The sequence below is a fragment of the Humulus lupulus genome, chromosome 3 (genome assembly GCF_963169125.1).
Source record: "Humulus lupulus chromosome 3, drHumLupu1.1, whole genome shotgun sequence".
Lineage (NCBI taxonomy): Eukaryota > Viridiplantae > Streptophyta > Magnoliopsida > Rosales > Cannabaceae > Humulus > Humulus lupulus.
Window position 1 is genome coordinate 87,979,349 of NC_084795.1, and position 144,179 is coordinate 88,123,527.

Sequence of the window (144,179 nt, forward strand, 5' to 3'; positions counted from 1 at the left end):
AGCCTCTGAATCTCTTGGGATCCTTCAGTATGCATTTTGACCATGCTTTCATGAGCTGGATATCTCACCTGAGCTAATGTTCAAAGATTATCTGAACCTTATCTCGTATTAAGCTCAGAGCACCCATATGTGGATATGGTTATTTTAGGTCTCAAACTGGATTGTTATCCTAAGAGGCGGTCTGATAACAACCTGTACGTCGTGTTGTCAGGTCCCAACTCGAGCTGCTCACATCATTGTTAACCAGAGGTTCCACTTGGCTGCTTTTCCATGTATTCATCTACCAGCTGTACTCGAACTGAGTGACTAGACTCGTCCTAATTTTTAGGGTACAAGAGAGGAAATTCTCAAACACTTGAGAATTGATTAGCAATCTCGCTCTAGAGATATGAATGGAGAGAAGTCCAATGAAGAGACTTCTAAGGCCAATGTGGTGGCTAACCCTCCTAACAAGGGCAAGGGAAATGGTAAGAACAAGGGCAAGGGTCAAAAACCCTTGGGGCCTAAGAAAAAAGGGGGACAATTCAAAAGTTTCAAGAGACCTTGCTTTGTGTGAGGCAATAATGGCCACTTTTCTAGAGATTGTAGGTTCAAGAGTCAATTCATCCCAAGAGGAGCTAGTGGCAACACTAAGCGAGGTTAATGCCATTCATGGAAGGGTGAGTGGGTGGTGGTATGATACGTGTGCCACCATTCATGTTACCTATGATAGAACTCTTTTCAAGACCTTTGAATCTTCAAAGGAAGGACATGAGATACAAATGGGAAATGAGAAAATGTCCAAGGTTGAAGGAAAGGGAACTATTGATTTGTTCTTCACATTTGGCAAGAAGGTTCTACTCACCAATGTCTTGTATGTACCAGAAATTAGTAGAAACCTTGTCAGTGGCAATTTACTTGGCAAACTGGGAATCAAGGTTGTGATATATTTTGGCAAGCTCATTTTATCAAAATACAATGTTTTTGTGGGAAAGGGATATGTTTGTGATGACATGTTCAAACTTTGTACATCTATTGATCATATGAACAATAAAGTTTCTTCTTGTTGTTGTTATATGCTTGACTCAAATTCTATTACTTTGTGTCATATTAGACTTGCACATATAGGATTTAGCACAATTAAAAGGGTTGTCAAATGTGGATTAATTAATTGTGATAATGTTGAGCATGACAAATATGAATTATGTGTTAAATCTAAAATGGTAAAGAATCATTTCCCAAGTGTTGAAAGGAACTCTAAGTTGTTAGATTTGATACATAGTGATTTATGTAAACTTAATGAGATGTTGACTAGAGGATGAAGTATATATTTGATTACTTTCATTAATGATTGCTCTAGGTTCACATATGTATATTTACTTAAAAATAAAGATGAAACATTTGATATATTTTAGGTGTATAAAGCGGAAGTTGAAAATCAACTTGAAAGGAAAATTAAAGTGCTTAGAAGTGATAGGGGTGGTGAATATTTTTCAAATAAATTTAACATGTTTTGTGAAGAACATGTAATAATTTATGAATGTACATCCCCTTATACTCCACAACAAAATGGTATAGGTAAATAAAAAATAGAACATTTATTGAGATGATTAATGCTATGCTATTATACTCTAAATTGAATTTTAGTTTGTTGGGGTGAAGCCTTTCTATCTGCTTGTCATATTTTGAATCGTATTCCCATTAAGAAAAATAATATATCTCCATATGAGTTGTGGAAAGGAAAGAAACCAAACATTGATTATCTTAAAGTGTGGGGGTGTCTTGCTTATTGCAAGAGCACCGATCCTAAAATGACCAAGTTGGGTCCAAGGGCTATAAAATGTGCATTTGTGAGTTATGCCCAAAATAGCAAAGCTTATAGATTATTAAAATTTGAGTCTAATATAATAATTGAATCTAGAGAGGTTGAGTTCTTTGAGAACATGTCATGCGATGACAACAAGCTAGAGCCAACTTAAACTAGGGAGCCTCAAGAGGAGACTCCTAGAATAGTTGGTGAGCAACCTCAATTGCCTAGAAGGAGCCAAATGATCAAAGATTTGGGATCAAGTGAAAAATGTTCTCCAATAGAGACACTATACCTTGTTGAATGTGATAATGAGGAAGTTACTTGGAAACATCCAATAGTACTTCAAATAGAAGATGATCCCAAAATCTTCAAAGAAGCAATGTCCTCAAGAGACTCTGCTTTTTGGAGGGAGGCAATTAATGATGAAATAGATTCAATTATGTCAAACTACACTTGGGAATTGGTTGACCTTCCAAAGGGGTCTAAATCAATTGGGTGTAAATGAGTATTTAAAAAGAAATACCATACCGATGACACCATACAAACCTTCAAGGCTAGGCTAGTAGCCAAATGATTCAAATAAAGAAACATAATAGATTACTTTGACACATATGTACAGGTAGCAAGAACTACTTCTATAAGGTTGTTGTTTTTCTTATCATCTATATACAGCATTTATGTTCACCAAATGGATTTCAAAAAACAACATTCATAAATGGGGATCTCGAGGAGGATGCCTATATGGAACAACCGGAATGTTTTGTTCTTCAAGGAAATGAACATAAAGTGTGTAGACTTGTCAAATGATTATATGGTTTGAAACAAGCTCCAAAATAATGGCATGAGAAGTTTGATAAAGTCATTGTTTCTAATGGATTTAGACACAACAATACGGACAAGTGCTTATACTATAAGACTTGTGGTGACTTTGTTGTGTGTCTATATGTAGATGATATGTTGGTCTTGAGTAATGATATGAAAGGAATAATAGAAACGAAGAGGTCTCTATATTCTAAATTTAAAATGAAAGACCTTGGAAATGTAGATATCATTCTAGGTATCAAAGTTAGAAGGAATAGTGGGAGTTTTATGTTGAGTATCACCCACTATGTTGAGAAAGTGCTCGACAAATTCAGTCATCTAAAAAATCAAAGAAGCACATACACCATTTGATTCAAACCTGAAGTTTGAAAAGAATGAAGGAAGAACGGTGACTCAATTGGAATATGCAAGTGCAATAGAAAGCCTAATGTACTTCGCTCATTGCACAAAAGCGGATATTGCATATGCAGTTAATAAACTTAGTAGGTATATGATGACTCTCACAACAACGTTTCCCACAAGGGAGACATTAAATGTCTACAATGTCTCTCACATATAGCTATCAAACTCCTATTTTGTTGTAGTGATGGCGTATAATTTGAGTGTACAAATTCAGAGTGCATCTATCATTACTCTTAAAAAAATATATATTTTTATTTGACTTCCTAGAAAATCCATTGTATATCATGTAAAAGCAATTAGTTGTTACTATCAACATAATCACTACTAATTACTAACATAAATCTTTAGAGAGAACTTGGCCATAAACATCTACATAAGCATTTAATTTTTTTTTTTATAAATTCCCTTTATTTTTTTTCTTTTCTGAAAAGAAACAGTTGCACATCTATAAACTGAGAAACTCTTGTACAATCGACATAATAGTAGCATAAATTAATTTAAAAAGTTGGTAAACCATTGGACAGAATTCTTTGGGTATCTCTTGAGCTTGTCTTTGTAATCAACAAAAAATAGGCCAAACCTTGATGTGTATCCAGCACTCCATTCCCAATTATCCAACAAAGACCAAACAAAATACCCTTTTACATTGCATCCATCCTCTCTGCATTTTAACAGATAACAAAATCATTATGTTGTAATGCAATTAAAATATCTACATATAATGTTGTAATGCAACAAATTAATTTTTAAATATGAGAAATAAGTAAATAACAGCTTACTATATATACATACTTGATAGCAGCTAGCAAATTTGTTAAATAGTCATTATGGTACTTGATCCTTTTATCATCCTTTAAAGCTTGTTTAATGGGAATCGTCGAGTCATTTGGGTCGTCCATTCCTGTAAGAAGAAAAAGATAAGTTTAAAGTGTTTTTTTAAGAGTAAAAAGACAACAAAGTAAAAAAAAAACACAGTTGTAAAGATTATTACCATTTTCAGTAATAATGACTGTAGGATTTCCGTACTTTTGTTTGATATAGATCATTAATTTTCTCATGCCTTCAGGTACTATGTACAACCATATAGAGTTTGCCTGCATGCATGCAAAATAATATTATATGTATATATAGTATGTGTGTTTAATCAATTAATTAATTATGTTGAATAGCTATTTATAGCCCCCAGCCTGATTTTTGACAAGTCTAAGCAAAGCTAATAAAAACAATCAGAAAACATAAACTAGAAGAAATAGTAGTTGAATACATACCCTGTTTCCAATAGCATTAAAACCTTTGAATGCTGAAAATAATAGGAAAATAAATAATAACTTCAGTAACAAAGCCAATCAATACAAAAAAGAGAAAAAAAAAAAAGCGACAAAATGATTATGGAGAGAATGATAATTCATGTTTTACTTACGAACGGTTAGTGCGCCAGAGTCCGCGAGGGTGTCGTTAAGTATTTTGGCAACTGAACTTTTCGAACCGTAATAAGTAGTGTAATGATTAATGCCCACAAAATCCAATGACCCTTTGACTAGTGAAGCCTCAAATTTTGAAAATATTGGCAGCCGGTTTCCTGCTCTCTCTCTCATTGACCTTGGATAATCTCCAAAAATCAATGGGTCGAGGAACCTGCACTTGTAACAACAAATTACAATCAAGTATACATAATGTGCAACAAAAATGAATAGAAAAAGAACTCATTATATATGTAGGTGACACTAAATAATTACCAGCCAAGCTGAAAATCTTGGGCTCTTTGAGTGGCTTCAACGTCTGCTGTGGAATTTGATGCCGGTTCATACCACATAACATCTAGAGATATCCCAATGGAGCCCTTCTGTTTAGACTACAATATAACATGTAAAGGGTTACTTAAAGAGTATATATATATATATATAAATATTAGCTAGAATGGTGTTGTTGTAATTACGAATGTATACATACCTTGTACTTTTTCCTATAAATATCAACAACAGTTGCATGAGACAAGAGAACGTTATGAGCAACTATGTAAGGCTCAGTGGCGGAGTTTCCAGCCCTGCAGAAGAGGTGGAGAATGATAGAACACCGCCCTGGTGCCTGCAAACCAACATCATATCCTTGTATGGAGAATGTGTGTGGCTCATTGAATGTGGTCCAATGCTTCACTCTGTCTCCGAATTTCTCAAAGCATGTCTCAGCGAAAATCGCATAGTCTTTGCTGTGAGATGTTCATTTGAAGTAATAACTTCATTAGAAAATTTTAAAAATCAAAGTTGCGTGTTTTTTTAGATGTATAGAAGAAGAGGAGAGTATTACATGATCTGACGGTCTAGCCATCCTCTGTATTTGTCATCTAAGGCTTGAGGAAGGTCCCAATGGTAAAGGGTCACATATGGTTCAATTCCTGATCAATTAAATCATCATTAACCAAGTTATAATAGGGCTTTTTCATAGCTTAGATCTTTTAGTTATTATAATTAAGAGTATATGAAACCATATGTATTATATACTACAAACCTTTAGCGAGTAAGGCATCAATGAGTTTGTTATAATGATCCACTCCTGCTTGATTGATTTGCCCACTTCCATCTGTTCATGTACACAGTAAATAATCAGTCATGTACACAATAAATAATCAGTAAAAATCTTTGTATCTTGCGTTTGAGAGAGAGAGAGAGAGATTACTTGGAAAAATCCTAGACCAGCTTATTGAAAACCTATAAGCATCCATTCCCATGTTCTTCATTAGTTCCACATCTTCCTGTGAAAGAAAAATAAATATTAATAATTAATGAAAAAAATGAATGTGATTACAATTAATTATTAATAACATGTGAAATAAATATATGGATAAAGGTGTAAACTTACATTATAACGGTGGTACTGATCCAGAGCAACATCGGCGTTACTCCCATCATTTATCTTACCTGTTACAATAATAATAATAATTATTATAATATGCCCACTTCATAATTAAGATAGGGATATTAACGATAAAATTACTTACTCTTTTTTAAAATTTGTGATTTAAACACGTGTCGCACTAAACACGTGTTGCACTATTATTTGTTGAACTCATAATATTTGAAATAAATTAAATTAAAAATAAAAAAGTATATTTTAAAAATAGTTTCAAATTAAAAAAAATTATATAAAAAAAAAAAACATAAATTTAATTAAACAATTCTTTTTCTCTCTCTTCTTCCCCTAAACCCTCCCCACTCTTCTTCTTCCACTCCCTTCTTCTTCGTCTTCTTCTTCTTTCCTCTCCCTTCTTTTTCCATCCATCCTTGCATTTGCCCCGTTGGCGATTCAGGCCACATCATAGCTCCATCAACCACATCGACATCAACCCATATCACAGCTCCGTGGTCTTCAACCCACATAGCTGGAAGATCCCAACTCCTCTCGGCGTGGGGAGCAAAGCTACAGTGGCAGTTTGGGCAAAATGAGCCTCCATGAATGGCGGTTGAGCTCCAAACTTTCAGCTGTGGTTCACAGCTCCCACTCACGACGAAGGGGACAAGTCAAGCCTCCAAACTTTGGGATGCAGTTCACGATGTTGAGAGGTGCACGGTGGTGGTGCGTGTGTAGCCGGGAGGTCTCGCACGTCGGAGCTGCCATGGTTGGTGTTGACGGTAAAATCTCGTCAACGATATAAGGTTAGAAAACTGAGACTGTATTGCCAAAGATATCTTAGAAGAAGATGGGGAGAACTTGAAAGAATAAATATGTAGAACTACAATGGAGTAAAAATTGTCTATTGCTTAACAGCCTTAGCATACAATCAATCTTCCAACCCCCTTAACCTGAGGGGTCGAAGCCTATTTATAGGTGGGCTCTATTGGCCCCTGTTACAAGTAAGTCCCAGGGGACAAGGACGTACGTGGGTACATTGCCAGAGTAGTGGCTCAGAGCATAGTGGTGTCTACCCTGACAATGCCAGAGTAGTGGCTCAGGACATAGTACTGTCGCCTCTGGTATATGGTCGGGGGTGCTCAGGTAGTGCCTCCATCCTTCGTACAAGTTCGTATCGCCACTACTCATCAGATGCGGATGTCAGGGCCACGCCTCTATCCTCTTCATGGTCGTACATCCCATATCAGTACACGTACCTTGTACCTGATGGTTGTTCTCACATTTCCAAAATACGCCTTTGCCCTAAGTTTCTTTATGTATTTCTAAGTGTAGAGGGGCTTGTGAGTTATAATGAGTCACCTACCCAACCGTCCTCATCAATTCTAGCTTGGCACCTAATGAATATTTGACATACCCACTTAGTATCTCTAAATGTTCCTCGTACGCATGTTGAGGAGGTTTCAAACTTTACATGTCTGGAGAAGATAAGGCATGGGGGGTGCCTCACTGGTGGCGCCTATTTCTAGAAGTGAACTAGGGCCTCTTCAGTGAGGCACAAGGTGCTTGGGACGAGACAAGGTGCACGCGGGAAGCCTAGCGAAGAGCCTCGCATAGCGAGAGGGTTCGGGGTCCTTAGAGTGTCTCACATAGCGAGGCAACCCTTTGGGACCTATGTTCGGATATGCATGCAGGATACGAGAGGCCTAGCGAGGCTGCACCTCATGTGATCACTTAGAGGCGGGACGCGATGTCTCGCGTAGACACGATGCGCGTAGGAGGCCAGCCGAGAGCCTCGCATAGCGAGGGTGGCGCCTCGGGGTACCCGTGTCCGGGTGCTTAAGTGTGTGTGGGAGGCCAACCGAGAGCCTCGCATAGCGAGGGTGGCGCCTTGGGGTACCCGTGTCCGGGTGCTTAAGTACGCGTGGGAGGCCAGACGAGAGCCTCGCATAGCGAGGGTGCCTCGCGTAGCCAGGGTGGCGCCTCGGGGTACCCGTGTCCGGGTGCTTAAGTACGCGTGGGAGGCCAGCCGAGAGCCTCACGATAGGGATGCGCGAGGCTGGTGAGCCTCGCGAGATGGATGCGCACGGCTAGTGAGCCTCGCGAGAGGGATGCGCGAGGTTGGTGAGGGGCTCGCTGCGCGAGGGGCCGAGTCATTCGGGAGGCTGGCTGCACGAGGGGCCAAGACACGTGAGGGGCTCGCTGCACGAGGGGTCGAGTCATGCGAGGGGCTCGCTGCGCGAGGGCCGAGACACGTGAGGGGCTCGCGACATCACCCTTGAGGGTCTCGCGACACGGGAGTGTTTCTTAGACTATGGTCTTGCGAGACCCATAGGTGCGATCTCAATGGATTGACTAAATGACCCTTAGCCATTTATTTCAATCATGGACTAGAGATTTTTTCTTGGTGGATTTTTGGCATCCATAGTTGGCAATGGGGAAAACGGAGAGGCAGACGAGAGAGAAGAAGAGGCGGACAAGAGAGATGGCAGGCATGAGAGAGAAAGAAGGGAATAATTAGGGTTTCCTTCTTTTAATTAATTCTAGAATTTAGTTTTAATTTTTTTATATTATTTTACTATTTAATATATATTTTTTATTTTAGATTTTAGTTTTAAATTTTTAAATATTTTATGTATTGGACCAATTAGGAGATGCCACGTGTACACTTAGTCACATTTTAACAGAATTGTTAGGGTGGGTAGCGACGGAGACCAACGGACTTGGAGATTGAGTACTTTTCCCACAAAAAAAAAAGATTGGGTACTAAATTATAAGTTTTAAAAAAGAATTGATACTGTTGCCGCCAATATCCCATTAAAATACTGAGTATTCTGGTTTTTTATTCTGACAAAAAGATATTACATTTGTATTCTTAACACTAAATTAAAAATTCAAATAGACCCCTAAAACTAATTTTGATCCAAATTTGTAACTAAAATCATAAATAATTTACTAAACTAAAAACTCAAATCAAAAGTATAATTATTTTGTCTAATATTTGTACTGTTGTATTTTTTTTTAATTAAAATTAAAATTAGGAGCCTATTTAAATCATTTTACAAAATACAAATCTAAAAAGAGATTTATCAAAACATAACAGCCATAATGCAGTCCAAAAAAATTTATAAAACCTTAAAAATCTTCAAAATAAATGATATTTGGTAATTCAACACCAAAATTTCACTCTTACCCAAATAATAGATCTTTTTTGCTTGCTTAAAATAGGTTCAACAGAGTAATGACAAATATGTGACAGGTTCGTTGACATGAAAAGTAGCAACTATTTGGAGCATATATAACAAAGCAAACAAAGACGCTTAAATTGGAAGGAAATTCTTTAAAAAAAAATATCGAAGGAAATTACATATTTGACTATTTTGGGGAAAATAACGGTGTAGAGCTATTTTTTTAAATATTATTTTATGAATGCAAGAGATACTAAGGGTCTGATTGGTTCGCGATTAGAAAACTGTATTTTTGAAAAGTGAGATTCTAAAATGAAAATCTGAATTTAGTGACTAAAATCATGTTTCTGAAAATGTGATTGGTTAATGTCAGTAAACTGTTTTTGAGTTTTAAAAAAATGAATCTGTGATTGTTATTAAATTTGAAAATATAAGATAAACTGAATATGTGATTGGAACAGCTGAATTTGAATATTATTTTAATTTTATATATTTTATATACATATGTTGTATAATATTAAATTTTGATTTATCAATAGATTTAATTAAGTAAAATTTAATTATATTGATAAATTAAAATTTAATAATAATTATTGATTAAATTTATAACAATATTGCATTGTCATTTATAAAAATATCAGCGCAACTTATTTTTGAATTGTGCATAAATGTCATAAAATGTTCCATAAACACATTATTACTAGTGAGAACATACTCAAGTCATAAAAATTGGCAATAAAATAAAATAAATACAAGCAATGATACAAAGGATAGGAGTAGAGAGAACAAACAAATCCTGATTTTGATTTTAAGTTTTTGGAGAAAAAATCACAAAACAGATAAAACGCAAAATTGTTGTTTTCTAAATTACAACACAAAATTAGAATTCTGATTAGGATATAGTTTTAAAAAACAATCTACCAATCAAATATTTTGGTAGGTCCCACAAATTTTAAGTTTTCAAAATCATAAAATCATTTCCAAATTCTCAACCAATCACACCCTAAGATTTTGTTTTTTCACTCTCTTGTATATATACTTAACATGTGTACTCATACTACTTAAACATCATTTTTGATTGGGTGATGTAATTTAATATTAGGTTACACAAATTTTATTTTAAATTAAAATATGTGAATCTAATATTAAATTACTCCAATAATACTATGCTAAAAATCCTTTATCAATCTTTAACATATATAAAAGTGTGTGTAAATTTCAGTCAAGTTATTTTGTCATTTTGTTATTAATCATTAGTGAAGTTAATTTGGCATTTTATGTCTAATATTAACATATAATTAATAATAATGTAAATTCAAATATCCATAAGATCAATTATATTTAAAATATATATTAAATGATGAATATATAAGTAATATTATTTACTATAATTGAATTTATTACTTAATATATAATGTATATTTATTTTAAAATGTATGACTGATTAATCATAATGCATATCTACATGTATTACTATTTATTATAATTAAATTTAGGGTTTATACTTTTTTAGATCCTATGTTTTGTCTCATTACCTGTTTGGAACTTGTATTTTGACAAATTATTTTTTAGACCCCGTGTTTTCTAAAATAGTTCAAATAGATCCCTAAACTCGATTTTGATCAAAGTTTTCTGAACTAAAATCACAAATAATTCATCAAACTAACAACTCAGAAAAAAAATACAGTCATTCTGCCTAAGAACTGGATTGTTATACTCAATTTTTTGTTCATCAAAATCAGGTTTAGGGGCCTATTTGAACTATTTTACAAAATACAGGTCCAAAAAATAATTTGTCAAAACACAGGGTCCAAAAAATAATTTGTCAAAACACAGGATCCAAACAGGTAATAAGGCAAAACACAGGGTCTAAAAAGGTATAAACCTTAAATCTATCACGTACGTAATATAAATGTCATAATTTGATTATTAAAAAAATATTACAATTCATTAAATTATGCTCACCACAAATTCTATTTACTATAATTAAATTTACAAAATAATCTATTTTATTTTCTATTCACTTTATTTAAAATAAAAATATACAAATTAATTTTTCTATTATTTAAACAAAAAACATAAACATTATTTCTACAAATGTTTAACCAATCATCACTTGAAAACAATAAAAATTATTACTATTATTATTTTTCTAAATACAAATTTAATTAGAATAAATAATAAATTTGAAATTAATCTTGTTGATCAAATCTCTTCTATATAAAAGAATGTGTAGATAACAGAAATTCTGGTTTTTAACGGTTTATTTTGTTAACTTTAACAGAATATTTTAAATATTTAACGGAATATAAATTTAAAACTAATTAAAAATAGATATTTATTAATTATATTAATATAAATTCAAATTCAAAAGTTATAAAATATTATTATTATTATAATAATATAGAAAATTATATATAATATAGATGTTTCATTTCTTTGATTAATTTATAATTTTTATTCTTATAATATTAAAGGAAATAAATACAAAATTATAAGTATCAATATTTTATTTTAAAAATATGAATAACAATTTAATCAATTTTGTTATTTTATTAATTTGAAATAATATGTTAAAAAAAATACAAATCATTAAATTATGCTCACCATAAATTTTATTTACTATAATTAAATTTATAAAATGATCTATTTTATTTTCTTTTCTCTTTATTTAAAATAAAAAGTTTGGAAACAAAAGTATACTAATTTATTTTTCTATTATTTAAAAAAAAATACATAAACATTATTTTCACAAATCCTTAACCAATAAAACATATTTATCATTATCATTTTTCAAAGGGTCCTTCGGCAAAGTAGCCTATTTTTTATAGTCATTTTGCACTCTAACTTAGTTTTAATAATTATTTGTAAAATAACCTATAATAATTTAGACAGCTAGTCGAAAATTTAGACAGGTAGTCGAAAAATTCAAATAGTCAGTCGAAAATTTTAGACAGCTCATCCAAAAATTTAGACAACTGGTCGAATTTTAGACAAAAGTCATTTTGCAAAAAATTATTAAAAGTAGGCCAAAATGCAAAATCACTTAAAAAAAAGAAGTCATTTTCATTAATTTCTCTTTTTAAAAATACAATTTTATTTAGATAAAATAATAACTTTGAAATCAATCTTTTTAATCAAATGATTTATATGAAACTCTATAAATTATTTTTGATTAAATAATTGAAATTTTGACTATTTAAGTAAAAAATTATGATACAAATATGTACATTTTAGAATTTTAAGAATTTACATTTTGAATTAAAAATATATATAATATACATATTTAATATTTTTGATAAATTTATTTATATTTTTCAAACTGAAAACATGCCAATAACATGTGTCTAACCTAGTACTTAAAAAAGTCTTATTTAATTTTTCCCATGCTAATGGGTATCTCTAGTATAAGAAAAATGTTAAATGTATTCCTTTGTATATACTATTATAATTTTTTATACTCTCTTTCACTTCACACATAGATTCCACTAATAGTTTATAATATTTTAAAATATAAAATATTTAGTTTTGTCTACATGTTAAATACTAACTCAAGATTTAAAAAAAAAAATGAACATGAAGACAAGTCAAATATTATAGAAAGTTTCACTTAGTATATTTGTATATGCTAACACCTAATGAATCATACAAAGAAGCTAACAATTATGTTTTGGCAGGGTCTCATAAGAGTTATCAAAGTAATAATAAAATAAAATGTTACCAAATTTATGTGAAAAAGTGTCCCAAACAGAAGGTCCCCTTCCGTCTTCTTTTACTGCTCCTTCATACTGCAAAAAGAAAAACATAAGTCCATACGAGTTTGTTAGCTGAGCTACGTGTGACTTATTTATATAATTATTATTCATTGATGATATTTGCATATATATATATATATAAAATAAGCATCAAAATATTACACACATATCAATCATATTTATTTAAAATAAAATTCATTATTTAAAAAAAAAGACAATGTCATGCCACGCTATATAATATTTTTGTGCATATTATTACTCAATTATTATTTATTGGGTCGACTAATAAAATTATAAAAATATACTTTATAAATATACTAAACATAACTGTAATATTAGGTGCTCTAAAAAAACTGTAATATTAGGTAACACATGTAAGCCTTATTTTTGCATGCAACTCTATTAATAAAATACCTCAACGATTAACAGGGACAATGAAAAATAATTAATTTAATCAATTATTGATTAATTACTTTTTACCATTTGGTTTTATCAACTATAAATCTCTATAAGACACTACTTGGTTTTACCAATTATAAGCCTATATATCATGTATTTAATTTGTTTGACTGAGCATACATATGTCTACTTAATAATTTATCCATAACAATATTTATTTTCCCAATGCAATATTGCACTGTTCAACGCACTAACATTATTATATTTTGTAAACGGTGAAGATACAAAATATTTAATAAAAAAATCAGAGCTTGAAGCACTCAAATTTATAATTACTAAAATAATTTATCGTTGTAACTTGCAGGAAAGTCATCCCTCAAATAAAAAAAAAAAATTGCAAGAATGTCACGCCTTAAAAAAATTAGAGAGGATATTCAAGTGACATCAATTTAAGAAAAGAAAAAAGAAAGAAAGTAAACACTAGTTTACAAGTATTAAAAAAATTATTATATCCTATAAAATATAATATTATAATACATTACATCGTGATAATGAGTAAATAATTTATGGTTGCAACTTTCAAGAATGTCACACCTTAGAGAGGATATTCAAGTAACGTTCTTGAAAAAAAAAACAATAAACACTAGTTTACAAATGATTCTATTATTAAAAAAATTATTATATCTCCTATAAGATAATTTTATAATACATTATATTATTTTATACGCACATCCAACAAAATATTATTTAATAAAAACTATTAATTTATTGGGATGTTAAAGATAATATTTATTAGGATACTAAAAAAAGAGATAATATTTATTAGGAAAATGGAGCGACATAATAATAATAATAATTAATGAATCAGTTTGGCAAATTAAAAATAATAAGTGAGGAGAATAGTTCGTTAAACAAACTAAAAACACGGAAACGTGATCCATAAAATCGCCGATTTCTCGAACGGGTCCATTTTATGTTGCCTAATATTTTATTTGCGAATAATTTATAAATGATTTTTAATGTATTTGCGATGTAAATAACTAATGATTTAAAATTATTACTGTTAAATATTTAATTTTTTTTTTATTTTTATAGCAAAAATATATAATATATGTTAAAATTAAATATTAAAATTTTTTCTTTGCAGCAAAAATATAGCATTTCCTAATTGTAAAGTATTGAGTCATTATATATGTATTACTCTTTAATTTGAGTATTTTAGTCTTCAAAATATGTATTTTCTTTAAATTTGAATTAATTTAAAATATTTTTTAAACAAATGTTATGAAATAATACACATATTTTTAATAACAAAAATTATCCATCTATTCATCTCCCTACTTTATCCATCTCAAGATAAGTAAAATAAAATTATTCTCAACAGTTTTTTCCCTTTCTTTACTTTGTAGATCGATGTTGTTATGTTCTGACGCAATCATGTTATCTGTAAAACGACACTAAAATAAAATAAGAATGAATTCTTTTGTTTATCTATTTATTTACATTATATTAAAGTTTGATGTCGTTTTTCTTGGTTGGATCATTCTATCTGATCACGGGTGAACAGGACAGACAGCACAGTGGCCAATGGCTGCGGTTGTGCAGTTAGCCTTACAGTATTTTCTCAGGAAACAAACAAGATCTCGGGAAAGATATATTTCATAACATGGAGTAGAAGAGTCCCAAAACCCATGCAGGCACATGTATTACCAATTTAAATCAAAGGAGAAAAAGATTTAAAGCACTAACCTGGAAAGCAGAGGAAGCCGTACCAAAAACAAAGCCATTAGGAAAACTTGCTCTGTTAATGTCGGAGAAGCAAGTTTGGAACAAACCAAAAGCCACCATTAAAGTCACCAAAGCTTTTTCTTTTCTCCTTTCCCACATCGTATAATAATTATTCTGAGACCTAGTACTGGGACTGCTTTATATACTGATGAGACAGATATTTTTTTTAATAAATACGAAGTTTTGTATGGAAGGAGGGGATGGTGCACAGTGACTCCTGATTTCTATATATAGAGAGATACAAAGAGAGTTTCTTTTTTCTTTTTATTATTTGTTGGCTAAAAAAGAAGATTGATACAATGTGAAATTAATGGGATTGTTGAGAAGCGAAAAGGGCTAATATATAATGGTGGTTTCCAAGCTGGGAAGGAAGAAATTCTGATGGTTTTATATATATATATATATGGTTGGGTCCAGAAAGAGAGTGGCTTTTTTAATTCTTAAAAACAAAATAGATTGAGTGGGGGGGAGAGAGAGAGACTTAAAACTTATACTATCTAAGTGCTGGGTTCACACGTTTCAATACACAAAATTGAAGAAAAAAAAATTAATCCTGCTTCAATGGGAATTCTTTTTGGTTCCATTTCTTAAACTTTTTTGCTTTTGCTTATAACCCCAAAAAATAATAAATTTTATATTTAATAATTATAAAAATGATTCTAATTTAGAAAATAGTTTCTAAAAAAATGTCTTTTGAAAAAAGAATCTTAGTTTGTCACACATTTTATACTAAAAAATAACTTTTTATTTTCTATCCAAACACAAGTATTTTTTTTTTAATTCTAGAAGCTAAAAACAGTTTATAAAAAGCTAAGCCGTATTGTTTTACCGAGTAGAATTGTTGCTAATTACTTTACTTTTACTTCTAAATAACTATAAAAGTGCATAATAAAGACATTCTCATCCCATGCTCTGTTTTAACGACAATCACTTTTTCTTCATTTTTCTAGCAAAAGCTTCCTCCTAAATATTCCACTCAAGCTTCTGATAATTTTTTTTTTCAATCAAGACAATTATGGTAACTTTTACATGATACTCTCCATTTCCTTAATTGCATAGAAGAGAGAGAATATCCCGTAATGGTAAATATATATGACTTGATCATCTATTACACACTTTTGTGATTGAAGATAAATTTGTTTTGCTTTAGCGTACTTGTATGGTAATTCTTCCAAGAATAGTTCACGCCATTAAATTGAAACCCTTTGAAATGGAATCGTCGCAATTGTTTGCGTGTGATTGGGCATACATGCCAATATGGCCTCTCTCTTATTACTTATTAAATTTAAAATATGTAAAATGACTGCATCATCGACTAAGATGGGACCCCTAAGGTTCCTTTCACTCGTGGCCTATAAGACTTCGATTTGATTCAATTATCTTTTTATATATTTGTTAAGTGTGTACTGGGAATAACATATATTGTCTGCTATGAGTTGCTTCTTAAAACTTATTCACACTTGGGAATGAATTAGAAATTGAAAAACACTAAGAAGAAAACTTTGAGTGTTACTAAGTCAAAGAGCATAATTCAGATCTCATCATTGAAATGCACTTTGTAGCTGATAAGACTACATTACACATATATGTGGTGGTAGTGAGTGGGGCTGTGGTCCAAAAATAGAACACTCTACAATAAATGGTTTGTTTGTTTTTGTTTTTGTTCATATAGGCCAGTAGAAAATGCTTTTTTTTGTCTTGCATATGGTTAATATATCCTACTTAATTTGTTGGCAAAGAAGGAAAAGAGTCCTATCAATAATGAGTCAATATTGTAGCTGCCGACTTTTAAATAGAATTCATACAGATGGAGGCAACGCCCATAAGTAAACACACACTTCCTTACTGAAATGCTTTGATCACAACATACTCTATACAAAATATATTATTTTAAATTTTTTTTATATAAAATAATAATTTTTAAAATTTTGGGGCTTTTATATATGTAAAAAAATGATGTTAACTTTTGAAAATTTTGGAGTCTCATTGTATGGGGCCTGACCACTGGCTGCGGGCATTCCAGTCTCACCTCTCTTTCATAACATGTATAACACTATAAAGAAAGTACCTATTTATTTATATATTAGAGGAAAATAAGAGATTGGACATTCCACATGGGCAAATCATTAGGAGTACTACAGGGCTTGTTTGGTATTGTTTTTTGTTTTTTTTTTAAATTGTGTTCTAAAAAATGAGAACAGAAAACTGTTTTTGTAGTTTTCAAAAAACAAGAAGTGTTTGGTTAATATTTTCTAAAGACAATATTTTAGTTTTATTTTTTTTTAATCTTAAATAAAAAATTAACAAATAAATTTACAAAAAGTAAAATATTTTAAAAGTTTGTAATAAATAATGAGATAAAATAATTTGAAAGAAAAAATGATGAAAAATAAGAAGTGAGAAAGTAAGGAAAGAAAATTTGAGAACAACAGAAAACAACATTTTATTGTTATCAAAATTTTCTGTTTTTTGTAATTTTGCTTTTAAAAATTATTTTCTAAAAACAATGCCAAACACCCCCTACTTGTTTTTAAAAACCAGTTTTTAACTTTTTAGCTTAGTACTTTGTTGAGCTTCTTTTTTATTTTTACTCGACAGTTAAACTACAAGTCACTAGAGCAAGCATTGGTTTTAATGTTATGATGATACATCATTGGAAAGCCCCAACAAATAGTGATACTATTGGTTTCTAGGGTCACCAAAAAAAATAATAATAAAGTGGAACAGAAGCTAAGAAAATAACAGAATTTGAACCTTAAAATCACTTATTTATGTGCACCCTGGAACTATCTCTAATGCAAGATATAAATTTTGTACCAAATTTTACACAAAAAATAAATAAATGTTATATTTGGCTTAATATTTGTAATTGTGCTTCAATGCACAAGATGTAAATTAATAAAAAAAAAAACACAATTTATTTAATATTTATTGATAATATACAATTTTTTTCATTTTTTATTGTAGAAAAAGTGAATAAAAAAGTAATGTGGTTAATCATTAATTGTTAACTAATAAATTAGTGGCAATATAATGGGAAAAGTTGAAAACTGGCCACTTTTAGGAGTAGTTAACTAAAATTAGACATTAAATATATTTAGTTGAATTTTACCCATTATTATCATGAGACTTCTCAAATTACCCTTATTTGAACACATAGTTCTAAGTGTTGTTGTAATATGTATTATATGTGTCATATTATAGTTAAATTGGAAATGCATTCTAATTGTAGTGTGTCATATATGTGTGACAACTATATTTATAGGAATGTATTCAATCTATAAAAAATTATTCTTTAAAATGTAAAAATCAAGGCTTAAAATGTAAACCATAAATCTTAAAATGTAAACAACAATCATTTAAAAATATAAATCTCAAGACATAAAATATAAATCACGATATTTTAAAAGTTTAACCTCAAGGTTTAAAATCTAAACGACAACTCTTCAAAATGTAAATTATAAAGCTTAAAATATAAAGCATCACTCTTTAAAATTTAAACCACAAGCCTTAAAATTTAAATCGCGACTTGTAAAAATTTAAACCATAAGGCTTAAAGTTAAACCACTAGACTTAAAATCTAAACCACGACCATATAAAATATAAATCATAATCTTTTAAAATCTAAGCCACAATTCTTTAAATTTTAAACTACTAGTCTTTAAATTTTAAATCACCACAAGGCTTAAAATTTAAACAACGTCTATTTAAAATTTAAACCACAAGACTTAAAATTTAAATAATAACTCTTTAAAATTTAAACCACGAGACTTGAATTTAAACCACAATGCTTAAAAGTTAACCTACTTGGCTTAAAATCTAAACCATGATCATTTAAAATCTAAATCACGACTCTTTAAAATTTAAACTACTAGTCTTTAAAATTTAAACCACAACTTTTTAAAATTTAAACCACAAACCTTAAAAGTTATACTACTAGGCTTAAAATCTAAACCACGACCATATGAAATATAATAAACTATGATCATTTACAATCTAAATCATGATTCTATAAAATTTAAACCACTAGTCTTTAAAATTTAAATCACGACTCTTTAAAATTTAAACCACAAGGCACTACACAAATAACCCCTTTTTATAATACATGAATACAACACTAATGAAAAAGTATTATAATTGAGTTAAAAATATGGGCGGCAAACACACACTAAAAGCCCGCTAATTTATTTATGGGAAAGAGATTATTTCTAACTTTTATTTTCCTTTTATTTTCGCAGGTCTAACTTTATAAGAGCTCAACCATTTCCATATCTCTCACCTCATCCCGTTAACTCAACTGGGCATCTCCTGAATCTGCTACAAAGAGCTGCTCATCTTTTCTTCAATTTCCTTCGATCCCCTACCGATCCATAAGCCTTGCGCTGATCCTGTTTTCCTTCCTTAAGCCTTGCGCCGATCCTGTTATCCCAAACTTCTGTTGTTGTCCTTGGGAATGCAAGCTCATTAAAATCCCAGCTCGACTTTTGCACCATCGAGTTTCTCAACAGGGAAGACCCGATGACTATCTTCCTCCATCGTCATCGCTCAGCTCAGTCCATCTCTGCTTCTCAGTCCAGTGAGGTAACCAAATATTTTTTTAATATATTTTCATTGTTTATATATATATACATTTGAATATCATATATTTTGGGAATATACTTGTGATTTGTTCCCGGTAGAAAGCACTTTTAATCTACTTCATCTCAAGGAATTTTTAAATGAGTATATATCCCATTTCTATACAGAATTCTCTTCTGTTAGGAGAACAAAATCACATTCATGAAGCACAATGGAACTCAAAACAGTTATGACAATGTCTGTAAAATTGTTCTTCACTTTGTCAGCACTCAATAGGGGAATTCATATGCAATATATAGTGTCTTTATCCTAATTTTTCTTTTAAAACTACAAAAACAAAGAATCATTTGAAACACTTGGGAATTTTGGTACCGATGGGTTTTTGAAGCCTGCTTTGTTTGGTTTGTCTTGGATCTCTTGCGCTTTCTATTTCTCTTTTTAGAAGAATCACTATTTTCATTTCCATCCTGCAAAAAGGTTTAATTTTTATTCCAACAATGATTCATGATAGAAAGAAAACAGCAAAAACAGGGGAGTCCTTGAATCGTTCAAACTCATATTATTATAACTGGTCAATATATTATTGTTAATGCTAGTCCTTTCGATCAAGGCTTATTGGAAGCACAAGCATCTGACGTTGAGGCTTGCCAGAGTCTGCTTTAGAAAGGTCCTAAAATATTTTTGCAACCGAGTACTTTTGTTATTTTTCTGTAACATTGTGAGAACTTCTTGTTGTCGTTTTGTTTCGCTTTTTCAATGCCTTTTTTCATTCACCCCATCCCTCCTTCTGAAGAGAGCTAGTTGCATTACGGTATGTGATAAGGTGGAGAGAGCTGCCAAGAACAGATTATTTTTATGGAGTTGTAAATTTTCTTTTTTCCCCATCCCTTGAGGAAGGTGTCAAGCAGTGTGCTTTTTCGAGGAAAGAAAACCAACCATAATTGCCATATAGCTTTTGTTCCCGGGATTTGGTTGATCATGTACCATAAAACTTGCTTGAAGACTAGCCCTTGTGGGATCCAGATGTTTTTTGCTTTATATTTCATTACTTTTTGTATAATTTTTTTTCCTCCTTTATTTTTTTCATTTCGAGCTATAAATTTTCTCGACTGAGTAATTTAGTTCATTGTTAAACTGGTTAGCCCATAAATGTTATGTCTTTTGCCTTATTTTTGAGAGGTAATGCATGATTCCATATCTTGTTTTTTTCTAAAAAAAAATATATAATAGTTGATGAGTTTTGTTTTATTTTGGTCTCTAATTATCTACCAAGTTCAGAGTTTCTGACCCCTAGTTGAATTCAACTGCTTATTTTTTACTGCAAAGTCATAAAAAATGACGGGACTTGATCATTTTAGTATATATGTGTACTTCTTTAAATTGTATTAGTCATATAATGTCATGTGTCTTTTGTATTTTGCCTTTTATATTCTGCAATTGATGCAATTCTAGTAAAATTGCTCCATGATAAAAATTAGAGGGATGCAATAGAATTGGTGGAGAGAAAGAAAATGGAAAAAGAAAAGAAAGATCTGCTTCATTGATTATATTTTTACAAATTTACTCAAATTATTAATTTTATTTTGTTTTAAGTTATGTTGCTATAGCAAATATTGGTATTAATGCCATTTTCATAATTTAAGTTTCTACTATTTTTATTAGTTCATTATATGAAGTCAATTTGGAAGAAAAAAATAACAAAAAAGAGGAATTGTTCATTAGTAGTACTGAAATGGGTCAAATGGGAAATTTGGCCTTAACTTCATTCAACAAATGAACCAAGGTTAACTAACTAACTAACTTATCATCTCTCTATCTATAATATAATCGTAAATGTAACTCATCTTTTTATTCTCTAAAATGGATCATCAGGTTATCCTTCTAGATACTAGATACCACTGAGACCCTTTCTCCAGCAATGGGACTATCTTGGGGGCTTCACAATGGACATGGTTGGAAAATGAGCTCAACAGTACACCTTCAACTATCACTATAATTGGCTCTTCTATTCAGGTATCTTTTAATAATACATGAGACATGACATAGCTATAAAATGTGGTTCTCAACTATCTTACTTATGTTTCTATTTTTTTTTTACTGTAAGTATGTATTGTTTACGAGAGCTATTGATTTTGTAAGAGAAGGTGTGAGAAGAGAAATACCTTGTAATATTTGATTGTTGATAGTAGATTGAAAAAGATTGCCCTCTTATGGTGTTGTTCTTGATTTTTTTGTTTGTTTGTGTTCTCTGATTTGACCTTGTAAGTTAAGTTAAGTCAGTGTTAAGTTATCACTTTAGTTTAGGAAGTCCCCCACTACAGGTTCCTCCATGACCATTGTCATTGCTGAACAAGCAGCTTGCAGGTTCTCCCCCAAAATAGTTCATTTGCTTCTCTTAATTTATATGTATCTAATAACATGCATATATAGTAAGTAGCATTAAAAAAAATACTTTTTTTAATGTCCAAGTGAGTGTGTATGCTCTAAAATAAATAGTAAAGTATAGGAACGACTTTTTATAGATCTAAGAAGAACTATGTATAAAAAGTGAACCAGTATATTTATTGATCAATACATAATATATAAAGACTCATACGTCGTACTTTCTTGAGCTGGAATATTCCAAAGCAATATCCAAATGTGCTTGAGGTTGGGGGAACGAAAAATGTAACCTCAAATAACTACCTATTCACAAGTAAAGATAAGAATAGGTTTGAACATATATACCTGATAAATTGATAATTGAACACGAGTTTCATGCTTCGGATTATCTAGTGGAAAAAGAAAAAACTCTAACAAAGAATGAGCCAATAGCTCATTTGTTTTGAATCAGGAAACATTTCAAAATCTGTTATAATATATGTAAAGGGCACAGGGCAACTTTCAGATAAAGAATCGAGAGGGGTTGTGAAGATCTTGCTTCAAAAATCAATCCAAGCTCTTTACACTAAGAAGAGTGCCAAGAAAATATGCATAGCTATTAGATAGGGATTTCATGTGTCCAAATATATATATATATATATATATATTAAGGGATAGCTTATAGATCTGCTATGGTTTGCTATGATTCTGTTAGTCTTATTCTAATTTTTAGCTCATTACAAGTGTTGAATCACAAATATTCAACACTTGCATATATTTGGATAAAGTTTAGTTCATTCATTCTCTATTCTCTCTGATGATATGTGCACACAAACATTTTACACATAACATGCCTTTTTAAATCAGTGGATAATTTTTTGGTTAGAAGTAGTAGATTCTGTCTTGATTGGTTATTCTTTTTACTAGTATAATTTAAATCATTATAAAATACAAGCTTCTCTGAAGGTTCAAACTTGTATTCAAGCTGTGCTCTAATTGATTTTCTAAGCAATGCTAATTAATAAAAATCAGGTGCTCTAATAAATCTTTACTTTAACTTTTTTGGTGTTTTCCTATCTTGTAACAAATTATGTTCTCCATTCTTGTTGACCCAGACCAATGGGTTATCTCATATACAACTGATAATATTATTTACTCAGAAGAATAATAATTACAACATTGAATAGAGAGATTGGTTAAGGAGGAGCTTTCTAGGGTAATCAATTCAAACCAATAATTGCGTGGTCGAAACAACATGTTTAGAGCAATTACATAATTACATATATGTATGTACTACTTAATTTCTTGTCAAACATGGCAAAGTATGTGAATTTGTATTTGTGTGAAAATGACAACGACATAAACTCCTCCAAAGCAAGTAAACCACCACAAGATTATTGAAGCCGCAAATAAATATATATATATATTTAGGGTTTAATTTATATGTATTACTTAGCCACATCATTCATTGTATTAATCTTTTAGGTATTGATTATATTCTTTAGGTTGTGGATCGAATTGGCAAGGAGCATTGCAAAGTTAATTAACTTGATTATTAGTTGCAAGAGGTACGGAAATATGTTCTCTTAACTCTTTTATTAATATCATACAAATGTTAGAGGAGTTTGAATATCTTAAATATTTATTCGTAGAGAAGTAGGTTCTGAGATTAAAATTGTGTTCTACGGTGATAACGGAAGGTTGAAAACTTGTGTGTCTTAGAGAAGTAGGTTCTGGAAAATTTGTTTGTGTGTTGCAATGATATAAGGAAGAAAACTTATTGTGTGTTGTTTGAATTTTTTTACTTGGTATTGATAGATTGTTAGGTAACCTTTATATGGACAAATGATGTCAGATTTTATCTAGAATTATGTATTATTTTCTTACAAATAAATTGTGTTTGCTTGAATTTTTTTGATTATATTGATAGATATCTCGCCTGAGGTGTGAATAAGGGTAGTTTTCACGTCCCCAACCTTAAGGTTTGAATAATAAAACATTATACATATGTGTTGTGATTAACTTTTTTTTATTTTTTTATATCTATGCTTATGATATGCAGATGGATAAAACTTGGATCCATCTTAACAGGTTAGCAAATAAAATTATAAAGTTTAAGTTTAAGTTTAAGTTTTGGTATTTTAGTATTGAATTATCCTTCAAAATTGTAGAGCTACGAAGGAATATGAAAGAAAAGCTAGGGAGTTTGTGAAGACTGCAGTAATGAATGCCAGATTTCCGAGTAAGATTCTTTGTCCATGCAACAAATGTCAGAATCTAAGACATCAAATTTCGGATGAAGTTGTAGAACACTTAGTTTTGTACGGCATGGACAAATCATACAAAACATGGTTTCATCACGGGGAAGATCTAGTTCAAAGTAGCACGACTAAGACAATTTCTACATATAATTTATTTCGGGCTGCTGGAGTATGTTCAAGTAATGTTAATGAATTGGATGATGATAACAATGATGATGATTTTGATAGTCTATTAGGAGATGTTGAATCTCTATTGTAAGAAGGTTGTTTGAAATACACCAAAATTTCATCCATCGTTGAGTTATACAATCTAAAAACAAAGCATGGATTCTCAGATGTTGGCTTTTGTGAGATGTTGGAGATGATCAAAGCAATGTTGCCAAAAGATAATCTCCTACTAGCATCTATGTATGCAATTAATAAGTATCTAAAGATGTTTGATCTGAACTATAAGCATATACATGCTTGTGTGAATGATTGTTTCTTGTTCACAAAAGAAAATGCTAATGCCCAAGTGTGTCCCACCTGTCAATATCCAAGATGGAAGCAAAATGAACACACATAGGAGAGTCTACAAGGGCAGCCTGCAAAATTGTTAAGATATTTTCCTATTACACCAAGGTTTCAGAGGATGTTCAGAAATGAAGAGAAAATTTCATGCTTAAATTGCCATTCAACTAATAAAAGAATGGATGGGAAAATGAGCCACGCGATAGATTCAGAGGCTTGGGATGCAGTTAATGAGAGATGGCCAGATTTTTCACTTGAACCGTACAACATTCGACTAGGACTTGCTGCTGATGGGATCAACCTTTACAAAAATATGAGTTCTACATATAGTTGTTGGCTAATAATGCTTGTTGTATACAATTTTCCACCTTCAATGTGCATGAAGAATGAATTCACATTTCTTTCTATGTTGATTCCTGGACTAAAACAACCTGGGAATGACATAGATGTTTATTTGGAGCCCTTAATAGATGAGTTACTAGAATTATGGAAAGGTGTGTATACATATGATGCTTCTACAAAGAAGTTTTTTAATTTAAATGCCATGCTGTTATGGACCATAAATGATTTTCCAGCGTATGGAAACTTAGCTAGATGTGCGACTAAAGGGAAGCATGGTTGTCCCATATGTGGAGAGAACTCAAATGTTGTTTGGTTGAAGCATAGTAAGAAGATGTCTTTTTGCAATCATATTCGATTTCTTCCACAACATCACCCATATCGAAAGAAGAAATATACAACTGCTAGGGCAAGGGAAAGAGCACCACAATGTCCAACTATTTTAACAGGTGTTGAAGTAGCTGAGCAAGTAAGTGAATTCACTAATGATTTTGGCAAGGGTAGAAAGAGGGGGTTGTGGTTTAGAGTTTGATAAAGCATGGAAGAAAAAGTCAATTTTTTTAGCCTCCCTTATTGGGAGATATTGGTTGTTCGTCACAACTTGGATGTTATGCATGTTGAAAAAAAATGTTTGTGAAAGCATTCTTAACACATTGTTTGATTGCAAAGGAAAATCTAAAGATCATTACAACTCGAGATTAGATTTGACAAAGATGGGCATTATGACTCATCTCCACCCATATGAAGAAGAAGGAATTACTCATCTTCCTGCTGCAGCTTACACTTTGTCAAAATCAGATAAGAAGTTGTTTTGTAAGAGACTATTTGACTTGAAATTGCCTTACGGATATAGTTCTAAGATTAGAAATTGTGTAGATATGCAGAAACATAAGCTAACAGGAGTTAAATCTCATGACTGTCATATGATTATGCAGCAATTGTTAGCTATTGCTACAAGGGGTTTAATGGAGGAAGGTTGCAGAGAGACAATCCTTCAACTTTGTAGGTTTTTCCATGAATTGTGTCAATGTATTGTTGATAAGGAGGAGATTATAAAATTGGAATTAGAATCTGCAGAAATTGTCTACAATCTAGAAGAATATTTCCCACCTTCTTTCTTTAATCCAATGATTCACTTGGTTGTCCATTTAGCGCGAGAAGTTAGACTTTGTGGTCTAGTGCAATTTCGATAGATGTACCATTTTGAGAGATATATGAAAGTATTGAAAGGATTTGTATCAAATTATGCATGACCAGAAGGATGTATTGCAAATCGCTATCTTGCTGTTGAATGTGTACGCTTTTGTGAGACCTTTTTGAAGCATAATGATAATCAAGATAGTACTGAAATTGAAGAAAATCCACTATCAGCTGGAGAATGCTTTGAACTTGACCAAGGGGATATAGCAATAGCCCACCGGTATGTGTTATTCAACTCAGATATTGTAGCACCATTTCTCAATATCCATATGGATGAGCTGAAAGAAATGCACAAAAACTTGAAGGATAATCAAACTTTGTTGTGGAATCGACATTCTGAAGGGTTCCCCCTATGATTTTATGATAAGGTTACACTCTAAAGCAAAGATACAAGTTTACATTTTCATTTAGTATATGAAATTTATTTGACATCAATATTTTTTTCTTTTCAAATTTCTAAATCTAACAAAGTAGATGACACGTTAGCTCAATTGGCTGAAGGCCCAAGTTGTAGTGTCATTTCCTATAAAGGTTACATGATTAATGGAATTCGGTTTCATAAAAAGAGGTGCTAAAAAAACTACTCAAAACAGTGGTGTATACTTGGAATCACATGGAAATGGGCAGTTGAATGATACATAAGAGTATTTTGGAGTTATCAAGGATATAATAATGCTTGATTATCGTACTTTTAAGGTGCCTTTTTTTTTGGTGCGATTGGGCAAATATTCGAAATGGTGTTAAGAAGTTGGATTTCTATACACTTGTAAATTTTAATATAGGGAAAAATCAGTCTATTAGGGATCCATATGTATTAGCATCTCAAGTTAAAAAGACATTTTATGAAAGAGAGAATGAGTCATCTAATTGGTATATAACTTTAAAGGATTCAAATAGAGGGTGTTTGGGGCTAGAATGAAACAATATGTATGATTTCATTCAAATTTATGCTACTCTTATGACTCTTTAAATGTAATTCTTTTTCATACTTTCAATGAAACAAAGCTGATTTTATTTACTCTTTGGTTGATATTGTGTTTCTAATTTTATATATTAATTATTTATCTTATTTAGGAAGATAAGGATATGATGCATTTATGATTTCAGTTTTTATGTTATTTTGTTTTTTATTGCAGTAATTTCAATAAAAAATGAGTACATTACGAAAATCTCCGAGAAAGTAAAAAAAAAACACCTACACCCAGGTGCATTATGCAATATTATTGCCCAAAAAAGAAAAAAAAACATTAAAAAGTCAAGCTGACTGGGATGATATGTTGGACGAAAGCCCTATTCTAAAGAAAAAGAGTGCCCTACGTACGTTTTCAACACATGCTAGAGTTGTAATAGACTCACCACCTGCTCTTAGTACAAGAGCAGCTACTCGTCGTATGGTTTACAATGGGAAGCCATCTCCAAATGATAATATGGCAAACATGGAGATGTCACTTGGAAGTTCAAGGATCAGAAGATCCCTTAATGATGAAGTAGAAAGGTTATTAGAAGCAGGAAGAATTTCTAAAGAGGTTGAAAATGAGGAACTACAAGAAGTGGCTGAGGCTGAACATGAAAAAATGGCCGAGGTAGAATTTGAAGAAGTTGTTGAGGTGGAACTTGAAGAACCAGAAATAATGGCTGAAAAAAATGAAAATATAAGTATTTCCCTAGCTATAAGGCAACAAATGCAGCAAGCTCTTAGAAAATCTGATCGATTACAAAAAACAAGTGAAACAATTCAAAATGAGTTCCAAGAAGCACCTTAAGATAGAAATGCAAATGAAATGAATGCACTCAAAAAGACTAGGGGCAGGACTACATTGGCAAATCTTACTAAGAGAAACAATGACTCGATGAAAATAAATTGGAATGAAAAAGGCCAACCAGTTGGTACTAACTCAATACAATTTTCTTCTTTTGTGGGTGCTCTTGTGAGGGAGATAGTTCCTTATACTATTTCAGATTGGAGGAAAATTTCTCCAATCATGAGAGACGTTCTTTGGGCATCTATTCAGGTAGCATTTACAAGTTTTGTGGTTATATTCTTTCTTTTCTTTAATATTCAACTCTCATAAAAAAACATATAATATGTTATTCTATATCTTATTGTAGGCAAAATATGATTTACATGAAGATTGGCAAAAGAAGATGTGCTTTGAAATGATGCCAGACCTATGGAGATCTACAAAATCTAGACTAGTCAAGGATATTATTGATGCTAAAACCAAGAATGAATGACTAGCATTAAAGCCAGATTGCATAAAAGGTGATGTTGAATGGAGGGCGTTTGTTAAACAAAAAACTAGTAAAGAACATATGGTAAGATTTGAAATAAGTGATTGAATATTTAAGTAGAGATCAAAATATTTTTTTTTCCTAATGATGGTTTCTTATTAAATAGGCTATAAGGGCCAAATTTCAAGAGAGGAGAAAGAAAAGTGTTCCACACACCTTAAGTCGAAGAGGATAGCTCGAACAATCAATGATATGGTAACAATTAGTATTTTTAGTGAATATATTTTGGTTCTTATTATTAGTCTTTATTTTATATTCTACATTTTTTTATTGTGTAGACAAAACAAACTGAATGGGGCAAAGTAACTAGGATCGATGCTTTTCGAAGAGCCCATACCAAGAAGAATGGTGAACCAATCAACCAAACAATATCTGAAGTTTTTGTGAGTATTTATTATTTAATTTTGGATATTTATACTTGTTCACTATTATTGTACATTAGCTGTACTATTTTATATGTAGGAAGAATTGGCTGAAATTATACGTGAAAACCCAAAATCTGGAACTACAAACAATACCTATGAAGATGCATTAACAAAATTATTTGGTAATCCAAAATCTTGACACTTAATCGGACAAGGAATGGGGGTAACAAGGTCAAAATTAACTATTGTTAATATGTGTAAAGACATGATGACATTGTTGGAAGAAGAGTAGCTAAATATGAAGATTCAAATTGATGAAATGTTGAATCTACTTAAAGGACACCTGGTAACAATTCTTTCTCGCACTTGTATAACTAAAAATTTGTATTTTTGAAATGAAACTTATCTTGTTGTTTATATTTAGGGCGGTAAAGCAACAACAAGTGAGGGGCAGTCCCACAATATTCCACAATCCAACAATATTCCTTCTCCTAAGGTAAATCTTCAAATTGTTTTCTTTCCTTTTAAGGAAACATATACAAAAATTACTATACTGTCTTGAAATTGCAGAGTGTTGGAATTAAAAATGGCCATAACTTTACAAAAGCAAGGAATTCTTGCTACTTGCTCGATTGGTCAGATGCAATTATTGCTGAAGGCCATTGGGATTCTAGTGATCCAGACTTAGAGGTGCACAGAATTCCTCTTGGACCAGATTTTATGCGTGTATGGGTTGATGTTGCTGTTGTGCCTAGTGCTTATTTATTTTGTCCTAACTATGCGATGCTTACTATACGAGAAGCTGTTGGTTCAACAGTTGCATGGCCTTCTCAAAAGGTTATTCCATGAGGTATTTATTTGGTTATTTGATTATATAAATGCTTGTTCAACATTAACCGATATGCAATCCAAGATTATGATAGTATTATTTGATTGATTTGATAGGGAAGATGAGAAAGACAAAATGATAACGGGGCCAATTTGAATTAATATTATGCACCATTTAATTAAAGTTCTAAGGTTACTTGAGTATAGATAGTTGTAGTAATGTGTGTAATATAATAACTTGTTTATTATTCAAACTCAATTATTGTAAATTTGGTTGTGTGTCATGATATTATTGACTATTTTAGATGAATGATATGATATTTCATGACCTCATTAGTTTTTCTTTTATGTTTTATTTACCAGATTCAACAAGTGAAGTGCAAAAGAAAATTTGATTTGGAAGGCTTTGGTGTGCTGACATTTGGAAGATCATGAATTCCTACATTTACTTTTGAATATGCAACTGTTTAAGGCTATTTTGTTGACTATTGTGATAATATTTTGTTTATGTTAATTAGGCAGTGTTGAATATCTTAAGACTTTTAGATTGTTTTTAAGATAATCTTGAATGTATTTTGACACAATTATTTGGTTATATGTGTTATGAACCATATACTTGGTACTCAAAAATATATTTGTACAATGTTAAGGGTGTCTTAAGTATATTAAATGAAACGAGTTTGAATTAAAGCAATAAAAAATGGTTATAATGTATAGGTTTATATAATAATAATTCAAGCTTATCCAAATATTAAAATAATACAAAAAAATGTGTTATTGTATCTTTTACAATAACACTGGTTTATAAGCATAAACTTATGTTATGCAAGCTATTTTCTATAATGCAGAAAGTGTGTTATTATAAAGTGTATCATAACACTACTTTATAAGTACAAAAAAGTGTTATATAATCTATTTATAAATTTCATAATGAAATACTTATCTAACTATTAAAATAACACAACAAAAGTGTTATTGTAGACTATACCATAACACATGTCTATAACTATGGAAAAGTGTTATGCAAAGTGTTCTGATCTACTATAACACCGCTTTCCTTAACACATGAAAAAATGTTATGGTATATATTTGATAATACTTTTTCAGTCTTATTGAAAGTATTTTTTCTTGTAGTGAGGCTTAAAATTTAAACCATGGCTTTTAAAATTTAAACCACAATGCTTAAAAGTTAAACCAACTAGGCTTAAAATCTAAACCACGATCGTATAAAATATAAACAATGGTCCTTAAAAATCTAAACCATGACTCTTTAAAATTTAAATTACTAGTCTTTAAAATTTAAACCACAAGACTTAAAATTTAAACCACGACTCTTTAAAATTCAAATAAGGCTTAAAATTTAAACTACGACTCTTTAAAATTTAAACAAAAATTCTTTAAAATTTAAACCACAAGGCTTAAAATTTAAACCATGCGATTAAAATCTAAATCGCAACCATATAAAATATAAATCATGATCTTTTAAAATCTAAACCATGGATCCTTAAAATTTAAACCACAACTTTTTAAAATTTAAACAACCAGACTTAAAATTTAAATCACGACTCTTTAAAATTTAAACCACAAGGCTTAAAAGTTAAGCCACGCGATTAAAATCTAAACCGCGACTGTTACACCCAAATTTCGAGCCTTGAGAATTGTGATCTCGAAAGCTGGATTCGTCAGGTGTGAGCTCGCAATATCTAGAATACGTGTTCGCAACCTAGGCGCCGAACCTTCAAAGCAGGTGGCAACCTCGAAGATGGGCAGCCTCGAAGTCCTTACAAGCTTGAAAGATAGAATATCGGAGTACGTCCATTGTCGGGTGACCTTGGATCAAGTGGCCCGAGCTTGCATGAGTGTGAGCTTGGGGTAAGGCAGCCTCAATGGTATTTACCCTTTCCAAGTTGATCTCAAGAAAATAATACAACTTGAAAGTCACTCAGAGACCTGGACTGGCACGATGTTGACGATGTTGATTGCTGACTTCGAACAGCTTAGTGAGTCGCTTGGAGAGACGCAGTCAACATTTATTGTTGTATGTTGACCGCGTTTTTGGCCAACGACGTGAGAACGTCAAAAACGATAAAACCTTCAAGAGAAATTAAACGACACAGACAATCTTATAAAGAAAGTAAATAACACACGCAATTTTTTATAGTGGTTCTGCCCCAATGTGTTGGTAATAGCCTAATCCACTTAGAGTTGTGATTATAGATCTGTACTCAAGATCAGATGAACTGAGCCAACCGAGTTTCTTCAATACAGATTACAAGAATACAAGAATTCTTTCATATACAAGCACTTTCTCTCTCTAGAAAACTCAGACCCAAAATTTCCCCCAAAAAGTCCCTTTCTGATCCCATAAGCCATATATTTATAGGCTTAGGATCATACATCTGCTCTCCCCTAGAATCAGGATATTTCATTATATTTATTATATTTAAATTACAAAAATATTCAAAATGTAACAGAACCCCAAATTTGTGGGAAGAATAAGAGATTCCCGCGTATGCCCAGACCGATTCTTGTTGAAGCCGTTTCTGGGAACCTTGACGTAGTCTGCTCTACCTAGTTGATGAATATCACCTTTTGGTCGGCCATACCTCTGCTGGACAGTCATGCACTTGGCTGGTAAGACATACACTTGCTGGTAGGACATGCACTTGCTGGTAGGACATGCACTTGCTGGTAGGACATGCACTTAGCTGGTAGGACATGCACTTAGCTGGTAGGACATGCACTTGCTGGTAGGACATGCACTTAGCTGGTAGGACATGCACTTGCTGGTAGGACATGCACTTGCTGGTCGGACATGCACATGACCGATCAGCCAATATCATTCCTAGCAATGTCACTCCTGGGCAGCAATGTCACTCCTGGGCAGCAATGTCACTCCTAGGCAGCAATGTCATTACTGGGTAGACAAGTCACTCCTGGGCAGACAAGTCATTCCTGGTCGGTCATGACACTTCTCAAGCCAGTCAAAATTCTTCATCAGTCTACCGGGTAACTTTATCACAACTCTGAGGAGTCCATGTATTTATTGACTATTTAATGTGTCTTTTATGGACCATGTACTGCCACTTGTCACCTCTATTGCCATGTCATCGATCTCCAATTTTTGGGGATAACATTGTAACTTCCCTATAATAAAGGGATATTTATTAGTAAGTTATACGCCCCTGGTCTTCAGGGGACGTTTCCTTGTATATAGGAGTTATATGCTTTTAAAGCCATTAAATTTATTAATGTAAAGGATAACTTCCCAGAAATGTGTGGGATAGTATCCTGAAACTTCCTCTATAAATAGAGAAGTCATGTGCCTTTGTAAGGGACCGAAATTTTATAATCTTGAGAGAAACTCTGGAGAATTCATCTCTGAAGAATTTCCAGAAATTTCCTAAGTTCTAATAACAAAGACTCGTGGACTAGGTAGAGTTAACTGCTGAACCACGTAAAAAATCCTCCTTGTTTTATTGTATTTTCTGGCCATAATTATTTACTGTTTACGTGCTCTATATTTCAAGTTGACGAAAAATGGCGTCAACAGTTTGGTGCTTTCATTGAGAGCCTTAAGCAGTACGATCCCTGAACAAGTTATGGCCGCAAACGATCAAAACATTCCTGAAGAAAACTATCCAAGACGCCTTGGGAAGCAGCCAATGGTAAACCCGGATATTGAAGAGAGAAGCAAGTCCTCCGATTCTCGGGGACCACCAGCATCTCCAAGGGATGAAGATATGTACTACAATCCTGAACGGTACGTTCCCATTGTGGAACTTGAAAACCGGCAGCTGAAACAACAATTGGCTGGAGCCAATAAACGGAATGAGGAGTTGGCTAGGTTAGCCGCAGAGGCTCAAGCGGCTCAGCCCCCACCTCCACGTGAAAACCAAGCCCCTCCTCCGAGGGACATGCATGTTCCTCCCCGTAGGCCTCGTGGGCGTCCACGAAAAAATGCTGCCACAAGAAGGCCGGAACAAACTTCGGCACCAGCAGAGCCATCCGCTCCCTCGAGACCCCAGAGAAGTACCCGAGCTAGGGCCCCGGTTAATCCACCTGTGAAGGTACCAGCGGGAACTGAGAACAACCGAGCCCCTGCAGAGGCTTGGACTCAAGTCCCTGGAAACACACAGAATGCAACCAACCCATCTCGGGCAAACTCCGGACCGTCCAGGCCACGAAATGGGTGGCAGCCACCATCACCCATACAATTCCCTCCATCACCTATAAGATACCCTTCACCACCTCACAAGAACGCTCAACCAGTTCGTTATGATGAGGAAAGACGTGCGGGAAGGAGGCAAGGGAATAGAGAAACCTTCAGGGCGGGGAGAGGCGCCCAGTCTATAAGAAGTCAAATTTCCCAGTCTCGAACTGCAGAGACGATGTAGCATGAAAGAGACCCATCTCAAAATAATCATGCGACGAGTCTTACCAGTGACGACTCAGGAGATACTAGATCAGTCAGTATGTATGATCGAGGTCGAAAGAATACTAGGAGCTGCAGGAATCGCTCCGACCTGCGGGAACACTTGAATCAAAATCGGGGTAATGTTAACCCGACAAACCCGGACCTGAGAGATCGCCTAAATGGGCGTAAAGATCCCCTGCGGAGGCGCGAGCCTGGAATTGTGATCAATGACAGCCAATTTCAGGCAAGACCCCTCGCGGACTCGGTCCAGGAAAGAATTGATCAGTTGGAGAAGGCCTTCAGACTTTTGCAAAATGAGCAAGGCTGAGGTCGGCATAAGGATTCTGACGAGGAGCTTGAACCATTCACTCCCCATATTTCCAATACTCCGTTTCCTCAAGGATTTCGGATCCCTCATGTCCCAACTTTTGAGGGAAAATCCGACCCGTACAACCATCTGAGTACATTCAATACCATAATGAGAGCAAGTAACGTGGGTTACGAGCTCAGGTGTATGTTATTTCCAGCATCGCTTACGGGACCAGCCAAGAGCTTGTTCGAGAAATATAAAAGACATTCAATCACTTCTTGGGATCAGCTGTCTAAGGACGTCAAGAAGCAGTTCAGAGCCATGATGGGGGTTGGACCTGAGGCATCAACTCTGACTAATGTTCGGCAGTAACCAGGTGAGACATTAAAAAGTTACCTTATGAGGTTTAACTTGGAAGTTTCACAAGCTCGAAATGTGGATGACAGCGGTCATCTAATGGTTGTCCAAGCTGGAGTAATGCCAGGAAGTGCTCTTTGGGAAGACATGCAGAGAAAACCGGTGAGGTCCCTAACCGAGTTTAACAAATGAGCACAGAGGTTTGCCAATGTAGAGGAGGCGAGGTCGACACTGAATATGACCTTCCAGCCCGTAACTACAATGATAAACGTAAACTCTGCCTCAACCTCGGCGGACCCACCAGCCTCAAAGCCTGCCGCGAAAAACCCTTCCAAGAGAAAGAAGAACAAGGGAGTAACCCCGAGGCCGAAGGAGGAAAGAAAAAGAAGGGGGAAAGATACTTCTCCGTGTACAAAGTGTACACCGAGCTCAACGAGTCTCGGGAGAACATATACCTGGCTAATGAAAACCAGGTCCCTTTCAGACGTCTAGACCCCATGAGAAATCAGAAGTCCAAGAGGGACTCCAACAAATATTGTCGATTTCACAGAGACACTGGGCACACTACTGATGAGTGCTGATAGTTGAAAGACGAGATCGAAGGATTGATCTCGAGAGGCTACTTTAGACAATATGTCAAAAACTAGAATACTAATTAGGCGTCTACAAGCCAGAGGGCAGCTGCGCCACAACCTGTACAAAACAACAATTCCTGGGCGAGGGAAGAAGATAGGCCCCCTCCAATTGGTGGAGAAGACGTGATAACCATCTCGGGAGGGCCTCATCTCACGGGCATGGGCAGAAATGCCCAAAAAAGATATGTGAATGAGCTAAAAACTGGGGACGGGTCTCCTTATGAACCCGAACCTAGAGCTCCAAAAAGTCAAAAGATTGAGTCCCAACCAATAACCTTTACTGAGGACGACGCGTCCCATGTTCAGTTTCCTCACCATGATCCACTGGTCATCACTCTCCAGCTGACAAATAAGAGAGTTCACCGAGTTCTCATAGACAATGGGAGCTCAGTAAACATTCTCTATAAGGCCACCCTAGAGAAAATGGGACTCACTCTTCGCGACCTGAAAGCATGTGCGACAACACTATACGGTTTTTCAGGAGAAGGGACCGCTTGCATGGGATCCATTGAACTCCCTATAACCTTAGGAGACTACCCAGTATCAACAACCAAGATGATGGAGTTCGTAGTAGTAGACCTGCCTTCGGCCTACAACGTGCTACTCGGAAGACCCGCCCTAGTAGGGCTGGGGGCAGTCTTGTCTGTGAGGCATCTGGCCATTAAGTTCCCTACTCCTAGTGGCATCGGGACGTTGAAGGGAGACCAGTTGGCTGGAAGGGAATGCTATAGCATCTCCCTAAGAGGAAAGAAATAGATGAGCGCACAGACACTCATCATTATTCAAAATAAGGATGGGACGATCTTGGAGATAGATGAAGAAATCAACCCAAGGGTGGAGGAGAAAGCTGACCTCGAACCATTGGAAGAGCTTGAAGAAATCAAGCTCGAAGAGTCAGATCCTTCCAAAATGATAAAGGTCGGGAAACATCTCCAGGAGGAAACTAAATAGCAATTAATTTGCTTCTTGAAGAAAAACCAGGATGTCTTCGCGTGGTCACATTCGGACATGGTAGGAATAAGTCTGAACATAGCGAGCCACGCTCTAAATATCGATAAAAGCTTCCCACCGAGGCAACAAAAGCGAAGACAACTGGACGACAATAGAAAAAAGGCACTGAAAGAGGAGGTCGACAGGTTAAAAGCAAATCGATTCATTAGGGATGCTTTTTACCTTGACTGGGTAGCCAATCCGGTGTTGGTCCCAAAGCCTAATGGGACATGACGAACTTGCATTGACTATTCGAACCTCAACAAGGCTTGTCCAAAGGACTGTTTTCCCTTACCGAGGATTGACCAGCTCGTGGATGCCACGGCAGGGCATGGACTGATGTCGTTCATGGATGCCTATTCTGGATATAACCAGATTGCCATGCATGCCCCTGACCAGGAACATACGAGCTTTATAATAGACAAAGGACAATATTGTTATAACGTCATGCCATTCAGGCTCAAAAATGCTGGGGCCACATACCAGCGGCTCGTGAACATGATGTTTTCAGAGCAAATAGGGAACAACATGGAAGTTTATGTTGATGACATGCTCGTCAAGTCTTAACTTAACAATAACCATGTTGATGATCTTGAAGAGTGTTTTGCCGTGCTCCGGAAGTATAACATGAAGCTTAACCCTCAGAAATGCTCATTTGGGGTATCATCCGGAAAATTCCTGGGTTTCATTGTAAACGCTCGTGGAATAGAAGCTAACCCAGACAAGATCCAGGCCCTGATCGACATGCCCTCACCTCGAAGACACAAAGATGTCCAAAGTTTGACCGGCAGGATGGCGGCACTAAGTAGGTTTATCTCGAAATCTACAGACCGTTGTCTTCCATTTTTCAACCTATTGAGGGGAGGCAAGAAATTTGAATGGACGGAAGAGTGCGAGCTGGCCTTCCAGGAGCTTAAAAAACACCTCGTAGAACCCCCCATCTTATCAAAACCTATTACAGGAGAAGTGCTATACTTATATCTTGCCACTACCGAGCACGCAATAAGTGTAGTGCTCGTGCGAGAAGAAGAAAAGATACAGAGGCCCGTATATTACATCAGTAAAAGATTACTGTGGGTAGAGTCGAGATACCCCTTGATGGAAAATCTAGCTCTCAGCTTAATTCATTCATCTCGAAAACTTCGACCTTACTTTCAGGCGCACCCCATCCATGTATTAACTGATCAATCACTGAGGCAAGTCTTGTCTAAGCCAGAAGCTTCAGGTCGACTTCTTAAATGGGCGGTTGAACTTGGGAAATTGGAGATCACCTACCACCCAAGGAAAACCATTGGGGCACAGGCCTTGGCAGACTTTATAGTGGAATGTACTGGCATGACCAACGATGAAGTTATAACCCCGGCCCACAAGCTGTGGAAACTTTACGTCGATGGGTCATCTAATGAGAATGGATCGGGGGCAGGGGTCATTTTGATTACTCCCGCAGGAAGCAGATTTCATTCTGCCTTAAGATTCGACTTCAACGCATCGAATAACGAGGCCGAATACGAGGCTTTACTGGCGGGACTCCGTATAGCCAAAGAGCTCAAAGCTAAAGCAATACATTGCTACAGCGACTCCCAGCTTGTGGTTAACCATATTTTGGGAGAATACCAGGCTCGTGGCACGAAAATGGTAGCTTACTTAGAAAAGGCAAAGTCCGCATTGGAACATTTCGAGTTTTATGCGATCGAACAGGTTCCTCGAGAGCAAAACTCAAATGTAGATGCCTTAGCTCGGCTCGCTACTTCCACCAAGAATGATGAGCTAAATGTTGTCCCAATAGAACATCTCTCGACGCCTAGAATTAACAAGTCGGAGCAGGAAGACGTGTGTATGATTGATTCCGAGCCTACCTGGATGACCCCGATAGTCGAATATCTCGAGACCGGCGTCCTTCCGAAAGATCGGAACCAGGCTCGAAAGTTAATGTATCAAATTCCTCGTTACACCATTTTGGATGGAAAGCTGTATAGAAGGGGATATTCCATGCCATTAGTTCGGTGTGTGACTCCACCCGAAGCCAAGAAGATCATTGAAGAAATACATGAAGGGTTCTGTGGAGACCATACTGGGGGGCATAGCCTGTCCAAGAAAATCATACGCCAAGGTTATTTCTGGCCTACCATCAAATCGAATTCTTTCGAATACGTAAAGACGTGTGATAAGTGCCAACGGTTCGCCACGATTCCTCGAGCTCCACCATCCGAGCTGACCATGATGACTTCCCCATGGCCATTTGCGGTATGGGGAATCGACCTCATAGGCTCTCTCCCAACTGGCAAGGGCGGAGTGAAGTATGCTGTAGTTGCCGTAGACTACTTCACGAAGTGGACAGAAGCTGAACCGTTAGCAACAATAACCTCCAAGAAAGTCCTTGACTTCGTGGTAAAGAACATTGTATGCCAAGGAAAATTGTATCCGACAAAGGAACCCAGTTCGATAGCGACTTGTTCACCAACTTTTGCGAGAAAAATGGAATAATAAAGAGTTTTTCATCAGTAGCTCATCCCCAGGCGAATGGCCAGGTCGAAGCTGTAAACAAAACTCTCAAGAGTTCGCTAAAGAAAAAGTTGGAGGAAGCAAAAGGACGATGGCCCGAAGAATTGCCCCAAGTCCTATGGGGATTTAGGACTACAGCCCAAACATCAATAGGACATACCCCGTTCTCTCTGGCGTACGGTTGCGAGGCTATGTTGCCTGTTGAGGTCGAAATTCCTACAATTCGAATCCACACTCATGACCAAAGCTCGAACCACACTCAGCTCGAAGAAACCTTAGACCTGATTGAAGAAAGAAGAAACGAAGCTCAATTAAGAAACGCTGCATACCAACAGCGAGCTACCAGGTACTTCAACAAGAGAGTTCGAGATCGAAAGTTCGGTGTGGGAGATTTGGTGCTAAGGCGTGTATTTTTGGCAACGCGAGATCCAGCAGCTGGTGTGCTCGGGCCAAATTGGGAAGGACCCTACCAGATAAAGTCAGTCATCCGATCCGGTGTCTACAAGCTAGCAAGATTGGATGGGAGCCTAATACCGCGAGCATGGAATGACGAACACCTAAGACCTTACTATCAATAGTGTAGGAAGGATGTTGCCTGTAACCATGCTTGTCTATTTGTACTGTTTTGCCTACTTTTGGATTTTATCAAATAAAGAGTTATTTCGTCTGATATGATTTATTTTTGCAATCTCTCTTAATCTAATAACCTATGGTCACATTCATAGGATATTAAGGGGGCATCATTGGTATATTTATAAATACCACTAGTTTGAAAAATAAATTAAGATATACGAAATACATACAAGTGTTTGGATGTAACCAAATGCGCGGATAATTTGGATATAACCGAATTATTAAAAACATATAAGTGTTTGGATGTAACAAAATGCGCGAGCTAAGGTAATTTGGATATAACCGAATTATCAAAAACATATAAGTTTATGGATTACAAACCAATCACAACCTTAACAAGTTTGGAGCAAACTAGCTAAAACTAATCGATGATAAGTTGGAACATAAACCCACTTTGAGTTAAGTCGAGATCGAGGCTGGAGTATCTTATAAAACAATAGTTTCGAACTCATAATCTCGGAGAGATAACCGAGGACGAGAAAAAGTAACTAAAAAATAAGATATAACTAAACCGTTTGCATTACACACCATACAAGTACTTTCGGGTACATGGTTAAAGTAATATCTGACCTTGATGAATAACGAGATCGGAAGCGGATAATTCGAGCAAACTGTGCATGAATGCATTGAACCTTGAGCCTAAATCCAACCTATGTTTGTGTGAATAAACAAACATACGTGATTCTTTAATATAAAAAGTGCAAAATATTTTGAATCAAGAAATATAAAGCATATATATTAAAAGAAAAGAAAAAGAAATTGTATCAGCCCTACGGGCATAAATTAAAACAATCACAAAAATTAAGGGACGCAACCCCGAGATGAGATCCAAGAAGGAGCAGTCTCCTTAGACTTCTCAGCACCAACAACACTAGACTCTCCAGGACGAATAGCATGACTATCCTTCTGAGCAGCCTCCCAAGCAGCCTGAGCAGCCTCCTCCGCGTCAAGCCAAGCTTGCCATTTTTCCACAAATCCTTCCTCGAAGAGCCTAGGAAGCTGGTATCAAGATTAGCGTTGCTAGCCCAGATCCTGTACATGGCTTGATCGACCGCTTTGTCCTTCTTCCCTTTGAACTCAGTAAGGAGGCGAGCCTTTTCATTTTTGATTATCTCGAAAGTGGCAGCCTTCTCCTCCTCGAGCTTGGCATTAGCTTTCTCCAGCTCCGTAAGCTGAGCCTTCACCTTTTCAAGCTCTGTCTTCGAGTCCTTGAGTTCATCAGCCGTTTTAAGCTGGAGATTCCTCAACTCCTGGGCCAGAGACATGCTCGTGTGCACCTCATTGGTCAGCTTATAATTAAGCTGAGCCTAGACGACAAGAGCCTGAAACACAAAGAGATTGAATTAGAACATAAGCCAAGTCACATAAGCAATTAAAAGTAAGTTGTGAAAATTACTGCGGCAGTAAGTTCAATACTCTTATCATAGAGAGTATTACAGTCTCGGGCTTTATTCACAAACTCATAGTGATCAGCGTCGAATCCTGTAAGACTCTGACCCACCCGAGAAAGGATATTCGAGCCAATTACAGCTCCGTGGGCCCCGACGGCACTATCAAGCACGAACTCATCAACATGAGGTCGGGCCGACGGCAGGAGTGACTTGGAGGTTGAGGGTTTCTTTGGGGGTTGGCCTAGTGTTGGAGGAATTGTAGCCAAAGGAAGCATGGCTGGTGCGGCCGAGACGGATGCGTCGACCTGGGCATTCGGGTCCTCAGCTGTGCTCGCAGTAGTTGGAGCTGGTGGAGTCTTCTCAATGCGCTTGAGGATTTTGGAGGGTCGGTCTAACCTCTGCGAGCCTCTCAGGCGTTTACTCTTTTGAGCCCCCTCGCCACTGTAGAGCATGACGTCAAGGTCAGAGTCCATAGCACCTGCACAGTTGCAATCAAGACTTAGCATGGTGCTAACAAACGTATAAGATATAAAAAAAAACAAGTGGAGAAAAACCTAACTGGAACTCTCCTCCGAGCTTGAGCTCGGAGACCATGAAATTCCCCCATCTTCAGAAGAGGCGGGGGGAGTACCTTCCCTATAGGTGGACGTCAACCTCGAAAGGTCCCTATAGTCGTTGGTCCCATATTGGACGGCTATTCCGTCCCATACCTCGTTCAGGCTATACATAGTGTCATATTTCCTGAGCCAGCTATCGAACCTATGAACCCGTTCATCTACCCAAGTCCATACATAAAAATGATCCCTATCATCCTCGCACAATACTAACCTATCGGGTTTGTGTTTTAGTAAGGTGGGGGACCATATTTTTGAGCTTAGGATGACTGTACCTTGATCATCCGAGCCCGAGCTCGAGGTTTCATCGTTGGCCTCGTTCCCTGATTGCGGGCTCCTTCGGCAAACTGGAGGCGGGGGCCTCACCTCTCTCCTTGGGGGGAGGATGCCTGTTGGCAAGGGCACGAGCTCTCAGCGGTTGTATTTTTTGTTGAACCAGTCCGAGGTGGATTGGCCATCTCCCAAGAGCCCACAAGCTCGAAGTTTACCTTCATGCAAAAGGTATGAGAGCGATCTCCTACCATAAGGGAGTTGGAGCAGGGTCTCCCTACGCTCCTTCATCTCGTCAAAAGGAGTGGGACGACGATAGTTGGTTGGAAAATAAAATACATTTCAACTAAGTACAAGCCTATAGACAAAAGTTCGAGCACAGAGATAAAGGAGGTCGGGGTACTTACGAATCCGTCTGAATGAATAATATTGAGACGGAGATAGGCCATCCGTCCAGAAGAAGGCCGTCTTAAAATCAGGAGGATGATTGGGAAGATCCTTAAACATCTTTTTCTCCTTCAGGTAGCTCGAAAGGTAATAGAAGTCGTCTCCTCCTCGAGCTCGGGAGGGATTTCTTTTCAAGTAGAAAAGATACAGGATCTCATCTGGCGTCGGTCCTTCCCACTTCAGCTCGTGGTATATCGACCTCAGGGCAGACAAAACCCTGTATGAATTAGTGTTGAGCTGGAATGGAGCCAACCCAACAAAGTCCGTGAAGTCCTTGAAGAAAGACTTCAAAGGCAGTATCGCTCCTGCCTTCATATGCTCCTGGCTCCAAGCCGCATACCTCAGCTTGTTGTTAGGATTTCCATCTCCTGGAGAGCGGCAACTTCGCTCGTGGGAGGTAGGGGCTCGACACCTTAACGAGCCTGACAATCTTATACCGTGAAAAGCCAAGATATCATTTATCTGACCTAGCGAGGTAACTGAGCTCCAATAATGCTCGGCCTCGAAAATTTTCCTCCTCGGCTGCGAGGTGGAGGGCTCCCCCATCAATGAAAATTTAAGATCTCCCGGGTTGTACGTGACTGTCACTTTTAGCCTGGGATCGAGGGGGATCGGTTTGGGCCCTGAGTCAGATTCCGGATAAAGAGCCTCTTGAAGGATTTTTCTCTTCTTCTCTATGACCTCGATGATTTGACGATGATAATGAGCTCGGGTTTCTTCTTTTTCGCAAGCTAGCTCGTGTTCACGAATCAGGCGCTGGTTCCGGGCGAACAACGACTCCGGGCTAGGAGTTTTTGGCGAATACGGGATGGCAAGCAGCGACCCACCCGTCTTTCCAGATTCTGTGACATCTAGCGAGAAAGAAAAAATGGTGAGGGCCATGCATGCAAGGAGTCAAGAATAACGAGCTTGGTGAAACAAGCTCGGAAGTGCTTGTGTACGAGACGAGCTCGATCCTGGAAACCCGATTAAGGGTCACGACGTGTATTCCACGAAAAAAAAGGAGGGAAGTGGGTCTAATTTTTTAGAATCTCGAAATATCAGGGAAAAAGGTGGCGGTTATTCAAAAATAGTATTCTTGGGTATCGTGCGTTCTTTAAAACCAAGAGTTTGTACCCAATATCTTGGTGTGCAAGATACTTCTTCCAAATTTTGAAAACCTAGAAAAAAGAGACCATGTTTGGATCTTTCTACATATAAACTGGATTTAGAACTAGTAATGGGAGAACCTAAACCTAATATCTATTGATCAAAGCGTTCTAGTATATCAAACTACAAAATGAACTAGTGCATTCCCAAGAACTAAAAAACAGCAAAGCCAAAAATTGATAAAAAAAGAAGAGAAAATCATCAGATAATTACGCAATGAAGATGGCGATTGCAGAGAAATCGTTGATTGAAGGAGAGGCTGCAGGTATAATCTCACGGTCTCGAACAAGATGGCGGTCCTTTGCTTCTTTGGCTGGGAGAACATGCAAAAGCAAAAAGCTTTCTGGGATGGCCTTTGGTTTTTTCTCTCTTCTTTTTTCCTCTGATGAACGTAAAGGTAAAAGGAAGAAGATGACTAGGGCCTTATATATAGACGATCAGAAGTGGTAAAAAGGGGTTAATCCAAGCCATTGGCCAGGATCCTTATCAAATCCGACGGCTAGGGATATACGACAAGATGGTACCAAAAAGGTGGCAGGCGGACGATCGCGGGCAGATTTCCAAGGTACTCGAGTACCTTGAATGAGCAATACCCAACTAACACACGTCCATACTCGAATATGTGTGACGGTACAGTTCCCAAAGAAAGTAGTTCAAAAGTTTCCTTCTCATAGGATTCGAACAAATACTTTTGAGGGGAAAAATGTTACACCCAGATTTCGAGCCTTGAGAATTGTGATCTCGAAAGCTGGATTTGTCAGGTGTGAGCTCGCAATATCTAGAATACGTGTTCGCAACCTAGGCGTCGAACCTTCAAAGCAGGTGGCAACCTTGAAGATGGGCAGCCTCGAAGTCCTTACAAGCTCGAAAGATAGAATATCGGAGTACGTCCATTGTCGGGTGACCTCGGATCAAGTGGCCCGAGCTTGCATGAGTGTGAGCTCGGGGTAAGGCAGCCTCAATGGTATTTACCCTTTCCAAGTTGATCTCAAGAAAATAATACAACTCGAAAGTCACTCAGAGACCTGGACTGGCACGATGCTGACGATGTTGATTGCTGACTTCGAACAGCTTAGTGAGTCGCTTGGAGAGACGCGGTCAACATTTATTGTTGTAACTTCCCTATAATAAAGGGATATTTATTAGTCAGTTATACGCCCCCTGGTCTTCAGGGGACGTTTCCTTGTATATAGGAGTTATAGGCTTTTAAAGCCATTAAATTTATTAATGTAAATGATAACTTCCCAGAAACGTGTGAGATAGTATCCTGAAACTTCCTCTATAAATAGAGAAGTCCTGTGCCTTTGTAAGGGACCGAAATTTTTTAATCTTGAGAGAAACTCTGGAGAATTCATCTCTGAAGAATTTCCAGAAATTTCCTAAGTTCTAATAACAAAGACTCGTGGACTAGGCAAAGTTAACTGCTGAACCATGTAAAAAATCCTCCTTGTTTTATTGTATTTTCTGGCCATACTTATTTACTGTTTACGTGCTTTACATTTCAAGTTGACGAAAAACGGCGTCAACAACGACCATATAAAATATATAATAAGATCATATAAAATATAAATCATGATCCTTTAAAATCTAAACCACGACTCATTAAGATTTAAATCACTAGTCTTTAAAATTTAAACCAAGACTTAAAATTTAAATCATGATTCTTTAAAATTTAAACCACAAGGCTTAAAAGTTATACTACTAGGCTTAAAAAAATAAAATGTATAAATTTTTAGCTATTAATTTAACTATGTATTTGTTGTGTTTCTTTGTTATTAAATATTATTTAAAGCTATTAACTAACAGTAAAAAGAGTTAGATATGATGGTTATGTGACTTCTTATGCTATCCTAATGGGTATGTGGTTGACTCTTGGCAACTACAATTGATACAATTTTTTTATAGCATGTCTGGACACTTTGTGTAGAGTAAGGGTATAATGAGAACATTCATTATAAATCTGTGTATAAAAGTAAGAGAAATATTAAATGGGTAAAAAATAAAATGACTATCTAAAAGTGAGCACCTAGTCTAATTTCTTCCAATATAATAAATAAAAAATGACATTTATTGTTGGGTCATACTATATTCTGTGCCAAATTTGACACAATTTTTAGTGTGCGACAAATTTGACATATTTTAGAATATCATTAGTGTGATATTTTTGCTAAAATGTATTAAATATAACAATGCAACACCTTTTTACATTCCATTAAAGATGCTCTCATGGCTCAATTAATGCAATTCAAATTCAACAGCTAGTCAGCTAACACGTACGTGAGACACGTTCCTTATGTAAGAATGTGCTAAAAACGTGAGTGATTATTTTGGCTATCATATTTTGAAACCGTTCCTAAAGTTTACATACATATTACTCAAATAATTTATTTTTAGTCTTAAAAATGGCTAACTCACAACAAACATCATCAATATATATATAGTTTTGAGTTAAAATTACTTTAGTGACATAATTTGTGAATAAATATATTTTTTTGTTTGTTATAAGTGTTTCATTCAAATTAATTGTAATATATAGTCACAAATAATTGTAGTATGGCGGCTAAATGATATATACTTGTATTTTTTTTTTTAATAGTGTGTGTGTATACATGTTCTTTTTGAGCAAAAGGAATTTAGACTTTGAAGCAATGCAAATCATAGTCTTGTACGTTTGTACTACTACCACCGCTACAATAATATAACATAACATAACATCAATTAATACATAATCATCGTGCTTTTTTTCCTCTCCAAGTAGCGATTCTAAATACATCATAGGGGTTTTCAAACTCTTGTTTTGTTCTGAAGGTTATATATATCTACACACAAAGACATGAATTACGTCAATTCGGATAGTTCGTTTAAGCTACTCCAACTTATTTATATATATATATTAGTTCCTTTTTAAATTTGATTTCGTAGTCTATATTCTTAACAACCTAACCATAGACGGTACCCTATGTTCAGGATAGGAAATAATAGAAAAACATAATAAAAATGTGTTCTTATATCTATATATATCCCTTTTTGTTTTATATATCCCTTTTTTTCGTCTTTTGCCTTAGCTCTACGTACAAATGTTGTTTTATTTTTAATATATATTTTAAACAAATTATTTTTATCATCTTTGTTGTGCTATATATTCTTCCATCTTAATTCCTACCAATTCATTTTTTATTTTGGAATAAGGAAAATTTACCTTAGATAAGGTATGATTCTGACACATCATCCAAAATGTATGGTTATAATGATAAATGACAACCATGAGTGTATTGTATGAATGGTCACGATGTAATTTATTAGTAGGATGGTAGAATTTTCCTATATTTAAGATGAAAAAAAAGCATGATTGCACTTTTATAAATATATATAGAGCGAATTCAATGTATCTATTTTTTTTGACAATACCGTTGCATCGTTTTTTTATTTTTTGACACCTGGATAGATATAATTCAAATTTTTTTATATGATAATCTATAAAACATCTACTTTTCTGACAATACCGGTGCATCATTTTTCGACATTTGGATAGATATAATTCAAATTTTTATATGATAATCTATATTGTAGCTACTTGAACATCTCTTAAATTTTCAAAAAAATTCTAATTTGGGATTATATTTATTTAGGTGTTGAAAATAGAAAAATAACACATTAGTATTGTAAAAAAAGTAAATACGTTGTAGTCGATCTATATATATATATTATATGTATTTGTGTACAAGACGTGGAATTATAGCAGCATCAATTAGGTTAAAAAGTTTGTGAACCATTGGACTGATTTCTTTGGGTATCTCTTGAGCTTGTCTTTGTAATCAACAAAAAATAGGCCGAACCTAGATGTGTATCCAGAAGCCCACTCCCAATTATCCAACAAAGACCATACAAAATACCCTTTTACATTGCATCCATCCTCTCTGCATTTAACAGATGACAAAATCATATATATATATATATCAAATTAAAAATATCTATATAAATATAAATATATCTATATATATATATAATGTTGTAATGCAACAAATTAATAATTTTTAAATATATATGACAAAAAGTAAATAACAGCTTACAATATATACATACTTGATAGCAGCTAGCAAATTCGTTAAATAGTCATTATGGTACTTGATCCTTTTATCATCCTTTAAAGCTTGTTTAATGGCAATCTTCGTGTCATTTGGGTCGTCCATTCCTGCAAGAAGAAAAATATTGAAGTTTAAAGTGTTACTTAGTTAAGTGTGAAAATACAATAATATAAAAATGCAAAGATTAATTACCATTTTCAGTAATAATAACTGTAGGATTTCCATACTTTTGTTTGATATAGTTCATTAATTTTCTCATGCCTTCAGGTACTATGTACAACCATATAGAGTTTGCCTGCATGTCAAATAAAAAATATATATTTAATTAGAAATATTACAGTTTTACAAAGTCTAAACAAAATAATAAATTTAGTATATCCTGGCTATTTGTTAGAGGAAAATTTAGTATAGAAAATCTTTACTATATAAGCAATAAATATAGATATAAGCACATATATATATATATATTGTTTTCTTCTATAGATTATTACATACCCTGTCTCCGATAATTTTTCCATCTGCTGATAATGCTGAAAATGAAATGTATATATTAACATTAAAACTAATCAACGAGAGAAAGTAATATATATATATATATATATATATAAGTATTTAATGATCACGAAGACAAGGACTACATATCCAACATGTTTACTTACGAATTGTTAGGGCACCAGAGTCTTGCACAGTGTCGTTAAGTGCCATTGTCCGGTTCCAACCGTAGTAAGTAGTGTAATGGTTAATGCCCACAAAATCCAAGGACCCTTTGACTAGTGAAGCCTCAAATTTTGAAAAGACTGGCAGCCTTTTTCTTACTCTCTCTCTCATTGACTTTGGATAATCCCCAAAGATCAAGGGGTCAAGAAACCTGCACTTACATTCACATGACGCTAGTTATATATAGGTAAAACTTTAACATAAGAATGCATCATTATAAAACCAACCCCAATCAAAGGTTACTTTTGCCCTCCTCTTGGCGATACTTTAAAATGAATATAGAAGCTAGCTATATGTATTGGTGACTTTGAAAATACCAGCCAAGCTGAAAATCTTGGGCTCTTTTAGTGGCTTCAACATCTGCCGTGGAGTTTGATGCTGGTTCATACCACGTAACATCAAGAGATATCCCAATGGAGCCTTTCTGTTTAGGCTGCAAAATCATATTATACAAACACACTACATTGTTACTACAAGGGTTTACATGAAGAGTACGTAGTAGTACTACTAGAAATGGTCTTGTTGATTATAGTATTATTAGGTATACCTTGTACTTTTTCCTATAAATATCTGCAACAGTTGCATGAGACAAGAGAACGTTATGAGCAACTATGTAAGGCTCCGTGGCTGAGCTTCCAGCCCTGCAGAAAGAGCACCGCCCGGGCGCCTCCAAACCGAAGTCGTAGCCTTGTACGGAGAATATATGAGGCTCGTTGAAGGTGATCCAATGCTTCACTTTCCCACCAAATTTCTCAAAGCATGTCTCAGCAAACACTGCAAAGTCCTTGCTGCACACCATGCATTATAATTTTCATGATTATTAACTTAATTATTTAGTTATAATAATATTATGTTTTAGAAGACACGAGACAAAGATTGATGAATTTTAGAAGTTGCTCCACATTTTTTGAATACTTTAGAATTTTCTAGATATTTGTAGAATAAGATTACTCTAGAATTTCTTATAAGCATTTCTAGAAAACTTAAGTTTAGAATTTTCTAGTTATGCGTGGGAAACAAATAAATTTGTGTAGATTAATCTAAAAGTTGTATTTGTAAAACAAATACAGTAGAAAAATCTAGAACAAATAATTATAGCCACAAATGTAAAGTAGGCTAGCCACTATAAATATCTCATCATGGGTAACAAATGGTGTAATTATAAACAACAAACCATCAATAAAATTTTACTACTACCCATTACTCTCTAAAACATAAACATTACTCCTCTAAACCCAAATTTTTTCACTTGTCCATTCAACAACATCAACTATAATACCATAACCCATCATTACTCTAGCCACTACTACTACTACTCATCAAATATTTTAAACTACAACAAATCATCACTATTTTCTCAATCCCAAATCACAAACCATTAATGAAAAATAAAATTTAATTGTTTAATTTTACATGATGTGACGATCGAGCCATCCTCTGTATTTGTCCTCCAATGCTTGAGGGAGGTCCCAGTGGTATAGGGTTACGTAAGGCTCGATCCCTGAATCATTACATTATAATCTGAGGCTTTGTAAAAAGTCATATATATATATTTATAAGATGATGATGATGAATATCGAATGATAAATACGTATTACAAACCTTTGGCCAGTAAGGCATTGATGAGATTATTGTAATGATCAACTCCTGGTTGATTGATTTTCCCACTTCCATCTGATGTATATACCAATTAAATATACTTATAAATTGATGAAATCTGAAAGTAGTATTTTGTATATCCAAAAACAACGTCTCATGATGAATTTTGTAAAAATTAAAGACCAAATAATTACTTTTAATATTATTTTTGGTTATTATATTTCCTGAAAGATATATAAGAGCTTACTAGGAAAAATTCTAGACCAGCTTATTGAAAACCTATAAGCATCCATTCCCATGTCTTTAAGAAGTTGTACATCTTCCTGTTCAAAACTATTGAAAATTGAGAATCTTGTATTGTAATTAATATATATATATATATTCGATTATTATTAATTAATGATAAAAAAAATGTGCACTTACATTATAACGGTAGTACTGATCCACAGCAACATCTGCATTACTATGATCACTTATCTTACCTTGGGAACAAAGTGAAACTGAATAAGGGATCGTGACAGATAATAATCGTAGAAAAAAAAAACAAAAAACAAAAAAATTAGATTATTTTTTGTAATAATGAATAGATAGATTATAGAATAATTGCTATGTGATACAGTTACATATTCGTCCACTACTTAAATAAATTCAAGAGGATTGTTGCGACAAATATTGAAAGCTTTGTTCGTTGATGGCAATAAAGCATCATTGGGAACATATCTGTCACTAATAAAAAAAAAACATAGTTATATAAAACAAAAATTTTAATATTGTTAATTGATTATTGGTAGAATTAATAATCTATATGCACAAGTTCTTGTACTCTCCGTAAATAGACACATTTTAAACAAAAAAATTGAAAAATAAACAGTTACCAGGAGTATGTGAAAAAGTATCCCAAATAGAAAGACCCCTTCCCTCTTCTTTTACAGCTCCTTCGTACTGAAACAAAAATATATATGATCATTCATAAACTGTTAAAAGTGAATTGAGAAAAATATACCTTTTACACTAGCTATTAACATTAGAACTTTTGAAAGCAATGGAGCCAGAAAAAATACATTAATGAAAATGACAATTTTTTTTTTTTAAGGGATGTGAAACATATATATCTCTCTAATCGCAATCCAAAAATTGTCCACTACAAACTCATCGGATTTTTTTTTTATATTCATAAAAGTGCAATTGAGATCAATCTTATAGTCCTACTACATCCATCTTCCAAAATATAATGATGGTGGCTTGTATATTTTGACAAAAGACTAGGAATCAAAATTTTTAGACATAAAAATAAAATCAAAATTTTGCAGTCACGTATACTTTCGTTACACTTCTCCCAGATTATTTTATTACACCAAATGTCAATGTTAATTGATGTGAAGAATTATTATAGCATGAAATATCATTGGAAAAAATAAAAGAAAATTAAAGTAAACCTGAATGTTATTATTCTTTCCAATAAAAGTAATTAAAAAAACAAACCTGAAAAGCAGACGAAGCCGTCCCAAAAACAAAGCCCTTTGGAAAACTTGCTCTGTTAATGTCCGAAAAGCAAGTTTGGAAAAAATAAAAAATAACTACTAAAGTGACCAGAGCTTTTCCTTTTCCCCTTTCCCACATCTTATAATTATTAAGAGATTTCAAAATAAAGACTGAGAAGGAAGAAATTTTAAGGACATATATATAGATGGGTCCAAAATAAATTGTGGCTTTGTTAATAATCTTTACAAAAAGATAGAGTTAGTGGAAGATTTGAAAGAAAGAAAAAAAATAATCCTTGCCTAATAGGAATGTTTTTGTTTTTTTTTTTCAATTATTATTTTATAATGGGATTGCTTTAGGCATTGATTTTATCTCTATAATGGGATTGATTTTTATAATGGGATTGTTTTACTGGTTTTTTTATTTTTTTATTTTTTTATATCCTTGTCTAGAGATATTATTTTTTTTACTTCAATTATTACGTTGGTGTAGAATTTTATTTTCAATACTATATAAACGGACACGAGGTGAGCTTTAAAGGCATTGGTCATTGCTATACTTGAATGCTAAACTCCATCCTCGAGTATGACATGGGATCAAAGACTAACGGCTTCTCTTTGTAATTGATGGAGGGTACACTACAATGGTACTTTGGCTATGATCTCTCAGCGATATAGGATTACAACATTCGTTGGCGATTGTTCCTAGTGAAAGATTTCGCATTAAAAAAGTGACTAATTCTTTGGAGAGAAAATCTATTCTTTTTATAGGAAAACGACTCAAGCTCACAACAGTTGGATTAGGTGAAGCTTCCAAAGAAAGTCTCAAATTTTATCAGGAAACAAAAAAAAAAAGTGTTGCAATCCCATAGTGATTGCCGCCCCAGGGGCACCTATGAGACAAAAATTCTTTTATGAGGGCAAGGGATTGCTATCAAGTCCTCGAGTTATAATACAATCTCGAGGACCCTAGGTTTCCTTTGGAAGAGAACTCTTGTGTGTGTGTGTGTGTTTTTTTTTTGGGGGGGGGGGGGGGGGGGGGTGCACCTATGACACAAAAAGTCTTTTATGAGGCCAAGGGATTGCTATCAAGTCCTCGAGTTATAATACAATCTCGAGGACCCTAGGTTGCCTTTGGAAGAGAACTCTTGTGTGTGTTGGGGGGGGGGGGGGTGCACCTATGAGACAAAAAGTCTTTTATGAGGCCGAGGGATTGCTATGAAGTCCGCGAGTTATAATACAATCTCGAGGACCCTAGGTTGCCTTTGGAAGAGAACTCTTTGGGGGGGGGGGGGGGGGTATTGTTGACGGTGAGAATTCGTCAACGATATTAGGTCGGAAAACTCAAAAGTCGATAAGAAAATTATAAACTTAGAAAGAATTTAGGAAAAACTCGAAGGAGAAAAGTCTTGAACAACAATGGAAAAAGTTCTCGTATATTGCTCAATAGCCCTAGTATACAATGAATTTTCCAACCCCTTTGCTGGAGGGGTGAAAATCTATTTATAGAGGAGCTCTAATGGCTCCTAATATATTGTGGTCCCAAGGGACAAGAATGGACATAGATACATTGTCATGGTAGTGGCATAGGACGTAGTGGTGCAGGAGGTTGTGGTGTTGGCCCTGGTACATGGTCATAGGTGTGCAAGTAGTGCCTCCACTCTTTGTACTAACTCAAACTGTCACTACTTGTCTAATACGGATGTCAGAGTCACACATCTGTGATCCTCAGGGTTGTACAGCCTGTTCCCGTACACGTACCTTGTACCTGATGGTTGCTCTCATATATCCAAGGTACACCCTTGCTCCAAGTCCCTTTATATTTTCTTAAGTATAAGACTACTTGTAACCTTGATTGAGATACATATGGGAGTCGCACCCTCCTGGTGACACCTTCCTTAGAAAATAGAGAAGGGCCTCATCAGCGGGGCATATGTTTATATCAAAGAGGCGTGGGAGATAAAGCCTTTGCAAGTTGGTCTGTAAGGGTGAGATGTGAGATGTCGCGCTGTGTAGCCTCGTGAGATGAGGGGCATGGCCTCGAGAGATGGGGAGATGGTTGAGGTGTCGCACTGTGTAGCCTCGTGAGATGAGGGGCATGGCCTCGAGAGATGGGGAGATGGCTGAGGTGTCGCACTGTGTGGCCTCGCGAGATGAGCCACATGGCCTCATGAGATGAGGCGCTGTGTTGCTTGGTGAGACGAGGTGCTAAGTGTCTTGAAGAGCCTCACATAGCGAGGCCTCCCAACACGCGTTCAGGGGTGTAGCGCCTTGTATAGCGAGGCCTCCCTTAGCTAGTCTGGGGGTGTAGTGCCTTGCATAGCGAGGCCTCCCTTAGCGCGTCCTAGTGTCTCGACAGTTTGGGCATGCGAGTCACTACAACATTTTATACTTTATATTACATTGAAAAATGACATTTTTTTAAGAAGTGTTATTGATAAAGATCTCATACGGAATGTTATTGGGCTGTTTTTATATCACTAAATTTCAATGGAATGATGAGTATTAGGGCTTTCAATAAAACATATACTGCACATATTGGGCTCATTTTACTCTCTCTCTTCAATCACTCTTTCAGTTTCTCCCAAACACTCGATCTCTTTCTTCAATTTCTCTTAATCCCCCTGTGATCTGATTAAATCGCTCATCATTCTTTCTCAATGACTCTCATAAATTCTTGACGAGAAGCTTTGGCACAAGCAACCTAGCCCGACGTTCTTTCTCCTCCAATCAACTCTCTCACGAAGTCTCTCCTATAGAAGTGAGTTCTGAATATTTTCCAACTTTTGATTTGGTTCTGTTTATGTCTTCTATTGATTGAATGATATAGTTTTTATATTTCTCCGTTGGATATTAATCTTATTCTTAGTCTCCATTGGATTTATTTTACTTGAGTTTTCTGCTATCTCGTTAGTATTAATAGATGTGTTTTTTTGTTTTGGTTTTAAACTCACTCAAAGAAATGAATGAAGTGAAACCCCAACCACACTCATCAGCTTCGAATACATGCTTTTTTCCTGCAACTAGTAAAAACACATAATAATAGGAAGATAATCAGTAATTTCGTATCCAGATATGTTATGTTATTCAACAAAATTCAAGTATTCACACACGAACATCATCTACTTAATCACAATGTTAGTCCCTAAAGTACTATCATCATTTGATAACATAAATTTCAAAATTAATGGTTTTGGTCCATAGATATATATACCTCAAACACTTACCCCATTCAATATAATAGCACAATAGTTCTAGCATTGTTCCACACAAAAATAAAATAATATTTTAAAAAACGACAACATGAACATTTAATTAACAAGTTTAGGAACCTTGACTAAAATGAGACTTCTAATAATTTAGATATCAACTTAGGAATAAGTAGCAAAACCAACCTTTTTTAACTGTTAATTTAGGATTTTGGTTGATAACAGACATGGTAAAACAGGGGACATTTTTAGTCCACCCAGGAGACAAGGTTTCTGAATCAGCAAACTCTAGATACATCGACAAATAATTTACATTGTTCCCTTTTGGGAAAATTGATAACCTCATGCACATTATTTGAATAGAGCTCCGTGCTATCAAGCTTGGAAAAGTTGTTGATGGTCCAGCTTAACCGACCAATAATCAGTAGGCTGACCAACATTCCCATTAGATGTCTCTTCCAATTTATCTATATAGACATATAAATATATATATATATATACATATTTATATATAATAGAGTCAGTCAACAAATATAATGTCTTGACTGAACAATATCTCTCATATTGAATTTAAACAGAAGAAAAAGAAAATGTCACTTTCATTCTAATTATTGCTTGGTACACTTGTTTTTCCCTCTTTCCATTATTATTTAATTATTTAATTCAAATTTGACTCACTTTTATTATATCTTATTACATTGTAAAGGTGTTTATGTGTTGAGACAAACTTCAAAGAAACTTTTGTGGCAATAGTTTGCAAGAGGTATGCCTCTAACTTTTTTTTTAATACTATGCAAATGAAACTGACTTGGAATATTATGATAAGCATGAGTATATGCCTATCATTTCAGAAGAAAATTTTGAAACTGAGTTGGATGATGTACTTGAAGAAGATCAATATGTGAGAGTGGATTGTGAGGGCACGTTAGTTTGAATATCATGTTGTTTTATTGACAATTGAACTAATCTTGTAGTACTTGTACTTGATAGTTGTTATGTTCATTTCCCATATGGGACTTATGGTGGCTGTATTCTCATTTTAGTATAACTAGTATAACTAGTAAGTATTCTTAATAGTATTATATAAACAAGAAAAATAAATATATAAACATTAAATTTTCTCAGCTCCAGCACGGACTGAACAACTCTAGCAGTTGCTTCCAATAGCTGCCATTTTACATAGATTAATAACCAGCCAAGCATTTAGAGTGAATAAGGATAAGTACTAGGTAGGCAATTTAGGCTATTTGGGCACTTGAGTGTTCAGCATCAGGAAATATGGATGTCAAGACTGATTGTTAACATGAAAGGTTGATATGGATGAATGCACCAAAACTAGAAAAATTGATGAATTAAAAATGAAAACTGAATATAACCTGATAAATGGAAACCTTAAGGGTAGATAAATGGTTTTCATTATAGGCCTTAATGGGTATTTGTTTTGTGATTATTTTATATGTTACTTTCATGAGACATTATTTTAATTAAATAAAAGTATTATATAAACAAGAAAAATAAATATATAAACATTAAATTTTCTCAGCTCCAGCACGGGCTGAACAGCTCTAGCAGTTGCTTCCAATAGCTGCCATTTTACATAGATTAATAACCAGCCAAGCATTTAGAGTGAATAAGGATAAGTACTAGGTAGGCAATTTAGGCTATTTGGGCACTTGAGTGTTCAGCATCAGGAAATATGGATGTCAAGACTGATTGTTAACATGAAAGGTTGATATGGATGAATGCACCAAAACTAGAAAAATTGATGAATTAAAAATGAAAACTGAATATAACCTGATAAATGGAAACCTTAAGGGTAGATAAATGGTTTTCATTATAGGCCTTAATGGGTATTTGTTTTGTGATTATTTTATATGTTACTTTCATGAGACATTATTTTAATTAAATAAAAGTATTATATAAACAAGAAAAATAAATATATAAACATTAAATTTTCTCAGCTCCAGCACGGGCTGAACAGCTCTAGCAGTTGCTTCCAATAGCTGCCATTTTACATAGATTAATAACCAGCCAAGCATTTAGAGTGAATAAGGATAAGTACTAGGTAGGCAATTTAGGCTATTTGGGCACTTGAGTGTTCAGCATTAGGAAATATGGATGTCAAGACTGATTGTTAACATGAAAGGTTGATATGGATGAATGCACCAAAACTAGAAAAATTGATGAATTAAAAATGAAAACTGAATATAACCTGATAAATGGAAACCTTAAGGGTAGATAAATGGTTTTCATTATAGGCCTTAATGGGTATTTGTTTTGTGATTATTTTATATGTTACTTTCATGAGACATTATTTTAATTAAATAAAAGTATTATATAAACAAGAAAAATAAATATATAAACATTAAATTTTCTCAGCTCCAGCACGGGCTGAACAGCTCTAGCAGTTGCTTCCAATAGCTGCCATTTTACATCGATTAATAACCAGCCAAGCATTTAGAGTGAATAAGGATAAGTACTAGGTAGGCAATTTAGGCTATTTGGGCACTTGAGTGTTCAGCATTAGGAAATATGGATGTCAAGACTGATTGTTAACATGAAAGGTTGATATGGATGAATGCACCAAAACTAGAAAAATTGATGAATTAAAAATGAAAACTGAATATAACCTGATAAATGGAAACCTTAAGGGTAGATAAATGGTTTTCATTATAGGCCTTAATGGGTATTTGTTTTGTGATTATTTTATATGTTACTTTCATGAGACATTATTTTAATTAAATAAAAGTACATATATATATATTATTACAACTGGAACATTTCCTACACCATAGTCTTTCATTTAAATGGTGGGAAAATAATTTTATTAATGTTGGACTTGATTTCATACATTAATGTTGAGTTAACTAGTTTCATGCATTAAATCAGGTACTACCACAAAATATGCCTCCAAAAATGACATCGCAACGAAAGATGATAGTAAGAGAAGACTCTTCCGAAGATCTAGAAACAACCACAACCCATATAAGCTCCACTAAGAGAAAGAGGTCACTTAGGAAAAAAATATTTGACACAGAGCAATTAACTCCACTCATTAGCTTTTATCATACATTGGCGAAAACACCCACTCAAATTTCATCTACCCCAATGTTAGATTTACCACCAGCCAATACTAGGGGATCTCACAAAAGGGTGCTTGGGAAAACACATAAAACTCCTATAGAAGATAATCATGGGTCATTAATGGCAACACAAAAGTCACCTCGCCTACAATCATTAGGGGCGCAAGATCTTGGAAGCTCATCAAAATCTATTGCTGATAACTGTGTTGTTGACCACACAGAAGAACGTACAAAAAAGAGAACAAGAGGTCCAACTAAAATGAAGTCTATTGCAACTGATAGTGATGGTCGTTTGGAAGTGAAGTTTAATTCCAAAGGACAACCAATTGGTACAACATCGATAAAATTGTCTTCTTTTTTAGGAGCACTTGTGAGAGAAATTGTGCCAATAACAATAACTGATTGGAGGAAGATCACTCCAGGAATGAAAGAAGTTTTATGGAAATCTATACAGGTATAAAGTCTAATCAATATTTATTGTACTATTTTTTATGATCATAAAGTTTGCTACATTTTTTTGACACTAATATATTTGCATGTTTAATTTTTTACTAGGCAAGATATAAGGTTGACAAAGAATGGCAAAAGTACTATGTCTTTAGAACAATGGCAGATCTTTGGAGAGCTTCGAAATCAAGATTGATTTCTAAATTTAGGAAGGCACCCAATGAAGAAGCAAGAATGAACCTGAAACCTGATAACATCAACTCAGAAATTGAGTGGAAAAGTTATGTTAGAGAAAAAACTAGTGCTGAGTTTAAGGTACCTTAATTTCAATTTTTGTCCTAAACTTATTACAAATTCAAGTTCATTTATGATTAATACTATTATCATTAATCCTTGATTCTAATAGGCCAAAAGTGAGAAATTCAGAAAGATACGGACAAAGCAATTGCCTCACACTTGCAGCCGTAAAGGATATGCACGCTTGACTGAAGAATTGGTAAAATTAGATCTATTTGTATGTGATTTATAAGAAATTGATTTTATCTCAAAATTTAATTAATAATTTTTACATCCTTTGCTAGGTTAATAATAGCGGAAGCAAAGAAGCACCTTCTAGAGTTGATGTTTGGACTAAGGCACATAAGAAGAAAAATGGTCAACCTGTAAATTCAGAAGTGGATGAAGCTTTTGTATGAACTAACTTTATTTAATTATGATTTTATTTGTTTTTATTACATACTTTTCATCTAACTATTACCATTGTTGATTTTACATATATATTTTCAGGATTTAGTGGAAGAATATAAAAAAGATCTAACTATTTCTTCAACTACAAGTGTTAATGATGACATTCTAACAAAGGTGCTTGGCCCTGAAAATAATACATATTTGAGGGCTTTTGGAAGAGGAGTTACTCGGTCAAAGTTGGCAATTGTTTCTGAACGAGATGATCACATGATTCAAATAAAAGATCAATGTAATGACTTGAAGGATAGAATGTCACACATGGAGCAACTAATTCAATCTTTACTAAAAAATCAGGTAAGTTATTTTTTTTCTTCATGAATTCGGTTATAATTAGTGTTTTTTATGTTAAACTAGTTTTCCATTCAACTAATGGCTGATGTATAATATCACTGTAGAATGAACCTGTTCAAAGTGGGGAGCAATCAAATGCCCATGTTCCATTGTCTCCTGTGGTAACTTCCGAATCATTAAGTCTTAAACTTTCTCCACTTTTTATAAATGAATTCTAACTATTGCCACTATTCTTAAAGAGTGTAAGGGATAACATATATGGCCAAAAATGCAAAATATTGGATTGGACTGGATCTGGAGATATTATTGCAGATGGACACTTCATTTCAAGTGACCCACAAGATGAGGTTCATCATGTTCCTCTTGGTCCAAATGCCATGAAAGTGGGAATAGATTTTGCAAGGAAACCCAATGCATTTCTTTGGAGGCCTACATCTAACATTTGCCATATGGAAGATGCTATTGGTAGTATAATTGCTTGGCCATCTGAAAAAGTGAGAATGAACTGACCAAGTAAGTATATTTTGCAAACTCTACATTACTACTCTACTATTTGTTTTTTTATATATGTCTAAGTAATTTAATTATGTTTATTTTGCGTTCTAATGCAGTTGGTTGTGATGCCATACTTCATATAGTTAGGCTCTTGAGGTGTATTTTCTTTTCCTTGTACTCTTTATAATGGAAAATATCTTGTTGGCTTGCTTTAGTAGTATAAACCATGCATGAATATAATATTTATGTCTTTTAACATTAATAGTGCTTTAATATTGTTGTTGTTGTTTCATTTCTGACCAGGATCACAGATAGATGGAAACAAATGGAAGGTCATGGCACACTTTTTGAGCTCGGCAATAGGCTTTCAAATCTAGTGCAAATAACAAAGCATCAAAATATCTTTAGATTTCGTTGTTCACTTTTAAAGTGAAACATGAAAGTTTTTTCAAATTTTAGTTAAACCTTTTAGCAAGAAGTTTATTATGATGACTTTGATTCTCTAAACTTTACTTTTTGAAAGATGGTTCACTTAAGTGAAATATGTATTTGGACCGAGTTACCTAATATGATGATATTGACATTTTTTAAGATTTAATGCTTTTTTTTATCATTATATTGTTATCAAGGAAAAAAAAATAAATTTTATTAAAATATAATATAAATAAAAAAATAACAAATATAACCAAAAGTTATCATTAATATAATAATAACAAGCACAAAATGTTATAAAAAATCTATAATAACATTTTTATAACACTTAAATAATGACATGAAATAAGCATAATGTTTAACTATTGAATAAATATAACAAGCACAAAATGTTATAAAAGAATTTATAATAACATTTTTTATAACACTTAAATAATATCATCTCTTAACAAAATATTTATAAGCTTGATACATAGTTATTGTATGTATTTTGTAACAAAGAAAAACTGTTATAGAATAGTTAATTATAACACTATTGATAACACTTGAAAATTATTATAAAAAATTCAAGACTTTTAATAACATGGGCTATGTTAACATTGGGTAAAGTGTTATAAACTGTTTTTGATAGCACTTTTTCAGAGTTATCCATAATATTTTTTCTTGTAGTGAGTGTTTCACGCATCGATGCCTGGGTACGTAGCACCTCGCATAGTGAGGCCTTCCATTGTGTTAGGGTGCCTGCGTTTGCACCTTTAGGTACTGAGGCATGTCGTGAGGTTCTCGTACATTTGAGACTTGTTAGGCATGCCGTGAGGCATGCGTTTGCACCTCCCTTACATTTGTTGGGATTTTATGCCCTAATTAAAACTCAAATTCTTTGTAATATCATTTTATTACCAATAAAAGAATAGAAATCATTTTTTGACTTGGTCAATCACTTTGCTCACATGTTTTATTTTCATGATTATTTGTTTAATATAAACTTCTTTTAAATCCCGAGCATATAGCTAATCTTATTTATAGTGACGTAATCACAGTGGAATATATGTTCAAAATAAGTTAGTCCTAAGATTAGTCAGTGCACATGATTTACACTGACTTGCCAATCTACGATATGATCTACTTACACATTACAGTGTTATGTTCTTTCCAGAACATTAACAAAGTAGATAAGATTGGACTGATATTGACAGTTGATAAGATAAGTAAACATACCGTTATTATCTATTCTAGTCATATCATATAGTTGACCGTATGTCAATTCAATCTCAATTCTGAGTGGTTAGTATTCTAACTGATTGTATTATTTGAGTTCTTTGACTTGTTTTTTACCAGCTTACCCTACAGACTAGCCCATACTTACATCTTGGGAACTCGGTAGTATAACTGAGTGGGAGTGTTAATCATAGATATGAACATCTATAGCTTTTGATGAAGAAGTAAAACGATGGTTTTCTTTTAGTTTGGTTCAAGGTGTTAAATGATAGAGATCTCATTTCAGTAATTAAATTAGTTTACTGAAATATCATTTACAAGGAACTAAGTGTTTTAAGGATAAAATACAAAGAGGGGTAAAACAGTATTTTAGTCCTATCTCATTGTAGACAGTCTATAGAGGATCGAGTGACAATTATGGTTGTAACAATGGATAATTAATAGCGTATCTATATTTGTTATAGAGTGTTCTATGAATTCAAGAGTTCAATTCTGAGTCTATAGTGGAGTCACGAGGAATTAATAAGTTAGTAAATTTATTTGTTAAATTTATGATAACTTATTGGAGCTTGATTCATAGGCCCATGGTCCCCATTGTACCTTGGATAAAATCATCTAGATAGTCTCAATTAATTGATTTAATTATCAATTAGAATTATCAAAGTTGACCAGGTCAATTTTGGATAGTTTCACGGAGTTATGAATTTTTGAGAAGAAAAGAGAAATTATGGCAGATTTATTAATTAAGATAAATTGGTATCTAAATTAATAAATACGTTTAAATCAATGTTAAAATTATAAATAATTAATTTGATAAAATATTTAAATAATTATTTAATTAATTAAATCAATAGAAAATAATATAGGCCTTGATTTTAAGTCCAATGTGCTTATAATCAAATGAGAAATTTCACGGGCCTAAAGCCCATGATAATTTCGACCTAGGGCTTCAAATTGGATATTATTTTATTGATTTTTTAATTAAATTAAATGGCCTAATTGAGTCTATAAAAGGAGTGCTTAGAGAGAAATAAGACAGACGATAGATAAGTTTAATCACTGGTTTTCTGATAGTTTTAGATTCTCTCTAAATACAAGTCATTTTCTAAGCTTCTTTGTTATTTTCTCTGTGTCTATCTCATGTGTTGAGAATTGCCCATACTAGTCTAGGTGATTCTAAGGATACATTGGAAGATTGTGAAGAAATTAGAAGAACGGTTCAGTTTCTTGATAATACTTTGCGACAGAAAAAATACAAGAGTTAGAGAAATTGAAGGAAAGACTCTTTCATTCCGCTGCGTATACTGTAAGTATTATTGTCTTTGTTTATTTTTTAATTCAATTTTAGAAACATGTTCTAGGTTATCTCATATTAATTTGTTTAATATTAGATCTACATGAAAATAAATAAAGATCCTCTATAACTTTCCCAACAACTGGCCTCAAAGCTTTTGGTAATCTTTATTTTCATGAATGAACCTGTTTAAAATTAGATTATTTGATATGTTTGAATAATTGGATGGATTTTCATGTTTTTATGAAGCATATTGATTTTATGTGATTATTAGTAATTTTTAGGTTATTTTGTAGTGTTTTTTATGCTATTAAATTTTATATATGCTTTATTTTGTGTAAAACATGTTAAAAATTAATTAGAAAATGGTTTTGGTTTGAAAAATTACTCAAAAAATTTTTTTTGGAAAAATTTGGCATGGCTGCCCATGCGCGCACGCCCGCGCGCACCCGCACGCGCCCACCAGCCACCAGCGTGGTGAACAGTACCCACGGGTACTATTCATCCAATTTTTTTTTTAAAAATTAAAGAAAAATAAAATTTGTGGAAATAAATTATTTATAATCAAAACCAAAAAATATCTTTTTGTTTTATCATTTAAAATTGTTTTTTTAAAACAAGATATTTTTGTTAGTTGAGATTTAAATAATTATATAGTTTCTACAAAGATTCAAATTCAAATTTAAAAATAGACTAACAACTTAATTTTAAATCTTTTAATATATAAAAATATTAGAATTAAGATATCAAATATTTTCTTTTAAATTCTTGATATTTTATTAAATCTTTATTTGAAAATATAAATATCTTTTTATTCTATAGTTTTTAATATTTAAATTATTTGAAATTTGAATATTGTTAGTTTGATATTTTATGGATATTTGAATTTGATTAGTTGTTTTAAGATATTTTAGGGTTGTTATGACTATTAATATATATATTTTAAAATGGTTAAAATATTTGCTTATAGTTGTAATAACACAAGATATTTTTGAAAAACAGTTTAGATATTGATTTTAAATTTTAAAATTGGTTAAATTTTGAAAAATATCATTTTTTTCAGCCAATTAATAAAATATTTTTTTAGTAAATAGGATTTAAATTAACTTTGGTTAATTCTTGATAAATCCTATTTAAATTAAATTATTATTTTTTTCTTCAAATTAACCTAAAACCAAGTTGATTGCTGTTAAATGAAATTTAAATTAACTATTGTTAATTGTTGATAAATTTCATTTAAATTGACTTACTTTTTGTAAAAATTTAATTAATTTGAATTTTTTGATAAATTCTAGATAATTAATTGTGGTATATTTGCATACATTCATAGAATTGCTCATATGGTAACATGATTAGACTTATCCAATTATAACATGTCTGTTTGCACTATATGTGGCATTTTTGCAATTGGGCTTAGATGCATATGGTGGCCCATATGTTTGTTAGATATATGGTATTTTGCCAAATAAAATATTCATAAAATGATAGGTTTTATTTGGCCCCATTAGAAAATGTAAAGTTTAAATTCCTCTCTTGTGGGTGATTCCACTTGTGAATGCTCATTTGATTTGCATGACTATAGTGGACCTAATCAATTAATAACAATTAATAAAACGAAGGTTTAAATTCCTGTCTTTTGGACCTTGTATGGAAGATAGGAGGCCTTTGTAGTGGGAACGACATACTGGACCCAGTCCTCCTCCATACAAGCCCAATTGTTAAGGCCCATTTACCTGAGTTGGACTTCATTGTATATGTTCATTATATTAGTTAAACCTAAATATTGATTAGCAACAAATTAATTCTAAATTAATTGAATTTGTTTCAATGTGACACTTTAGAATTAATAGGAAATTATAGGACTTTGGTTTTTAAAAATTTAATCTGTTATTTATTTTTTGGAAAACCATAGTCATTAATTTTTATAAAAATAAATAATAAAAATACTATTTTTAATTTAATAATGAGCTTATTTTAAGAATTTTATTCGATCTCCACCGTTGGTTTAACATAGTCAATAGCTTAATGTGGCCTCGATGCACTTTGATTCGTCCCCCTACGGAAGGTGTTCATTAGTTATTTTGACAAGGTTAGATCTCGAAAGATAGATATTATAGGTCAAATTCTACTAGACTCACCCCTACGGTGAATACTAGGACTAAATCTATGATTATTGAAACCGTGGGTCTAGCTCATAAAATAAGAGATTTTGTTTTCTTATTTTGATCGAATAGTAGGTTGTTAATAGTGGTGTCCATTATTAAATGAGTTTACAACTCTATTTAACTAGTGGTACTTTTTTACTCTCGCCAACCGGGACAAGGATATCATAGATTAATTAAAACCTAAAGAAATAGAGATATGATTGTTTTTGGTATTTTTTTCTCATATCTTGCATATTTTGGTATATGTTGTGATATTTCTTGAAATTTGTGTGAATAGAAGTTTTATTGAGCAAATGTGATGGATTTCTATTTTATTGATAATTTGTAGTTTTAAGTTAAGTAGTGTCTGTGTCAACTCCCATCCTTTCTCAAATTTCGATGGAGAAACTCATTGGAGAAAACTTCCTTAATTGGAAGCAGAATATCAACATAGAGTTGATTGGTGACAACTTCGAGTTCGTCATGATTGAGGAATCCCCAGAACAAGCATCGTGTATACACGTTCGTGATGTCACTGTCAATGCTCGTGATGGCACTGTAAATGCTTGGATAGCACCATATCCACACATACGTGATGACACCGTGAATGCTAGAATAGCACCGTGTTTTCACGTTCTTGATCAACTTGACTATGGTCTGACGCAACTCATAAACGAGCTTTAGTTTTTTGAGCCTATCATGGGTGGACCTAGTAAAGGAGGAGAAAATAAGACTACTGCTATTGCTGCTGATCCAGCTAAGGCTGAAGCTAACCAAGCTTCGTCTTCGAAAGCTGGAAACAAGAGGAAAGGTGGACAAAACAACAACCCCAAGCATGCAAAGGCTACAAAGACGAGTACACAACCAAGTGCACAGACGCCTAAGGGGAAGAACAAGAAAAACAAAGAATGTAAAGGTAAGTGCTTTCACTGCAAAGAGAAGGGGTTTTGGAAACAGGATTGCCCTAAGTTTCTAGCAGCGAAAAATAAAGGTAATGATTATAGTTAATTTATCTTAGAAACATGTGTTTTAGAGAATGATAAATCTGTTTGGATTATTGATTCTGGATCTACCAACCATGTTTGCAACTCTTTACAACTTTTTGAATCGTGGGAGGAAGTGAACGAAGGCGGTTAAAGCTTAAAGTTGGGAATAGAGTGTTCGTTGCGGTCCAAGCTAGAGGAATAGCTCGTCTGAAGTTCGGAAATAAATACTTAATTTTAAAAAGATGTATTTTTTATTTCCGATTTTAGTAGAAATTTAATTTCAGTTTCCATGTTGCAATTAGAACAATTTGTTATGACTTTCACAAGTTCTAATATATCTATTTCTTTCAATGGATCACAATTGTGTATTGCATGTTTGGAAAATGAGTTTTATATTCTACGACCTAATGAACCCCTTGCTCTTAACAATGATTTATTCAAAGTAGCTAAACCTAGGACCAATAAACATCAAAAGATCGATAACGATAATATGACGTATTTATGGCACTCGAGACTAGGTCACATTGGCTATGATAGAATCCAAAGACTTACAAAGGATGGACCTTTGAGGGAACTCACCTTAGGTGAATTACCTGTCTGTTAATCTTGTCTAGAAGGCAAACTGACCAAGGGTCCATTCTCTGCAAAGGGTGATAGGGCCAAAGAACCACTTGGTCTTGTGAATTCAGATGTTTGTGGACCTTTGAATGTACAAGCCAGGGGTAGTTTTTAGTGTTTCGTCACTTTCATTGATGATTACTCTAGATACTCATGTCTTTACCTAATGCATAGGAAATCAGAAACATTTTCAAAGTTTCAGGAATTCCTAGCAATGGCTTAGAACCAATTAGGTAAAACGTTAAAGATGTTACGATCTGATAGGGGTGGAGAATATTTGGATATGTAGTTCCAAGATCATTTAACTGAACTTGGAATTTTATCACAACTTACTGCCCCAGGTACTCCGCAACAAAATGGTGTAGCAGAATGCCGGAACATAACTTTATTGGAAATGGTTAGATGCATGCTTAGTTACTCAACTCTACCAACTTCGTTTTGGGGACATGCAATTCAAACCGCGAATGACATTCTCAATGTCGTGCCATCAAAATCAATCCCCAAAACACCTTTAGAACGCTGGAATGGTCGTGAACCTAGTTTATGCCATTACAGAATCTGGGGGTGTCCCGCCCATGTCCTAAGGAAAAAAGAGGGAAAGCTAGAACCGCAAACTGAAGTTTGCATGTTTGTTGGCTATCCTAAAGGTACTCAGGGTGGACTTTTCCATAGTCATTAAGAAAAGAAAGTGTTTACTTCTACGAATGCTACTTTTCTAGAAAATGACTATGTCCAAAACTTCAAACCTCGCATCAAAGTAGTTTTAGAGGAGATGGTTAAAGAATTGACTCCAACCAATGTTCCATTGTCATCAACGCAAGTTGATGATGAAATTACCACTCTTCATGTCCAACCGGTGCAAGTCAATTTAAATGAAGAAAGTACCACTGTTCTTGAGCAAACAGTCACAAAGGCTTGTCGTAGTGGGAGGGTTTCTAGGGACCCAGTTCGCTATGGTTTGGATGGTGAAACCAATATGGTTGTTGGTGACACTAGTGATGATGATCCGTTGTCTTTTAAACAGGAAATGGCTAGCCCTGAAAAGGAACTATGGCTCGAAGCCATAAAACAGGAAATGGAGTCCATGTACTCAAATTCTGTTTTGGATCTTGTGGAAGCACCTAGTGACTTTAGGGCTATTGAGTTCAAGTGGATCTACAAGAAGAAACGAGGTGTTGATGGAAATATCTAGACTTATAAAGTTCGATTAGTGGCAAAGGGTTATACCCAAAGATAAGGCGTGCACTATGAGGAAACGTTTAGTTCGGTAGCCATGCTCAAGTCCATTCGCATCCTCCTATCCATAGCAGCTGCTCTCAACTATGAGATCTGGAAAATGGACGTCAAGACAGCTTTTCATAATTGAAAGCTTGACGGAGTCATTTATATGGATCAGCCTGAAGGATTTAAAGTAGCTGTACAAGAAAGAAAAGTTTGCAAGTTGAATAGGTGAATTTATGGACTTAAGCAAGCTTCTCGTTCCTGGAATCTTAGGTTTGATGAAATAATCAAAACCTATGCTTTGAACAAAATATTGATGAGCCCTGTGTTTACCAACTGAAGGCAAATCAAATAGTGGTATTCCTGGTTCTTTATGTGGATGATATCTTACTCATTGTAAACAATATTAAGAATTTATCAGAAGTGAAGAATTGGCTGAGCACTCAATTCCAGATGAAGGATTTGGGTGAAGTAAGTTATGTTCTAGGTATCCAGATAATCAGGGATAGAAAGAATAGACTCTGAGCTCTATCTCAAGCAGCTTACATAGATAAAGTGCTTGAACGTTTCTTAATGACAAATTCCAAGAAAGGGCGTCTACCGTCTCACCATGGAATTCATCTTTCAAAGAAGCAGTCTCCCCAGACTCCTGAAGAGGAAGATGCAATGAGAAAGGTTCTGTACGCATCTGTAGTTGGAAGTCTGATGTATGCTATGTTGTGTACTAGACCAAATATCTGCTATGCAGTGGGAGTAGTGAACAGGTATTAGTCAAACCCAGGACCGGAGCATTGGATATCAGTTATGCATATCCTGAAGTAGTTGAGACGGACTAGGGATTATATGTTAGTCTACAAGGGTGGTGTTCTGAACCCTGTAGGCTACACCGATTCAGATTTTCAGATTGATGTCAATGACAGGAAGTCTACTTCTGGAATGGTGTTTACTCTTGGGGGTGGAGTTGTGATTTGGAGAAGCGTAAAGCAGTCTGCAATCTCAGATTCCATCATGGAGGCTGAGTACATAGTCGTGTCAGAAGTAGCTAAGGAAATAGTCTGGCTAAAGAAGTTCTATTCGGATCTTGGTGTTATTCTAGAAATGGATAAACCGCTTGTGTTGTTTTGTGACAATACAGGAGCGATAGCCAACTCGAAAGAACCTCGAAGTCACAAGAGGAGTAAGCATATAGAAAGGAAGTATCACATTATTCGAGAATATGTGGCCAGGGGAGATGTGAAGGTTATGAAGATTGCAACTGAAGACAATCTTGCGAATCCATTTACAAAGACACTACCAGAAGCTACATTTGATAAGCATATCAAGGAAATGGGATTAGTAGAATTAAGGCATTAGTTTCAATTAGTGCAAGTGGGAGTTTGTTGGGGTTTTATGCCCTAATTAAAACTCAAATTCTTTGTAATCTCATTTTATTATCAATAAAAGAATAGAAATCATTTTTTGACTTGGTCAATCACTTTGCTCACGTGTTTTATTTTCATGATTATTTGTTTAATATAAACTTCTATTAAATCCCGAGCATATAGCTAATCTTATTTATCGTGACGTAATCACAGTGGAATATAATATATGATTATATGTTCAAAATAAGTTAGTCCTAAGATTAGTCAGTGCACATGATTTACACTGACTTTCCAATCTATGATATGATCTACTTACACATTACAGTGTTATGTTCTTTCCAGAACATTAGCAAAGTAGATAAGATCGGATGTATTTGTTACATCGGACTGGACCGATATTGACAGTTGATAAGATAAGTAAACATACCATTATTATCTATTCTAGTCATATCATATAGTTGGTCGTAGGTCAATTCAATCTCATTTCTGAGTGGTTAGTATTCTAACTGATTGTATTATTTGAGTTCTTTGACTTGTTCGTTACCAGCTTACCCTACGGACTAGCCCATACTTACATCTTGGGAACTCGGTAGTATAATTGAGTGGAAGTGTTAATCATAGATATGAACATCTATATCTTTTGATGAAGAAGTGAAATGATGGTTTTCTTTTAGTTTGGTTCAAGGTGTTAAATGATAGAGATCTCATTTCAGTAATTAAATTAGTTTACTGAAATATCATTTACAAGGAACTAAGTGTTTTAAGGATAAAATACAATGAGGGGTAAAACGGTATTTTAGTCCTATCTCATTATAGACCGTCTATAGAGGATTGAGTGAAAATTATGGTTGTAACAATTAGGGGTGTTCGTGGTGCGGTTGGTGCGGGTTTTCTCTAATTTTTTGGACCGCACCACATATGCAGTTTGAACAATTTTCCAAACTGCAACCCGCACCGTATAGACCTCAAACCGCATAAACCACACCGCAAAAATGCGGTGCGGTGCGGTGCGGTTTTGGCGGTTTATACCTATCGCCAAATAATTTAACAATTAAATATTATAATTAAGAAAGATTCACAATAAATCTCATAACCATAGAGTGTTTATTAAAAAAATTAAATGTACAACAAGCTAATAAACTTTAAGCAAAATAATAAAAATATAACAAACTAATAACAAATAAAAATGTAATATAAAAGTAAATATTATTTTAATTAAGGAGGAATATATTTAGATTGAAGTAGAATATGTGTTAGCATCCTATGAAATATTATATTTCTTTCTAGATATTGTGTATATTATATTATACTATATAAATATTTATGCATTAACTTTAAATGTAGTAAAATTGAAAAGAAATAATATAAAAAAGTTAATATATATAATGATGCAGTGTAGTGTGGTTTGAATTGCATTTATAAAATTTAAAACCGCAAACCGCACTGCACCGCGCGGTTTGGCAAAAATACAAACCGCAACGCGAAGGGTTCTAAACTGCAAATTGCGGTGCGGTGTGGTGCGTTGTGGGCGGTTTGTGCGGTGTGGACGGTTTTATGAACACCCCTAGTAACAATGGATAATTAATAGAGTATCTATATTTGTTATAGACCATTCTATGAATTCAAGAGTGCAATTCCGAGTCTATAGTGGAGTCACGAGGAATTAATAAGTTAGTAAATTTATTTGTTAAATTTATGATAACTTATTGGAGCTTGATTTCATAGGCCCATGGTCCCCATTATACCTTAGATAAAATCATCTAGATAGTCTCAATTAATTGATTTAATTATCAATTAGAATTATCAAAGTTGACCAGGTTAATTTTTGATAGTTCCATGGATATATGTATTTTTGAGAAGAAAAGAGAAATTATGACAGATTTATTAATTAAGATAAATTGGTATCTAAATTAATAAATAAGTTTAAATCAAGGTTCAAATTATAAATAATTAATTTGATTAAGGATTTAAATAATTATTTAATTAATTAAATCAATAGAAAATAATATATGCCTTGATTTTAAGTCCAATGTGCTTATAATCAAATGAGAAATTTCACGGGCCTAAATCCCATGATAATTTCGACCCAGGGCTTCAAATTGGCTATTATTTTATTGATTTTTTAATTAAATTAAATGGCCTAATTGAGTCTATAAAAGGAGTGCTTAGAGAGAAATAAGACAGACGATAGATAAGTTTAATCACTGGTTTTCTGATAATTTTAGATTCTCTCTAAACACAAGTCATTTTCTAAACCTCTTTGTTATTTTCTCTTCTTCTCTCTGTATCTATCTCATGTGTTGAGAATTTACCACACTAGTCTAGGTGATTCTAATGATACATTGGAAGACTGTGAAGAAATTAGAAGAACGGTTCAATTTCTTGATAATACTCTGCGACAGAAAGGATACAAGAGTTAGAGAAACTGAAGGAATGACTCTTTCATTCCGCTGCGTATACTGTAAGTATTCTTGTCTTTGTTTCTCTTTGAATTCAATTTTAGAAACATGTTCTAGGTTATCTCATATTAATTTGTTTAATATTAGATCTACATGAAAATAAATAAAGATCCAGTATAAGTTTCCCAACACACATTCCTTAGCACTTACACCTTTTTGCATCGAGGCCGGAACTTCGTGTATAAATCTTGACCCCACATAATAAGATCTCTCATACGAAATTCAAAGACAAGCCTCGCATAGCGAGGCCCTTAGTTGTGAGTGCTTTGTGTACTCAAATTCATATGGCGAGTCCCTTGGGTGTCACGAGGCCGAAATTTTAGGCTTGGCGAGGGATGCTTTAAGGGATAATTTCCCATATTTACAATACGCTAGAGGCTCACTTTGTTTAGATACAAAGACCTGCATGAAACATTGTCTCGCGTGATTATCTAGGAGCATTGGACACGGGTTGCTGTCTTTACTTGGTATGGAATTTTGACATCCACACTTGCCCCCAATCTATGAGAGGGCCTTTAGGCGTTCTCGTGGAATCTTTTTGTGCCATCTTTATGACATGCAATGTACAAGTGCATTTCTTTTTTTATGAGATATGGAAAAACATACTTCAAAAGTGGTGATCCTCAAGGCTCCTTTGAAGTTTAATTAATGCTAATCATTCGTTTGTACAGATCCCGCTAGTGTCATTGGTGTACAAAACATCGGGCTGCACGAAGGAGCTTGAGGCACACTACCTGGAGGGGCCCAAGAAGTATCTTCTAGACAAGGTGAGCCCTCGTGTGGTGCTTCCAAGATGTTGCTATGGGTGGTTTGCACGTATCCATCACTTGTCAGATTTCAGAGTGAAGAGTGCTTTAACAATTCTTTCTTGTGGTCCTTTATCTTGTTGGCTTCTTCTTCACTATTAGAGCAGCAGGTCAACTCGACCGCGAAGTCTACCAGTAATTGCTCATTGATAAAACACACTTGGTGTCTTGATTGTGCTTCATGCTCATCGAAGGAGCATTTGAACTACTCTTATGTATGCACGTTAGTTTATTTTAAGGATGCGTTGACCCTTTGGGTATCTCCCATCCTATTTCCTTTTTATATTCGTCATGCACGCGTTTTTGACTTTTTATTTTTGATTGAGAAGTGTCCTTCTCATTATTATGCACAGTACTATTTTTGCAAGCGTCTTCTTCGAGACCCTTTTCGCAAGCATCTTCTTTGAGACCCTTTTCGCAAGCGTCTTCTTTGAGACCCTTTTTGGGCTAGGTGACTTTAGTCGACCTAGGATTATTATGAGGACCCTTTTTGGTCCTTGAAGTGATCTCCCCTTGGGTTGTGACCCTTATAGGGAGATGGTACTTGTGAAGCCTCGTAAGTGCTTATTTTCAAGGCCCTTTTACTGATTGTGAGGAAATTTTTTGCAAAGACCTCCTTTAGGGCCCTTTTTCCCTAGGTTAGGCGACTTGGTTGATCTAGACTTAGGGATCTCTTTTAGCTCCCTTTTTGCCTTCTACGATGCAGTGCCTTTGTAGGGTGGGTGTGTTTGTGAGGAAGTCACTTCTTAGTGACCTTTTGACTTTCTTAGCCTCTATAAGGGTAGCTAGTCGTTATAGATTCAAATGGTTTCATATAAGGTTCACCGCTCATATATTTATATATATATACTATAAGTATATATATATCTCACGAGGTTAGACACCTGTTTTGTACATGAATAGACACATATTGAGGCTCTCTAGACTAGGCACCTATTTCGTACATGGCTAGGTGCTTGTTGAGGCTTACAAGTCTAGGTACCTATTTTGCATAAGGCCAGACACCTAGTGAGGCTCACGAGGCTAGGCACCTATTTTTCACAAGGTCAAACACCTATTGAGGTTGGATATAATACCCCCAAATGGTTGATGGGATCTCTCTTGCCAAGCACTTTGTTTTTCATTCTTTCCGATACACTTTGACAATTTCAATTGACAATGGCAGTATGTGAGTCACGTAAGTATCCTTGGAGATGAGAGATGTGATATATAATATATGTGTTTGAAATCGGTTATAGTAGGCAATGTGCAAGGGCAGGCATTGTAACGACCCCAAATTCGCTAATAAGGCTTAAGGGCCTTGATTAGTGTGCCAGGAGGGCATTATTGGGTTTAATGTGGTTTGAATGAATTTATAGATTTAAATGCATAATTACATGATTAATAATGTTTGTATGATAATTGATGATAATATGATATACATATGTGATATATGTGAGAACCACATTATTATGTGGGTAGGTCAGCAGAGCTCGACTCGAGGCGATCCTAGGGCTAGTTAGCGGGGAAAAGTCACAACAGGGCTTAATAGCTGACTTTGGATAAGTTAGGGGTATTTTAGGTATCGGGTAGTTATTTAGACTATCGGGTTATGAAAATAAATATATGGAGATATATTTGAGGTTAGGAAGTCTAGGTGGGAATATTGGGGGATTTTACACTTTTGTCCTCGGGGACGTTTCCGGCACCCCGAGCCTTGGGATTAACTTAACAGGATAAGACTAAGCTAAAGCTTTAGAGAAACATTAGACAGAAAATTAAACCGACCTTTATTATCAGCCTTTCCTCTCTTTTCTCTCTCAAGGAACACAAGGAAAAGAAACACTGAAATCTTAAGGGATATTTGCTGGAATTCAGCTGAAGCTTGGTGGATTGAAGGAATGATTTAGAGGCTTAGCTCAAGAATTAATCAGGAATCTAATCAGGACTAAGGTAAGCATTGAATTTTCTTTTCTGTGGTTAGAAATTCTGGGTTTTGGTTGGGTTTTGAGGTAAATATGGTTTTGATGTTTAAGGGCAGAATTAAGGAAAGCTTGGGAATTAGCTTGGATTTGGCTTGGTGAAGTGGTTTAGCAGAAGAGGTAAGTCTCAATTTGTGATTTAGAGGTTTTAATATGAGCTTTACTGGTTGGTTTGAGTGTTTGAGGTTCTTGAGTTTCAGAAATTGGAAATGGGATTTTGGTAGGTTTTTGGGTTGTATTTCTGTTGAATTATGTGGTTTAAGCCATTCTAAAGGTGTTGGGGTTAATTGGTTTTGTATTGGGGAGCTTTGGAATGGGTTAAGGTGAGGTTTAGATGTTGGGCATGGTGGGTTTTTTGGGCACGAACGGAAAGGCCGCAGCTCTGCTCTAGAGCGCTACGACCCTAGGATGAAGATGAGCCGAGGAGGCTCGGCCGAAGGTGAGCGCCGCGGCACCCAAGGCAAGGGACACAGTGCGTGTCTTCTTCCAGGCTAGTCCTTGGTTCTGTTTTGAGGGCAGGGCCGCGGCTAAGCATCAAGGGCCACAGCCCTTGGGTGCACACTTGAACTTTTGGGGATTTTCGGCATGGGAATGTGGTCTAGAATGCTTGGGATCAATTTCACCACCGTGCTTGGTGGAATTCGGATTCCTGGAAGTTAGTTTTGTAACCAGAAACCCTAATTTGAATATTAATGGAACCCTATACCTTGGTTGTGACTAGGTGATAAAAGCTTAGGCTCGGGAACGGATCGTGCTTGAGGAGCGTCGCTCGTAATCTGAAGCCGCAAAGATTAAAGGTAAGAAAACTACACCTGGTTGAATATATGTAATGGGACTAAGGGTTCCCTATTGTGTATGCTTGAAAATATGGTATTATGCCATGCAAGCTAATTATTGGACCAATGACCTAAGGGTGCCAAGGGTTACACTAGCGCACAGGGCGCGGCTTGGCCACTGGTAGCCAAGGACAGCTTAATATGCACTGAGCTCGATTTAAGTGGGCCGGAGTCAGTGGGGTAAACAGAGGGTGCGGCCTAAGTTTTCGGCCCTGATTATTATGTGATATGAATGTTATAAGTGTTTGATTGCATCCATAATTCTGAATTTATGCTGATTGATTAATGTGGATTATATGATGAGAGTTCATGCTTAGTGAGTATGTTATCTGTTATTACTGCTTGTGTTGCACATCATGTTTTCTTGCTGGGCCTTGGCTCACGGGTGCTACGTGGTGCAGGTAAAGGCAAGGGTAAGCTTGATCAGCCTTGATTGGAGAGCTCTGCAGGCGGAATGTACATGACCAGCTGCTCGGCCGCCACGGTTGAGGTTTAGGCAGGGATGCGAGACCCAGAGATTGTCTATTTTGCCTTAGTATGGCTAATAGTTGTTTATGTATTTTGGAAGTCTGTAAACCAACTTTTAACTCAGTTTCTTTTGGGATCCCACGTGTATAATAGTTTAATTATATAAAATGAGACTTTTGAGACCAAAACCTTTTTAACCATAGCTCATACATGTTTAGTGACACATTTTTGAACTAATGAGTTGATTAGCAAGTCTTACACTTTTATAAGTACACAGTGTAGCAGTCCTGGCTATCCAGGGCGTTACAACTTGGTATCAGAGCGTCCTAGGTTTAAGGGTTCCTGAAGACAGGCTGGACATGTACATTCGCTGCTAGAGACAAGCTCAAATCATGGTTCGGTAATGTGTATATGTGTTTATGTGCCTGAAATGGATTATGAATGTTGTTATTTACTGGATTAATAGGAAGCATGAGATACTGATAGGGCCTGGCCCTTGACTGTTGTGTGAGAATATTGAGGCATGTTTATTAGCATCGCCGTGCATGTAAATGAATACAGGGATGATTAATTGTATATTGTGCATGGATGAATGCCTGTCTTATAGTTATTGTGTAATGAGATTGGAGGCGTGCTTATTAGCAGCCAGTGCATTAGAGTGGATGCTTATATGTTGATTGTTTGTGATTGGTTATGTTCTATTGGTGGATCTTGGAGAAGTTTTTACCCTGTCATCATGGTCTGACTGCCGAGTCGTTATTTGCAGATTGACTTGGATAGCTATGCGTCCAAGAAAATCTACACGACTAGCTGGCACTAGGTTCGAGACCGGGAGTGATGACCAGGGCCAGAATCCTCCGCCAGTCCCTAAACACTGGCAGCAGTTAATGGCAGATATGTAGGCTCGATTACAGAGCCAGGATGAGCAGATCCGTATGTTGCGACAGCGGGCTCCATCAAGGAGTGCTGCCCTTATTGTACCACCTATAGTGGTACCAGTTGTGCAGTCAGGGGAGGTTGGTAACAGATGGGAGCCGTTATATGAGCGGTTCAGGAAGCAGCAACCCCCAATCTTTGAGGGTGGACCGGATCCATTGAAAGCCGAGCAATGGCTAACTATGATTACTACAATTCTGGATTTTATGAGGATAGATGGGCATGATAGAGTGGCCTGTGCCACTTATATGTTGAGAGAGGATGCCCGCATCTGGTGGGAAGTGGCATCGAAGACCAAGGATGTTACTACTTTAAGTTGGGAAGGTTTCAGAGACTTGTTTAGTCAGAAGTACTACAATGTTGCTGTCAGGGCAGCAAAAGTCAATGAGTTCATGAGTCTTGTGCAGGGCAATATGTCTTTTACTGAATATGCCCTAAAATTTTTTAGGCTTGCGAAGTTTGCTCCAGATCTTGTGCCTACTAATGCTGCTAGGCAAGATCGATTTATCAGAGGGCTTAATGCTATGATAGCCCGGGATGTCAGGATCACAACGGTACCTGGAGGAACAACTTATGCCCAGGCCGTTGAGAAGGCTCTTACCGCTGAAGAAGCTGAGAACAAGATATGGAGGGAAAGTGCGGTGAGGCATGAGGGCCGCAGAGCGGTGCATCCTTATTCCGGGACAGGTAGGGGCGGAGGCCCCAGTGACTTCAAGAGAAAGGCTCCTGACACTTCGACCGCTGCTGGTCCTGATAGGAGGGGTCAGGGTGGCCGTCAGGGTGGCGGTGAGGCTTGGCAGACCTATCCGGAGTGTCCAAGGTGTAGAAGACGCCATCTAGGCGAGTATCGGGCCAAGGCATGTTTTGTGTGCGGAGCAGTGGGGCATCTTAGGAAAGACTTCCCAGCAATGAAGAAAGATGTAGCAGGAAAGGTGGATAGCTTGACTCCATCTCGAGTATTCACCTTGACTCATGTTGCGATATTTTTATTACACGCAAGTGCACGTATCATACAAGTAGTAACTCATACAGGTGAGGTCGAACACAAGGGAATTGCAGCTAAGTACTAACCAAATTGGATTTATATTTCTATTTGGCAACAATAAAATTTGGTTTTAAAATAATAATGCAGAAAACAAAACAAGCAAAACTACAATTAAAAAGGGGTTTAACAATGGATGTGAAATTAGGAATATGATTTCTATTGCTTTGATTACCCAATTGTTAATACTAGTCAACTATTCTTCTTCCTCCTATGTGATGACAGATTATAAAATCACCTAAACTCTTTTCAGATCATAAATGTACTAAATTGCATGTCAACTACTGCATCTCCTAGATAGTACAACAAACAATTCGCATTAAGCAATAATCTAAAAGTCACACAAGCTATGCAAATACTTTCGTTTCACATCAAAACCTATGTTTATTCATTTAGAGCATTCCTAATATTCACTTTTCAGATTTCATATTAGGATCATGAATCATGCTTAAGGTGATCAATCTCAAACATGTATTAAGCACAAAAATGAACAAATCACATAAACAAGGAAGAAAGAACAATCAAATAGCATTAATCCATGGAATAATCTCAGTCAATATCCATCAAATCCCTAAATAGGAGTTTAGCTCATAATCTCAATATTCATATCCATAATCAAACTTGTAGAGTCCAAGAACTTTACTTAGCTAATTGTTAGTAGTATTATAGTATGTTTAGTGATATCTTTGTTACCATGGATTTTTGGTTCAGACCGGGAATTATTTGGACACTCATAGTAGTACTTATAGATTTTCTAAGTTTAACCTATAGTTTAAGAATATTAAGTATAACCTAAGGTTTGATTAATGTGACTGATATTAAGGATTATATTTATTATATTATAAGGTTTAGACATCAACCAATAGGATTTTAAGCACATGTTATGAATGGTGATTAAGGATTAAAGATTTTTGAGGATTAAATTAAATAAGGGTAAAGTTTGAATGATATAGGGTCAGTCAGCAGCTTTGAATACGTTGAAGGCTTAGTCAAGGCTGTTTACTCCATTCAAACTTAGCTAAAAATGTGTAATTTCGTGTTTAAATATTCAGCGTGTGCCGATATATCGCAGCTATAGGGGGCGATATATCGCAGCACGTAGATACGGAAAACACGAGACGATGCACGGTTGCCTCGGGCATACTGGCCCAGGCGATATATCGCCTACAGGGGGCGATATATCGCCTCCTTCAGCATGAATTCAAACTCTTTTGAATTCATTTCCTTTCAGCCATTCAAACTCCTTCAACAGTCCAGCATCTTTTGAACGAGTCTTCAGCCTCTGCTGAACGATTATTCAAATGATTTTCACCTAAAAAGCCATTATTTTTATTCAAGTAAAATCAAGATATTTTCATTCCCAAACTCTATAAATAGGACCTAGTACCCAGCCATTATTCACCATTTGCTCTAAGTTCAGAAGCTGTTAGTGTTAAGTGAGTGTGAGAGTGTAAACACCTGGTTTGGGGAAAAACTATAAGCTTAAGCATCATAAGCTTATCAAACACTTTGGGAAGGGAGTTCTATAGTATTTCGGTGGAGGTTAGATTGATCTTGCAAATCTTTGAGGTAAACCCGAAACTCTACTTCATGTATTTCATGTTATTTCCTTTCTCAAAACCTTCTACTCAGTCCCCTAACCTCATTCTTGTTTTGGTTAGGGAATCCAAGTTCTTAAGCATATAAGTCGGTAAGTATGTTTTTTTTATGGTTTAGTCTTTCCATCCTTTTCATTTCTTCTTCTTCTTTCAACTCACTCTTGTTCATTATGGTTTTAGGAGTGTTCCAAAAGTCCTAACTCAGTCCATTATATCCCGGTAACTTTGGTAAGGAAAATAGGCTAGAATCAATATGTTATGTGCTTATGTTATCTATATGTTTTATGTTATTAAAAGTGTTATGATATGTATGTATGTTTGTAGGCTTGGGCATATGACCCATATGGCTAACAAGACCCCAAATGGGTTATGGGCATATGACCTACTTAGCTAGTAGGACCCCACTAATCCCATGGGCATATGCTTGTTTAGTCTATGGGACCCCAAGTAATAATGGCCATTATAATAAGTGTATGTTATATGTATTATGTTAAGTCTTTATGTTTCTTATGAAATTATGTGTATGACTATGTGTTAGATTTTCCTTGCTGGGCATTAGGCTCATTCCTTTCTGTTTTATGTGCAGGAAAATAAGCTTTAGAGGCGGTAAGATTCGTGACGCTTGGAGGATGTGTATCGATGATGAATGGAGTCAAGGGGCCGAGCGTTATTCGATTCGAGGATGTAGTTTCGGTTTTATGTCTTTTTACATGTATTTTTCGCACTAATTATGTAATGTCTTATTATTTTAAATTATGTTTTTGTTTTAAAGACAATGGGATTCCATATCCGTTTTGGTATTTACTTTGCAAGTAACTCTTATTTTTATAAGTTACTTAATAAAATTATGGTATTTTCGCAAATGTAAGTTCTTTTAAAGATTTTATGTATAGTTTCGTTAATGGTCCAAATAGACTAGAGTAGTGGGTCATTACAAAACTAAACATAAACAATAACATAGAAAATTAAAGAAAAAGAGAATGAAACTAGATTGGGAATTGTCACAGATCGCCCATGCTTGCTCCAAGCTTCTTCTTCTTCTTTTCTCCACTTGTTTTTGTCTCCCCCCTTACTTCACATTTTTCTCCTCTTAAAATCGCATCAGAAATCGTAACCCTAAATTATCCCCTGTGAATTGACCAAAATGCCTTTCATTTAAAAATTTGCCGAATTTCAATTTCCAGCAACCTAGCGCGGTCGCGCTCTACAGTAGCGAGGTCGCTCTAGTCTCTTAGAAAAGGCATTTTTTGACAGCTTTACAAATTTTTGTGCTTTTTTGGCAACTTTTTCATTCTAAATCATCCCAATCCTTCAAAACCTGAAAATAAACAAAAACAACACAAAATAAGCATAAAATAGAACAAAAAAACCCTAAACCTCTAAAATACTTCCTAAGTAGACACACTAAAACAAGTCTAAAACTTGCTAATCAACTCAGGCAGAGGCCGAAGCTAGTCCCTTGGTAGTGATAGGTCAGCTTTCTAGCGCTGGCACTCCTTTTACTGTATTGATTGATTCTGGTGCTACACATTCCTTTGTTTCTAGTAGAGTGATTGAGAGATTGTGTAGACCTAGTGAGTATCGGACTGCAGGGTTTGGGACTTTATTGCCTACAGGGGAATTGGTAGTTTCTAGGAGATGGATTAGGGCACTGCTAGTGATGGTTGATAGTAGGGAACTTTCGGTGGATCTGATTGAGTTAGATATAGAGGATTTTGATATGATTTTTGGAATGGATTGGTTAGCCAGATATGGGGCTACGATTGACTGCAGGAAGAAGATGGTTACTTTTGAGCCTGAGGGCGAGGACCCTTTTGTTTTTGTGGGTGTGGTATGTGGACCCCGCGTACCCATGATTTCAGTGTTGAGAGCCAGAGACTTGTTGAAAGGGGGGATGCATAGGTTTTCTGGCCAGTGTAGTAGATACTGCTAGAGTTATGCCGGCAGGGCCAGGAGAGACCAGATTGGTGTGTGAGTTCTTAGACGTATTTCCTGAGGACTTACCAGGGTTGCCGTCGCGCATGGAGATTCAGTTTGAGATTGAGTTAGCACCGGGGACAGAACCAGAATCTAGGACACCGTACAAGATGGCACCAGTAGAATTGAATGAGTTGAAGATACAGCTGCAAGAACTTCTGGATTTGGGTTTCATCAGGCCTAGTTATTCTCCATGGGGCGCTCCAGTGTTGTTTGTGAAGAAGAAGGATGGACTTTGAGGATGTGTATAGATTACAGAGAATTGAACAAGTTAACTATTAAGAATAAGTACCATCTACCAAGGATTGATGACTTGTTCGATTAGCTGCAGGGAAAGACGGTGTTCTCAAAGATTGATCTTCGATCTAGTTATCACCAGCTGCGGATCAAAGATGAGGACATACCGAAGACGGCCTTCCGGACACGGTATGGCCATTATGAGTTCTTGTTCATGTCTTTTGGTCTGACCAACGCCCCAGCAACCTTCATGGACTTAATGAATAGGGTGTTTAAGGACTTCTTGGATCAGTTCGTCATTGTCTTCATCGACGACATCTTGGTTTACTCTAGTTCAGAAGCAGAGCATGAGTAGCATCTCCGACAGGTTCTACAGAGGTTAAGGGAGCATCAGTTGTATGCTAAGTTTAAGAAGTGTGAGTTTTGGTTGCCAGAGGTGACTTTTCTTGGACATATAGTTGGGGCAGAAGGGATTAAGGTGGATTCGTCCAAGGTTGAAGCAGTAAGGGATTGGCCGAGGCCAAGGAACGCCTCGAAGGTGCGAAGTTTCCTTGGACTGGCTGGTTATTACAGACGGTTCGTAGAAGGGTTCTCAAAGATTTCTTCACCGATGACGGAGTTGACAAGAAAGAATCAGAAGTTTGTTTGGTCAGAGAGATGTGAGAGCAGTTTTTAGGAGTTGAAGCGACGACTTATTTCTGCACCTGTGTTGAGTCTTCCTTCAGAGGAAGGAAAGTTTGTGGTCTATTGTGATGCATCGAGGATGGGCTTAGGCTGCGTGCTGATGCAGAATGAGAAAGTTATAGCCTATTCATCTCGGCAGCTGAAGGAGTATGAGCAGCGATATTCGACTCATGATTTGGAGTTAGCAACAGTGGTATTCGCACTGAAGGTGTGACATCATTATCTGTATGGGGAGAAGTGCGAGATATATACTGACCACAAGAGTTTGAAATATTTCTTCACTCAGAAGGATCTGAACATGAGGCAAAGGCGTTGATTGGAGTTGGTTAAGGATTATGATTGTGACATCCTTTACCACCCTGGGAAAGCCAATGTGGTGGCAGATGCGTTGAGCCGAAGGGGCCCAGGACAGTTGTATAGTTCCACCCAGATCTCGAGGGAATTAGCTGATGAGATGGCCAGGGCAAGGATAGAACTAGTGGTAGGCCAGTTAGCTAATATTACCTTGCAGTCGACCCTGTTAGAGCGGGTCAAAGAGGGTCAGTTGGTGGATGCGCAGTTGCAGGAAGTTAGGCAGCATGTCTTAGCGGGGACAACTAAGGATTATTCTGTTTCTGAGACAGGTTTGCTTCGATATCAGGGACGGATTTGTGTTTCGGCGGATGAGGAGATCAAACGAGAGATACTGGATGAATCTCACACTACGCCATACTCACTTCATCCGGGTACCACGAAGATGTATCAGGATCTACAATCATTATATTGGTGGCCTGGGATGAAGAAGGATGTAGTAGAGTATGTGTCTAGATGTTTGACATGCCAGCAAGTTAAGGCGGAGCATCAGTGGCCAATGGAATTGCTACAGCCTTTGGGTATCCCAGAGTGGAAGTGGGAGGATATTACGATGGACTTCATGGGAGGATTACCCAGGACAGTTTGACTTCATGACTCGGTGTGGGTGATAGTGGACAGATACACCAAGTCAGTTCATTTTCTACCAGTGAGGTCGACTTATACAGTGGAACAGTATGTGAAGCTGTATGTGAGGGAGATAGTTCGTCTCCATGGGGTTCCAAAGTCTATTGTATCTGACCGAGACCCTATCTTTACCTCCAATTTTTGGGGAGCTCTGCAGAGAGCCATGGGGACTCAGGTGAAGTTTAGCACAACTTTTCATCCTCAGATTGATGGATAGTCTGAGAGGACGATTCAGGTATTGGAGGACATGCTTAGGGCGTGTGTGATTGACTTCGAGGGGTCTTGGAGTAAGTATTTACCATTGATTGAATTCTAGTATAACAACAGCTATCAGTCCACGATTGGAGTAGCTCCTTATGAGGTGTTATATGGGAGAAAATGTAGATCACCCATACATTGGGATGAGCTGGGTGAGAGGAGGTACTTAGGGCCAGACATGGTTCAAAAGACCAATGAGGCTATTGAAAAGATTCGAGCTAGAATGCTTGCTTTGCAGAATAGACAGAAAAGCTACGCTGATCCTAAGCGTAGGAGCGTGGAGTTCCAGGTTGGGGACCATGTGTTTCTGCGAGTTTCACCACTGAGAGGAGTGAGGAGGTTTGGAGTAAAGGGAAAGCTGAGCCCTCGGTTTGTTGGACCTTTTGAGATCCTAGAGAGGATTGGACAGGTGGCTTATAGACTGGCCTTGCCACCGTCGTTGTCAGGAGTTCATAATGTTTTCCATGTCTCCATGTTGCGGAAGTATGTTTCTGATACAACACGTGTGCTTAAGTATGAGGACTTAGAGTTGCAGATAGACTTGTGCTATGAGGAGCAACCAATTCAGATTTTGGATCAGAAGGATAAAGTCTTATGGAATAAGACAATTCTGTAAGTGAGAGTGCTGTGGAGAAATAGCAAGGTCAAGGAAGCGACCTGGGAGTTAGAGACAGTGATGCGGGATCAGTATCCCGAGCTATTTAGGTAAATTTTGAGGACGAAATTCTCATTAGGAGGGGGTAGTTGTAACGACCCCAAATTCGCTAATAAGGCTTAAAGGCCTTGATTAATGTGCCAGGAGGGCATTATTGGGTTTAATGTGGTTTGAATGATTTTATAGATTTAAATGCATAATTACATGATTAATAATGTTTGTATGATAATTGATGATAATATGATATACATATGTGATATATGTGAGAACCACATTATTATGTGGGTAGGTCAGCAGAGCACGACTCGAGGCGATCCTAGGGCTAGTTAGTGGGGAAAAGTCACAACAAGACTTAATAGCTGACTTTGGATAAGTCAAGGGTATTTTAGGTATCGGGTAGTTATTTAGACTATCGGGTTATGAAAATAAATATATGGAGATATATTTGAGGTTAGGAAGTCTAGGTGGGAATATTGGGGGATTTTACCATTTTTCCCTCGGGGACGTTTTCGGCACCCCGAGCCTTGGGATTAACTTAACGGGATAAGACTAAGCTAAAGCTTTAGAGAAACATTAGACAAAAAATTAAACTGACCTTTATTATCAGCCTTTCCTCTCTTTTCTCTCTCAAGGAACACAAGGAAAAGAAACACTAAAATCTTAAGGGAAATTTGCTGGAATTCAGCTGAAGCTTGGTGGATTGAAGGAATGATTTAGAGGCATAGCTCAAGAATTAATCAGGAACCTAATTAGGACTAAGGTAAGCACTGAATTTCCTTTTCTATGGTTAGAAATTCTGGGTTTTGGTTGGGTTTTGAGGTAAATATGGTTTTGATGTTTGAGGGCATAAAAAAGGAGGAAAGCTTGGGAATTAGCTTAGATTTGGCTTGGTGAAGTAGTTCAGTAGAAGAGGTAAGTCTCAATTCATGATTTAGAGGTTTTAATTTGAGCTTGACTGGTTGGTTTGAGTGTTTGAGGTTCTTGAGTTTCAGAAATTGGAAATGGGATTTTGGTAGGTTTTTGGGTTGTATTTCTGTTGAATTATGTGGTTTAAGCCATTCTAAAGGTGTTGGGGTTAATTGGTTTTGTATTGGGGAGCTTTGGGATGGCTTAAGGTGAGGTTTAGATGTTGGAAATGGTGGGTTTTCTAGGCACAAAGGGAAGGGTCGCGGCTCTGTTCTAGAGCGCTACGGCCCTAGGATGAAGATGAGCCGAGGAGGCTTGGCAAAAGGTGAGCGCCGCGGTGCCCAAGGTAAGGGCCGCGACATGTGTCTCCTTCCAGGCTAGTCCTTGGTTCTGTTTTGAGGGCAGGGCCGCAGCAAAGCTTCAAGGGCCACAGCCCTTGGGTGTACACTTGAACTTTTGGGGATTTTAGGCATGGGAATGTGGTCTAGAATGCCCGGGATCAATTTCACCACCGTGCTTGGTGGAATTCGGATTCCCGGAAGTTAGTTTTGTAACCGGAAACCCTAATTTGAATATTAATGGAACCCTACACCTTGGTTATGACTAGGTGATAAAAGCCTAGGCTCGGGAACGAATCGTGCTTGAGGAGCGTCGCTCGTAATCCGAAACCGTAAAGATTAAAGGTAAGAAAACTACACCTGGTTGAATATATGTAATGGGACTAAGGGTTCCCTATTGTGTATGCTTGAAAAGATGGTATTATGCCATGCAAGCTAATTAGTGGACCAACGACCTAAGGGTGCCAAGGGTTACACTAGCGCACAGGGCTCGGCTTGGCCACTAGTAGCCAAGGACAGCTTAATATGCACTGAGCTCGATTTAAGCGGGCCGGAGTCAGTGGGGTAAACAGAGGGTGCGGCCTAAGCTGTTGGCCCTGATTATTATGTGATATGAATGTTATAAGTGTTTGATTGCATCCATAATTCTGAATTTATGCTGATTGATTAATGTGGATTATATGATGAGAGTTCATGCTTAGTGAGTATGTTATTTGTTATTACTGCTTGTGTTGCACATCATGTTTTCTTGCTGGGCCTTGGCTCACGGGTGCTACGTGGTGCAGGTAAAGGCAAGGGTAAGCTTGATCAGCCTTGATTGGAGAGCTCTGCAGGCGGAATGTACATGACCAGCTGCTCGGCCGCCACGGTTGAGGTTTAGGCAGGGACGCGAGACCCAGAGATTGTCTATTTTGCCTTAGTATGGCTAACAGTTGTTTATGTATTTTGGAAGTCTGTAAACCAAATTTTAACTCAGTTTCTTTTGGGATCCCATGTGTATAACAGTTTAATTATATAAAATGAGACTTTTGAGACCAAAACCTTTTTAACCATAGCTCATACATGTTTAGTGACACGTTTTTGAACTAATGAGTTGATTAGCAAGTCTTACACTTTTATAAGTACACGGTGTAGCGGTCCTGTCTATCCAGGGCGTTACAGGCATAATGACATTGCCATGTTACATCCTGGGGTCAGCTAGGTCACCTCTTTGGACCTTACCAAGATAAATTACATCTACGAGAGGCCAACTATAGTGAAACTTTTGATTCCTTACGAGGGGTAACTCAAATAAAGAAAAAATTTCTACTACTATGTGGAGGCCAATTGAGGTGACTTATTTGGTTCGTAAGCGACAAAAATAAAGGGAGTCTTACCAGAGGCTATCCTTGATGAATTCCACTAGCTTCTTCTTGAAGTCTTCTTGTAGACCTTTTCCAATCTTCAACTTGATCAACAACTTATCTATCACAATGATCTCTTCTATGCGGAGTCTCCAGACGTATTAGTAGAAGGGGGTTGGAAGGAGGTTTTCTTCCCCCAACATGCAAGTTCTCATGGCCCTCTTCCACACGTATATACTTCTGTGATCTTTCGAAGAAGTCATCTAAGTCTGTAACCTCTCTTTTGAGCATGTTATCCCATAACTTGCTCCGTGGATGAACTTCGGTTATGCTAGCCACCTTGAGCTTTGCTTTAGTTGAACTTCCCACCTTAGTTGTTTCTATATTGAATCTATGGATATAGCTCTTTAGGCATTAACTTTTGCCTTGTTTTATGTTAGTGAGGCTGGTACTCGACATAACATAATCATGGACCGCGTGGTGCTGCTGAAGAAATTCACTAGAGAGCTGCTGCCATGACCTAATGGTTCATAGCCTTAACCTCTTGAACCACTTGTACGCATCTCCTTTGAGTGTAACAGCGAAACAATAGAATCCTTCCCTGTTGTTGACCCCCCTTAACTTAATCAAGTCGTTGAATACGTCTAAGTGATACTTAGGGTCTGTAATGCCCTCGAAATAGTGCACCTTGCCCTGTTGTGAACCCTTGCTTTGCATGTATCCTCCAGGGGAGCTCCGGGGGGTGTGGTTTTTACCTCGAACTCTCTCTAGTTAAATTTCCCCCTCAAGTTGGGTGAAGCTCTTTTGGAGGCAGTCTTGTGTTCTCACCTCTCGTAGGTAGGGTTCGCACCAGGTTGCAACGTTGCATAGAATCTTCCTTGTGTCTCGGGCAAGGGGTATCACTAGTGGTGAGTCAGGTTTTTCCACCATCCATGGGTATAGTGGTTTCTCCTCGTACATGTTCCCTCTATTTATGCTTAGCGAGAGAATCATCAGAGTTTCCGTGTAACAGGCTGTTGAGTATCTCCTGCATGTTCCCCATGGTGGCTTGTAACCTTTGGTTTTTCAAGTGTAGGTCATGTATTTCATCTTCGCAGCGACGAGTTGGGGAACATGAACTCACTGAGTGTACTCGTGGGTGCTTTCCATGTCTCTTTTTGGAGGGACTTACGTCTTGATGGTTCAAACTTGAGGCCACCGGCGGCCGTGGCAATGGGTGAGTTGTACGACCCTTCATTGGAGCGGTAGCATGTGCTACAGGGTGCGATGTAGGATGAATGGCAGGGGATGATACTTCTTCCTCTTTGCCATTTTCTCTGGGTAGCACCGACACACCTCCATTTGTCGTTGGGGGAGGATCCCTCATGGACGCCCTTAGCTGGGTTTCGTCTAGGTGAACCTCCACTTCTTGGTCGTCTTGTAGGCGTTTTGAACACCTTGAAATGTTTCCTTACTAAAATTAATGGATGAACTACTACTTGTTAGTTGCTCTTCCCACAGACGACGCCAAACTGTTGACAGTGAGAACTTTTCAATGATGTTAGGTCAGAAAACTCAAAGGACAATAAGAAAATGATGAACTTAGAAAGAATTTAGAAAAAACTCGAAGGAGAAATGTATTGAACAACAATGGAGAAAAGTCTCGTATATTGCTCAATAGCCTTAGTATACAATGAATTTTCCAACCCCTTTGCTGGAGGGGTGAAGATCTATTTATAGAGGAGCTCTAGTGGCTCCTGATACATTGTGGCCCCAGGAGACAAGATTGTACATCGGTACATTGTCATGGTAGTGGCACAGGACATAGTGGTGTAGGAGGTTGTGGTGTTGGTCCTGGGCCATGGTCAGAGGTGTGCAAGTTGTGCCTCCACTTTTTGTACTAACTCGTACTGTCACTACCTATCTGATACGGATGTTAGAGTCACGCCTCTATGCTCCTTAAGAACATACAGCCTGTTCCCATATGCATATCGTGTACCTGATGGTTGCTTACATATATACAATGTAACACCTTGCTCCAGGTCCCTTTATATTTTGCTAAGTATGAGACTACTTGTAGCCTTGATTGAGATACATATGGGAGTCGCACCCCGTTCGTGACACCTTCTTTAAAAAATAGATAAGGGCCTCATCAGTGGGTTGTATGTTTATATCAAAGAGGCATGGGAGAGAAAGGCTTTGCAAGTTGGTCTGTAAGGGAGAGATATGAAATGTCACACCGTGCTGCCTCGCGAGGTGGGGAGATGGCCGAGGAGTCACGTCGTATGACCTCGCGAGATGAGGTGCATGGCCTCGCGAGGTTGGGATATGATTGAGGCGTCACGCCATGTGACCTCGCGAGATGAGGCACTGCGTGGCTTGTAGAGCCTCGCATAACGAGGCCTCCCAACACGCGTCCGGGGGTGTAGCGCCTCACATAGCGAGGCCTCCCTTAGCGCATCTGGGGGTGTAGTGTAACGTCCCAAAGTCCCTAATATGGCTTAGTGCCTTAATTAGGGTGCCAAGAGGGCATTATTAGAATATTATATGATATTATATGATTTAATTGAATATCTGTGTGATTAGATGAATTTTATGAGTTATATTATAATATAATTGGTTATGTATGTTTAAGTGTATTAAATGTGCGTAAAAGACTCGCTTTTATTTAAAGGGGCATATTTGTAATTTTGGCCCGCTGAGAGCATAATTGTGATTATATGGTGTTATATGACTAAGGCCACATTATCATGTGGATATATTTGAGACATTTGACAGGAGTCAGTCCTTTTGAGCATAGTAGCGGTATAGTCACAAATGGGATTAATACCCGGCTCGGGGTGAGCGAAGGGGTATTTTGGTAATTCAGTGAGTTATTGAGACTCGTTGGAGTATGAGTTGTATTCTGGAAAAAATAGTGGTATTTGGTAATTGGTGGAATTAATTGGGAATTTGAGGTCTAGTGGGGTTAGAGTGTCTAATGCCCTTTTTGCCCTCGAGGGGCATTGAGAGGAAGTTGTGATGTTGGGGAATTTTGGTATTTTGGACCAATTGATTGATATATGCTAAGTAGCTGAATTTATCAGCTCAGAAAAACAAAAACACATTCTCTTTCCTCTTTCTCATTTCCCTCTCTTTCTCTCCCTTAGGTGAGTGGTCATTGAAGCTTTGAAGGAACTCTTGGATTTCAAAGCTTGGAAGCAAGTTTTGTGGGAATTGAAGTTGTTTTAGGGGAGTCTAGAAGTTGTCAAGCTAAGGTAACAGTAGGGGATTCAAATTCTCTGAGGTAAATCCAATCCCTAAAGTCTTTAAGTTTTTGGTTTTTGAGTGTCTTGAAGAATTTCTAAGTTTTGGGTTTTAGTTAGGTTTTTGTAAGTTTTAAAGGTTGTATATTGTTGTTTTATGTTGTTGGGACCATCCAGATGGTTGAATCTTGTTTAAACTGTGTTTTGGGAGACTTGCGATTTATGAAAATGCAAGTTTTATGGGTTCACATGGTAGCGTCGCGATGCTGTTCTTGAACGTAGTGGCCTGCATGAACACAGACAAGGCCATGGGGGTTCCTCAAACTGCCTTGGCATCGATACGCTTGGTGGGCTGCGCCGCAATGCAAGTGCATGGGAAATTTGGACAGGCTCTCTGCCTAGCCAAGCGCCACGACCCTTAGTGGGAGGCGTCACAGCTCAAATTGGAAAAAAAAAATTCAAAAATGAGGTTGTGGGTACGGGAACCCAAACCTAAGGGCTCGAGAATGGTTATACTACCCGGTTTAGTGGAATTCAAGGTCCTGGAGGCTAGGACTTGTCTGGAAGCCTTTATTGGTTCGTTCTTTGATGGTTATTCATTATTATGGTTGTGACTAGGGTGTACCACTAGGATCGAGAGGAAAGATCGCACCCAGGGTGGTTATATTTGCATGCTCAGGACTTGAGGTAAGAAAACTGCACCTTGTCTTAGATTAGGGCTCGAGCCTTAGTTATTAAACATGGTTATAACTATGTCTAATATGTTTGATTAAACATGATTGAGTGCACTATGTATATCTGTATTGAATGATGCATGATTATTTGTTATATCTGGTTGATTAGCTCAGCTTATTAGCTGTGGTCGGAAAAAGCGTGCGGAGTGCAGGCCGTTGTGGTAGGGCTAATATAGAAGCTCGGCTTATAAGCTGTGGTCAACAATAGCGTGCGGAACACATGCCGTGAAGGCGGGGCGAACCTGGAAGCATGACATACGCTTGCACAACTCTATAGCCACTTGAAAAAAGAGTGTGGTTCACGCTTGACCGGCTCTATAGCCATTTCTAAAGGAAATAGTGTGTTGGGAACCTATGTGGCTCTATGGCCTCTACCTGGACTATTGTTAGGGCTTGGGCCCCAGTTATCGAACATGGTTATAACCATGCTTAAAATATTTTATTAAACATGTTTCACTGCGCTGTGCATATTTGTTTTAAGTGATGCATGCTTATCTGATTGAAAAGCTCGGCTTATAAGTCGAGGGCGGTAATAGCGTGTTGAACGTATGCCGATGTGGTTAGGCGAACCCAGAAGTTGTTGCGAATAGTACCCTTAAAACAATTGTAGTTGACAAATGTTTTAAATGAAATAAAATAATTGAATTAAGTTATTATATATATAGACTATGTCCGATATTATGTTGATAATATGAAGTAAATATAAAAAAATTCCAAAGTTCATCTATGTGATCTTAATCTCATATTGGTATGAGAGGATTGGGATTGAGATAATGAACTTAAAACAGTTCGCAGTAAAATAAAGTTATGGAATCTTTAGATTAATTACTGCTAGTACGGTTTGCTAGTATTATGAATACAAGTGACCTAGATATGGGTCACTAGTGTAGTAGGACACTTTAGTGAATGTACTTTATATACATTGATATGTAGAACTAGACTAGAAGTAATTTGTTAATACTTGTTTAAACACTGTTTCATAGTATAAACCAAACACATCAAATGATGATCGTATACATGATGATCTTAATCCTGAGGTTACTATGAACTCCTATATATGTCATCTGATCCTTTGATTCATGCGTTAAGGTTTGTCAGAATGATCAAGCTAAGAATAATTGTTTTGAGGACTCAATGATATATATGGTTGGAGACATAGTTTAACAGATATGGAATCTATACCTTCTTATAGATTGAATAATGGTTCCATATTGGGTTTACTTTTGGAACTGAAAAGGTTATGAGCGCTCACATCACAAACTTCTTGTGACACAAGCTTCACTAGTAAAAATCAATGGTACACTAGGAACTAGATATAGTTAAAAGGGTAAAACAATAATTTTATTTCCTTTTAATTATGAACCATTAGTAGAGAATTTGCGTTGTATGTAATGATTATATCAATGAACACTTTATTCTTTAATAAAGTACCATGTAAATATATGTCTATAGTTATCAAGAGTTCATTCTCATAATTATAGTTGAGTAATCATGGGATTAATAAATATAATTATTTAATCAAAGAGCTTTGATTAATAATCTAATATTTATTGGAGCTTGATATTATTGGTCCAAAGGTCCCTAGAGTGGCTCTATCAACACCATATCATGGTAAGAGTTGCTACAAGGGTAAAACTGTAATTTGGAAATTTGAGAAGAATTTTATTCTTCGGGTCAAATATACAATTATATGATAATTGAGGTTGAATAATTAATTTGGAAGGTGCGAGTTTGATCCCCGAGGCTTTTCCTATCTTTTGGGACTCCTCTTGGATGCTTTACTTGATGTGGAAATTTGACATCCACATACAAGCATAAAGTTAACACCAAGTCCCCGACACCAAACTTCCTATCTTTTATTTTGGAATTGAAGTATCTAGCCACGTTTTGCTGGTAGGATGCTAAACGAAGCTGTGAAGCTTCTTTGAGTTTCTCCACAAGGTCTAGAGACTCTCGTAGTAATTCATGATTGGTGGTTGGATCGTATGTATCTCATCGGTGCATGGGGATAGCTGCTTCAACTGGTAGCATGGCCTCATAGCCATAGGCCATGGAGAAAGGGGAATGGTCGTTAGAAGTCCTGGCAGTTGTGCGATAACTCCACAATGCCTTAGGCAGTTCTCCAGGCCAAGCGCCCTTTGCTTGCTCTAACTTCTTGTTTAAACTGGCCTTAAGTGTCTTGTTGACAACTTTCAATTGTCTGTTTGTTTGTGGATGGGCCACAGAGGAGAAGCTCTTCATTACCCCGTACATTTGACAAAAATTGGTAAACAGTTTACTGTCGAACTGAAGGTCATTGTCGAACACTATCTTTCTCAGGAGTCCGTAATAAAAAACTATGTTTCTTACGAAAAGTTCAGTTCCTTCATGGAATTATGGTAGCGAGAGGCTCGGCCTCGACCCACTTCGCAAAATAGTCGACCGTGAAGATATCATACTTCACTCCCTCTTTTCCAGTGGACAAGGACCCGATAAGGTCAATCCTCTAGACAGCAAAGGGCCAAGGACTTGTCATCTGGGTAAGCTCATTTGGAGGATCTCAGGTATGTTGGCATAACGTTGGCACTTATCGCACCTCTTAACGTAGTCCATAGAGTCCTTATTCATGGTAGGCCAAAAGTAGCCTTGTCTAAGGATCTTCTTGCTGAGGCTTTGCCTTCCAGCGTGGTCCCCACAGAAGCCCTCGTGCACTTCTCGGAGAATAAGGTTTGCTTCCAGATGGGACACACAACGTAGTAAGGGTAAGGAATATCCTTTCCTATACAACTTGTTGTCCAAGATTATATATCATGGAGCCTGATACAAAAAGTTATGAGCTGCTCTCTTGTCTGTTGGAAAATCTCCAGAAACGAGATATTTGACTATTGGTTCCATCCAACCGCCCTATTTTTTTACGACTCTACCTCTTCGGGCACAAATATGCTTGGGGCCAACAAGTAATCGATCAGGATCATGTTGATCAGTTCATCATCTTTAGTGGTAGAAAGCTTGGCCAAAGCGTCTACGTTGGAATTCTGTTCTCTTGAGACTTGTTGGATGGTGAACTTAAAGTTGTGCAGAATTTCTTGAGCTTTCGCTATGTACGCGACCATTTTTTTCCCCCGGGCCTGATATTCCCTGAGCACCTGGTTTACCATGAGCTGGGAGTCTCTAAAGATCTTGATTCCTTCTGCTTTGAGTTCTAAAGCTACTCGGAGCCCGACAATGAATGCTTCATACTCTGCTTCATTATTTGAGGCATCGAAGCCAAACCTTAAGGTGTTATGGACATGATGGCCTTCTGAGGATACCAAAATAAGTCCGGATCCTGTGCCATTCTCATTGGAAGAGCCATCAACATAAAGTTTCCAGCTGGGTCTGACAACAGGGGCTTCTCCGACACTCTCTTGTACTCCCATGTACTCAGTGATAAAGTTTGTCGGTACTTGGCCTTTTATCTCCATTCTCGGGTGGTAAGTTATATCAAATTGGCTTAGCTCAACCGCCCATTTGAGGAGTCTTCTAGAGGATTCAGGCTTCAGGAGGACTTGCCTCAACGGATGATTGAAAAGGACCTTGATTGGGTGCGCCTTGAAATATGGTCTCAGCTTCCACACCTAGGAGTCTCTTGCTTATATAATAAATAGGATGCTGGACATGTCCTTGTTCTCGCACTAAATCTGCACTAATGGCCCCTTCCGGCACCGCCATATAGAGGAACAAAGGTTCTTCATCAACAGGTTTGGACAAAATGGGAGGATTGGCCATGTCCGTTTTTTCAGTTGCTGGAAGGCATTTTTGAATTCCTCCATCCATTCAAAACTTTGACCTCTTCGGAGGGTATTGAAGAATGAAATGCATATATCGGTCGCCTTGGACACAAATTGACTCAAAGTGGCTATCCGACCAGTTAAACTTTGTACATCCTTGTGCTTCCTAGGAGAAGGCATTTCCACCAAAGCCTTTATCTTCTCGGGATTGGCTTCAATTCCTCGGGTGCTAACGATAAATCCCAAGAACTTACCCTAGGCCACACCAAAAGTACACTTATGGGGATTCCTCATCCCAAATCAATGAAGGACCAAAAAAAACCTTCGCTAAATCTTTCACGTGGTTGGGAGCTGTTCTTGACTTTTCTAACATGTCTTCTATGTAGACCTCCATGTTTTGCTCGAGCTAATTTTTAAACACGTGATTCATCAGTTGTTGATAAGTGGCACCAAAAATTTTCAACCCAAAGGGCATAACCTTGTAACAATATACCCCTTTATCAGTGCGAAAGCTGGTATTTTCCTAGTCCTTGACATGTATGAAAATCTGATTATACCCCGAGTATGTGTCCATAATGGACATGAGCTCATACCTGGATCTAGCATCAACCCTTTGGTCAATCTTTGGTAAGGGAAAATATCTTTCGAGCATGCTTTGTTCAAGTCTGAGAAGTCCATGTAGGTTCTCAAGGTGCCGTTAGGCCACTAAGACTGGATTTGACAACCACTTTGGGTATTGGGCTTCCCGAATGAACCCATTAGAAAGAAGTTTACCTACTTCTGCCTTTAATGCCTTTGCTCGTCTTGTACCTACAATTCTCCATTTTTGTTGAACCAAGGCAACACTAGGATCCACGTTTAAGGCGTGGCACATGATGTTTGGGTCAATGCCCGTCATGTTGGAATGTATCCAAGCGAAAACATCCAAAGTTTCTCTGAGAAAATTTAAGTCATCCCAATACCGAATGCAGGCTGGAAAGCGTTGTATCCAGGGGGAGCTGCTCCATATCCCATTGGTGCAGCACTAAAGCCAGCAGTGGACATGGCACTAATGCCAGTGGGTGGAGCAAATTGCTGGGGGATTGTAAGGCTCGTTGTTGGAGGAATGTAAGGCGAATAAGAATTTCCCGAGACCATAGAGTTAGAGACCATCAAAGCTAGGAAAGGGAGTGGCCCTCTGAATGCCTCAATCTTGGTGTCCTCCAGTTGATATACTCCTGGGCCCAACAAATGAAATCGTCAAGCCTATGGAATCCCCTTCGCTGGAGGTCATCCCACAGGGGAGAACCAACTTAGATACCAGCTTGTAGGGAAATCAGTTGTTGGCCATCGTGAACCTGTTTGGTTCACGACATTTCTTCTTTGAAACATTTGATGTACGTTGTAAGGGTTTCGAGTGGCCTTTTTTTTTATATTGGCTAACGCATTGAGCTCAAAATTTACCTTCCGAGCAGCTATGAATTGTCTTCAGAAAGATGAGGAAAGCTCATGCCAGGAATGGATGGACCTTGGCTTATACTTCTTGAACCACTTGTCGGCGAGTCCCATCAAAGTTAATGGGAAAACGTGGCACTTGGCATCCTCCGAACCCAAATCATGGCCTTGTATTTGGGCCATTATAAGCATAATCCCTTTTTAGGCTTTCCAGCTCAGACCGTAACGGATCTGGGCCTTGGTTGGAACTTTGCACCGGACGCTCCTTCCTAAGAGCATTAAGACCTTCTCGGAGGTTAGGTTGTTTCCTTTCTTAGGGATAACCCATGTGCATGACCTTTCCTCTGCGAGGGTTAAGATTATCTTGCAGATTGGGTTGCGTCTGGTGGCAATTTCCATCTTCAAGATATCCCACTTTAGTTTTTGACACTTATCCCACGTCCTTAGTTGGTGGAAACATTTCTATATACCCCCCCGAGCAAGATTTCTCGGAGGGTATTGTGGTGCAGGTGGATTTGCACCTCTTCGCCAACCGTGATCAGTGGCGGCGTGCCTAGGCAGCCTTCCTTGGGCTCCTCTGATGTTGGCAGAAGGGCGGGGTCTCGACACAAAGTGCTCTGGATTCTTGTTATGCCTTTTTGGGCATGTACAGGCTCGGACACGGGATGCCCCATCTTCTTCCCATGGGCTTTTCCTTCGTCAACTTTATCCGTGCCACGATATTATGGCCCAAGTGGAGTTATAATTCTAGTAGGCTGCACTGGTGGCACATCTGCTGGCAGGTTTTCTGCCTTACCTAGGGGGTGCTCAAGAAGAACACCTTCAGTATTCACAGGCGGCACCCCAACTGGGCTTACAGGAGACACGCTAGCTGGCTGCCTTTATTGTACTTTTTCATGGGGATCCACTTGCATCTCTTGGGATGTAAAAGTTGCCCTCATGGCGTTAACCATCTCCTGTAGGGCAGTTATGTTCCCCTCTAGGGTATCAAGTTTTTGTTTTTGAGAGGCAATATGGCCTTTAAAATCCACCACCTCTAGTGTCTCCTCCATGTACATGGACTGGATGTAGTCATTCTCATCATAATATCCATCCACCTTGCCATCATACTCAACGCCATACTTGTCGCCGTACTTAGCATTGTACTCGACGTCTTCAGGGTAATCTTCTTGGGATACTTCCGGGTTTGCAAGTAGAGGTGGCCTACTGTTCTCTCCTCTTTAAGTAACATTGTGAGGAGAAGTGCCGTCATTGGCGTTCTTCTTGTTGTAACCATTGTTGAACTTTTCAACTCTTCCTTATAGCTCTCAATGAAAGTACCCAAATGTTGATTGCCTTTTTCGCTATCAACTTTAAATGTAGAGAAGTGGAAAGAAAATGAAAAATGACACAGAGTTTTTTGTGGTTCAGGTTATAAAGCAACCCTAGTCCACGAGTCTATTGTATTGAGATGCTTGAAGCTTGAGAGGTCAAGCTTCAATGGAGGTTTTTGGCAGTGTATATGCTACTAAAATTACACAATAATCGAACCCCTTGCAATGGGGTATCCTTCCCTATTTATAGTGGCTGGGGACAATTAAGAGGGACTTTAATAATTATTATCCCTCATAATGATGGGATCTTTGTCCATATTATTACAATTCTTGTGATAATAAACTAGAAGGCCTGTACAGACTACACGAGGCCCATTTACGAGGTATCAACCCACCACTTTTTGGGAGGACATACCTTTGACAGTGTTAGAGACTAGCTAAACATCTTCCCATGTCAGGCGACGCATTGGGACATACCATTTGTCTTGAGTATGAAAACACCACCACTGCACACGTGGCTCGTCACGTGTCAGGATATTGTTGGTGGTCCCAAGCTGCTGTGCTTGAGAGATGGCATCATTCTCCAGGGGTGGAGAACCATCATACTATAAATCTTCGGCTAAGAGGCTAATGAATACCTAGTAGGATCTAAGGAACCCTTCTTCGAGGATGGGGCATGCTAAATTACCTTCCGAGGACCATGAACACTCAACGAGTGTCACCTGTTGTCTTGACAAAAACTCGAACAACAACATTCATGTAGCACATATCCAAATTGAATTTTCATTTATCTCTCATGGTTATGTGTTCAACACAAACCAATTATTGAAGCAAGTATTTGAAAGTTGTAGAAAATGAACAAATTTCCCTCATTGTTGATTTAGGCAAAAACACAAAAGAAAGGAATTAGAGATAGATTTTTGATTGTTAGGGATTTATGGCTTACATTTTGTAGTCCAACAATGAATAATGGGAATTCATTCAATATTTCAAACCCTAGAGACTAATCAAGAACCATATTCAAAGTATGAATGCAAATCTTGATAATTAAATAAACATATTCAATGAATGTAAATAAAGATTATCAAAGATTAAGTAATTAAATGATTATAACATGAATTTAGAAATATTTTATCACAATATAACAATGGATTTAATGTAAGAATAACATAAATTAGATGGAGAGAAAGAATAGACATTTGTGGAGAGAAAACCAAGTTACATAAAATCATAAGTCTATAATTTTATGTGAATCACAAGAGGTAACAAGACTTGACACAAATGAAGATTTGTTATCCAAAAATATCTGTTCCTAGCCTCCTCCTTGGGATTGCTTGAAGTTGTACTATCCAAAATTAACTAACTTTTTAATGTATATATTTTTTCCAATTATGAGATAATTTCGAAAATCTATATATGTTATAATTGGTGGATTTGCACATTTTGGTAAGTATGAATTTTATATTTAATGAATTATCTATAGACAAGTTTCACTATTTATTTATGGTAACTATGTCTATAATAAGTATGTAATATATATAATTGATCACTGTGCAAATTTCTTGATTTTAATTGATTTAAATTGATTGTCTTGAAATATCTTTGTGCCCAAGAAAGATCAATTCTGAAATGAACTTGGTTTGGAATTAAGTCCATGTCTGTCCATTTTCCGATGATACAGAATGATATTCTATTAGATCTGAATTTCTCTGCAGTAAAGGTAATTGAGAGTTATTTTTAGAAACTCTCTAATTTGATTTGATTGAGATCAAAAACGAGATTGGCTTGGCTTAAGGTTTCCTAAACTCTATAAATATTAGACCTAAGCAGCAGCTAATCTCATCTCTTCAACATTCTAATGTTTCATATTTTGAAGAGTCATTTTTTATGTAAAGAGTAGTCTTTGCTCAACTATCTCTTTGTTTGTTTTGCTTTGTGTTGTTTATTCTTAAACATCTCATAAAGCTTCTGAATGTGACATAAAATCTTTGAGAGAAGATTTTCATAAGTCTCACTTCGTGAGGAAGCGAGCACTCATCAAGATCATAAGAGATTCCGTGTTCTTGGTGTTTACCAAAATCAGATTATTAAAGTGGAGTACTTCAAGGTTGTGACAAGGATATAGAGGGAGTCTAAACTTGTATAAGTCAATTGCTTATTGTATTCTTGAGACTTTACTAATTGATTTTATATCTGGGCGTGGCCCCGTGGACTAGATTTTCCGAACCACGTAAAAAACTTCTTGTGTCACTTTACTTTTATGTTTTTTACTTTCTGTTCATATATTCTAATTCATCAGCAATTTATCCTGATACATCAGAATATGTGTTTGATCAAACAATTTTATAATCATTCTGCATTAATTAAATAGTTGATTAAATTTAGTTGGTAATCTTAAAAAATGGAATTTCAGAAGCTACTACAATGGAATAAGATTGAGATTTACAAGCCTTGAATCTTTATGCAAGTCAAGCTTTCTTGATGAAGATCTTGGAGAAAACTAGTAATCTTGAGAGCTAGAGAGAGAAGTTTTAGAGAAAGAAAGAGAGGTGAGTGATCAATTCACCATTTAACTCAAATGAGCCCTTCAAATAGTATAAGAACCTGATTAAACTCAACCAATAAGATTAGAACATTTTAATTTGAATTTTTGAGCCAAAACACGTCAATGTACCGATTCATGCGAATAGGCCAGGCGATGTGTCGCCTAGTACCAGGAGACACGTTGCTTGGATGCTTAATTCACAAACAAGCGATGTGTGGCCTCCTAGAGGTTACGCATCGCCGATGCCTCTGACTTGGCACTCCAAAACTTGTTTCAAAACATCCCCAAATGCACCCAAATGTTTTCGGAACTCTCATATACTCCAAAGAAACACTTTTGACCCAAAAAGATGGTTTATAAATTCCTAACCACAAGTCAACTCTCTCATGTTGACTTTAGTGAAACTGTTATGGTTTTAGCATCTCTTCATGCCTAACCAATTTTTCTATGTATTTAACCAATCATAACACGTTTCATAGCCTAAAAGGCTTGTAGCGATAGGAAAAAGTCTTGAAAGGGCAAGTAAAAGTAGTATTTTCTTGATCCTAAGGGGTAATGGGGATTTGGTTATATCCTGAATACTTATCAAGAAAGCAATAGTAAGCATGGACAACTAATTGTTCAAGCATTTGATCAATGAAGGGTAATGGGAATTGTTCTTTTCTAGTGACGTGATTCAACTTGCTATAGTCTATACACAGTCTCCATCCATTTCTACTCTAGTAGGAATCAATTCATTTTTTTTTTCGACAACAATGATTCTAGACTTCTTAGGTACAACTTAGACTGGACTAACCCATAAACTATCAGAAATAGGGTAAATGATACCTACATCTAATAACTTAATTACCTCTTCTCTAACCACTTGTTTCATATTTAGATTAAATCTTCTTTGACACTCTTGAGTGGTCTTAGCATTTTCTTCTAAATGGATACTATGCATGCATATGGATAGGCTAATTCCTGTAATGTCTCCAATGCTTCAACCTATGGCTTCTTTATGCTCTCTAAGGACATCTAATAAATTTTCTGACTATTCTTTATCTAAGGAAGATGCTATGATAATAAGCAAGGTTTTGAACTATCATAGGAAGGCATTTCTCAAAGTTTCTGGTAAAGGCTTTAGGTCTAACTTTGGTGACTCAGAGATTGATTGTACATGTTCTAATGGTGAAAAATGTTCAACTTTTGATTTCCAATGTTTTGTATCCATTAAAGGTGTACTCTTACAAATAATTCACATCATCAATATTCAAGTCCATACTAAACTATTTTGGATAATTTTTAAATGAGTCATTTCCATCCATATCGAGAATATTTTCAATCATGTTAACTTCATGTATATCGTTACACTCAACAAATTTAGCAACATTAAATACATTCAATTCAACAGTCATATTTCCAAATGATAATTTCAACACACCATTACCATAGTTGCATTAGATTTAGCTAAAAATGGACTACCTAAAATGAACTACAAATTAGGGGGATTCAGTATTCCTAGCCATCTTCATCAATTTATTCATAAATTGTCTATTTCCTTGAATTATTTTATATTGATTATTTTAGTTCTCCTATTTATTTTTTTAATTTTTAATTAATGAAATCATCTCAATTTGTTATAGCCCAAACAATCCAGTAGTTGATTATTGCAATATTTGCTTAAACAATCCCTGGGGAGATGATAACAATTATTTTCATTATATTTCTAACTAGCCATTGTGTACATTTGTACAACATAAGAAAATATCGCACAATATTTTTGGTGCCATTGTCGGGGATTGTTAAAAGTCATTTATTGAGACTCACATATATCTATACATCAAATCAATACTCATAAAAATAAAAGAATATCTCTCGAAGACTACAAGGAAAGAAGACATGTTTGTTGGAAAAAAGTCATTGCAGGATCTTTATTTATTTTCATGCAATTTACATATTATCAAACAAACATGCAAATTCCTAGAACATGCTCCTATGAAATTGATATAAATACAGAGTAAAGTAAAAACTTACATTACGCAGCGGAACTGGAACAACTCCATCCTTCAATCTCTCTAACCCTTGATTCCTTTCTGTAGCAGAGTATTATCAAGAGATTGAACAAGATCAGCAACACAGTCTTCCTCACCAAGCCTTTGATCAACCTAGAAATAGTGTGGGTTGGTTCTCAACACATGAGATAGAGATCTAGAAAAGAAGAAGAGATTGTGGCTAAGAAAGGATTAGAGTGTCTAGGTTTTCACTTACCCAAATCAACTGAGATTGACTTGCTTATCAAAACCCTAGATATCATATTCCTTATATAAGCAACTTAATGGGATTTATTTAAATTTAAATTAATTAAAATAATAAACAAAAATAAAAGCCTTGGGCTGCCATAAATGGACTTGGGCCCAATCTCTTTGTTTTAAATTTAAATCCCAACTGGGCCTAAATTCAAAACCTTTTATTTATTTATTTTTAATTAATTAATTAAATCCTTATTCAAATTAACTAATTATAATTTAGTCCGATGTAACTAAATACATCCGATCTTATCTACTTGGTCGAAGCCTTGGACAAGACATCACACCCTGAATGTGTAAGTAGATCATATCATAGATTGCCTAATCAGTGAAAATCCAATGCACTGATCTAATCTTAGGACTCGTTCTTTTGAACATATAATTACAACTATAATTCACTGTGACCTAGTCACTATAATTGTAACTATCCATATGTTCAGGATTTTATAAATGTTTGTATTATTTCAATAATCGTGTAATAAAACAAGCAAGCAACACAATTGTCAAACTAAATGATTTCTACTACTTTTATTGATAATATGAAATCGTGCTACATGTCCGACATGGTTTTATAAGGGCATAAAACCCAACAAACTCCCACTTGCCCTTTTAAAACAAATGGGACATGTTTCTCAAAACCATGCATTCTACAGGCTTCACAATTATGTTTTCTGCTTATATCTTTGTAAAGGGATATGAAAGATTGCCTTACAATGCTATCTTCATCACCTTCACTTCACACCTTCGCCACACATCCTCGATAATGTGGTACTTTCTCTCTATATGCTTTGCTCTTTTGTAGCTTCAAGGTTCTTTCGAATTCGCTATTGCCTCATTACTGTCACTAGAAAAAAATGAGTGGTTTATCCATTTCTGGAATAACACCGAGATCCGTATAGAACTTCCTTAGCCAGGCTAATTCCTTAGCCGCCATAGACGCAGCTATGTACTTAGCCTCCAAAGTGGATTCTAAAATGGCAGATAGCTTAACGCTTCTCCAAATCATAGCTCCACCCCAAGAGCAAACACATTTTTCAGAAGTAGACTTCTTGTCATCAACATCAGTTTAAAATCTGAATATGTGTAGCCTAACAGGTACAAAGATCCACCTAAAAAGACTAACATATAGTCTCCAGTCCATCAAAGATACCGACTTCCATCTATTGTTTATTTCCAAGGTTTTACTGACACTTGGTCACCACTCCCACTGCATAGAAGATCTTCGATCACAACACACAACATAACATGCATTAGACTTCTAATTTCAAATGCATAAGGAATTCATTACATCTTCTCTTTCTCTTGAGGAGTCTGCTACTTAGAAAAATAAATTCCATGTCAAGACACTAAACATCTCTTCTCATAATTTGTTACAGAGTAATGACCAAGCACCTCACTAAAGTAGGTCGCTTGAGTTAGAGCTAAAGTTCAGTTATTTATTTCCCTGATGTTCTAGATACCAAGAACACGACTTGCTACAACGAAATTTGGAATTTCGTTTCTAGCCAGTTCTTTATGTTTGATAATTTCTTGACATTGTTTCCAATGAATAAGATATCATCTACATAAAGGATTCAAAACACCACAATGTCTTTTTCCCTAAGTTGTCAAACACAAGGATCAACTACATTTTGTTCAAAAACTCAGGTCTTAATGTCTCCATTTAACCTTAAGTTCCAGGAGCGCGAAGCTTGTTTAAGTTCATAGATTGACTTACTCAGCTTGCCGAATTTCTTGTCCAACTACTTTAAATCCTTCTGATTGATGCATGTTAATTGTCTCATCAAGATAGCCATTAAAAATTCTTCTTTGATGTCCATTTTCCTTATCTCTTAATCAAGAGTTGTGGCTATGGATAAGAGTATACTAAATGAATTTTAACATGGCTACTGGAGAAAAAGTTTTCTCTAAGTCAAATTTCTCTCTCTGCCACGAGTCGAGCCTTTAATGTATCGACCTTTCAATCAGCTCCTACCTTCTTCTTATAGATCCTCTTGCACCCCATGGGCCTAAAGTCCAATGACACATCTACAAGATCTCAGACAAATTAAGAGTACTTAGACTTTATTACCTGGTACTTGGCTTTGAGTCAAAAATCCCTTTCAGACTTACCCATTGCCTATTTAAAGGCCAACGAATCATTGTTACCTGTGTTCCCAACCAACTTGTGGTTTCACTATCCATATCATAGGTACCGGGTTTCGAGAAATCCTCCCACTATGACAAGGCATCGTAACTTTTTGACTTGGATTAGTGGTTTATAAATGTACCTTGTTTTCATCGACTTGCGTCGGTAAGGATGGAACAATAGTTTATCATTTTACCATCTAATACTATTTTTCTATGAGACTTGAAATTCATTATGTAGTCATTATCTAGAAAAGTAGCATTTGTAGAGCCAAAAACTTTCTTGTCTACTAGACTATGAAACAAACCACCCTTAGTACCTTTAGAATAGCTATCAAACAAGCAAACCCTCAGCTCATTGTTCTAGCTTTCTACATTTTTCCTCATGTAAAAAACATGACACCACCAAATTCCATAATGACGTAAACTAGGTTCACGACCATTTCATAATTCTAGTGGTGTCTTGGAGACAGCTTTTGAGACGGCACAACCTTTAAAAAAAAATATCACATGCGGTCTAGGTAGTTTGTCTCAAGAAAAGATCTGGGTAAGAAGTTGGTAAAGTTTAATAGCTTATCATAGAACACACATTTTCATAAGCGTGTGATTCACATTGCTCATCGACACTATTCTGTTGCGGAGTCCTTGGGGCAGTTGTTTTAGACAAATCTTCAAGTTCAATTAAATGATCTTGGTTCTGATTATCCAAATATCCTCCACCCCTATCAGATCGCAAGATCTTTAACGTTTTACCTAATTTGGTTTTAAAGCCATAACAATGAATTCTTTGAACTTCTTAACAAATTCGCAGAATTTATATGCTTTAGGTACTTACATGAGTCTCTAGAGCAATCGTCGATGAAGGTGACGAAATACTCATAACTACCCCTCGCTTGAACATTCATATGTCCTCAGACATTTGAACATACTAGCCCTAGTGGTTCTTTGGCCTTTTCTCCTATCACAGAGAATGGATGCTTTGTCATTCTGCCCTCGAGACTAGATTCACAAACAGGTAGGTCACCCTAGGTGAGTTCCCTCAAAGGCCCAGCCTTTGTTAGTCTTTGAATCCTATCATAACAAATATGACCAAAGGGAAAATGCCAAAGGTACGTCATTTTTAACGTTATTGACCTTTTGTCATTTAACAGTCCTAGAATTAGCTGTCTTAAACAACTCATTATTTATAACATCCGGTTCGTTTAGTTGCAATAGGTATAGCCTGTTTTTCATACATCCACCCCACAATTCACATCCATTTAAAGAAATAGGATTTTATTACCTGTGAAAGTAACTACAAATTGTTGTTGATGTAATAAGAAAAACTTAAATTAAATTTCCATTGAAAATCGGAATAAAATAAACATTGTCTTAAAACAATATATTTATTTCCAAAATTCATTCAAGCTTATCCTTTTGCCTTGTTTGATACGAACAACCCTTGATGGATACCAAGCCGTGGCTTTTTATCCTTCATGGCTTTCCTGATGCTAAAAGTGTAAAAGGTACATGCATGTGTTAGTAGATTGTGATTCAGCGATCCAAAACCGAAGTATCATCCTCTAAAATCACATGCATCCAAGACAAATTTAATTATTTTGGGTTCCATATGCCTTGAGTTCCGGGAAATCTTGTTCCAATTCCCAGTCTCCTTGCAGTTGGAAAAACTTCCCTTTTTGTGTACTTATAATCAGGCCTTGCTCCAAGATGCTTTGCAACATTTTGTGCCTTGCCAGTTGACTTCTTGTTATTTTTGTATGAATTTCTTCCTCTTTGCTCTTCAAAGAAGAAGCTCAAAGCAGCTTCTCCTTGAGCTTGTTTAGTAGTATTAGTATTCTTTCATTTGCTCGAACTACCATCAACAATCCTCTTTGAAGGATTTGGTGATCGTTGCATGGGAAAAATAGGAATATCTTTGATTATCACGAACTCGATGTTGTTTAAAATCAACACCATGTTGATGTTGGACAAACATTTCGTGAGGTTCTCACCATAGAGTAACATTTTAGAGATCAGAGAGAGTATGAGGTGGGAAGCCTAGAGCTTCTATTATCAACTAAGTAGAAATCAACGCATTGCTTGACAAACATTTATTCATTAAATATTTTAGAAATAGCATAACTACAAAATATTTTGAGATAAGCAAAATACTAAAACACTTATCTTCTATTTCTTAGGTACTTTAGCTAGCCATGAACCCATGTGTCCCGGTAGGCGAGAGTCACAAATATTCACGTAGTTAAATAGAGAAACATCTCAATTAATAAAACGTCATAGACTTTTATTAACTACCTATTCCATCCGATCAAAGTAACAGAAACTCATGTGTCCCGGTAGGCGAGAGTCACAAATATTTCTTACTTTATGAGTTTGACCCACGGTTTCGATTATTATAGACTTAATTCCTATAGTCACCGTAGGGATGAGTCTATAGAAGGTCCATCTATAACCATCTATCCTAAGAAATTTAACCATGTTAAGAAGTCCAGTGAACACCTTCCGTAGGGAGACGAAATCAAAGTGCCATGAGGCCCCACTGAACTCTAACCTTGTTAAATCAACGGTGGAGATCGAATTGAATATTTTTAAAACTCATTATTAAATATTTTATTATTTTATTCTTTTTGAAAAAATATCAACTTAGGTTTTCCAAATTATCAAAATAATCAATAAACCAACTAAGGTTCGCCAAATTATAAAAATAATCAACAAACCATAGTTTATAAATTTTCCATTAATTCTAAAATTACCATTGAAAATTAATCCAAAAATTAGAATTAATATGTTTCTAATCAATTATTAGGTCCAACTAAAAAGAATAACCTAATACAATTAAGTCCAACTTAGGTAAATGGGCCTTAACAATTCGAGCTTGCATGGAGGAGAGCTGGGTTCAGTATGTCGGACCCACTACTAAGGCTCCCTAACTTCCACACAAAGCCCAAAAAGATAGGAATTTGAACCTTTGTTTTATTAATTGTTATTCAATTGATTAGACCCAATCTAGTAATGTAAAGCAAATGAGCCTTCACAAGTGGAACCACCCACAAGAGAGGAATTTAAACTTTACATGTTCAATTGGGCCCAAATAAAACCTAACATTTTATGAAAGTTTTATTTGAGTTTTCTCACATTTTTTAAACACAAAAATTGGGCCATCATTATACTTATATTTAAAGCCAAAATGCAAAAAAAAACTTAATAATGATGCTTATATGCTAATAATTGGATGGGCCTAACATGTTATTCTATAAGCATGTATTATTAAATTATGCAAATATACCACAACAATACACTATTTTGTAAAATACCATAATCAATTAACATAGAATTCATCGGACAAAATTCAATATAATTAATTAAACAAGTTACAAAATATTAAATTAATTAAAATAGAATTTATCAAACAAAATTCAATTTCAAATAATTAATTTAACCAAGGTTGTTAAGTTGTTAGGAATGATAAGATATTTTATTTTTAAATATTTTAATAAATTTTAAAATATCTTTTAACCAAAGTTAAAATATCTAGTATTATCTAATAATTAATTATAAAGATTTTAAACAATAAAAATATCTTGAATGATCAGATAACTAATTTTAATATTTTATTTATAACAAAATAAAAAATATCTTAAAATATCCTGATTATCAGATAAGAAATTCAAAATATTTTAAAAAGAAAAAATATCTATAAAATTATCAGATAATCAATTTTAAATATTTTAAATCTAACTGCACAAAATATCCAATTTAATATTTTTTTTTTGCGAAAAAATGCCGCGCGCGGGTTCTGGCACCAACGCCGTACGGACGTCCGTGAATTTACTCAAAGGTGATGTGGGGACCATGGATCCATGAAATCAAGCTCCAACAAGTTACCGTGAATTTATTTACCAATAATTTCACTACCTTATTAATTCCTCGTGACTCCACTATAGACTCGGAATTGAACTCTTGAATTCATAGAACGTATTTTCAATACCATAAATACGTTATCCATTGTTATAACCATTACAATCAGTCAATCCTCTATCAATGACTTACTAACGAGCTGGGTGCAAATTACCATTTTACCCCTCATCAGTATTTTATCCTTAACTCCCACTAAGTTCCTTATAAATGATATTTCCGTGAACTTAATCACAGAAATGAGATCTCAATCATTTAACATTTTGAAGAAAGCAATTAAGGAAATCATCTTTTCACTTCTCATACTTTAGTTATAGATTTTGTATCTATGAATAATACTCCCACTCAATTACACTAATAAATCTCCAAGATGTAAGTATGGGCTAGACCATAGGGTAAGCTAGTAACGAACAAGTCAAAAGATTTAAATAATATAATTAGCAGAATATTATCACTCAGAATTAAGATCGACTTAATATATGGTCAACGTTGTGACATTGATTAGATTTGATAACAACGATACTTATTTATCAATCAATAATCAATATCGGTCATAGTCCGATGTAACTAAATACATCCGATCTTATCTACTTGGTTGAAGCCTTGGACAAGACATCACACCCTGAATGTGTAAGTAGATCATATCGTAGATTGCCTAATCAGTGAAAATCCAATGCACTGATCTAATCTTAGGACTCGTTCTTTTGAACATATAATTACAACTATAATCCACTGTGACCTAGTCACTATAATTGTAACTATCCATATGTTCGAGATTTTATAAATGTTTGTATTATTTCAATAATCGTGTAATAAAACAAGCAAGCAACACAATTGTCAAACTAAATGATTTCTACTACTTTTATTGATAATATGAAATCGTGCTACATGTCCGACATGGTTTTATAAGGGCATAAAACCCAACAATGTTGTCATAAAACTATCGTAGTAGTAGATCCGTATGTGTTGAGACCTATTGTGACGATGTTGTCGATATCAAGTATCCTTGCTTTCTTTTTGTATATTCAAATGATCTTCTTATCCAAGTGTAGATCTGATTGAGACTCACACCAAAGTCTTCTTATCCAAGTGTAGATGCAAAGGTTTGATTTTTAGGCTCTCTAGATATTCTCAACACATGAGATCTAGAGAGTTTGGAGAATGGAAGGCTTAGAGAGATTTCCAATTTTCAAGCTTAGAAAATTTATCGATTGTTACGTCTGACTTACTTGTTTAACCTAGAGATAATAAAACAATTTATATCTCTAATTCAAAACTGATTAGTTAAAGATATTTTATTTTAATCAAATTATAACAATAATTAAATAATTAATTGAGTAAAAAAATAGCCATATTTAGACAAATTTATATTTAAACAATTCAAATTCAAATTTGAGGCACATGGTAGCACATGTGTGGCGTCACTCACTGTGCAAGCATGTGGCACACTTCAGTGCACCTAATTTTCTCATTTGTTTGTTTAATTACAATTAAGAAAATATATTTATTCATTTAAAATAATGTAAATATTATTTCAAAAATAAATATCAGTTAATTCAAAATTAAATTTATCTTAAATTATCATATTGGAATAATTATCTTATATTCAACTAATATATAGTTTTTCAATTGAAAACTAATTGGTCAAATAATTAATTAATTATCACTTAGCACTAAAAAATTAATTCATTTTCAATTTAGTTATTTTCTCCATTAATCTTGCCTATGCACCTTTACCCTTCACATAATAGTACAAATGCGACTCGGGGACCATGGACTTATAATACCAAGCTTCAATAAACCAGACTATCAATTAAACTCTTTAAATAAAAAATATTTTTATTATTACTCCAATATAAATAAGGAATTGCACTCTTAGTAATTATAGAATTATATTTACAAAGTAATCTTTTGCAGTCCATTGATATAATCAATATATGTAGTTTTGTCCTCAAATTATTGATTCGTTAATTAGAGCTGATAAACGTTTACCGTTTTACCCTTCTAATTACCTCTTGTTCCTTAAGTACCATTAATTCACTAATTAATAATTAATCTATAATCATATTATAGATTTGAGCTCAATAATTATTCAGTTCTAGAATTAACCCTTAAGGGAACAAATATTTGATCCGTCATGAAAGCTTGGATTCCATTATTGTAAAATCAAGTTCCCAATCATTCAAGTTATTGAATCTCCAAAACAAAAGTCACTAGCCTCATTACATTAAGAGACCTTAACGAATGAAGCGAAAGAACCAATAGACATGAATAGGAGTTCATGACTACTCATGATTTAGATTGATTAACAAACAATCATCTTTTAAGATATGAATTAAATCTTTATGGAAAATGGTAAATTTATAAAGATATTAATTCACATTGGTCCTGTCATATATAATCTTAATTATATAAAATACCTTTACTAAGATGTATATCCACATCAGTAATCCAAATCTAGATTACTTGCATCCATCTCTATGCTTAGTAAATCATACTAGCAACCATTGATTAAAGATTCCATTATTGTAAAATCATGTTCCCAATCATTCAAGTTATTGAATCTCCAAAACAAAAGTCACTAGCCTCATTACATTAAGAGACCTTAACGAATGAAGCGAAAGAACCAATATACATGAATAGGAGTTCATGACTACTCATGATTTAGATTGATTCACAAACAATCATCTTTTAAGATATGAATTAAATCTTTATGGAAAATGGTAAATTTATAAAGATATTAATTCACATTGGTCCTGTCATATATAATCTTAATTATATAAAATACCTTTACTAAGATGTATATCCACATCAGTAATCCAAATCTAGATTACTTGCATCCATCTCTATGCTTAGTAAATCATACTAGCAACCATTGATTAAAGATTCCATACTTTATTATGTTGCTGACTATTTTTTTTCATTATATATGATCTTAATTCTCTCGTATGCATATAAGATCATATTCTCATAAATGACTATGGAATTTTATAATATATATATAAATTATTCAAACAATACTTGTAATAATAAAATATAATACAATTATACTTTTATTTAAATAAATAAAAATGTATTTTCACATGCTTTTAGGGCACCAACCATAACAATCTTCCACTTGCCCTTAAAGAAAGTGAGGCATCTCTCTCAATCCCATATTTCTTACATGACCAATAAAAGATTTTGTAGGAAGTGTCTTGGTAAACGGGTCTGCTAGGTTTTGTTCTAACACTATCTTCATAACTATCACATCACCTTTGTGCACAATCTTCCACTATATGCTTTCCTCTCTTATGGCTTTTAAGTTCCTTTGAATTAGCTACTGCTCCATTATTGTCACAATACATGATTAGTTGCTTCTCCATATTTGGAATTACTTCTAGATCAATGTAAGACCTCCTGAGCCAAACCGCTTCCTTAGCCACTTCACAAGCTGCTATATATTTGGTTTCCACAGTTGAATCTACAATACTGGATTATTTGATATTTCAACAGACTACAACTCATCCACCAAGAGAGAAAACTGACCCAGACGTCAATTTACGACTATCTTTGTCTAATTGATAATACAAACCAGTGTATCCAGTAGGGTTTAATTCATCCTTGAATAAACAAGCATATAATCTCTCGTTCTCTGAAGATACTTGAGTATGTACTTTACCACAATCCAGTGTTCTAAACCAAGATTTGATTGATAACGACTGATAGTTCCCACTGCATAGCATATGTCAGGCCTTGTACACAACATAGCATACAATAGACTTCCAACTGTTAAAGCATAGGGATACTTTCTCATGTCCTCTTCTTATTGAGGTGTCTACAGACACTGCTCCTTAGAAAGAGTAATACCATGTTTGGTCAGTAACTAACATTTCTTGGAGTTCTCCATTAAGAACTTTTCAAATACTTTTTCTATATAATTTGCTTGAGAAAGTGCCAAAAACTTGTTCTTCCTATCCCGTAGGATTTGGATTCCCAAAACATACTTGCTTCACCCGAATCTTTCATTTGAAACTTTTTACCTAGCCACTTCTTTACATTTTACAGTGTCTCTACATCATTACCAATGAGTAGAATATCATCCACGTAAAGGACTAAGAAAACCACTATTTTCCCTTTGATATATTTCTATACACATGATTCATCAATATTCTATTTAAATCCATATGTTTTAATTGTCTCATCAAAGGTAATGTTCGAAGATTTGGATGCTTGCTCTAATCCATAAATTGATTTTAGTAACTTACTCATCATATGCCTTTGGCTACAAGCCTTGCCTTGAAAGTCTCTAATTTCTCATCAACACTTCTTTTCTTCTTGAAGATCCATTTGCACCCAATGGGCCTAACATCTTGAGGTGGGTCTACAAGTTCCCAGACAGAATTGGAATACATCTATTTCATTTCTTTGTTCATGGCTTCTTGCCATTTCTCCTTTTCAGGGACTTCCATTGCCTCTTTATAGTGGATTGTCTTTGTATGTGTCTGAAATAAGGACGTGTGCTTTGTGTTCGTAGTGAACATGTTGTCTCACAACTCTCCCACCACGACATTGCACCAGGGTTTCCTTTTTAGGAATTGTGGTTTCTTTGTTTTGTCGTTTATCTTTTGATGAAGAAGAATAAAAAAACCAAGTCTTATACATGAGATGTTATTTCCTGGCCCTTCATAGATGCTTGTGGCTTTCTCTAGTAGGAAAGAGAATTGAGATTGAACAAGTTTTTGAAATTCACAACGCAAGAACTTTCTTGGAGAAAAATTATAATCTTTGAGAGTTAGAGAGAGAGAGAGAGGTTAGAGAGACATAGTTGAAAAGTATGATAAATGTTTTACAACTCTAAAAGACCAATTTTGTATTGTAGGGACTGTAAGTAGGTCTAAAAATTTGGATTATAGCTTTTAAACACGTCAATTTAGAGCCAAAAAAAGTAACATAATACATGAGACAAGCGACATGTTGCCCAGTGATAGGTGACATGTCGATCGCCTGTCCTCTGTCTCAAATGGATACTTGGCTATGTGACGATATGTCGCAACCCAAGTTGGGACATGTTGCCTTTTCACTACCTTAGGTGCCCAAAATCACCCTTAATTACCTCCAAATGATCCCAAACTTTTAGGGTAAGCTTAGACACATCATTGTATCACTTTAGACCCATAAAATTCAATCATTAATGTGTACAACAAAAACTCATATTTTCACTTCAACTTAAGTGAAAACAGTTTAAGTGTTTTACACCTCAATATGTAAACAACTTAACTATTATATTTAACCAATCTAAACACTTTCAAGTTTCCCGGAGTTACAGAGAATTCCTTGAGACTAAAATTGTTTCCATACTCCTTGAGAGATAGAGCAAGAGCTTGATCAAACTCTTTACCTTTAGATTCAATGACTACTTGGCAAGAGTTGGTTGAGAGTTTCTTGATGAAATAATTTCTCCCAATAAGATTTACAAGCTCCATAATGAGATAACTTTATTTCAGCAACTTGATGAAGAATCTTTATATAAGGCATGCGAGCAGTTCAAGAAGTTGTTGTAAAAATATCCCCACCATGGCATTCCTTATTGCATCAGTGAATAGGGCTCTTCTTGCTAAGTCCTATAATGAGGCTGTTGATTTGATTTTTTCGTCTACTAATAAAATAATAAGAAAACTCAAAGAAAAAAAGATAAAACACTAGGATTTACGTGGTTCATATTATTAATTAGCCCAAGTCCACGAGTCACTTGTATTGGAAATTAAGAACTTGCAAAGCTCAAGTTCTCTTGGAATTCAGGCAGCGTTTTTACTTACTCTAAAAGACTAGGATCGTCTTACAAATAATGCCCTAGGCCTATTTACAAGAAGCTAAGGGATTAAGCTCATTAATTGGAGCTGATTATAATCATTTTTCTCATAATGAGATTAGTTATTACATAAATGTAGATTTCCTATATTAAATAAGGTGGTGGGACCCATTTGATATCAGGCTAACCCAATTGCTAGGATGTCAAGCCCAATATTTTACAAGAAATGTGCCCTTGACACTGTCAAGGTGGTAGCTGCATGTTTTTACGCTTGTATGGAATCGACAACACAATCTCTACAATCATGGGTGTCAGACAACTGTCTGTGGTCCAGAGCACTTCTCTGGCCAACACCTAAAAATTATCCTCTTCTGCTGGAGAAGGTGTTCTAACACTTTGACAAGTTGGTCACGAATATAGGGACTTTTAGGGAATCACTCTCCGACTAGGTCCTTGGGAGGTAATGACCATTGCGGACATACTCCTCTCAAAGTGATAATGATGACGAGAATTGGACTCAAGATCCAGTGGAGCACTAATCAATGTCGTAATTCATTACACGTGTCAAATGTTGAAACACGGACAACATTTGCCCCCCAAGTCTTCACTCGTCCTCGGGAATAGTGAAGACTTAGATACAACAACTGTCATATTCTTATGAAATTGTCCCCAGGTCGTGACTGTTGGTTATCCTTAGGCATTGACACATCCAAAAAGGGGGTGCCACTTGTAAGTTCCCCAATGCCTAGATCACAAATCGATGCTATTAAATGAGAGGTCTTTTTTGTACCCGAGACGTCCTTTCACTTTTCGAGTACCGCCACAATCGTGATTTTCTGACAGTTGGATCACGGTCAAGTACCTACTCGTAGGTGATCAATGGTTGGGGAGCACATGGCCCTTTTGGAAACATTTGGTTTTTTAATTTAAATATATCTCATCCTTTTCATTTCCCCACTTACGTTTTCATTCTCAGACACCTCTCTAATTTCTTAGAAAGAAAAACCCTTCATTATGAGAAAAACCATTTCTAGAATCTGCATCCTCTGCTTTGAGTCTAGATAATTGGAATGAATACAACTATTTTTGGTTTAATGACGCCAAGTACATCAAAGTCTGCACTCATCTTCTCACGTATCTTCGATTCTTGTCGAGCAAGTTCTTTTCACTGTGCTTTATGAAATCTGCTTTTATTTTTTGTTTTTCTTTCTTGATGATTCTATTTCTTGGTTTTTTGGTATAATGCATGCGATGGGATTTCGGGGTTCTCTCTTTTGTGCCTTTTGATGCCATTTCTAGTGAAATACCCAGTCGTAAGTGGCTTTTTTGTGTTTTGACCAGAAATTTTCTTTTATGGGTTTTGTTTATGGGAATTTCCCAGAATCCGGTCTCATTTGGCCATATTCTTTGAATCTCCGATGGTGCTTTTCAGGCTACATTTTGTTGCTCTAGGACTGCCTTTTTTAGAAATTCGTCCTTCTTTTTTCTATTCTCGAGCAGTTTCTTTGGGCACACCTCTTTTAGAAAATTCTTCCTTATTTTTTCTATCCCTGAGTAGTTGTCTTAGGGTATTCTCATGTTCTGGACATTTTTCTTTTGGTCAGGATACTAACTGCTTAGTTTTGTTGTAGATATCCAAGGAGCTCCGCGAACTCCACCTGCACTGTTTCTTCAACTCTAACCACGAGATTCAAGACATGGCCCGATGACAAGTCTAGCTCCCAAGAATGCTTGTATGTCCAAGCGTTTGACTATTGTGGAGGCTCCTCTGGTGGCGGAGAGACCATTGGCGGTAAATGTACATTTGGGGAAGCACACTCCGACTGAGGAAGAGGTCAACGTGGGCCCGATCCTCACTAATTAGCTCAATACAAAGCCTCTAGAGTTTAGGCGGAGCATATCCCAACCAAGTTGAAGAATTTGGATGCCTTGGCACACATCAAGGCCCACTATGGGATCTGCAATGATGGATACCTCATAAGGCTGTGTCGGGAGTTGAAGAGGTCCCATTGCAACATCCACGACTTCAGGGCCTGGAGCCAATCACACCTTCAAGCGGGCGCTACCCTCCCTCTCCACCAATACTTTTTCATTTTTTTCATTTTGTAGGGATCGCCCCCTTCCAATTAATATTGAATGGCTACTGGGTCCTCGTGGGCTTGTACATATTGTACAAGCGCCATAATTGGCCATAGCCTTCTCTGGCTGAAGAAGAAAGGTTGTGATCTCGATGGGTTCTACACCCTGATGAAGTACTTATGATTGAACTACAAGGCTCCTCACCAAAACAAGAGCCATGCTCAAGACTTCAAAGAACATTTTTTTTTTCTTCACAATGGGTTTTCCCATTCAGTCCAACCCAACTCTTCTACTGGACTTTACCAGAGTTTGTAAGTTTAATTGTCATTTCCTGAGCACTTCTTAGACTTAGGTTTCTTTAGCTTACGTTAATTCCTTTGTCTTAGGCCCTTTCCTTTGCACCACATGGGCAGCTACCTATTGGGGAAGAGTGAGATTAAACCACCAAAATAATAAGAATCTATAATAAATTATCCTTGATAGAGAAATAGAAAAGATTGAGTTAGATGATGCAAACCCTTGTAGTAGATCAAAGTTTTTCAACCTTCTTGATGTTTCAAAAACCATTGTTGAACTACCACCTTGAACTTCTTCTTTTTGCAAAACACAACCAAAGGCTTATACATGAGATGTATTGCTATCCTAATTCTCTATTTTCTAGCCCTCCATTGATGTTTGAGGCTTTTTCTAAGAGTAAATGGGAATTGGGATTGAATAAGCCTTAAACTCACAAAGCCATACACTTTCTTTATGAGTTTCTTGGAGAAAACTTGAGATTCTTGAAAGCTAGAGAGAGAGAAGTTAGAGAGAGATTTGAGAGAGTGATCAAGTCTTCCAAAACTCTATGAGTACCCTTTTATAGTGTAGGCACCATCATTAGGTCTAACCAATAGTATAAGAGCCACAAAACTCATCATTTGGAGCTTAAAACACATGTCTGTACAAACATGTTAAGCGTCGCATCGCCTGCCTATAGGCGATGAATCGTCTGCTTGGGTTTTCAAACCCCTTCTCATTTAGGCGACGCAATGCCTCCAAGGAGGCGATGCATTGACATCAATAGCAGTGATGTCATCATCAATTGCATTGCCATGTTCACCTTCTCTTAAGGTTGCATTAATCTCATCACTACATGCATGAACTATGCCAATTCTTTTTAGGGTTATCATATATTCCTCATCAAATGCATTAAATTCAATTAAGGTCACACAGATCTCATCATCAACTGTATTAACCCTAATCTCACTATGGTTAATTTTACAATTACCATATCTCACATGATGATCAATAACTTTATAAACAAAACAAGTATAACAATAACCCTTGAATTTTTCATTAACATTCACCATTGTACTCTTAACATAAAAAATAAACGCAAACTCACAAAAATATCACAGCAAATGCATTTTATTCAAATTCTTGAAATCTACACATTTAGAAATAAGGAATTTGATGATACCAAGTATGTAATCCCATTAAGTTGTCTCATCCTTTGTTGATGAAGACTTTGAATCCATATCTACATTTATGTAGATCATATCCAAATAGAGTTTTCTTTGTTCTCCCAAGCTTGTGTGTTCAACACAAACTAAATCTTAAAGCAATGATTTGAAAGTTGTAGAAGATGTATTTAACCAATCACAACAAGAGCTTCCCGAGATGCCCAACTCTTCTATTTTGTTTATTTTATGATTGCTATTTTTTATTATTTTTCAAGTACTAAAGTCCTGCTTTTCCTTTTGCAAATCAAATGAACTTCACAAACCTTATCCAAATTCATGTGCCATCCTTCTCGAGGTCCACAGAAGAAGAGAGGCCTCAAGAGGAAGTGGAGGCCACCTAACAATCTAAGAGGCAAGCAGTTGGTGAGGCCCTCACTGAGGGAGACAAGGGTGGTTCCAAATGTTCCACTCCTGGAGGTGTCCTCTAGGCATACTCCTTCCCTAGGGGAATATGCCGCAGGGCCCATGGAGTCCCAACCCCAAGCCTCCCAATCTTATGCTTTGACCCTCTTGGTTTATCCTGAACACTATAAGGGGAAAATACTTTAGAAATTCATGGCTATGGTCAAGCCTTTCAATGCTTGTATGGAGGAGGGGAAGGCTCAGTTCTTTGAATTGATCTCTTTCCTTTGCCGAGAGAAGTCTGCTCGAATGATGGAGGCTCAGATGTTGCACCCGCCCATTGGCTGGGAATAATTAGAGACCATGTTTTCTGAGAAGTTGGGTCCCACTATGGCTCCTCTCATGTACGAACTCTTCCAGGGCATGAATGGCACCGCCTATGGTCTCATCGTAAAGAGGTATGCCCAACTTGGGTGTAATTACAAAGCGACCCTCAAGTTCTCCATTCAGAAGTCTGCGATGAAGGCGATTCATGTTTCCTCAATTGCTTTTTTGTTTACTTTCTCGAAGAATAAGGCTAACACGCTTCATTTATTTTCAGTCCGCCTTACTATCCAGCACCTAAATAATATTATGATGGAGCTATCCTTCGAGCTCAAGAGAGCTCAGGATAACCTTGCAGCCATGAAGTCAGGCGTGCTAGCCGAGGAGGTGGAACTGATTTGGGAGGAGCTTCAGGGCAAGTAGGGATGGGTGGCAGAGCTTGAGTCCTTCTTGAAAGTAGCTAAGGAGTAGTTGAGTCTCATTTTCTTAGAGTGTGACTGCTTCACAGGGGAGGCCAAGAGAAAGCCACCGAGGAGGTGAAAGAGGCCAAGCCGAAGGCCGCTCGGGCTTTGGAACGAGAAGCAAGTGACTAAGGATCGCAATAGGGCTATGGCCTAGGAGGTTGAAACTCTCGAGAAGGAGGTCAACAACATCTCTGGTTATTATTTCTACAAGTCCTGGCTTTTTAATCACGATATGGACCCATCATTCACTAGCGATGCTGGCAGTGCTCAAGCCCTCTTTGAAAAGCTTTTCTGGGCTGAGATTGCAACCACCGCCACTGAACCCTCTAGCGCCAATCCTGTGATCACTCTTGTGGAGGAGGTCCCTCGGGGTCAAGAGTGGTATTGTAATTATTTATTTTTTCTTCGTAGTAGGCTTGTGAGCCATGTTTTTGGAGTATGAGCAGTTTTAATGCTCGAGCTCCTAAGCAATTTGTATACATGTACCTTTTTCCCAATGGCTTTTTTATGTTTTACTATTATGCCTTTTTTGCAATTTACTCTGTACTTTTATGTGTTTACACCTTCGTACATTGTTTAGTAATGTTGCAAATTGGACTTAGAATATACAAGGCTTCACTTCAACCTTTATTTTTATTTGCCTTCTTTGTGGGCCCAAGTTTCAGATGAATTTAGGACTTTACGAGTCCCTTTTTTGGTCTCGAGTACTTATCTTGTTTCTCTAGGACTTTGGCTTTAGGAATTGAGCTTTATTCGCGAGCCCATTCTCAAATATAGGGCTCTTCGTAAATTTTATGATGCTAGGTTTACTTCAAGGCACCTCGTTTAGGTTCCTCTTGATGAGTTCTCTAGGTCCATAAACTCTCGCAAGCTTTTTGTGACACCAGTTTTACTCGAAGGTACCCCATGTAGGCTCCTCTTTTAAGTTCCCTAGGTTTGATTCTAAAAGCAGTTATTCTTGTGGGATGACTAGTCCCTTGCTTATGCCCCCCAAGTAATCGGGGACTTAGGTCTGTGTTCACTTGTTTAGGTCTGCGAGCGAGTACATCATCGAGTGATACATAAAAAGCAACAACAACAACAACAACAACAACAACAACAAAAACAACAACAACAACAACAACAACAACAACAACAACAACAACACAATAATAATAATAATAATAATAATAATAATAATACAAGAAAATATCCTGAATTTCATCAATCGTGTTTTGTGCACATGATTTACTTTACTTGCCCATAGGCTAAATATACAAAATAAAGGAATACATTATTACTTGCACTACTGGTAATACCGCCAGAGATGCTCGACATTCCAAACGTGAGGAATTAGCTCCCCGTTTAGTTGAGCTAGCTTGTATGTCCCTAGAAAAATAGTGCTCTCGACTTGGTAAGGACCTTCACAGTTTAGGCCCAACGCTACACCACTTGGGTCTTGGGTTACCAAGAAAACTCGTCGTAACACTAAGTACTCAACTTTGATTTTTTTGATCCTTCACCTTTGAATTGAAGTATTTGGTCACCTTTTGTTGGTAAAAGGCTACTCAGAGTTGCGTAGCTTCTCAGAGTTCCTCAACAAGGTCCAATGATTCTTGAAGCAATGTGTGATTGGTGGTTGGGTCGTACATAATGCGATAGTGCGTGGAGATGGCAGTTTCAACGAGGAGCATGGATTCGTACCTGTAGGCCATGGAGAAGGTCAAGTGTCCCGTGGATATTTAAGCAGTGGTACGATAACTCCATAGTACCCTAGGTAACTCCTCAGGCCAATCACTTTTCGCCTGTTCAGGACTTTTCTTTAATGTGGATTTCAATGTCTTGTTTATAGCTTCCACTTGTCTGTTTTCCTACGAATGAGCCACGGAGGAAAACCTTTTGATAACTTCATGCCTTTCACAAAAATCAGTGAACAAATCATTGTCGAATTGTAGGCTATTGTCGGAGACTATCTTCCTCAGGAGTCCGTAGTGGAAAACTATGTTTTTGATGAAAAAGTTCAGCGCCTTCTGGGAAATGATTGTAGTGAGGGGTTCAACTTCAACCCACTTTGTGAAGTAATCAAATGCCACAATCGCATACTTTGCTCCTCCCTTTCCCGTGGGCAGGGAATAAATTAAGTCAATGCCCCATACTACGAAGGGCCACGAGCTTGTCATTTGTGTTAGCTCATTAGGAGGAGCTCAAGATATAATAGTATATCCCTGCCATTTTTCGCACATACTCTAGCGAATCATTGTTCATCGTGAGCCAGAAATATCCTTGTCCCCGCAGAAGCCTTCATGAACTTCTCTGAGGATGACTTATGGTTCTTGCTCGGACACACATTGTAGTAACGGCAATGAATACCCATGCTTGTATAGCTTCTTATCCATGATTACATATCGAGGAACTTGATAAAGTAGCTTTCGAGCAACTTTTTTTCTTGTGGTAGTTCTTTGGGGACAAGGTACTTCGTTATTGGCTCCATTCAACTGTCCTGAGGTTGGACAATTTCTAGTCCCTCCGCTTTAAGCTCCCGAGCAACTTGCAATCCGGCTACGAGTGCTTCATATTAAAACTCGTTATTGGAGGCGTCAAACACAAATCTAAGGGTACTGTGAATCATGTGCCCCTCTGGTGATACTAAGATATGCCCTGCCTCAGAGCCATTTTCATTAGACGATCCGTCCACGTGTAAATTCAACACTGGCCCAAGAGAAAGAGCGTCCTCAGGCCCTTTGGTTATCCCAGTACATTCATCAATAAAATCTAATAGCGTCTTTCCTTTGATGGTTGTGCTCAGGTGGTATGATATGTCGAACTAGCTAAGCTCAACTACCCATTTAAGAAGTCTCCTAGAGGATTCCAACTTTTGGAGGACTTGTCTCAAACGCTGGTTGGTGAGCACTTTAATACGATGTGCATTGAAATAGGGCGGGAGTTTTCTTGAAGCTATCATCAAACGAAAGGTCAACTTCTCCAGTAGCGGACACCTGGACTTGGCTCTGAGGAGTCTCCTGTTGACATAATAGACATGATCCTGGGAGTGTCCCTCTTTGTGTATCAGGGCTGCACTGATGGCATGCTCTATGATGGCTAGGTAAAGGAACTAGGGTTCTCCCTCCACCGGCTTTAACAATATCAGTAGATTGGCCATGTGTTCCTTAAGCAGTTGGAAAGCCTATTCACAGTCCTCCCTCCATTCAAATCGTTGACTTCCTCGAAGGATGTTGAAGAAAGGAATGCACTTGTCAGTAGCCTTTGATACAAAATTGTTGAGATCTGATATCCGACCAGTTAGGCTTTGCATGTCTTTGTGCTTCCTGGGAGATGACATATCAATCAGCGCCTTCATCTTCTCAGGGTTTACTTCGATTCCTCGGGAACTCATGATAAATTCCAGGAACTTCCCCTAGGCTACACCAAACTTGCACTTTTGCGGGTTGATTTCCATCTTGGAATCTGCGAAGAACTGAGAAAACCTTTGCTGTAACATTCCAAGTTTGCTAATCAGGTTTAGTGCTTTGATTAGTGTGCCGGGAGGGCATAAATGGATATTATGTGCATGTTTATTGTTGACTCAGTTTTTCGCCAACATTATATTAAGAAATCCAATAACAAAGATATTAATGCTCTTTTCTAAACCGTAATGAATTATATGAACAACTTCTCATACTCACAATTTTACGTGGTTCAGTGGTTAAAATTGTAATGTCCCCAATTCCCTAATGTGGCTTAGTGCCTGGATTAGGGGGAAGGAGGGAAATAATTGATTTAATATGTAATTATGTGATTATATGCATGATTATGTGAGTTATATTATTATATGATGATAATTGCATGCATGTGGGCCCACTTCTTATTAGATGGGCAACTTTGTAATTTTTGCCTATTGAGGACATAATTGTATATTTATGTGCATGTATGTGATATATGGGTGAGACCACATTATTATGTGGATATGATTGAGCTATTTGACATGAGATGATCCTAGGATGCAAGTTAGTGGTTTGGTCATAACGGGGTTAATTACCGGGCTCGGGGTGAGCCTAGGGGTAAATTGATGTTTAGTACATTACTGGGAATGATCGGGTAATGGGATATGGTTTATTAATTATGTGAGGATATTGGGAGTAACAGGAATTGGAGGACGTTGATTATGATTAACGGGATAGGTAGGAAATGAAAATTATACCCTTGGGTGACTTTGAGAGATTAAATGGCCCTAGGGGAAATTTGGTCATTTAGACCATTAGATAAGTTCAGCCAAGGGGAGGCTGTGGAGTGACAAAGGAAGCAAAACAGAGTTTTTCTTTCTCTCTCACTCTCGATTACATTTCTCTCTCTCGGTTTGGTGTTTGAGGCAAGGTTAGAGAATTGAAGCTTAAGGATTTGAAGATTGAGGGCTTAGAAGTGTGTTCAACATTTGAAAGGGGTTCAATCCATATTTCAGGTAAAGATTCTAAGTTTAAATCTCTGCTTTTACTTTGTTTTTAAGGTGGTTTGTAAGTTGAGAGTTTGATTGTGTAATTAGGTATTTGATGGTGTTTTAGGTGTTGAAAGGCTTAGGTTTTATAGCTAGATTGGTGATAGTGTGATTTTGATGTTTGCTTTTAATATTGGGATTGTTTGGTTGAAGATTTGGTTGAGTTAGAATTGAAGAAAATGCAAGGGAGCTGGGTTTACGGGGTCAAGTCACGATCGAGTTCATGCAAGTCGCGACTTGATGAACCCCAGAGCCTCCCCTAGGCTCTGCCTGGCAAGCGTGTTGCGACCCTCATGGGCGAGTCGCGACCCACCCCTGGCACCAAGACAAAGGGCTCTCTGTCTTGGGGGCATGCCGCGACCCTTGGGGGGCAGGTCGCGGCCCGCCTATCCTTTTTGTGCCAGGCTAGGTTTTAGGCAGTTTTGAATGGGGGTTTTCGAATCTCAAGGCTCATGATTGAATATACTAACCGTTTTAGTAGGATTCGAGGTCCCGGGAGCTGGGTTTTAGTCCATGAACCTTTTATTACTCATTTTATTAATGGGATTTCATATTTGGTTATGATTAGGTGACCACTAAGGGCCTAAGGACATGATCATTCTCAAGGGTCATTCTTTATTTATTTTACGCTCAAGTCTGAGGTAAGAAAACTTCACCCAGTATGTGACATACATGATTATTGATAAGGCATGTTGATTGCTCTATATATGGACATTGGTTGCATTGTAAATGCTAGGCAATATTGCTTATTTGTGAATGGCACTGACTTATGAGTCAGAAACGGAAATGGTGTTCAGGCGGGTAGGGAAGCTCTGACTTATCAATCATGATCGGCAATAGTACTGAGCGCTGGTCGTATGGAATTGACTTATGAGTCAAGAGCGGCATTAGCATTTTGACCGCAGGCCGAAATGATTAGATCTAATTAACATGAGCATTACATGCTTGACCGACCTATTGGTCGAAGGAAAACTAAAGCGCTTGGCTAGTTTATGACTAGTTACTCAGAGCTAGGGCTAAAAGGCTCAAGTGACTTGATAGTCACATGGCTTAGGGCGCAGGACCCCATAGAGACTTATTAGTCATCTATTCAGGGCACAGGACCCCAGAGAGACTTATTAGTCATCTATTTAGGGCGCAGAACCCCCAAATGACTTACTAGTCATCTATTTAGGGCGCATGTCCCTAGAACGACTTAATAGTCAACAATCCAGGGTGCAAGACCCTAGAATGATTACATGATTATTTATTATTATTTGTATACATGTAATAATAAGTTTTCTTGTTGAGCCTTGGCTCACGGGTGCTATGTGGTGCAGGTAAAGGGAAAGAAAAGCTTACCCAGCCTTGAGTGAAGAGCTAAGGTGGCGATGTGTACATATGCGGCCGCTTGACCACCACGGCCAAGGTGTTTCTCAAGGGAACTAGGGTTTAACCCTAATTATGCCACTTAGGTTGGCGGATTGTAAATTTTGAACTGTTATGACCATTTTGGATTGTAAACACTTTTATGGGATCCCATGTACAGTTTAATGTTTTAATTAAAATATATCCATTCCTTTTGACCAAGATTTCCACCCTGTCCCATTAATAACACTTAGATGCACGTTTATGACCTAATCACTCGTTTAGCAAGTTAAGCACTATTTAAAGTACACAGTGTGACGGTCTTGGCTAACCAGGGCGTTACAAAAATCCACCTAGTCCACGAGACAATATTATCAGTCTCTTACAATTAATGCAGAGTTTCTATATCACAAAAAGTCGCCCCTTTTCCTGTCCATTATCCCTAATATTTATAGTGGATATTCATGGATAGGTTTGGGTAACCGTGTGCATAAATATGGTAAACAATCAATCAAGATAATTCCCATTTACATAGGGGTACGATTGCCTATGGAAATTTATCTCGTTATCTCGGGCAATAAATGTATAATACATCCTAGGCAATAATGAACGTATAAGGGACCTCCAAGTCTTTCAGGATCCTTCATTGTGTGTCATGACCAGGTTTCCACGAGCTGAACATCTTCATCGAGCTGGAGATCTAAGAGTGAATGAAATTTAGTTTGGATTAAGTTTAGAGCATCCTAAAGGCGATCTAGCCATTACATGACTCAAACAGGATTATTCTCCTGAGATTCGATTTAGAGATTATCTACATGTCGCACTGCCAAGTCCAAACTTGAGCTGCTCACATCAATGTTAGCTAGATGTTCTACTCTCCTTATTTTTCCATGTGTTTATCTAATAGTTGTACCCCTAACTGAATGATTGAATCCACACTTATTTTGGGGTACAACATTTGACCCCTAAGCTCCTGCTCGTGCTTGACGTCGTCATTTCTGACACGCACAGTAGCGGCTTTTAGGCTTTTGTCATGTGAAATTGTGCCTGCCCACTACTCCAGTGTTAAACACATGGCCGTCTATAATTGGCGTTTGTTCGGGTTTCGAAGACTGTGACAACTGTCCTGTCAACTTTTTGCCGCCACATGGGTCATGTAATCTTGGACTTTGGATCCCGGGTTGACCCAATTAGATGGCCCAAATTAATTCCCGAAGCTTACGTATAAATAGGGAGATCAAGCCTAAACTTTAGCAACTTCGCATTCAAAAGCTTTCATTTCAAAAACAAAACTTCCATTTTTCTCTAGAACCTCTTTCAAAAACCTTCATCATCCTTTTGTTTTTTAGAAGCTCTCAAGCTCTTACCTTTGGAACAACCATCATTCTTGTCGAGTAAACGTATAAATTGTAAGTACCTCTTCATCTAGTTTGAATCTTTTACTCTTTATTTTCATATACGTTCTTTTTATTACAAAAAAAATATTTTCTCAATACTGTCCCGTATTCTAGACATTACTGAGTTCAATAGGGATTTGTTTAGGCTAAAAGAACGATACTAGACTTATTTAGAAATAAGGTGTTTGACAACTAGGCAATTTTTCTGGGTTTTGTAAGGAAATCTTTGTTGATGAATCGATTAAGAAACCTGTTTTGGATGTAGAAGTTGAGAGGTTTTAGGTTTGGCTCTGGGTAGCTTAAGGGTCACGATTCCTTAAGCGGTTTTGCATTAAACCACCTCAAAAAGGTGATGGGCCTGACACGTGAATCTTGAAGTATCAAGGGATTCCCCCAATCTATAGTGCATGGCTAAGGACTGCACGTGGCAACATGCGTTGATGCTAGGGTACCTTTTAGCTCACGTATATTCTAGGCTAATAAAACTGAATTCAAACCCCAAGATCATTGGACCTTTGTCACTGTAGCAAGACTTTAATTTATGCGCTACTAATTAGGCTGCTTTGTCATCAGGGGAGCTAGATAATGGCCCAACAAAAGAAAAACATTGTAGGCTCTTCTTTTCAGAGCAAAGATAAGGGCAAGTAGATCGGGTCTGAATCTCCTATCAGCCTAGTGGTGGACAGGGAGATCGTAGTAGATCTTGACCCGTTTTTTGAGGCTGAGCACAACGTGTCCCAAATAATGACTCAAGGGAAGGTGAACAAGATATTGCTAAGCCACGGGATCGAGATGGGGACTGATGGCCTTACTTCCCGACCTCCGCTAGAAGGAGAGCGGAGCTGCACCCCACTTCAAGATGATTTTAGGGCCTGGAGTGATGAGCACCTGAAAGCAGGTGCTTTCCTTCCCCTGGACCAGTACTTCGCAGAATTTTTAAACTACGTCGAACAGGCTCCATTCTAGCTCTCGCCAAACTCATATCGACTTTTGGCAGGGCTGAAATTATTTATTCTTGAGGCACGAGTGGGAGGTCCCCACCTCAGCCGATATTATGTACTTATTCTGCCTCAAAGCCAACCCTGATCAGAATGGACGAGGTGACGGTATCTACTACCTCACATGTTTCCCCAACACGGCCTCCATAATCGACCTCCCCAGCCAACCAAATGACTATAAAGATCAATTCATTATGTCAAATGGGTTCAAAAACTGCACTCACCGGTACTTCAACCATCCTCGTAAGTCTCCTAACTCTCCGAAATCCATATGTGAATTCCTTTTTTATTAAGTTTAACCCTCCTAACTTAATTTGTTCTTGGTGCAACTATATTCAAGAGAATAGGGCAATCTGAGACCCTTGGAGGTCAGTACGAGACGTTGTCCCGTCTTCTTTCGAAGGAGAAGGAATTTCAATGGTAGTGAATGATGCTACCATCGTGGCTTGCAATTTGATCTGCAAAGATTAGACCTTGGCTATTAAAATGCGAGGTGCACCCCTCGAGCTTCCTGTGCTCCCCACTCCTCTAGAGGTCTTGCCCATCGTTGAAGACACCGAGGATGAAGAAGAGGTGGCACCACTGGTATGCAAGAGAATAGCTCCTGAGGATGGGCAGCATCCTAACCTAGATCGAGTTGAGTCTGGGGCAGTAGCCAGGACTTTCAGCCAAGGTAACCCTTATAGAGAATTAGATCAGGTTGCTTCTAGTTTTAGGCTGATCCGATTCAACCCAGTTAGCTCGTGAGTCGACATCCTGTTGACTCAGACCTGAACACAACCCTCCTCCAATGTGTGGATCATCTGGTGGTACGCTATGACCATAGATACCCCAGATGCATTGTTGTGGTAGAAAATACCTTGTATTTTAGGACCACCATTTATTAGGAATATGGTACAAATCGTAGGACATGGCCTTCCTTACATCAGGGTGTATTGTCCCCCAATTTTTGGCAATCTATAGGTGAGTCCAGCTCAGAAGAAGAGTCTGAACCCCCTAGTACCTAGGGAGTAATAATTCTAGAGTCCCCCCCCCCCCTCCCCCAGTAGTCCATGAGTTAGAGGTTTTAACCAATCTAGTTCATAACCCCGAGCCGATCGTTATAGTTTCCTCCTGTATCTCGGAGGGTAGGGTTCTTGTTTTATTCTTTTCTTTGCATTATTTTGACTAACTATTTATTGTATCTGAATCCTCTGTTCATTCCTTTGCAGGTAAAGAGATGGATTTGACGGGTTCCTTGGGTTTAAAGGATGCCTTTAAGGCTGGTGGGGCCAGAGTTGGATCCATGATAAAAAAGGCTAGAGTGAGAAAGAAACATGCCTCCAAGACTAGAATTTCCACCAAGTCTCCTGTCAAAGATAAATGTGCCAGCTCCACCTGGGAGCAGCAACAACAGACTTAGCCCCTAGCTTTGGTAATGATAGTAACCGTCCTTGAGGCTCTTCCTCCTCGTCCTCAACATGCACTTGCCCCAGTTCCTTAGGTTATTCAGGGTGAAGCCCCATCCGTTTAGATACCAGTAAAACCACTTGAGTTGGAAAGGATTCTAGAAGCCTTCCGAGGGATTTTGTATGAGATGGCGAGCCATATGGTGGGTCATGCATATAAAGCCAATGTTAAGGACTCGAGGGCCATGGAGGAGCGTACTCCCGAAGTTGTTCTTGAATCCGCCATGGGAATGAACCTCACTATGAGCCATCTTCATTTATCCGACAATACTTCTTTTTCTTTTCCCTCTTTTTTTTTTTTTTTTTAACTAACCTTGACCTGCATTTTCCTTTTGCAGTCTGTCCTGGCTCAACTCTGTGGTATTGATTAGGTTCAAGTTAGGAGGGATAAGCTCCAAGCCACTCTGGCCGCTTCCCAAGAGAACAAACAGATCGCCAAGGCTGCCCTGGCCACCTCCCAGAAGAACGAACGGAACTCTAAAGACTAGGTCACGAAAGTGGGCCAATGATGGGACCAGCTGTAGGCTGAGACTGATAGCTTCAAAAAAAAAATTGACGAGGTCAAGACCAAAGTTAAGGAGGAGACCGAGAGAAAGAGGATAGAGATTGCAGACTTGACAAATTCTCTTGAGGAGATGCTCTACCGGTGTTGGGCTTTCAACCAGGAGGGAGATTTTTCCTTCATGGATCGGGCGTTTTGGGGACCTTATCTTGCCAAGTTCAAGGTTTGATTCTCACAGGAACCTTTTGAGACCGTCGAGGCTTCCGGAGCTACTGATGGGGACGAGAAGGAGGTGACATCACTTGAGCAAGTTGACGGAGCTCAGTGATGCTTCTTTTTTCTGCTTATTTTACTTTTTATCTTGTAATTAAGTCCTTAAGGATTGAAACAATCGCCTTCAGGCTCAGATCAAGGGTTTTTCCTCCTCGAGATAACTATATACTTTTGAAAACATGTATGTTAGTTTGTGTTCTATTTGTGTTCCCCTTAATCTATTATTTTCTCGTGTTTATAAATCTTGAACTCTTGCACACTCAAAATCATAAGGGTTGTCTTTAGAATGGGATAGGTACTTGATGGCTTGATTAAATAATTTTAGTCGATATCCTGGTTGTACCCAAGAATTTTCCCGCCTAATTGCGTTATACCTATTAGGAATCAGTCCTTGGACCTGGTTGTGTCCAAGAGTTTTGTCTGCTTCATAGCATTGTACTTGTTAAGAATCAGGCCTTGGACCTGGTTATATCCAGGGTTTCCTAATTGTTTTCTATGTTTTTTTTTGTCTTAGAAATTTCAAAACTTAGTTCGTATTCGGAATTATTTTGAAAATCTGAGCTTTTAAAAGCAGTTGAATAATCAATTTTTCCAAATTCTAAGTTTCAAACTGTATCTGAATATGGTAAACTCTTTTAAAAGCTCTCTTCGGTTTTGTGCCCCCCAAGCGACCAGAACTTATAAATGTTCTAGGTCGCTTTTACAAAATGAGCACACGCCACTTTACAATAATAAGATGAAAATATTGACTACGTAAGAATCCAATGTTATTAAGATGATGTCACTTTTATGAATAAGTATTACAATGAACAATACCAAAAACATTAAAGAAAAAAGTACTTATGCCAACTAGTACTGATAGTATTTTTTAAGGTGCAAGGCATTCCAAGTCTATGGGACTATTTCTCCATTCAACCAAGCTAGTTTAAAGGTCCCTTCTAGTAGGATTTCCACATTCTGGTATGGCCCTTCGCAGTTTGGTCCTAACACACCATCCTTGGGATCTTTACTTGCCAAAAACACCCTCCAGAGAACTAAATCACCGAGTCTGATTCTACGACCTTTCACCTTCGAGTTGAAGTAGCGAGTGATTCTCTGTTGATAATGGGCGAACTGCAATTGTGACTTTTCTCATTTTTCTTTGATCAAATCCAGGGATGCACTAAGTAGCTCGTGGTTTTGATATCGATCAAAGGCTTTCTATCTATGGGTCGTCACCAACACCTCAATTGGGAGCATTGCCTCACATCCAAAAGTCAGAGAGAAGGGAGTGTGTCCTGTGGACGTAAGATGTGAGGATCTATAGGCCCAAAGTACCTGTGGGAGCTGTTCGAGCCATAATCCCTTGGCTTCATATAATTTTTTCTTTAAGTTCGCCTTTAAGGTTTTTTTTACATCCTTGACCTACCCATTAGCTTCCAGGTATGCTACTGACAAGAAACTCTTGGTTATGTCATATTTCTCACAAAATTTTGTGAAGAGATTACTATCGAACTGAGTTCTACTATAATACACAATCTTCTTTGGGAGCCCAAATATACATATGATATTCTTTACGACGAAATCCAGGACTCTCTTTGAGGTTATGGTCACTAGAGACTTGACCTCAACCCACTTCGTGAAGTATTTGTTGGCGACAACAACATAACGAACTCCCCCTTTTCCTGTTGGTAAAGAACCGATCAAGTTGATTCCCCATACTACAAATGGCCAGGGGGATGAGATCATTGTTAGCTCAATGGATGCTTCCCGAGAAATGGTGGCACTACTACAAAAAAGGTCTTTCTCTGCGGTTTTTTTACTTAATACACTGCGGTTTTCGAGAGTATTGAAAAGCGCAGTGTATTCGACCACAGAGAAAAGTGGTATGAAAACTGCGGAGAAAAGCCACACTTTTCTCTGCGGTTGTGTTGAAAAAATCGCGGAGAAAGGTACCTTTTTCTCTGCGGTTTATTCAACACAACCGCAGAGAAAAAGGTACCTTTCTCCGCGGTTTTGTTAATACAACCGCAAAGAAAGCCATTTTAATAAAAAAAAAATATTTTCGATTTCGATTATATATAATTATTTCAATTCCGATTATATATATATTCAATATTATAACCTAATTTGATAACTAATTTTCAATATTATATATATACATTTCATAAAAAAATATAAAAAATTATGTCAAATACAATACATTTTAAGGAGTAAACATAATTAATATTAACATAATCAAAATACATATAAACTAGATAAATAATATAAAAATAACAAAAAACCGAAATAATAAAAAAAAAACAAAAAAAAGTCAAGTTTTAGTGATCAATACCTGATTTGAACAATAAAAATGTCTTTTAATCCTTCACAAACGTTAAAAAACGTTGGAGAAAAGCTTGAAAATCACCCTGTAAACATACATTCAAAATACATTATACTCAATCAATATATCTTCATTTTTTCCCTAAAACTTCAAAACAAATCAATATATATGTATATTTACATGAGTTGTAGCCTAAATATGGAAGAAAATGAAAAAAACAAACTAAAAAAAAGGCGAAAAGAGCACTAACCGTGGCTGGGGAAGAAGGGTTTGCACTGTTCCTCTCGAGTCTGCCAAAGTGGAAGAAATTAGAAGAATGAGTAAAGGTTGTGAGTCGAGGGTTTTATGTAGGGTAAGGGCTTTCTCCGCGGTTCCATAAAGAAAACCGCAGAGAAAGGTACCCTTTTCTCTGCGGTTTTGTATAGAAAACCGCGGAGAAAAGTGGTACACTTTTCTCTGCGGTTTTCTTTATGGAACCGCAGAGAAAAGTCTATTTTTTTCCCACTTCGTGTTTCAGACTCATTTGAACTTTTTCTCTGCGTTTTTAATTTAATGCTAGAAAAAAAGCGTAGAGAAAGCCTATATTTGTAGTAGTGTGGTGAAACGTTGACACTTGTCGCATTTCTGCAAGTATGAGGCTGAATCCATTTTCAACGTAGGCCAAAAATAACCCTGTCTCAATATCTTTAGAGCCAAGTTTTGCCCCCCAGCATGGTTTCTGCAGAAGCCTTCATGTATTTCTTGCAAGATAGTCTGTGCTTCCTCAGGCAGAACACACTGTAGGAGAGGTAGCGAATGCCCTCGTCGATATAGAGTCCCTTCAACCATAACATAACGCGGAGCTTGATATAGCAATTTTCTTGCGTCCTTTCAATCACCTGGTAACTTACCGACTGTGAGGTACTCCACTATTGGGGTTATCTAGGTCATTTTTATGACAATCATTCCAACCTCAACCAATTCTGCTACTATGTTCGATTTTTCCAAGAACTCTACAAGAACTACGCTCACTGTGTCCACCTCTTTGGTGGTGGCAAGTCGGGCTAAAGCATCCACATTAGAATTCTATTTGCGGGGTACTTGTTCAACGGAGCTAAACCAAATTCAAACAACTTGCCCTTAAACTTAGCTAAGTAAGCCACCATCTTGATACCACGAGCTTGATACTCCCCGAGTATTTGATTAACCATGAGCTGGGAATCACTATAACATTGGGTCACCTTTGCTTTTAGTTCTTTCGCCACCTTTATTCCTGCCAATAAGGCTTCGTACTCAGCATCGTAGTTGGATGCTTTGAATCCAAACCTGAGAGCTGTATGGAATTGATGCCCCTCAGGTGAGATCAAAATTATCCCACCTCCTGATATGTTTCATTAGAGGATCCATCAACAAATATTTTTCACAACTCTTGCACTGTTCTTTCATCGGCCATCCTGAAAACTTGTGCACTCGGCCACGAAGTCAGTAAGGGCTTGACTCTTGATCATTTTTTGTGGCATATACAATATCTCGAACTAGCTGAGTTTGATGGCCCACTTTAGTAGAGGTCTTGATGTTTTAGGCTTTTGCAAGACCTGCCTTAAAGGCTGATCGATTAAGAGGTGGATAGTGTGGGACTGAAAGTACAGTTTGAGCTTTCTTAAAGCCAAAAAAAACACGAGCTTTTCTATTAATGGATATCATGACTCAGCTCCCAGAAGTCTTTTACTTACTTAGCACTAGTTTTTGGGCCCGATTCTCCTCTCAAACTAAAACAGCGCTAGCCGTATTTTTGTCACAGCCAGATATTGAAGCAAACATTCTCCAGCTGCTGCTTTTGATAGTACATGGGGTTCAATTATGTGAGCTTTCAGGTCGTGAAATTCCTATTCGCATTTTTCAGTCCATTCGAACTTTTTTTTTCCTCTGAGCAAGTTGTAAAATGGGAGATACTTGTCAGTGGATTTTGAAATGAAGCGGTTCAGGGCTACCACTTTTCCAGTTAAACTTTGTACTTCCTTACGCAACCTAGGCGTAGGCATTTCCAATAACGATATGATTTTCTCTGGATTGGCCTCTATCCCCCTTGTGTTGACTATAAACCCTAGAAACTTTCCCGACGAGACTTCAAAAGTGGATTTCTGGGGATTTAACTTCATGTCATATCTCCTTAGTACACCAAAGCACTCTTCCAGGTCAGACATATGGTTACTGGTAGTCTTTGATTTAACGAGCATATCATCGACATACACCTTCATGTTTTTCCCGATATGGTTAACGAGCATTTTGTTGACTAATCGTTGGTGTGTTGCCTTGACATTCTTTAGCCCAAATGACATAACTTTGTAGCAGTATACGTTATGCTTAGTCATGAAGCTGGTATGTGCTTGGTCTGCAGGGTTCATCGCAATCTGGTTATATCCAGAATATGCGTCCATGAAAGATATGAGCTCGTGACCGGCTATTGCATCTACCAACTTATCAATTCTAGGTAATGGGAAACAGTCCTTAGGACAAGCTTTGTTGAGATCGGAGAAGTCAATGCAAGTTCTCCACTTCCCATTTGGCTTTGGGACCAGAACGGGGTTAACAACTCAGGTCATATATTTTGTTTCCCTGATAAATCCGCATTTAAGTAGGCGAGCTACTTCTTCTTCTAAAGCTTCTGATTGTTCTCTCCCCAAGAGCCTTTTGTTTTTGGACTTTGCAAGCACATTCCTGTCCAAATTCAAAGTATGCATTATTACAATCGGACTGATTCCCACCATATCTTCGCATGACCAGATGAAGACGTCCAGGTTCTTTCTCAAGAATTCGACCAGCTCCTTAATCCTTTCATCCCCAAGATTTTCCCCAACTTTTACAACTCTTGAAGGTGTCTCTAGGTCGATATTGATTTTCTTGAGCTCCTCCATAGCTTGGATCTCAGACCTATCCTCGCCTAATTATAGATCAATGTCGTCCTGTTGGGCGACCTTGTTATCTCCTTCTTGAGGTTCTTCTCCCCCATGGGTAACTTCCATTACCCGGGGCTCCTCTCCTCCCTCAACTATGACCATTGCTTGCTGCCCGGGATGTGATTTTCCCTTCATGGAAATGTTGTAGCATTCTCTGGCTACGAGCTGGTCTCCTCTCATGGTACATATACTTGAAGTTTAGGGAAGCTTCATCGATAGGTGTCAAATTTAGGTGATGGCCTCAAAAACCATCAACGCGGGTCATCCCAAAATTGCGTTATATGTAGCCGAACAATATATTATGACAAACTCCAGTATTTTAGAAACAACTCGTGTATCATTCCCTAGCGTAACTACCAGTCCGATTGTCCCTATGGTTGTTGTTCCTTCTCCTTAGAATCCATACAATGTCAACGAGGTCGCCTTAAGATCGGTTACGAACAATTCCATCTTTTCTAGGGTGGACCTTAATAGCACATTTACTGAGCCCCTATTATCAATCAATATCCCGTACCCTTCGTTTGGCAAGTTGAACGGTTACTACCAGTGGGTCATTATGTGGGAACTGAACATGGCTGGCGTCCTCTTCCGTGAAAATGATTGGTCGTTTTTCCAACCACTGTTATTTTTATAATCGTTGCTCTGGAATAAATTCAGCTCTGTTGTGGGTTTTCAGCTCTTGTTTAAATCTATTTTTGGCTCCATTGCTCATGCCAACCAAATGGGGTCCTCAGACAATAGTGGTTATATCTCCTCCTACTATTAGAGGAGGGTCAACTTGGTTCCCCTGATCTATCTGAGCTCTAGGTTGACCAATCGGAGTTTCCAGAGCTGGACGAGAATTCTACCCAGTTGATTGATTGGGAGCGACTTGGTTTCAGGCATACTAGGCTAACGGTCCATCCCGAATGAGAGTTTCAATCTCGTCCTTCAATTGTTGGCAATCATTAGTGTTATGGTCGATGTCATTGTGATATTGGAAAAACTTAGAGGGATCTCTCTTCGCCCTCTTGTGCTTCAATGGCTTTGGTTTCTTCCACGGAAGGCGATTAGAGTTCGCCAGGAAAATATGTTCCTGTGTATATATCAAGTTAGTGTAGGTGGCATAGATGGGCTTGAATTTCTCCCCAAGCTTGTTCTTCTTTGTGTCGCTCTGATTGCCCTCACCATCTCCTTTCCTTTTATTGTTTCCCACTTTGTTATTCTGGGTAACAGGTTGAGCCATAGCTGTAACTTCTGTCACTGCTTCAGCGGGCTGAATAGGGACCTGGCTAGTTCCTGCGACAGCAGATCGCGCCTCCTCAAAATTTATCCATTCCTGAGCCCGAGCCAAAAACTCATCTACATTTTTAACTCCTTTTCGCTGGATCTCCTACAATAAATCACCTCCTACCGTGATTACCATCCTCATTGCCATGAGCTTGGAGCTATCATCAGCATCTCTAGCTTGTGCTGCAATGTTGGTGAACCTGCTCAGATATGCTTTCAAGGACTCACCAGGTCGCTGTTTTATGTTGGCCAGTGAGTCGGCCTCGACATGAGTTTCCTTTGAAGCTCGAAACACTCTCTTAAACTCGGAAGACAACTTCTTCCACAAGTTGATTGAATGTCTTTCGTATTTTTTGAACCACTGTTTGGCAGGTCTAGTCATAGTTACGCGGAAAAAAATACATTTTAGGTCAAACCAAACATTGTGGGTTATCATCAATGTATTGAACGTCCCAAGGTGGTCGGATGGATCTAAGTTTCCATCAAACACATGCATGGTCGACATCCTAAAGCCAGTAGGATACGAAGCAGCTACAATGTTTGGTACGAAAGGCTTGAGATCCTCATCGGAATCATAATCATCAATTCCTTTTCTCGATAAAAGCTTCTTCTTTTGCTCCTCCATCAAGGCCAATCGCTCGAGGGTTGGATATTTAGTCTCTAGGTGAGCTGGGGGATGTTCGCCAGCCTCCATCCAATTGTATACGTTAGATGGGTTGTTTTCCCTCCAAGTTTGAGCTTGGTTAGGTGGGACATCCCATTGTCACGCACGATAGATGAACCTCCCCCATGCTGAGTATAATTGATATCATCTTTGTGAGCTGGATACCTCCTTTGTGAATTCACATGGTCACGCATGTCAGGATGTGGATCAAAATAAGGACTTTGTGCGAAACTCAGATGATTCCTCAGGTCGCTTTTAGATAGGCCTCCATGCTGCCTTCTTGTCCAGTAACTTCCATTAGCAAAACTTACGACTCACAGCTGCGATCAAGGACCTAGATTATCAGCGCGAGGTCTTGGGACGAAGATGTCCAGTGAAAGGGGAGGATTTCTCTTGCTATCCCCACAAACTAGAGCGTCTCTCTGTGGGCGCGGTGGTGTTGGATGTCTAACCGGTGATGGCAGGTGTCTTTTCGGTGAGGCTATCCTCGTCCCATCAGGTCGTACTAAATTAGACTGTCTCAGTTCTACCCCGATCTCCTGAGTCCTTTAGGCCTGTGGTTCTGATCGCAATACAAATGGATTCACTGGGGCATTTGTCTCCGTGAATTTGTCCCAGATCTCCCTGTTGGATTATCGTGAACATTCCTTGGAATATGTTCTGAAGGCACAAAGTTGGGGCTTGTAGTTCTGACTGACCAACTAACATGGGGATGATGGTTCCTGTGATGATTAGCAGGCTAAGCACTCTACTGATTTTTCTCTTAAGGTACAGACCTTGGAGTTCCAGTTTTAACATAACGTCTGGGATTGGGTTGGTTATTCCTGTGGGACCTATGGGACCCACTTTGCTTCTTTCTGACATTGGCGTCAGTTGCAAGAGGCGGTAACCAAGCTAGAACCTTCTCAATCTGCCTTTTAGCATGAGCGAGAAGGCTCATAAATTGGGCATTCTCCTTCTTGATGGTTTTTAGATATCCTGGATTAGGATTTGGTGGGCGTGACACTGAACTCCAAGTATCGTCTTGGCCCACCTGTTGCTTTCCAAGGCGTTGTTGAACATCTGGGCCCTTTTCAGTGGGAATGGATGTATGATATGCCTCTTGGTCACCAGGCTTCCATTTCATTGTCGTGCATTGATCGGGGACCACCATGATGAATGTTGAATGAAACTTGTAAAAGATTAAGCACTAATGAACTCTCAATGAAATCACCAAACTGTTGATGCGGTTTTTTGCCAACCGTATATTTAGAAATCCAATAACAAAGATATTAGTGCTCGTTTCTAAACCGTAATGAATCATATGAACAACTTCTCACACTCACAATTTTACGTGGTTCAGTGGTTAAAATCCACCTAGTCCATGAGATAATATTATTATTCTCTTACAATTTCTACTGAGTTTCTGTATTACAAAAATCTGTCCCTTTTCATGTCCATTATCCCTAATATTTATAGTGGATATTCATGGACAGGTGTGGGTAACATTGTGGACAAATATGGTAAAAAATCAATCAATATAATTCCCATTTACATAGAGAGACGATTGTCAATGGAAATTACTCCCGTTATCTCGGGAAATAAATGTATGATACAACTTGGGCATTAATGAGCGTATAAGGGACTTCCAAGTCTTTTGGGATCCTTCATTGTGCGCCATGACCAAGTTTCCATGAGCTAAACATCTTCATCAAGTTGGAGATCGAAGAGTGAATAGACTTTAGTATGAAAAAAGTTCAGAGCATCCTAAAGGCGATCTGGCCATTACATGTCTAGAACTGGATTATTGTCCTGAGAGGTGATTTGGAGAATATCTACATGTCGCAGTGCCAAGTCCTAACTCGAGTTGCCCACATCAACATTAGCTAGATGTACTACTCGCCTAGTTTTTCCATGTGTTTATCTGACAGTTGTACCCCTACCTGAATGATTGAGTCCACGCTTATTTTGGGGTACAACATTTATGATTATATGCATGGTTACATGAGTTATATCATGATATGAATGTTTATGCATGTTTAAGTATATTAAATATGCATGTGGGCATGTTTCTTATTAGAATGGTATTTTCGTAATTTTGACCCGTTGAGGGTATATTTGTAAATGTATGTGATTTGTGATTGAGACCACATTATTATATGGATATATTTGTAATATTCTACACAAGGCGAACTTGGAAAGTCATAATGGGATTAAATACCCGGCTCGGGAGGAGTTTAATGATATTTTTGTAATTTGGAAAATTAGTGGGGTTTTTTGGTTAATGGGAATTAATTTGGTGAGTATTTGGTTTAATGGAGTTAATTGAGAATTTATGGCATAACTTGAGGTTAATGGGAAATTATGGTAAAATGACTATTTTGCCCTTGGGATGCTTTGGAAAGAAATTGAGTGAGGGCAAAAGGGTCTTTTGGCTGAGTCAAATGAATCAAGTGTTGAATACTCTAGGACTTACATGTTATTCTCTTATCTTTCTCCTTTCAAATTGTCTTGAAACCTGAGAAGCGAGCCAAGGCTTGGAATTTTGGAAGCCAAGATCAAACGCTAGAACTTTGGGGATTCTAGAAAGATTTTTGGGCTCAAGGAGAACGAGTAGCTGTAGCTAGGAGTCTTCTGTGGTCAAGGGAAATTTGAAATCCATCTAAGAGGATATCGCTAGGGCTTGGGATAGGATTATGCTCGAGGGTCGCTTTTATCTATGTGCTTGGACCAAATTTAAGAAAACTGCACGCAGTATGTGATTAGGGCTTGACTCGGTTATTGAACATGGTTATGACCATGCTTGGACTATTTTTTAGACATATTAACTGTGTTGTGCATACTTGTAATATATAATGTATGCTTATATGTTTTACTTGATTGAAAGGCTTAACTTTTAAGTCTAAGGCAGCAATAGCACGCTCAGTGCATGCTGAAAGGCTTGACTTATAAGTCAAGGGCAGCAATAGTGCATTGAGCACGGGCCAAAAGGCTTAACTTATAAGTCAAGGGCAGCAATAGTGCGTTGAGCGCATGCTGAAAGGCTTGACTTATAAGTCAAGGGCGACAATAGCGCACTGAGCGCAAGCCTGTATGGTTAGGCTTATCTAAGAGTGTGGTATACGTTTGATCGACCTTATGGTCACTTAGAAAATAAAGTGCTAGGTACGCTTGGCTAACTCTAAGGCTGGTTATATAGATGATAGGGCAATGGGCCCCAGGATGACTCTACAATCACTTATCCTAGTGCAATGGGCCGCGATGTGACTCTATAGTCACTTATCTGGATTGAATGCATGCATGAGTAGGTTATTACTCCTAGGCATGCTAATTATGATTTTGTAATATGTTATTAACTGCTTATGACCATGTTTAAGTTTTCTTGTTGAGCCTTGGCTCACGGGTGCTATGTGGTGTAGATAAGGGAAAAGGGAAGTTGGACCAGCATGAGTTGGAGAGGTTCGGTGGTGGTGTGTACATATGCAGCTTACTCGACCACCATGGTCGGGGATTCACAGAGGAACTAGGGTTAAACCCTAATTTTTCCGCTTAGACCGGCTTGTATTGTAACCACTCTTTTGGATTGTTAATGACTTTTTAAATGTTTATTTTGGGATCCCATATATGAAGTTAAACTTTTATTTAAAGTAAATATTCCTTGACCAAAATTTTTAACCCTGGTTTGTTTATTACTTCTAGTTACACATTTATGTCTAGATGACTTGATTAGCAAGTCCAACACTATTTAAAATACACAGTTTAATGGTCTTGGCTATCCAGGGCGTTACAACTTGGTATCAGAGCTGCCAAGGTTTAAGGGTTCCTGAAGACAGGCTAGGAATGTACACCCACCACTAAAGACAAGCTCGACTTAGGGTTTGGTAATTATTTATATGATTGTGTGCTTCACCTGCATGCCAGAGTAGAGAGCATGTTTTCTATGTTGTTAAGAGCAGGGCTTATTAATTGATGCATGAATTATATAGGCATGTATTTTAGTACTATTAATGTATGTGAATGCAGTGTTGTTTGGTTTTATCAGTGGGACGACTTCTAGTTATGATCATCGTGCCTGATGGGTCAAGTCATTGACTACAGATGAACTTAGAGGTTATGTACCCAAGGCAGTCAATGGGACCCAGTGATGTTTAAATTGAGGTTAGAAATGATAGTCAGGGCCAGAGCTCTCCGCCTGCCCTCAGTATTGGCAGTAGGTGTCTGCAAATATACAAGCAAGGTTGTAGAGGCAAAAGGGAGAGATCAGGTGGTTGAGACAGCAACATCTGCCAGAGAATACTTCTTCCATTGCTATGCCAAGAGTGGCACCAGTTTTAGCTCAGCCTAGGGTTGAGAACATGTGGGAATTACCATATGAGAGATTTTAAAAACATTACCCTCCAGTTTTTTAGGGAGGCCTAGATTCGTTCAGAGCTGAACAATGGATAGACATGATCAGTTCCATCCTCGGCTTTATGGTGATGCTATGAAATGATAGAGTGAACTGTGCTATGTATGTGTTACGGGAGGATGCATGTACTTGGTGGGAAGTTTTATCCTAGACGCGAAATACAACTACCATGAGCTGGGAAGAATTCACGCAGTTGTTCAATGAGAGTTACTACACTAACGTAGTTAGGACTGTGAAGATGAACAAATTTATGAATCTGGATCAAGGAATATGATGATGACAGAGTATGTTAATAAATTTGATGCATTGGCAAAATTTGCCTTTGATATGGTGCCAACGAACGTGGCTCAGAAGGAATGATTTATTCGAGGATTGAATTTCGAGATAGTTCAGGGCATCAGGGCCGCCCTAGTACATGAGATCTCTACCTCTGCTCAGGTGGTAGGGAGAGCCTTTGTTGTAGAGGACACCAGAAACGAGATATGGAGGGAAGGCACGGAGCTCAGACAGTGATACCTCTGTTTATTGGGTCATACAAGGGTAGAGGCCCCAATGATCAGAAAAGAAAGGTTACAAATATATTCAGTACCCGTGGACTAGGAAAGGGGTTCTGAGATGCTCAGATAGGCCATCAAGGCGAGGGCGAGGATTGGAAAATCTACCTGGAATGCCCTTTGTGCAAGAGGTGCCATCTGGGAGAATGTCGAGCGAGGGCATGTTTCTTATGTGGGATGGTTGGGCATCTCAAGAGGGATTTCCCAAGGTTGAGGAATAAAGAACCAAAGGGAGCAAACAACTTGACTCCAGCTCGAGTGTTCGCTATGACACAGTCAGAGGCTGAGGCTAGTCCCTCAGTAGTGACAAGTCAACTTTCTAGTTTTGATTTTTATACTATGCTGATTGGTTTGGGTGCCATCTACTTATTTTCATCTAGCAGAGGCATAGATATATTGTATAGATTATGTGACTATGTTGTGATGAGGATTTGGAACCCTATTGCCTAATGGGGAACTTGTAACTTCCTAAGAGATGGGTCAGATTATTACGGGTAAAGATTCATCAGTGGAATTGATAAAAGATGGTTATAAAAGACTTTGAGATGACTCTGAGTATAGACTGGATTGGCCAGTGAGGTTTTAGATGGGTTTTTTGAGGAGTAATAGGGATTGCTATCATGTCAGGAGGCTAAGTTTTTCATGAGACTGACACAGGGATAGAACTGGTATATGAGGTATCCTACAGAATGGCTTCGGTAGAATGGAGAGAATTGGATAGTTATAAGAACTACCAATTTGAAGTTTACCGGATCTAGTTTCTTACCATGGGATACACCAGTTTAGGTTGATAAAGAAATAATTTTAGACATTGAGGATGTGTGTTGAATACAGATAATTGAGCAAGTTGGTCGTCAAGTATGAGTAATTGCTATCAGGGACTGATGATGTATCTGATCAATTGAAAGGCAAAACAAGAGTTCCAAAGATTGATCTTCAATAAGGTTATTACCATCCGAGGATCTAAAAAGAAGAAGAAGACCTACCGAAGACAACTTTGTGTACAGGCTTTTATGGATTTAAAGAACAGAGTGTTCCAGGCTTATTCAGACATATTTGTGATGATCTCCACTAATGATATTCTGATTAGCTCTCAGTCAAAGATAGAGTATGGGAAACATCTTCAGTAGACAGTACATAGATAGAGGGAACACATATGGTATGTCAATTCCAAGAAGCACAAATTCTGGTTACTTTAGGTGACATTCTTTAGTCACATTATTAACATGAATGACGTTGAGGTGGATCCAACCAAAGTTGAGGAATTTATAAATGGGCTAAGCCCTGGAATGTTTTTGGGATTAGAAGTTTCCTTGGAGTGACATGATATTACCAGTGCTTTATAGAAGAATCCCAAGGATTGCTACACACCATTAACATAATGGACACGTAAGAATTTGAGGTCTGTATGGTCAGACAGATACGAGAACAGCTTCCAGGGGTTGAAGCAATGATTGAGTGCTACTCTAATGTTGAGTCTTCCATCATAACAAAAGTTGTTTGGGGTGTATTATGATGCACTAAGCCAAGGAATAGTTTGTATCCTTATGCAATCTAAAATGACAATTTCCTATGCGTCACAATAGTTGACAGGACAGAAATGACAGTACCTTACACATGGTCTAAAATTAGTGGTAGTGGTATTTGAACTGAAGATGTGGTGATACTACTCGTATGGAAATAAGTATGAGACACATTACTTATAAGAATATGAAGTATTTTGTTGCTTAGAAGGGTTTGAATGTGAGACTAAACTTCTGATTATAGTTGGTAAATGGTTATGACTATGAATTCTCTATCATCCAAGGAAAGCTAATGTAGTGGCAGATGTTTTAAGCTAGAGAGATCCGTAACGGTTACTTGATTTTGAACCGACATCTAGAAAGTTGACAAAGAATATGATTAGAATGAGAATGAAGTTGGCAGTAGGCCAATTAACTAGCATTACCTTGTAGTCTACTCTTATGGAGAGAGTAAGGGAAGGTTGGACAAGTGATCCTCAGTTAATGAGACATAGAGAGGACATCATACTTGGAGTGGCTAGGGATGGTATTGTTACAGAGACAAATCTATTAAGGTACAAGGGTCGGATCTGGGTTCCGATGGCTGTTTATAGATGAGAATTTCTGGATGAATTCAATAGTACACTTTATTCACTATTTCAAGGGTTCATGAGGATGTATCAGGATTTAAAGTCTTTTTATTGGTTGCATGAAATGAAGAGGGATATGATTGACTATGTGGCTAAGTACCTAGCATGTTAGCAGGGGAGAATTGAGTAATAACGATTAGCAGGGCTATTACTACCTCTGGGTGTTCCTGAGTGGGAATGGGAGGACATTATTATGCACTCCATTGTTGGACTACCCAGAACAGTGGATCAGTATGACTCCGCCTTAATGATTGTGGATTGATGTATTAAGTCAGCTCATCTTCTATAAGTGAGGCCAAACTTTACAGTGGATTAATATGTAGAATAGTAAGTGAAATAGATTGTGTGACTTTGTGGGGCTCCAAAGTCTATTATGTCAGATCAGAGACTTCACCTTTACTTCCCAGTTTTGGGAAGGATTTATAGAAGGTTAGGGGTACCTGGTTAAAGCTTAATGCCAATTAGCATCCTTACACAGGTGGATGATTTGAGGGATGATTCACATATTGACAAACAGGCTTTGGGCGTGTGTATTGGAAATTAAGGGTCCTGGAATAACGGTTTATATCAGTCGATGGTTGGAGTAGTTCTATATGGAATGTTGTAGGGTAAGAAATTTAGACTCACCCCTCTATCAAGATAAAATGGGTGAGGGAAAATATCTGTGTCCCGAAATGGTACAGCAAACCAGTAGGGCTAATGAGAAGTGTAAAGCTCGGATGCTCATTGTTCAAAGTAGATAAAAGAGCTATGCTGGTCTTAAGCGTAGGGATTTAAGGTTCCAAGTTGGGAACTATGTCTTCTTTCAAGTTTCACCTTTGAAGAAACTGAAGGGAAAGTTGAGCCCTATATTTTTAGGACCTTTTGAGATCCTAGAGAGGATTGGTCAAGTGGTCTATACGCTGGCTTTACCTCTGGCATTGTCAGCAGTGCACAATGTGTTTCATATCTTGATGCTTCGGAAGTATGTACTAGATGAGACTCATGTACTAAGTTATGAAGATCTGGAGCTGCAGACGACCTATCTTATAAGGAGTAGCCAGTCCAGATATTTGACAGGAAAAACAAGGTCCTGAGGAATAAAACCATAAATTTGGTTAAGATATTATGGAGGAACAACAAGGTTGAGGAGGTGACTTGGGAATTGGAGTCAAATATGCGGGATCAGTATCTCGAGCTGTTGAGGTAAAATTTCGAGGACGAAATTCCTGTAAGAATGGGATAATTATAACATCTAAAATTTGCTAATCAGGCTTAGTGCTTTGAATTAGTGTGTCAGGAGGGCATAAATTATGTGCATGTTTA

General features: G+C 36.8%; 4 protein-coding genes, 2 long non-coding RNA genes and 1 other non-coding gene across 10 annotated transcripts; 4 read left to right on the forward strand and 3 right to left on the reverse strand.

Annotated features, from left to right (window-relative positions):
* Positions 1–3,381: 3,381 nt before the first annotated feature.
* On the reverse strand, positions 3,382–15,404 carry LOC133822935 (beta-glucosidase 40-like). Its single transcript, XM_062255411.1, has 13 exons — positions 14,949–15,404; positions 12,767–12,833; positions 5,870–5,928; positions 5,687–5,762; positions 5,519–5,590; positions 5,318–5,405; positions 4,964–5,219; positions 4,750–4,865; positions 4,434–4,648; positions 4,282–4,313; positions 4,005–4,107; positions 3,806–3,914; positions 3,382–3,674 (listed from the first exon to the last, which is right to left on the reverse strand). The coding sequence occupies exons 1-13, from the start codon at positions 15,084–15,086 to the stop codon at positions 3,506–3,508; spliced, it is 1,500 nt and encodes a 499-aa protein (XP_062111395.1). The 5' UTR covers positions 15,087–15,404; the 3' UTR covers positions 3,382–3,505.
* A 3,831-nt stretch (positions 15,405–19,235) lies between these two features.
* Positions 19,236–25,808, forward strand: LOC133821234 (uncharacterized). Of its 2 annotated transcripts, XR_009887398.1 has the most exons (5): positions 19,236–19,568; positions 21,438–21,578; positions 23,432–23,908; positions 23,989–24,017; positions 24,098–25,808. It is a non-coding gene; the product is annotated as an uncharacterized LOC133821234 (long non-coding RNA). The 2 variants fall into 2 exon arrangements; XR_009887397.1 differs by having other exon boundaries at positions 23,432–25,808.
* Positions 25,809–26,699: 891 nt separating this feature from the next.
* LOC133821235 (uncharacterized) lies at positions 26,700–30,297 on the forward strand. 2 transcript variants are annotated; one of them, XR_009887399.1, is made up of 7 exons: positions 26,700–28,248; positions 28,346–28,552; positions 28,635–28,723; positions 28,807–28,911; positions 29,318–29,389; positions 29,464–29,743; positions 30,085–30,297. XR_009887399.1 is itself a non-coding variant. In XM_062253663.1 (6 exons), the coding sequence occupies exons 3-6, from the start codon at positions 28,721–28,723 to the stop codon at positions 29,740–29,742; spliced, it is 459 nt and encodes a 152-aa protein (XP_062109647.1). In that variant the 5' UTR covers positions 26,700–28,248; positions 28,346–28,552; positions 28,635–28,720; the 3' UTR covers positions 29,743–30,297. The 2 variants fall into 2 exon arrangements, 1 of the variants encoding a protein (XP_062109647.1); XM_062253663.1 differs by having other exon boundaries at positions 29,464–30,297.
* Positions 30,298–47,184: 16,887 nt separating this feature from the next.
* LOC133822936 (beta-glucosidase 40-like) lies at positions 47,185–53,430 on the reverse strand. 2 transcript variants are annotated; one of them, XM_062255413.1, is made up of 14 exons: positions 53,399–53,430; positions 51,320–51,380; positions 50,713–50,779; positions 50,261–50,319; positions 50,085–50,160; positions 49,841–49,912; positions 49,652–49,739; positions 48,786–49,026; positions 48,556–48,671; positions 48,181–48,389; positions 48,017–48,051; positions 47,714–47,816; positions 47,520–47,628; positions 47,185–47,353 (listed from the first exon to the last, which is right to left on the reverse strand). In XM_062255413.1, exons 1-14 carry the CDS (start codon positions 53,416–53,418, stop codon positions 47,185–47,187), a joined length of 1,425 nt encoding a protein of 474 aa, XP_062111397.1. In that variant the 5' UTR covers positions 53,419–53,430. The 2 variants fall into 2 exon arrangements, with proteins under 2 accessions (XP_062111397.1, XP_062111396.1); XM_062255412.1 differs by lacking the exon at positions 53,399–53,430 and having other exon boundaries at positions 50,261–50,337; positions 50,707–50,779; positions 51,320–51,457.
* Positions 53,431–57,731: 4,301 nt separating this feature from the next.
* LOC133824606 (uncharacterized) lies at positions 57,732–59,313 on the forward strand. Its single transcript, XM_062257542.1, has 6 exons — positions 57,732–58,064; positions 58,166–58,372; positions 58,464–58,553; positions 58,639–58,746; positions 58,844–59,098; positions 59,200–59,313. The coding sequence occupies exons 1-6, from the start codon at positions 57,732–57,734 to the stop codon at positions 59,311–59,313; spliced, it is 1,107 nt and encodes a 368-aa protein (XP_062113526.1).
* Positions 59,314–59,320: 7 nt separating this feature from the next.
* On the forward strand, positions 59,321–60,181 carry LOC133821236 (uncharacterized). Its single transcript, XR_009887400.1, has 3 exons — positions 59,321–59,608; positions 59,707–59,746; positions 59,894–60,181. It is a non-coding gene; the product is annotated as an uncharacterized LOC133821236 (long non-coding RNA).
* A 52,947-nt stretch (positions 60,182–113,128) lies between these two features.
* LOC133827768 (small nucleolar RNA R71) lies at positions 113,129–113,235 on the reverse strand. The gene has a single exon (XR_009890419.1). It is a non-coding gene; the product is annotated as a small nucleolar RNA R71 (small nucleolar RNA).
* Between the last annotated feature and the right edge of the window lie 30,944 nt (positions 113,236–144,179).

Excerpts from the sequence above, each read along its gene's own strand:
- LOC133822935 (XM_062255411.1), bottom strand. The coding sequence starts at position 15,086 with ATGTGGGAAAGGAGAAAAGAAAAAGCTTTGGTGACTTTAATGGTGGCT. Across the intron at positions 5,220-5,317 it reads TGGCTAGACCGTCAGATCAT|CAAAGACTATGCGATTTTCG; the intron begins GTAATACTCTCC and ends AACATCTCACAG. Across the intron at positions 4,866-4,963 it reads TTTATAGGAAAAAGTACAAG|TCTAAACAGAAGGGCTCCAT; the intron begins GTATGTATACAT and ends GTTATATTGTAG.
- LOC133822936 (XM_062255412.1), bottom strand. The coding sequence starts at position 51,457 with ATGTGGGAAAGGGGAAAAGGAAAAGCTCTGGTCACTTTAGTAGTTATT. Across the intron at positions 50,338-50,706 it reads TTCACATACTCCTGGTAACT|TTTCACTTTGTTCCCAAGGT; the intron begins GTTTATTTTTCA and ends TCCCTTATTCAG. Across the intron at positions 49,027-49,651 it reads TGGCTCGATCGTCACATCAT|CAAGGACTTTGCAGTGTTTG; the intron begins GTAAAATTAAAC and ends CATGGTGTGCAG.
- LOC133821235 (XM_062253663.1), top strand. Across the intron at positions 28,912-29,317 it reads AAACAATATCTGAAGTTTTT|GGCGGTAAAGCAACAACAAG; the intron begins GTGAGTATTTAT and ends GTTTATATTTAG. Across the intron at positions 29,390-29,463 it reads ACAATATTCCTTCTCCTAAG|AGTGTTGGAATTAAAAATGG; the intron begins GTAAATCTTCAA and ends TTGAAATTGCAG.
- LOC133824606 (XM_062257542.1), top strand. The coding sequence starts at position 57,732 with ATGGCAACACAAAAGTCACCTCGCCTACAATCATTAGGGGCGCAAGAT. Across the intron at positions 58,065-58,165 it reads TTTTATGGAAATCTATACAG|GCAAGATATAAGGTTGACAA; the intron begins GTATAAAGTCTA and ends ATTTTTTACTAG. Across the intron at positions 59,099-59,199 it reads AATCTTTACTAAAAAATCAG|AATGAACCTGTTCAAAGTGG; the intron begins GTAAGTTATTTT and ends ATATCACTGTAG.